The 142,599-nt window shown below is 47.7% G+C and overlaps 2 protein-coding genes and 1 long non-coding RNA gene across 4 annotated transcripts in view; all 3 read left to right on the top strand.

The window, feature by feature from the left end:
• Nucleotides 1-25,876: 25,876 nt before the first annotated feature.
• On the top strand, nt 25,877-65,967 carry TMED10 (transmembrane p24 trafficking protein 10). Its single transcript, XM_029065341.1, has 5 exons — nt 25,877-26,122; nt 41,597-41,708; nt 47,991-48,064; nt 61,395-61,521; nt 63,866-65,967. Exons 1-5 carry the CDS (start codon nt 25,892-25,894, stop codon nt 63,985-63,987), a joined length of 666 nt encoding a protein of 221 aa, XP_028921174.1. The 5' UTR covers nt 25,877-25,891; the 3' UTR covers nt 63,988-65,967.
• A 7,488-nt stretch (nt 65,968-73,455) lies between these two features.
• NEK9 (NIMA related kinase 9) lies at nt 73,456-122,371 on the top strand. Of its 2 annotated transcripts, XM_029058860.2 has the most exons (22): nt 73,457-73,717; nt 80,270-80,447; nt 86,893-86,948; nt 88,896-88,966; nt 91,440-91,545; nt 92,890-93,021; nt 93,981-94,091; nt 95,217-95,281; nt 95,916-95,966; nt 96,981-97,173; nt 98,900-99,044; nt 103,563-103,763; nt 104,184-104,230; nt 107,549-107,704; nt 108,740-108,848; nt 111,349-111,510; nt 113,143-113,313; nt 113,948-114,007; nt 115,940-116,139; nt 116,862-117,026; nt 118,796-119,005; nt 119,866-122,371. In XM_029058860.2, exons 1-22 carry the CDS (start codon nt 73,508-73,510, stop codon nt 119,986-119,988), a joined length of 2,922 nt encoding a protein of 973 aa, XP_028914693.1. In that variant the 5' UTR covers nt 73,457-73,507; the 3' UTR covers nt 119,989-122,371. The 2 variants fall into 2 exon arrangements, with proteins under 2 accessions (XP_028914694.1, XP_028914693.1); XM_029058861.2 differs by lacking the exon at nt 111,349-111,510 and having other exon boundaries at nt 73,456-73,717.
• Nucleotides 122,372-142,486: 20,115 nt separating this feature from the next.
• Nucleotides 142,487-142,599, top strand: part of LOC114814779 — a 5,726-nt gene continuing 5,613 nt past the window's right edge. Inside the window, exon 1 of the long non-coding RNA XR_003762582.2 lies at nt 142,487-142,565. This is a non-coding gene — a long non-coding RNA (uncharacterized LOC114814779). The remainder of the gene's footprint in view (nt 142,566-142,599) is intronic.

Here is a 142,599-nt window from a genome sequence, read left to right as displayed (position 1 = left end):
TAGCCAATCAGAAGGATCTAGAAAGAACAATGGAGTTTGGTTTGGTTTACTGTTAGGGCAGTAACTGTTCACAAATTCCAGGGTGGGGTGTGTTGTTACGGGAAATGCACAGTGTCAAGAGAATGTAAGAATACAGGATTATTCTTGACCCCAAATCTGGAAACTCTAGTTCTTAAGAGTCATTTCCAAGCACCTCAGGCATATAATAACCAGAGCGAGACTCCTATAGTAGCCATGCCATCCCCAAACATTTTCTGTTTCTCATCTTTATTTTCAAGTCCTTAAAATAGAAACTGCAAAGATGAAGTTACAGATATAAATTTTAATGTAATGACTATAAATTGTGAGTACTTAAAAGCCATAACGGATACTGCTGATTTGGAAATATAAGAATGGGAGACGTAAAAGGAGAATTTTTTTTAAAAAAAGTTGTTGAATTTGTGTCTATGGAGTTTTGAAGTGACATTCTGCACGGCCGTTGGAAACAGGTTACCAGAAAATATAATTGCTGAGATAAAGTGTGGGAAGAGTCTGCTTTTTAGCTCCAGGAGGATTCAGAAGCTAAATTTTACGATTCATAATGAACCAGCCCCTTGATCCCGGAGTGGATTTAGAACTGGTTTGTATGTTGAAAAAGTTATCTGATTATGTCATTGGTACATTTGGACCTGGAGGAGGAAATCGTAGAAAGGCAGTTGGGAAATCTGGAAATAAATTTACCAGAAAGGTGAAAGCAAGGCTCAGGGCGAAGAGTAAAGCAAATGAAATTCACTCAGACTAAAACAGAAATTCAGGAAACCACAGACATTTACTAGAGTTCTGGGGAATGGGTCACTTTGTTCTATTTAAGAAACTGCATGCCCTAATCAATCAATCAATCAATCAATCAGTCAATCACTTGTACATATTGAGTGCTTACTATGTGCACAGCACTGTTCTAAGCGTTTGGGAAAGTACAGTTCAAGAGAATTAGCATCACAATCCTTGACCATAATGAGCTTAAAGTCTAGAGCGGGTGACAGACATTGATATGCATAAAAGACACTAATATTAATTCATTCATCCATTCAATAGTATTTATTGAGCACTTACTATGTACAGAGCACTGTACTAAGCGCTTAGAATGTACAATTCGGCAACAGATAAAGACAATCCCTGCCCAATAACGGGCTCATAGTCTAAATGGGGAGATGACTCCCCCGTGTGTTTACCCCAGCGCTTAGAACAGTGCTCTGCACATAGTAAGCGCTTAACAAATACCAACATTATTATTAATAAGAACATTAACGTGAATAAAAGACATCAATAAGAATAAAAGCGTAGATATCACTGTAAAGGCAGGGTGACACTCCCATGTCCCAGAATCACAAGCTTGTCAGGGGATTCCCTAATGGAAAGAGCATGAGCCTGGGAGTTAAAAGCGCTGGCTCTGCCACTTGCCTGCCGTGTGGCCTTGTGCAAGTCACTGAGCATCTCAGTACCTCAGTTTCCTCATCTGCAAAATGAGGAGTAAATACTTGTTCTCCCTTCCCCTTAGGCTGTGAATCTATTATGGGACCGAGACTGTGAACAATCTGATGTGTCCTCCCCAGTACTCAGCAGAGTGCCTGGTACTTATCAAATGCCACTGTAAATTAGGGTTTTCGGTCTCTATCTATTCCTATATAACAGGGGGCATGAGGAGGAGTGCGGAATCTAATAAGAAGAGGGCAGTCTGAACTGCTCTTTTATCATTTATTTAGTCGGTCGATCGATCGTTTCTATTGAGCACTACTCTGTACTAAGCATTTGGGAGAGCACAGAAGAGATAGTCGTAGACATGATCCAAGCTGCACTTTGATTTGTATCCTTTATTCACCCCACCCTTGGCTCCACGGCACTTAGTTGCGCGTATGTAATTTATTTATATTAATTTCTATCTCCCTCTCTAGACAGTAAGCTTCTAGTGGGCAGGGAGTGTGTTGGCCAACTCAGTTATATTGTACTCTCGTACAGTGCTCTGCATTTAGTAAGCACTCAATAAATATGATTGATTGATTGACTGATTGATTGATCCCTGCCTATCCCACACTGTGCTGTTAAATCAGCTGTTCTCATCCTCTCCTGCCTAAAGCCGTTTCAATTTATTCCTTCCTTTTGTCACTTCTTTTTTCTCCTCTCTTCTCTGTCCCTTTATATCATTGTCTCATCTTCTCCCCCTCTTCCTAAACCAGAATCTGAAACAGCCAAAAAAGATTTTTAAAAAGCCAACTGTGTAAAAGAGTGTTTTCTGAAAATCTTACCTGCTCTTTGTCTATGTCTATACATTTAGATTTTGAATGGGCAAGGGGTGTATTTTTTTTTAGTATATCTTTAGGTTCAGGGTTCAGCACAGTGTCCTAAGGCAGGAAAAGACACTCCATAAATATTTGTTGACTGACTCATAGTCTATCTCCCATGGCTATCTGCCACCTTCAAGAGAACTGTGCTTGTTTAATTTGGGAAATGATTTTTTTTTTTCCCCTTTATGGGAGGAATTCATGAACGAACAGCCTAAAACTACCTACTGGAGGTAAGTTAGAGACTAGAGGTAAGTCAGTTAAGACATTTAATGAGAGCAGGCTATAATCTCTCCAGCTTGCTTTGGTACCCGGATTGAATGGGTCTCCCAAAATGACACCTTCCTTGGGGCAGCCTGTTTCAGCCTCCAGCCCGGTATTGCTGACGTAATGGATAGAACATGGGCTTGGGAGTCAGAAGATCATGGGTTCTAATCCCGGCTCTGCCACTTGTCTGCTGTGTGACCTTGGGCAAGTCACTTTACTTCCGTGTGCCTCAGTTACCTCATCTGTAAAATGGGGATTGAGAATGTGAGTCCCACTGGGACAGGGACTGTGTCCAACCCAACTTGCTTGTATCTAGGACACTTAGGACACTTAGGACAGTGCCTGGCACATAGTAAGTGCTTAACAAATACCGTCATCATTATTATTATTATTATTGTGATCAGCAGACCTAGAGAAGCATTGTGGCGTAGTGGAAAGAGCACAGGCTTGGGAGTCAGAGGATGTGGGTTCTGATCCCGGCTCTGCCACTTGTGTGCTGTGTGACCTTGGGCAAGCCACTTAACTTCTCTGTGCCTCAATTACCTCATCTGTAAAATGGGAATTAAGACCATGAGCCCCACGTGGGACAACCTGATTACCTTGAATCTATCCCAGCACTCAGAACAGTGCTTGCCGCACGGTAAATGCTTAAATACCATAGTAATAATGATAATAATGATAACCTGCATTCCCCCCTCCCAACCACTTAGCAAAGCTACCTCTGCCCTTCGGTAAACTCCGATCCCTGATGATTTTACTTCGGAGGTCTTCGTCTCCACTGCCCATCAGTAGGAAGTGGCCTTGACCTCTGGCTCAGAGAATTGGGCGATTCTCTTCCCCAAACTGGGGCAGTGCAGCTCGTCTGTCATAGGAAGCTGCAGTCCAGAATGGAGAAGTTAACCATCTGTAGAGTCGACAGCACTGATTGTGGTCTGTGAGGCACCAAATCCTGGAGAAGTGTCAGTTTAGAAAGATTATTAATACTTCCTATGCCCACGTGCCGTGATGACTTTCAGCGGACAGCGGGGCGTGGGGGACCTCCCCTCATGTGCTTGTGGAGAGAGAGAACTTCCCTCTACTCATCCGTCGCTTCTCATTCCTTCCTCTTTACACGCCGCCATCTGCAGCGACTTGTGTAATGCAGGCAGCAGTCAGTTGAACTGCCTGTGGGATTCAGTTGACTTTCCAACCCTGGCATGATACACCTGCCCTGCCTCTGACCGAGCTGTACATTACCTCCCGTTCAGAGTTCACTCCCTGGAGGGATCCCTTCTGGTATGCTGGAGGAGCCAAGTGGCGGCCAGACAGGGCGGCCAGATGGCTGATAAGGCAGAGACGAGGCCGGGAAGGTGCCTCAGCAAGTCTGGCTGGTGTGGCCTTTGGTAGAGGTCATTCTCCTTCTGTCTGCATGTCAGTAGGCTCGAGGGTTTCTCAGAAGCTTCCTATCTGCTGAGCAAGGGGGGTGGACTAATCAGACACAGTCTGCGGCCTAGGTGGGGCTCACAATCTAAGAGGGAAGGAGAAGGAGGGAAAGCACCTTGCCCACAGGGATGAGTTTTGTCAGTGAGATTGGACCTTAATTAATTAGTTAACTATGTTATTTGTTAAGTGCTTACTATGTGCCAGGCACTGTACTAAGCGCTGGGGTGGATACAAGCAAATCAGGTTGCTGTCCTTCACAGAGCTCACAGTCTTCATCCCCATTTTACAGAGGGGGTAAGTGAAGCCCAGAGATGTGAAGTGGCTCGCCCAAGGCCACACAGCAGACAAGTGGCGGAGCTGGGATTAGAATCCATGATTTTCTAACTCCCAGGCATGGGGTCTATCCACTAGGCCATGCCGCTCCTAGTTTAGCCCCCAATCGACGACTGCGTCTTGCCTCCTTCCCTTTTCCTAAACTCTCCTGAGCAGTCACCCAGGAGGGGAGAAGATGTCCCTCCCTTCCTCTCGCCCTCCGCACCCTCTACTATTTTCTACTGCAGTGTGACTTAGTGGAATGAGCTTGAGCTCGGAAGTCAGAAGACCTGGGTTCTAATCCCAGCCCTGCCAACTTTCCTGTTGTGTGACCTTGGAGTGCTTCACTTATCTGGGCTGCAGTTTCCTCATCTGCTAAATGAGGATTCAGTACCTGTTCTCCCTCCTACTTAGGCTGTGAGCTTCAGGTGGTAAAGGGCCTGTATCTGACCTGATTATCTTGTATCTATCCCACTGCTTCATACAGGGCTTGGCACATACTAAGTGCTTAACAAAGATCACAATTAACATTGTTATTATTATTGCGCTCTCCTAAGTGTTTAGTCGGGTGCACTGCACAACAGTTGACAATAAATGCTCATGATGGGTTTACTGACTTCCTTCCAGGTTTCGTGTGGAGGGCAGGACCCAGCCGATTTATCCCAAGGATGGTGTCTCAGACACCGAGAGAAACCCTGCTTTTTTTTTCTAAGAAAAGGAGTTCGGGAATTTTCATTAAGATAGGTTACACGATGGAGTATCCTCATCGACACCCATGCCCGTCACCCCCGCCAATTGTTCCGGACCTTTAACTCTCTCCTTAGGCCCCCTGTTCCTCCCCCTCCCCCATCTCTCACCCGCAATGATCTGGCCACCTATTTCATCACAAAAATCAACACAATCAGGTCTGAGCTCCCCAAAGTCACCCCTCCGCCTCTCCCCGCCCCCCACCAACCCTCTCCCCTACTTTTCCATCCTTCCCTGCAGTATTCTCAGAGGCGATCTCCTCCCTCCTTGCAACTGCCTCCCCCTCCACCTGCGCCTCGGACCCCATTCCCTCTCACCTTATTAAAACCATCGCCCCTGCCCTCCTCCCTTCCTTGACTTCTATTTTTAACCACTCAATCTCCAATGGCTCCTTCCCCTCTGACTTCAAACATGCCCACGTCTCCCCCATCCTAAAAAAACCCGCTCTCGACCCCACTTCCCCCTCCAGTTATCGCCCTATCTCCCTACTACTCTTCCTTTCCAAAATCCTAGAACGAGTCGTCTACGATCGCTGCTTAGAATTCCTTAACTCCCATTCTCTCCTGGACCCCCTCCAATCTGGCTTCCGTCCCCTCCACTCTACCAAGACTGCTCTCTCTAAGGTCACCCGTGACCTCCTTCTTGCCAAATCCAATGGCTCCTACTCCATTCTGATCCTCCTTGACCTCTCTGCTGCCTTTGACACTGTTGACCATCCCCTCCTCCTCCATACCTTATCTCACCTTGGCTTCACGGACTCTGTCCTCTCCTGGTTCTCCTCTTATCTCTCTGGCCGGTCATTCTCGGTCTCCTTTGCTGGCGCCTCCTCCTCCTCCTATCCTTTAACTGTTGGAGTTCCTCAAGGGTCAGTTCTTGGCCCTCTCCTGTTCTCCATTTACACTCACTCCCTCGGTGAACTCATTCGCTCTCACGGCTTTGACTACCATCTCTACGCAGATGACATGCAGATCTACCTCTCCGCCCCTGTCCTCTCCCCCTCCCTTCAGGCTCGCATCTCCTCCTGCCTCCGGGACGTCTCCACCTGGATGTCGGCCCGCCACCTAAAACTCAACATGAGCAAGACTGAGCTCCTCATCTTCCCTCCCAAACCCGGTCCTCTCCCAGACTTCTCTATCACCGTGGATGGCACGACCATCCTTCCCGTCTCTCGGGCCCGCAATCTCGGTGTCATCCTTGACTCGTCTCTCTCGTTCACCCCACACATCCTATCCGTTACCAAGACCTGCCGGTTTCACCTTTACCATATTGCCAAGATCCGCCCTTTCCTCTCCATCCAAACGGCTACCTTACTATTACGGGCTCTCGTTATATCCCGGCTAGACTACTGTGTCAGCCTTCTCTCTGACCTCCCTTCCTCCTCTCTCACCCTGCTCCAGTCTATTCTTCACTCCGCTGCCCGGCTCATCTTCCTGCAGAAACGATCTGGGCATGTCACTCCCCTTCTTAAACAACTCCAGTGGTTGCCTATCAACCTCCGCTCCAAACAAAAACTCCTCACTCTAGGCTTCAAGGCTCTCCGTCACCTTGCCCCTTCCTACCTCTCCTCCCTTCTCTCTTTCTACCGCCCACCCCGCACGCTCCGCTCCTCTGCTGCCCACCTCCTCACCGTCCCTCAGTCTCGCCTATCCCGCCGTCGGCCCCTGGGCCACGTCCTCCCGCGGTCCTGGAACGCCCTCCCTCCTCACCTCCGCCAAACTGATTCTCTTCCCCTCTTCAAAACCCTACTTAAAACTCATCTCCCCCAAGAGGCCTTCCCAGACTGAGCTCCCCTTCTCCCTCTACTCCCTCTACCACCTCCCTTCACCTCTCCGCAGCTTAACCCTCTTTTCCCCCCATTTCCCTCTGCTCCTCCCCCTCTCCCTTCCCATCCCCTCAGCACTGTACTCGTCTGCTCAACTGTATATATTTTCATTACCCTATTTATTTTGTTAATGAAATGTACATCGCCTTGATTCTATTTAGTTGCCATTGTTTTTACGAGATGTTCTTCCTCTTGACGCTGTTTAGTGCCATTGTTCTCGTCTGTCCGTCTCCCCCGATTAGACTGTAAGCCCGTCAAACGGCAGGGACTGTCTCTATCTGTTGCCGACTTGTTCATTCCAAGCGCTTAGTACAGTGCTCTGCACATAGTAAGCGCTCAATAAATACTATTGAATGAATGAATGATAGTACCTAGATACAAAAATACTGAGGATCAACAAATGTTTTTCAAATTCAGAAAAATCCACCCATCCCTCCTCCCATCCACCATCCCTTGCAGTCTCCCACCAATCACCCTCTTGCTCCCAAGTGGCTATTCACTCACAGTTTTCAACCCATCCTTTTTCTCTTGTTCATTTCTGCACTCTTCCAAATCCAATTTTATACCTTTTTGTTTCTTGCTCCTCTGCTATATCCTCTCCTTTTACTCTCTTTCCTTACATTATTGTATATTAGTATGGTATTTGTCAGACGGTTATTATGTGTCAAGCACTGTTCAAAGCTCTGGGGTAGACATGAGACAATTAGATCAGAGAGTCCCTGTCCCACTTGGAACTCACAATCTAAGTGCCGGAAGAACATGCATTAAATCTGCATTTTACAGATGAGAAAACTGAGGCACAGAGGAGTTAAATGACTTGCCCAAGGTCGCACCAGCAAGCAACTAGCAGAGAGCCAGGATTAGAACCCAGGTCCTCTGACTCTCAGGTCCATGATCATTCCACTAGGCCAAACTGCTCTTCATCTTCGCCTGCCTTTCTCTTTCATAAGAAGGTAAGTAAGCATTCACAGTTGAATGAATGACTGATAAGAAATGCCATTTCTGACATCCATCCGAAGGATTAGGACTGAACCATCTGGTGTCCCCAACTATGCCCCTCCCATTTCTAATTCTCTCTAATAATAATAATAATAATGATAACTGTGGTATTTGTTAATCGCTTACTATGTGTCTGACACTGTACTAAGCACTGGAGTGGATACAAGCAAATTGGGTTGGATACAGTCCCTTTCCACCCTGAGGCTCAGAGACAGACTAGGGAACTGAGACCCAGAGAAGTAAGTCACTTGCCTGAAGTCACACAGCAGACAAGTGATGAAGCTGGGTTTAGAACCCAGGGCCTTCTGACTCCCATTACGCCATGCTTCATTGTGGGCCACTCATTGGTGAATGCCTCCAAACCCCCTCTGAGCCCAATGCTGTCTTGCACAACTTTTGGTGGCAATGAATTCCACATGCTAAAAGCCTGCTGGGTGAAGAAGTATTTCCTTTCACCAAAGTACTTTCAAACTCCAGTGGGTGCAGTGGGATTTGGTGAACAACAATCACCTGTGTGCCCTGTCGCCATCTTTCATCATTTTATAGGTTGCAGTCATCTATCCTCTCTGCCTTTGTCTATCTATCATTCCCCCTCCAGACTGTAAGCTCCTGGTGGGCAAAGGGATGTGTCCACCACATCTGTTACACTGTACTCTCTCTGCACACAGTAAACATTTAATAAATACCATCAGTCGATCGATTTCCAGACTGCACGAACATAGTCTCTTCAGGCTATGTTAATACATTAGCGAGATCCTTCTGATCATCTTGGTTGTCTTTCTCAGAATCATCTCCATGTCAGTGGGACCATCATAGGCTCAGTTAGATCCTATTAATCTTTTCCCGTGTCCTATTCATTCATTCATTCATTCATTCATTCATTCATTCATTCATTCATTCAACCGTATTTACTGACGCTTACTATGTGCAATACAGTGTTCTAAGCATTTGGGAAGTACAGTTCAGCAATAAATAATCCCTGCCCTTACTGGGTTTTCAGTCTAGAAGGGGGGAGACAGGCATCAAAACAAGGAAACAGGCATCAAGATAAATAAATAGAATTATGGATATCTACACATCAAAACAAGTAAACAGGCATCAATATAAATGCATATAATTATAGATATATACATATATACTTAAGTACTGTGGGGCAGGGAAAGAGCAAAGGGCGTGAGTCGAGGTGCTGCGGAAGGGAGGGGGAGCTGAGGAAAAGGGGGACTTAGTTCTGGGAAGGCCTCTTGGAGGAGATGACCCTTTAGTAGGGCTTTGAAGGGGGGAAGAGTGGTCTTACTGTGTATTGTCTAAGTCCTGTATTGTCTTCTTTTTTTCTGTTTTTTCCTCTTAATCCTATTTTATTTGTTGTCGTTCCTTCTTTTGTTTATCTTTCCTCATCTCTTTCATCCTTCATTCTTCTTTCTTTTTACCCACTGAATCCCCCTATGACCAGAAACAGATTGTGGTGTCTGGGAAAAGGAGAAGAGACTCCCACCCATCCCTTGTGCCCTGATTTTGAGTTGGCTCTGAGTAAGGGGTGAAGGGAAGGGGAAAGGGACTGCAAAGCACAGTCTTGGTTCCCAGGCAGCTAGAAGAGGGCCTAGAGAACAGGCCTGGCAGCCAGAAGGACCTGGGTTCTAATCCTAACTCCTCCACTTGTCTGCTGTGTGACCTTGGGCAAGACTCTTAACTTCTCTGGGCCTCAGTTCCCTCATCTGTCAAATGGGGATTAAGACTGTGAGCTCCATGTGGCACAGAAGCTGTATTCAATCTGAGTAGCTTGTATCTACCCCAGTGTTTAGTTCAGTAATAATAGTAATGATGATGATGGTATTTATTAAGTGCTTACTATGTACCAGGCACTGTACTAAGTGCTGGGGTGGATACAGGCAAATCAGGTTGGACACAGTCCCTGTCCCGCATGGGGTTCACAGTCTTCATCCCCATTTTACCGATGATGTAACGGTGGCACAGAAAAGGTAAGTGACTTGCCCAAGGCCACACAAAGCAGACAAGTGGCAGAGCTGGGATTAGAACCCGTGACCTTCTGACTCCCAGGCCCGTGCTCCCTCCACTACACCATGTTGCTTCCCAATACCTGGTATAGTAAGCACTAAACAAATACCGCAGTTATTATTGTTGCTCTAATTATTATTATTATTGAATAATAATTGAATGGGGAGACCCAGGAAATGGCTCCACATCCCCCCATGCCCCTCTTGTTCCCCACTCTCACACCCATAAGCCACAGCAGGATGGGGAGATTTGACTCCCTCTTGGTCTTTATACTAAGGCCTTGCTGAACTCAAAGAGTTCTACACATACTTTCTCTGCCCTCACTAAAGCCAGCGGGGCTTAGTCAGAGTCTGGTTTTGGCCACCAGCTGGAGGTTTCTGCTCTGTGCTTGAATGTGAGGTTTGGAATAAATTGTTCATCTTGTTGGGGGGGCTCAGTGAAGGGTGGGGAGAGGCTGCAAAGTTGGAAAAAGTGGTGGGAATACTGATGGGAACAGAAAAATAGAGGAGAAAAGAGGAAGAGAGGGAGAAGGAGGAAGAGAATGAGAAGGAGGAAGAGAACGAGAAGGAGGAAGAGAGAACGAAAAGGGGGTCTAGATTTTGGGGATGGTCTGAATGCTGAGTTTCCTGCCTGGAGTCTGGAGTCTCTGATTTCTATTCTGAGCTGAGGCTCTGACTCACTGTGAGTCCTCAAGCAAGTAAATTAACTGCCTTGAACCTCAGCTTCCCCATCTGCGAAGTGGGAACGAAACTCTTAACCCACCATTCCCTCGCAGGAAGAATATGAGGATTAATTCGCTAGAAAAAAATAAATAAAATACAGTGGGGACAGAATATCTAATAAATGCACTTAGTGACTCAGCAGGATTTGCTGAACATTGGATACTGAGGGGGAGTTTCGTAAGTAAAGAAACGGTCTGGGCATGTCACTCCCCTCCTCAAAAACCTCCAGTGGTTGCCTATCAATCTTTGCATGAAGCAAAAACTCCTCACACTTGGCTTCAAAGGTCTCCATCACCTTGCCCCCTTCTACCTCACCTCTCTTCTCTCCTTCTACTGTCCACCCCGAACACTCAGCTCCTCTGCCGCTAACCTCCTCATGGTGCCTCCTTCTCGCCCGTCCTGCTGTCGACCCCAGGCCCATGTCCTACCGCTGACCTGGAATGCCCTCCATTCTCATATCTGCCAAACTAACTCTCTTCTCCTCTTCAAAGCCCTACTGAGAGCTCACCTCCTTCAGGAGGCCTTCCCATATTGAGCCCCCCTTTTCCTCTGCTCCTCCTCCCCTCCCCATCACTCCTACTCCCTCCCTCTGCTCTCCTCTCCCCACAGCACTTGTGTATATTTGTATATATTATGTATTACTCTATTTTATTAATGATGTATATATATATATTTATGATTCTATTTATCTATTCTGATGGTATTGATACCTATCTACTTGTTTTGTTTGCCTACTTGTTTTTTTTGTCTACTTCTAACCGCTCTGTCTCCCCCTTTTAGACTGTGAGCCCGTTGTTGGGCAGAGATTGTCTCTATCTGTTGCCGAATTGTACATTCCAAGAGCTTAGTACAGTGCTCTGCACACAGCAAGCGCTCAGTAAATACAACTGAATGAATGAAGATATAGTCTCTAGCCTCAAAGAATTTATAATGACTGTGGCATTTGTTAACTGCCTATTATGAGCTAGACATTCTGCTAGAACAGGAAGATGGAATAAATCTGATCAGACACAGTTCCTGACCCCTTGGGGTTCACAGTCTAAGAAGGAGGGACAACAGATATTTAATCTCCATTTTACACATGAGGAAACTGAGGCACAGAAAAGTTAGAGTTCTTGCTCAAGGTTACACAGAAGGCCAGGCAGAAAACACTGATATGTAACATGGAAAATTGAGGCAGTGGCATATATACATATAGATTTCCCTTGGTAACCAAGATGGGGTAGGTTCCCGAAAAATCCACTGGCTTGGCAAAACCACACCTGGTAAGACGAAAGGCTTGAGAGGGAGTTTCTGGCCTCGGTCACTATGGGTGATGTTTGAGGCGGTCTAAAGTCCAACTAAATATGATAAATAAGAATAACAATGAATAAATGTAAAGTGTGGGAAAATTTGTTTTCTAACCTTTAAAACAGTTAATTTACATGGAATCGTGCAGTTATCAGAAAAGTATGAAAGCACTTCATTGTTATGTTCTAGTAACTGTTTAAAGTTCAATGTTACTATAAATTACAGAAAATGTTTGAAGTTCACAGGGTAATGAGATGTTCCCTAGCCAATGATAACGAATTGCAGATAGAAGAAAATGATGGCAATGATGTCGGGGGGGTGGTTGGGAGGGTGAGAGGGTACCTCCCTCTTCACACTGCGGCTGGTTCAAAAGAACATCCCTGAAGATAATGAGGTTGGGTTGTACGTCAGGAGACCTGAGTTCCGGCTCTGCCACTCGCCTTCTGGGTGACCTCGGGCAAATCACTTAACCTCACTGGGCCTCCGTTTCCTCTTCTGTAAAATGGGGCTTCAGTACCAGCTCTCCCTCCCCGTAGTCTGTGAGGCCCATGTGGGAAATGGACTGTGTCTGATCTGATTGTATTTACTCCAGAGCCTAGCACAGTGCTTGGCACACCGTAATAATAATAATTACGGTGTTTTTTAAGCGCTTACTATGTGCCAACCACTGTACTAAGCTTTGAACAGAAACCATAATCATTATTATTATTAGAAGAAGAATGGGGAACTGGTCTGAATCAGTCAGTCAATCAGGGGTATTTACTGAACTCTTTCTGTGTTTAGAGAACTGTATTTGGGAGGGTATGATACAAGAGAGTAGGTAGACACTATCCCTGTCCCCAAAGAACAATGCTTAGAACAGTGCTCAGCATTTAGAAGAGAGCTTAGGCACATAGTAAGTGCTTAACAAATGCCATCATTATTATTGCTATTATTATTATTAAAGACTAGACTGGGAGACAGACACTAAAACTGTAGCCGATTTGTACATTCCAAGTGCTTAGTACAGTGCTCTGCACATAGTAAGTGCTCAATAAATACTATTGAATGAATGAATGAATGAATGAATGAATGAATGAATAAAATAAAGTACATATGGCTGTGTACAGAAATGCTGGGGGTCAGGTTGAAAAATCAAAGCACTCAAAGGGTTACAATACCGTTGATTGAGATCATGTGCTAGTGTTGAGAGAGGGGATCTTTTAAATCGGCTCATGATATATGGTTGCTTCATTCTCTTTTAAAAATATTTCTGGGCCTCCATGAGTGGTTTTGTGAGTTCTTCCAGCCCTTGACTGAACTTCTAACTGCTTTCTGTGAAGAGGGTTCCCTCGACCACCCAAGCAGAGAGTCCTGGATGCTAGCATGTCAGCTGTGTGACTGTGGGCAAGTCACTTAACTTCTCTGTGCCTCAGTTCCCTCATCTGTAAAATGGGGATTAAGACTGTGAGCCCCACGTGGGACAACCTGATTCCCCTGTGACTACCCCAGCGCTTAGAACAGTGCTCGGCACATAGTAAGCGCTTAACAAATACCAACATTATTATTATTATTCCTAAGCCTGGCAAGATTCAGCTTTAGCTGGGCCACCACCTCTTCTCAGTCCCTAAAGGGGGATTTCACTAACTCACCCTCGTCCTCCTCATTCAAACCCTTTGCCTGGCTCAGGAATGTCCCTCTCTCTCATATTCCTCCTATCCCGTGTTTCATGGCAGCTTTTCGGGACAGGATTTCAGTCTCCACAGTGTCTGTGTGGTCTTTAGAACTGAATGACTCTCTTCTCCTACCTCACTACTCTCCTACTACAACCCAGCCCGCACATTTCGCTCTTCTAATGCCAACCTTCTCACTGTACCTCGATCTCATCTCTCTGCCAACCCTGCACCCAAGTCCTGCCTCTGGCCTGGAACGTCCTCCCTCCTCAAATCCAACAGGCAATTAGTCTTCCTGCCTTCAAAGGCTTATCAAAGGCACATCTCCTCCAAGAGGTCTTTCCTGACTAAACCCTCCTCTCTTCTCCCATTCCCTTCTGCTTCGACCTGATTTGCTCCTTTTATTCATCCCCCTTCCCAGCCCCACAGCACTTATGCACATGTCTGTAATTTATTTATATTAATCTCTCTCTCCTCCTCTAGACTGTAAACTCGGTGTGGGCAGGAAATATGATTGATTTATTGTTATATTGTACTTTACCAAGCACTTAGCAGAGTGTTTTGCATAAGCGCTCAATAAATACGATGGTATGAATAATTTATCTGAATTATCTGAAATTCAGCATTGTTGAATATCAGCAGGACCAAGGACTTTGTTGTATCGCTGTACCTCATGGACAAAATAATAATTGATTAGTTCGTCACGAGAATGGCAGTAACCATATCACATATTTAGATCCCCTAGGGAGAGACAAGTGATTTTTGTTCTTATTCTTGAGAGCATCTGGGGTCTGGGAGCTGTGATGGAACATCATTTGATCAATCAGTCAAATCACTTAATAGTATTAACTGGGAAAGCAGCATGGCCTAGTGGCTAAAAGCACGGGCCTGGGAGTCAGATTACTGTATCAACCTCCTTGCTGACCTCCCTGACTTCTGTCTGTCCCCACCCCGATCCATACTTCACTCTGCTGGATCATTTTTCTTCAAAAATGTCCAGGCCACGTTTTGCTACTCCTCAAAATCCTCCAGCGGTTACCCATCCATCCCGGCATCAAACAGAAACTCCTTGCCATCAGCTTTAAAGCACTCAGTCACCTTGCCCCTTCCTACCTCACCTCTCTACTCTCTTACTACAACCCAGCCCATACACTTTGCTCTTCTAAAGCTAACCTTCGCACTCTACCTTTATCTAGTCTATCTTGTCCCCGAACTATTGCCCACTTCCCGTGTTCCGGCCTGGAACACCCTCCCTCTTCATATCCAACAGACAATTAGAAGGCACATCTCCTTCCAGAGATCTTCCCTGACTAAGCCCTCTTCTCTTCTTCTTCAGCTCCCTTCTGAGTCGCCCTGACTTGCTCCCTTTATTCATTCATTTGTATTTATTGAGCACTTATTGTGTGCAGAGCACTGTACTAAGCACTTGGGAGAGTACAATACAATAATAAACAGAGGCTAGAGCCCTGGAGATAAGACAGACATGGGGGGGGGGAATAACAAAGGGAGCAATTAAGGCAGAAGGGAGTGGGAGAAGAGGAAATGGGGAGGTTTAGGCAGGGAAGGCCTCTTGGAGGAGATGTCCCTTTAATAGGGCTTTGAAGCAGGGAAGAGTAATTGTCGGATTTGAGGAGGGAGAGTGTTCCAAGCCAGAGGCAGGACATGGGTGAGGGGTTGGGAGTGAGATAGGTCAGACCGAGGCACAGTGCTAAGGTTAGCATTAGAGGAGCGAAGTGTGGGTTATAGAAGGAGAGTAGCATGGTAAAGTAGAAGGGGGCAAGGTGACTGAATGCTTTAAAGCTGATAGTGAGGAGTTTTTGTTTGATGTGGAGGTAGATGGGCAACCACTAGAGAACAATGAATAGGCTTAGTGAATAGAGCACAGGCCTGGAAGTGAGAAGGACATGGGTTCTAATCCCTGCTCCACCACTTTTCTGCTGTGTGACCTTGATCAATTCACTTCACTTCTTTGGGCCTCAGTTACCTCATCTGGAAAATGAAGATTGAGGCCGTGTGCCCCGCATGGAACAGGGACCGTGTCCAACCCCATTTGCTTGTATCAACCCCAGAGCTTAGAACAGTGCCTGGCACATAGTAAGAACTTAAATACCATCACCATTATTGTCATTATTATTGTGTCCTGAATGTTTTGGTAGAAAAATGATCTGGGCAGCAGAATGAAATATGGCCTGGAGTGGGGAGAGGCAGGAGGTTGGGAGGTCAGCAAGGAGGCCGATGCAGTAATCCGAGGTAGATAGGATTGTATTAAAGTGGCAGCAGATGGATGGAGAGGAAAGGGGAGATTTTAGCGATGTTGTGAAGGTGGAACAGACAGGATTTAGTGGTGAATTGAATATGTGGGTTAAATAAGAGAGAGGAGTCATTGATAACGCCACGGTTACAGGCTTGTGAGACAGGAAGGATGGCGGTGCCGTGTACAGCGATGGGAAAGTCAGGGGGGAGGACAGGATTTGAGTGGGAAGTTTTCTGTTTTGGACATGTTAAGCTTGAGGTGATGAGAGGACAACCAAATAGAGATGACTTGAAAGACAGAGGAAATGCGAGAGTGCGGAGAGGGAGAGAGATCAGGCTGGAGATATAGATTTGGGTATCATCCTCATAGAGGTGGTAGGTAGTTGAAGTCATGGAACTGAATGAGTTCTCCAAAGGAGCGGGTGCAGATGGAGAATAGAGGGCGACCCAAAACTGAACCTTGAGGAGTAGTGACGGAGTAGGAGACAGAGAAGGAGCCCACAAAGGAGACTGAGAATGAACGGCCAGAGAGATAAGAGGAGAAGCAGGAGAGGACAGAGTCAGCGAAGCCAAGGTTGGATAACGTTTCCAAGGTGGTCCGTTGTGTTGAAGGCAGCTGAGCGGTTGAGGAGGATTAGTTGGAGTAGAGGCTATTGGATTTGGTCAGGAAGAGATCCTACTAAAACCTTGGAGAGGAAGGTTTCTGTGGAGTGAAGGGAACGGAAGCCAGATTGGAGGGGGTCAAGGAGAGAAGTGGAGGAGAGGAACTTGAGACAATGGGTGTAGATATCTCACTCAAGGAGTTTGGAGAGGAATGGTAGGAGGGAGATGGGGCAATAGGTGGAAGGAGCCCCCCTCCCAGCCCCACAGCACTATATACCTATCTGAGATTTCATCATGGATCTGGGAGTCAGAGGCCAAGGGTTCTAATCCCAGCTCTGCCACTTATCTGCTGTGTGACCTTGGGCAAGTCATTTCACTTCTCTGTGCCTCAGCTACTTCATCTGGAAAATGGGGATTGAGACTGTGGGCCCCACGGGAGACAGGGACTGACTGTGTCTAACCCGCTTTGCTTGGATCCACCCCAGCGCTTAGTATAGTGCCTGGCACATAGTAAGTGCTTAACAAATACCGCAATTATTATTATTATTTATATTGATGTCTGTCTCTCCCTCTAGACTGTAAGCTTGTTGAGGGCAGGGAACGTGTCTCTCATACTATTGTATTGTACTCTCCCTAGCATGTATTACAGTGCCCCGCACATGGTAAGCACTCAATAAATATGATTGATGGACTGACTAAAATAAGAAGGGGAAGAAGAGTCAGATGACAGGTACATACAGTCGAAAAAAAACACTACGACAACATAAGGACAAAAATGAAACCTCTGTAGGATATTGTGGCTAGAGGAGGAGAATATCAGACTTCTTGCGATTCAGGGTCCACGGTGGCACCCGCTGCCTCAGTGATTGCTTTGGCGGTGGCCGCCACAGTCTTCCCGAGGTTTTGTGGAGGCCCTGCCAGGCTGTGGCTGCTCTCCTCCATCCTACCGGGGTGGTGTAAGGAGGGGCATTCATTCATTCATTCAATGCTATTTAGTGAGAACTTACTGTGTGTGAAGCACTGTACTACGCACTTGGGAGAGTAGAATATAATAAACGGAACGGACATATTCCCCACCCACATTCCTCGGTTCTGTGGAGAAGAGCCTCAAACAAAAACTCCTCACCACTGGCTTTAAAAAACTTCCCTACCTTTGAAACCCTCCTCAAGTCACATCTCCTCCATGAGACCTTCCTGAGACTAAATCCTTTAATTCACCTATGTGTCTTTCCCTCCGTGTCAACTAATGAGTCGTCCAGTAAGTCAACAGTCGGTCGTATTTACTGAGTACTTACTTTATGAAGAGCACTGTACTAAGTACTTGGGAGAGTTCAATATAATAATAAACAGACACTTTCCCCACACACTTGCCTGTGTACTACTTAAGTACTTTGATACTCATCCCAGCCTCATGTTACTTATGTAAATATTCTTATACTTTATTTCCCCTGTCCGTCATTTATTTTGTCTGCCGCCCTCTGAAGACTCTAAGCTCCTCTTGGGCAGCTCCTTATGTACATATTTGTAATTTATTTATTTATGATAATGTCTGTCTCCCCGTCTAGACTGTAAGCTAGATGTGGGCAGGGAATGTGTCTGTTACATTGTTATAATGTACTTCCCCAAACGCTTAGTATAGTCCTCTGCACATAGTAAGCATTCAATAAATATGAATGACTGAGTGACTGGCAGGGAGCTTGTCTACCAACTCCACTGTATGGTACTTTCCCAGGTGCTTAGTACAGTGTTCTGCACACACCACTGATTGATCGATTAATTGATTGGGAACTGCCATGTGACTAAACACATAGCAATGTGATAGTTTAATACTTTAAAATCCTTCTCATTTGTTGTTCGGCTCCATTCGCCATCCACATATTCCAGAAACATAGAATTACTGAAAATCATTCATAAAATCAGAATAATGGAAGCTTCCAAAGGCCGGATACCATGTTTGTACCAGCAGTGCTTGTACCCGCTCAATACCTGGTATGGACTCAGTGAATATGAACTAAGACAGTAATGATGAGGGGGGCTTAAGAAGTGAACCCATAGTGCTAAACATGGTTATTATTAATAATAATAATACTAATCATGTTATTTGTTAAATGCTCACTATGTGTCAAGCACAGTTCTAAGACTGGGGTAGGAACAAGACTGAACCCCCCTTTTCCCTCTGATCCCCCTCTCCTCCCCCTCAACCCTCTGCTCTTCCCCCTTCTCCTCCCCTCAGCACTGTGCTCATTTGTATATATTCTTTATTACCCTATTAATTTTGTTAATGAGCTGTACATCCCCTTGATTCTATTTATCTTGATAATGTTGTCTTGTTTCTGTTTTGTTCTGTTTTGCTTTGCTGTCTGCCTCCCCCTGTTAGACTGTGAGCCCGACATTGGGCAGGGACGGTCTCTAACTGTTGCCCAATCGTACATTCCAAGCACTTAGTACAGTGCTCTGCACATAGTAAGCGCTCAATAAATACTATTGAATGAATGGATGAACAAGCTAATCAGATTGGACACAGTTCCTGTCCCACGTGGGGCTCACAGCCTCAATCCCCATTTTCCAGATGAGGTAACTGAGGGCCAGAGGAGTTAAGTGACTCACCCAAGATCACACAGCTGACAAGTGGCGGACCTGGCAATTGAATCCATGACCTCTGACTCCCAAGCCTGGGCTCTTTCCACTGAGCCACACTGCAGCATGGCATAGTGGGCAGAGCCTGGACCTGGGAGTCAGAAGGACCTGGGTTCTAATCCCGACTCTGCCACTGGTCTGCTGTGTGATCTTGGGCAAGTCACTCCACTCTTCCGTGGACCTCGGTTACTTTGTCTGTAAAATGGGGATTAAGACTGTGAGCCTCAGGGACTATGTCCAATCTGATTTCATTCATTCATTCATTCAATAGTATTTATTGAGCGCTTACTATGTGCAGAGCACTGTACTAAGCGCTTGGGATGAACAAGTCGGCAACAGATAGAGACAGTCCCTGCCGTTTGACGGGCTTACAGTCTAATCGGGGGAGACGGACAGACAAGAACAATGGCACTAAACAGCGTCAAGGGGAAGAACATCTCGTAAAAACAATGGCAACTAAATAGAATCGAGGCGATGTACAATTCATTAACAAAATAAATAGGGTAACGAAAATATATACAGTTGAGCGGACGAGTACAGTGCTGTGGGGATGGGAAGGGAGAGGTGGAGGAGCAGAGGGAAATGGGGGGAAAAGAGGCTTTAGCTGCGGAGAGGTAAAGGGGGGATGGCAGAGGGAGTAGAGGGGGAAGAGGAGCTCAGTCTGGGAACGCCTCTTGGAGGAGGTGATTTTTAAGTAAGGTTTTGAAGAAGGAAAGAGAATCAGTTTGGCGGAGGTGAGGAGGGAGGGCGTTCCAGGACCGTGGGAGGACGTGACCCAGGGGTCGACGGCGGGATAGGCGAGACCGAGGGACGGTGAGGAGGTGGGCGGCAGAGGAGCGGAGCGTGCGGGGTGGACGGTAGAAAGAGAGAAGGGAGGAGAGGTAGGAAGGGGCAAGGTGATGGAGAGCCTTGAAGCCTAGAGTGAGGAGTTTTTGTTTGGAGCGGAGGTCGATAGGCAACCACTGGAGTTGTTTAAGAAGGGGAGTGACATGCCCAGATCGTTTCTGCAGGAAGATGAGCCGGGCAGCGGAGTGAAGAATAGACTGGAGCAGGGTGAGAGAGGAGGAAGGGAGGTCAGAGAGAAGGCTGACACAGTAGTCTAGCCGGGATATAACGAGAGCCCGTAATAGTAAGGTAGCCGTTTGGGTGGAGAGGAAAGGGCGGATCTTGGCGATATTGTAGAGGTGAAACCGGCAGGTCTTGGTAACGGATAGGATGTGTGGGGTGAACGAGAGGGACGAGTCAAGGATGACACCGAGATTGCGGGCCTGCGGGACGGGAAGGATGGTCGTGCCATCCACGGTGATAGAGAAGTCTGGGAGAGGACCGGGTTTGGGAGGGAAGATGAGGAGCTCAGTCTTGCTCATGTTGAGTTTTAGGTGGCGGGCCGACATCCAGGTGGAGACGTCCCGGAGGCAGGAGGAGATGCGAGCCTGAAGGGAGGGGGAGAGGACAGGGGCGGAGATGTAGATCTGCGTGTCATCTGCGTAGAGATGGTAGTCAAAGCCGTGAGAGCGGATGAGTTCACCGAGGGAGCGAGTGTAAATGGAGAACAGAAGAGGGCCAAGAACTGACCCTTGAGGAACTCCAACAGTTAAAGGATGGGAGGGGGAGGAGGCTCCAGCGTAGGAGACCGAGAATGATCGGCCAGAGAGGTAAGAGGAGAACCAGGAGAGGACAGAGTCTGTGAAGCCAAGGTGAGATAAGGTATGGAGGAGGAGGGGATGGTCGACAGTGTCAAAGGCAGCAGAGAGGTCAAGGAGGATCAGAATGGAGTAGGAGCCATTGGATTTGGCAAGAAGGAGGTCATGGGTGACCTTAGAGAGAGCAGTCTCGGTAGAGTGGAGGGGACGGAAGCCAGATTGGAGGGGGTCTAGGAGAGAATGGGAGTTAAGGAATTCTAGGCATCGATTGTAGACGACTCGTTCTAGGATTTTGGAAAGGAAGGGTAGTAGGGAGATAGGGCGATAACTGGAGGGGGAAGTGGGGTCAAGAGCGGGTTTTTTTAGGATGGGGGAGACGTGGGCATGTTTGAAGGCAGAGGGGAAGGAGCCCTTGGAGATTGAGTGGTTAAAAATAGAAGTTAAGGAAGGGAGGAGGGCAGGGGCGATGGTTTTAAGAAGGTGAGAGGGAATGGGGTCCGAGGCGCAGGTGGAGGGGGTGGCACTTGCGAGGAGGGAGGAGATCTCCTCTGAGGATACTGCAGGGAAGGATGGGAAAGTAGGGGAGGGGGTTGTTGGGGGGAGGGGAGAGGCGGAGGGGTGACTTTGGGGAGCTCAGACCTGATCGTGTTGATTTTCGTGAGGAAATAGGTGGCCAGATCATTAGGGGTGAGAGATGGGGGAGGGGGAGGAACAGGGGGCCTAAGGAGAGAGTTAAAGGTCCGGAACAATCGGCGGGGGTGACGGGCATGGGTGTCGATGAGGGAGGAGAAGAAGCTTTGCCTGGCGGAGGAGAGGGCAGAGTTAAGGCAGGAAAGGATAAATTTGAAGTGTGTGAGGTCGGCTTGGTGCTTGGACTTTCCCCAGCAGCGCTCAGCAGCTCGAGCATAGGAGCGTAGGAGGCGGACGGAGGAGGTGATCCAGGGCTTTGGGTTAGTGGAGCGAGAGCGGCGGAGGGAAAGGGGGGCGAGAGAGTCGAGATGAGTAGAGAGGGTGGAGTTGAGAGCGGAGACCCGCTCGTCGAGAGTGGGAAGAGAGGACAGGGCGGCAAGGTGAGGCGAGATGCTATTGGAAAGACGGATGGGATCGAGAGAGAGGAGGTCCCTGTGGGGCAGTAGCGAAGATTTGCAGGGGGAGGGAGTGTGAGAGATGAGGCAGGTGAGAAGGTTATGGTCAGAGAGAGGGATTTCAGAGTTGGTGAGGGAGATTTGCTTGTATTCACCTCAGCGTTTAGGACACCACCTGGCGCGGAGGATAAGCACTTAACAAATGCTGTTATTATTATTATTACTGGCAGAACACGTGCCTGCTAATTCTGTTGTATCTCTCCCAAGCACTCAGAAGAGTGTTCTGCACTTGGTAAATGCTCAGTAAACACCACTGATTGCCTCACTGATTTAGCAGACCCAGCCCACATTTCTGGGAGTTTATTGTGCCAGACGCCCAGGTGTCCCCCTGCCCGGTCTGTACATCCTCGGGCCCGCTGTCTCTCTCCTTAGTTTAGGCGGGTCTCCCAACAAGGCCTGAGCCCGGGCTTCTGATCCCCACTCCCTGAACCACCTGGGCCTCACGGTCCCAGAAGGCGGGAGAAAAGGTACTGAGTCAGTTCTCTTCCCCCTTTCAAAGCCCTACTGAGAGCTCACCTCCTCCAGGAGGCCTTCTCAGACTGAGCCCCCCCCCTTTTTCTCCGCTCCTCCTCCCCTCCCCATTGCCCCGATTCCCTCCCTCCGCTCAACCCCCGTCCCCGCCCCATGGCACTTGTGTATATTTGTACATATTTATTATTCTATTTATTTTATTACTGATGTGTATATATCTGGCTTAGTGGCAAGAGCCAGAGGTCGTGAGTTCTAAAGCCGGCTCCTCCACTTGTCAGCTGGGTGATGCTGGGCAAGTCTCTTCACTTCTCTGTGCCTCAGTTACCTCATCTGTAAAATGGGGATTAAAGACTGTGAGCCCCATGTGGGACAACCTGATAACTGTGTCTCTACCTCAGCACTTAGAACAGTGCTGGGCCCATAGTAAGCGCTGAACAGATACCATCATCAGCAGAAGCAGCGTGGCTCAGTGGAAAGAGCCCGGACTTGGGAGTCAGAGTCGTGGGTTCTAATTCCGGCTCTGCCACTTATCAGCTGTGTGACTTTGGGCAAGTCACTTCACTTCTCTGGGCCTCATTTCCCTCATCTGTAAAATGGGGTTGAAGACTGTGTGCCCCATGTGGGACAACCTGATGACCTTGTATCTACCCAGTGCTTAGAACAGTGCTTGGCACAGAGTAAGCACTTAAATACCAAAATTATTATTATCATTATCGTCTATAATTATATTTATATATAATTTATTGACCTCTTTTGATGCTCCTGATGCCTGTCTACTTGTTTTGTTTTGTTGTCTCTATCCCCTTCTAGACTGTGAGCCACTGTGGGGTAGGAATTATCTCTATCTGTTGCCGAATTGTAATAATAATAATAACGTTGGTATATGTTAAGTGCTTACTATGTGACAAGCACTATTCTAAGTGCTGGGGTAGATACAGGGTCATCAGGTTGTCCCTCATGAGGCTTACAGTCTTCATCCCCATTTTCTAGATGACGTAACTGAGGCACCGAGAAGTGAAGTAATAATCATAATAATGATGCCATGTGTTAAGTGCTTACTATGTGCCAAGCACTGTTCTAAGCACTGGGGTAGAAACAGGGTGATCAGGTTGTCCCACGTGGGGCGCACAGTCTTCATCCCCATTTGACAGCTGAGGGAACTGAGGCCCTGAGAAGTGAAGTAATAATAATAATGATGGCATTTGTTAAGCGCTTACTATGTGCCAAGCACTGCTAATTCATTCAATAGTATTTATTGAGCGCTCACTATGTGCAGAGCACCATACTAAGCGCTTGGAATGTACAAATCGGTAACAGATAGAGACAGTCCCTTCCTTTTGACGGGCTTACAGTCTAATCGGGGGGAGATGGACAGACAAGAACAGTAGCAATAAATAGAATCAAGAACAATAAATAGTTCTAAGCGCTGGGGTAGAAACAGGGTGATCAGCTTGTCCCACGTGGGGCTTACAGTCTTCATCCCCATTTTAGGCTCACAGTCTTCATCCCCATTTGACAGATGAGGGAACTGAGGCCCCGAGAAGTGAAGTAATAATAATAATGATGGTATGTGTTAAGCGCTTAGTATGTGCCAAGCACTGTTCTAGGCACTGGAGGGGATTCAGGGTGATCAGGTTGTCCCATGTGAGGCTCACAGTCCTCATCCCCATTTGACAGATGAGGGAACTGAGAGTCCGAGAAGTGAAGTAATAATCATAATAACGATGGCATGTGTTAAGTGCTTCCTATGTGCCAAACACTGTTTTAAGCGCTGGGGTAGAAACAGGGTAATCAGGTTGTCCCACGTGGGGCTGACGGTCTCCATCCCCATTTTAGGCTTACAGTCTTCATCCCCTTTTTCCAGATGAGGTAAATGAGACACTGAGAAGTGAAGTAATAATCATAATAATGATGGCATATGTTAAGCGCTTTCTATGTGCCGAGCACTGTTCTAAGCGCTGGGGTAGAAACAGGGTAATCAGGTTGTCCCACGTGGGGCTCACAGTCTTCATCCCCATTTGACAGATGAGGGAACTGAGGCCCTGAGAAGTGAAGTAATAATAATAATGATGGCATTTGTTAGGTGCTTACTATGTGCCGAGCACTGTTCTAGGCGCTGGAGAGGATACAAGGTGATCAGGTGGTCCCACGTGGGGCTCCCGGTCCTCATCCCCATTTGACAGATGAGGTCACTGAGGCCCCGCCAGGTCAAGCGACTTGCCCCAAGTGCCCCAGCTGCCGGGTGTTGGAGGCGGGGCTGAGAACCCAGGCCCCACCCCCCACCCCCCCCCTCGACCGGTGCTCTCTCCACCGAGCCACGCTGCTTCTCTATGGTGGGGGGGACACGGACTTTCCAAGCACTTAGCACAGGGTTGCGCACCCCGGCCAGGCAGACCTCAAGCACCAGGAGGGAAGCAGCGTGGCTCAGTGGAAAGAGCCTGGGCTTGGGAGTCAGGGGTCATGGGTTTGACTCCCGGCTCTGCCACTTGGCAGCTGTGTGACTGTGGGCAAGTCACTTCACTGGGCCTCAGTGACCTCATCTGTAAAATGGGGTTTAACTGTGAGCCTCGCGTGGGACAACCTGATGACCCTGGATCTCCCCCGGCGCTTAGGACAGTGCTCTGCACATAGTAAGTGCTTAACAAAGACCAACATTATTATGATTATTCTCTGGGCCTCAGTTCCCTCCTCTGTAAAATGGGGATTAAGGCGGTGAGCCTCAGGAGGGACCTGATGACCCTGGATCTCCCCCAGCGCTCAGAACAGTGCTCTGCACATAGTAAGCGCTTAACAAAGACCAACATTATTATGATTATTCTCTGGGCCTCAGTTCTCTCCTCTGTAAAATGGGGATTAAGGCGGTGAGCCTCACGAGGGACAACCTGATGACCCCGTATCTCCCCCAGCGCTCAGAACAGTGCTCTGCACATAGTAAGCGCTTAACAAAGACCAACATTATTATGATTAGTTTCTGCGCCTCAGTGACCTCCTCTGTAAAATGGGGATGAAGACTGTGAGCCCCACGGGGGGCAACCTGATGACCCTGGATCTCCCCCAGCGCTTAGAACAGTGGTGGGGGATAATTCCAACATTATGGAATGATACCAACACTCTTATTCTTACTAAGCGCTTCCCAGACACCTCCAATATTAGGAGGGAAGGGGCGGGCCCGACGGAGGGCCCTGTGGCCTTTCCCCATTGGCCCTCGGTCGCCTAGGCGACGGCGCCCCGCCCTCCGCGTCACTTCCGGAAATGGCGGAGGTGAGGCTTCCGGGCGCCGCCGGGCCTCAGCGAGGCCGCCGCCCTCTCCGCGCCGGCCGACGAATCCACCCCCGTGGGGGACGCCCGGCCGGGTGGCGTCCGGGGCGCTTCTCTTGGCGGCGGCGGCGGCGGCGGCGGCCGCCCGCGCCTCCGCCTTCGCTTGGCCGCCGGGCGGCCGCCCGCCGCCCGCTTCCAAGATGGCGCCGGGCGCGCGCGCGGCGGGGTCACGCGGGCGCCGCTTCCGGCGCGGCCGAGGCCTCGCTGGCGAAGAAGGAGGAGGAGTCGGAGGCGGCGGCGGCGGCGGTGGTGGCGCCATGTCCCGGTCGTCCGGCCTTCCCGCCCCCCGAGGCCCCCGCCTGCCGCCGCTGCTGCTGCTGCTGCTGCTTCTCCTGGGCCCCGCCGCCGCCCTCGCCATTTCCTTCCAGCTGCCCGTCAACTCCCGCAAGTGCCTCCGCGAGGAGATCCACAAGGACCTGCTGGTGACGGGCGAGTACGAGATCACCGACACGTCCGGGGGCGCCGGGGGCCTGAGGACCCACCTGAAGGTAATAAGGATGATAAGCTTGGGCTTTGCTAAGCGCTTACTAGGCGCAGGGCGCTGTCCTGAGCGCTGGGGGAGGGATACAGGGTCATCGGGTGGTCCCACGTGAGGCTCCCAGTCTTCATCCCCATTTGACAGATGAGGTCGCTGAGGCCCAGAGACTACTAATAATAATGTCGGTCTTTGATAAGCGCTTACTATGTGCCGAGCACTGCCCTAAGCGCTGGGGGGGGGTACAGGGTAACCAGGTTATCCCACGTGAGGTGCACAGTTCATCCCCATTTTACAGAGGAGGTCACTGAGGCACAGAGAACAATAATAATGTTGGTTTTTGTTAAGCGCTTACTATGTGCCGAGCACTGTCTTAAGCGCTGGGGGAGATCCAGGGTCATCGGGTGGTCCCACGTGAGGCGCGCAGTTCATCCCCATTTTACAGAGGAGGTCACTGAGGCACAGTGAGCTCACCTCCTCCAAGAGGCCTTCCCAGACTGAGCTTCCCCTTTTCCCTCTGCTCCCTCTCTGCTCCCCCTTCCCCCTTCACCTCCCCTCAGCTGAGCCCTCTTTCCCTCTGCTCTTCCTCCTTTCCCCTCAGCACTGTGCTCATTTGTATCTATTATTTATTACCCCATTTATTTTGTTAATGAGCTGTACATCCCCTTGATTCGATTTATCTTGATAATGTTGTCTTGTTTTTGCTTCGTTCTGTTTTGCTCTGCCATCTCTCTCCCCCGATTAGACAGTGAGCCCGTCATTAGGCAGGGATTGTCTCTCTCTGTTGCCCAATTGCCCATTCCAAGCGCTTAGTACTGTGCTCTGCGCATAGTAATTGCTCAATAAATACTATTGAATGAATGAATGAATTAGAACCCACGCCCTCTGACTCCCAAGCCCGGGCTCCTTCCACTGACCCACGCTGCTCCTGATACAAGGTCATCAGGTGGTCCCATGTGGGGCTCACGGTTTTCATCCCCATTTTCCAGATAAGGTTACTGAGGCCCAGAGAAGTGAAGTGACTTGCCCAAGTTCACCCAGCTGACAAGCGGCCAAGCCAGAGTTAGAACCCACGACCTCTGACTCCCAAGCCCGGGCCCTTTCCACTGAGCCACGTTATGTAGACTGGGAGCCCGTTGTTGGGCGGGGATGGTCTCTCCGTGGCCGAGGTGGACGTTCCAAGTGGTTCGTACAGTGCTCTGCACAGAGTAAGCGCTCCATAAGTACGATTGATTGAATGAGTGAATGCCGCACAGGGTCGTGACAGGCCGACACAGGCAGGGCGACGCGAGATCGGCAGGTCGAGGAGGAGGAGGAGCGACCATCCGAGAACAGAGGGGCAAACCAAGAATCTGTCCAGCCCCATCAGCCGGCCCTGATCGGGCCACCAAGGGACGCGCACGACAACAGTAAGGCGGTCACCCTCCTGGACACCCAGCCACATGGAGGAGGACACAGCCTCTCACTCTAACTGGTTTTCGTTCATTCATTCATCCATCCATTCAATGGTATTTATTGAGCGCTTACTGGGTGCAGAGCACCATCCCAAGCGCTCGGAATGTACAATTATTGGGTGGCAGGTAGAGGCAATCCCTGCCCAATCACAGGCTCACAGTCTCCCACCAGTTCATTACGGTCTTCTCGTCCGTAAACCTCGCTCGGAGGTTGTGGGTTTATCTTTACCGCGAACTGGCAATTCTTCTAGTCCACCTGGACGAGGGCCTTTCTGGGTTGCTATTTCAAGGATCACTGAGTACAAGAGCAGCTGAGAAGCAGCATGGCGCAGTGGATAGAGCCCAGGCCCGGGAGTCTAATCTCCGTACCTCAGTTACCTCATCTGTTAAATGGGGATTAAGACCGTGAGCTCCATGTGGGAGAGGGACTGTGTCCAGCCTGATCAACTCTTTATCTGCCACAGTGCGTGGCACATAGTAAGCTCTTAAGTACTGTTTGAAAAACAAAAAATAGGTGGTGGAGCCAGGATCAAACCCAAGTCCTGTGTCACCCAAACTCACACTCTTTCCTGTCTGCTGTGCGACCTTAGGCAAGGCACTTCACTTGTCTGTACCTCAGTTCCCTCATCTGTAAAATAGGGATCGAGACTGTGAGCCTCATGTGGGACAGGGACTGTATCCAACCCATTTTGCTTGTATCCACCCCAGCGCTTAGTACAGTGCCTGGCACAGAGTAAGTGATTAACAAATGCCATAATTACATATCATTAAGAGCATTAAAGGTTTGGGGGCTTGCTCAGAGTTGTTTACTAATTGTGGTTCGGGGTGCTCTGGACGGCCATGAAAATGAGGTTTCTTGGCAGACGTTTGGGGCACAGAGATTTGTCAGAAAAGATTAACCTGAGAAGATTGAATCCATGATGTGAATTGTATGGTTTTTTTAGGGGGATTGACACAGGATTCAGTTGGCGAGTCAGTGCTGATTATTCAACACTCACTTTGGGGGATTACAAAAGAAATGCAGTAAATTCAATCCCTTCCCAGTATTGAATGGATGTCGCAGTCTTAATTGGGGACATGAAATCCTCCAGCTATTGCCACCAAAATAATAAATATTGTCCTTCATTTTCTTTTGCCTGAATGCCTGTAAGTCATATGTCCATTTAAGTTCAAAATAAAACTAATAAAATAATTTCGAAATACCCCAAATCTCTAATCCTTCCACAACCTGTGCTATGTCAGGTTTGGAAGGCCCAGTCTATGTGAATTTCTAGAAACATTTTATGAAGGACTACCTTACCTGTAGTCAGCACTTAGGTGCTTGTCCTTTTGCCCTTCCATTTCCCCTATCTAACTTATTTTAATGTCGGTCTCCTCCTCTAGACTGTAAGCTGCGGGGGGTCAGGAAACGCGTCTACCAGTTTTCTCTCAAGTGTCTAGGAGAGTGCTCGGCACACAATAAGCTCACAAGAAATACCAGTGATTGATTAATTGCTATCCTGATTAGTGATACTGTAACAAGTCATTTTGCTGCCATTTGGATCAGAATGGCCTTGTTATTCTTAGGCAGTATAAATCACGAGAAGCAGCGTGGCCTATTGGAAAGAGCTTGGGCACGGGAGTCCCCAGACTTGGGTTCTAATCCTGGCTCCTCTGCTTGCCTGCTGTGTGACCTTGGGCAAGTTACTTCAATTCTCTGGGCCTCAGTTCCCTCATCTAAAAAATGGGGATTTGGTATCTGCCCTCCCTTTCTTTCAGACTGTGAGCCGAAGATGAGAGTCAAAGACGGTGTCCAACTGGTTATCTTGTAAACTCCAGCCCTTAATGCAGTGCTTGGCATTCAGTGCTTAACAAATGCCCCAATTCTCCTTCATGTCCTCGTCCTCCTTTCCCTCCCTCCCCCCTGCTCCCCATTTTCCCATTACTGGGGTCAGCAGAGAAGGGAGTCAGAAGCCAGCGTACCATCTCTGCCCTTGCCCTTCAGGGAGACCATGGTCGTGTCACTTAACCTTGCTGGACCTCAGTTTCTTCACCTGTAAAATGTCACGTGTGGGATGGGGACTGAGTCTGATAATCATTGTAATATTTGCTAAGAGTTTACTATGTGCCAAATACTGAGGCAGATACTAGGCAAATCAGGTTCCATGTGGGGCGCTCAGTTTAAGTAGGAAGGAGTACAGGTATTTAATCCCCATTTTGCAGATGAAGGAACTGAAGCAGAGAGACGTTAAGTGGCTTGCTCCAGGTCACGAAACAGGTTCCAGGCAGAGCCAGGTTTAAAACCCAGGTCCTTTGACCCCCGACGCATGCTCTTTCCACTAAGCCATGCTGTCTGATCCCATCACCTTGTATCAGTCCCAGCGTTTACCATATAGAAAGAGCTTGATGAGTGTCATAATTAGATATTCTGAGAAGTAACTTTGCGCCAACAAGGTGGGAGTTTTTGCATGGGTTTATCGAGAATTATACACTTGAGCAGATTTTTTTTTTCATTTTACTAATATTTGTTTTATTCACCCATATTAGGTTACTACATTAGGTAAACAATGCCAGTCTAAGGCACTGAGCGGAGTTTGGAAAAACAAGAAGAAAGTGTGGATATCCAAATTAGGTGGGCTTGTACCTGTCTGAAGTGCTCAAACACAATTTTGTTTGGCTTCCCAATTTTTTTAGTTACCTGAACTAACTACGATTCCATATATTTGGACCTCTCAGCTTTGAAGTACATTTCCATTATCTACTTGTTTTTCTTGAGAAGGAGCATGGCTTAGTGGAAAGAGCATGGGCTTGGGAGTCAAAGGTCGTGGGTTTGAATCCCGGCTCCTCCACTTAGCAGCTGTGTGACCCTGGGCAAGACACTTAGCTTCTCTATGACTCAGTTACCTCATCTGTAAAATGGGAATTAAGATTGTGAGCCCCATGTGGGACAACCTGATTACCTTGCATCTACCCCAGTGCTTAAACCAGTGCTTGGCACATAGTAAGCGCTTAACAAATGCCATCATTATCATTATTATAATCATTATAGTATTTATTAAGGACTTACTATGTTTCAAACCGTTCAGTCACATTTAGTGAGCATTTTCTGTATGCAGAGCTCTTTAGTAAGCGCTTAGGAAAGTACAACATGGCAGTTGTGCTAGGCACTGGGGAAGATAGAAGATTAAGCAGATCCCAGTTCATGACCCACTTGACTCCCGATCAAAAATGATGGTATTTTGTCCCCATTTTTTGGATATGGAAACTCGCCCACAGTCTCGTACCTGGCCAGGAATGGAGCAGAGATTAGAACGAGGGTCCCCTGACTCCCAAGTACCAGGCTCTTTCTACTAGGTCACTCGCCTGCTCTGCTATTTACTCTGGTTTTCACAATCCTATGAAGGGTAAAGCAGCAGTCACTACGGATGCCTTCTCTGAAATGTACTAAATACCCTCTACCTTCCCTTGTAATTAAAGATCTTCTACACTAGTTATCAGTTTGCAGGGGGAGGCAATGGATAATTCCAAGGGCCTTGGGATCTTTTGGGAATGAGTGAGAGGAGAGGGAAATTCTTCCAATGTGACTCCAAATCCTGAAATGAGATGGTGAGGAGGTGGCATTTTGTGATTTAATCAGACTCCGTAGTGGGTGGGAGTCCCGGGTCCCTAAGGGGGAGGAAGGAATCGGCCCTATGGAAGTGAAAAGCCCCACTGTGCTACGGACAGGCTGGACAACCATAAATAATCTTTACCCCACCTTTTGGGTTGAGAAATGGAGCCAAGAGAATGGCTCTCCCCCCAAACTGACTGCTGTAATGGTCTTTATTGCCCACCGAGTAACGGTGCAGTACACTGCGCTAAGCATTTGGGAAAGTACAGCAGAAGCACAAGGAGCTTACAGTGTTAACTGGGGAGGCAGGCAGGTCACAGCTTCCTGGCCTGGCCCAGATGCTGACAGATTCCCCTCACCCTACCGTCTCTAGGTGGCCTGGTGGGTGGTCCAGCAGTGAACTGGGGGTTCAGATCAGTCACTCAGTTGTATTTATTGAGTGCTTACTGTGCAGAGCACAGTACTAATCACTTGGGAGAGCACAGTATAACAGACATAGTCCCTGCCCACAATGAGCTCACAGTCTAGAGGAGGAGACAGACATTAATATACATAAATTTCAGATACGTGCATAAGTGCTGTGGTGCTGGGAGGGGGGATGAACACAGGGAGCAAGTCAGGGCGACGCAGAAGGGAGTGGGAGATGAGGAAAGGAGGACTTAATCAGGGAAGGCCTCTTGGAGGGGATGTGCCTTCAATAAGGCTTTGAAGGAGGGGGAGAGTAATTGTTGGCTATGAAGTGGGAAGCGTTCAGGATGTGGGCAAAAGGTTAGCAGCAAGATAGATGAGATTGAGGTATATGAGTGAGTAAGCTGACAGAGGATCGAAGTGTGCGGGCTGGGTAGGAGAGTAACGAGAAGAGGTAAAAGGGGGCAAAGTGATTAAGTGCTTTAAAGCCATGGTGAGGAGTTTCTGTTTAATGCAGAGGTGGATGGGCAACCACTGGAGTTTTCTGAGGAGCACGGTGACATGTCCTGGATGTTTTTGTAGAAAAATGAGCCGGGCAGCAGAGTGGAGAATGGGCTGGAGAGTGGAGAGACAGGAGGCATGGAAGTCAGCAGGAAAGCCGATACAGTAGTCAAGTTGGGTTAGGATAAATGCTTAGGTTAATGAGGTAGCAATTTGGATGGAGAGGAAGGGGGTGGGGCGTTAGCGATGTTGTGAAGGTGGGACCGACGGGATGTAGTGGTGGATTGAGTATGTGGGTTCAGTGAGAGACAGGAGTCAAGGATAATGCCGAGGTTACCAGCCTGTGAGACAGGAAGGATGGTGGTGCCATCTGCAGTGATGGGAAAGTCACAAGGAGGACAGGGTTAGGTGGGAAGATTAGGAGCTCTGTTTTGGACATGGTAGGACGTCCAAGTGGAGATGTCTTGAAGGCAGGAGGACAAGCCAGACTGCAGAGAGGGAGAGAGATTAGGCCTTGAGATGAAGATTTGGGTATCATCTTCATAGAGGTGGTAGTGGAAGCCATAGGAGCAAATGAGTTTTTCAAGGGAGTGGATATAGATGAACCTTGAGGGACACCCACAGTTAGGGGGCGGAAAACAGGAGAAGCCCACGAAAGAGAGTGAAAATAAGTGGTCAGAGAGATAGGAGAGCCTGGAGAAAACAGTGTCAGTGAAGCTGACAGGTGCCTGACTCCACAACAGCTGGCCTGGTGTGGGCTGCAGTAACAGGCAGCAGCAGCAAACTGGCAGCTAGATGAGGGGCTTCTCTACCCCAACCCCCAGATCCTTTGACCCTGTGGGATAGGGACTATGTCTGAGCTCGTAACCTTATATCAACCCCAATGTTTACTACATAGTAAGGGCCTTTTGGGTTGTCAAAACCTGATATCTTAGTTAAGAATTGTCAAAGATGTGTGGAAAACTATTCCAAGACTCAGAGCCACTCTGCTCTGAAGATAGGATGCATGAGAAAAGGAAGGAAAAAGACATTTTTATCTTAGTTATTGATCTTGATCTCTCCCTTAAATTTCCTCAGACTTTTTTTTGAGTTTGGAAAGACCATTAAAAAATAGAATTAGCCCATATGAGGAAATGAAGGGGCAAGAAAAGCTGGCATCTCGATTATTATTATTATTATTATTATCATGGCATTAAGCACTTCCTATGTGCTTAACACTGTTCTGAATGCTGGGGTAGACACAGAATAATCAGGTTGTCCCATATGGGGTTCACAGCCTTAATCCCCATTTTCCAGATGAGGTAACTGAGGCACAGAGAAGTTAAGTGGCTTGCCCAGGGTCACACAACAGACTAGTGGGGGAGCCGGGATTAGAACCCGTGTCCTCCAGCTCCCAAGCCTGGGCCCTTTCCACTGAGCCACTTTGCTTCTCTATTACAGATTACAGAGCTCTAAATCTCTAAATCATGAGTACCTCTTGAAAATGTGAGCATTTCTGGAGTCCCTGAGTTATTTTTCTTTTTTAAAAAAGACTCTTAGGAGCCCAATTTTTAAACTATCCCCCTAAGAATGGTAAATTGTTTATGTTCAACCTATTAACTCTTTGGGGGAATGCTAGAAGGGAAAGGCCTCCTTAGAGTCTGAGTTCATCCCATTCTACCTTTGAGCTTGCTTCTATCAAGTCCAGAAAGGTCGAGAGAGTCTAGAAAGTCCGAGACTCCAGCGTGCGTGCGATCTTTATATTAAGGGCTGACTAAGATTCATCACTGGGATTGGTCCCTATATACAAGAATGGAGAAAGAGGAAAGAGATGCATGCATGGCAGAGCTGAGAGTAGAGCCCTCTGTGAATGTGCCAGCTGGCCCGGAGCCAGAATCTGGGGCTCTTTAACAAGGCTCGGGACTGATGTCATTTGCCTTATCCTGTGCTCCCACCTCATTGTTTAGTATAGCCATGTGGGAAATCAAGGAAATATCTGTTGGGAGAACAAGGCTTTGTTTGTTCCTGAAAGGGTCACATTGAAGGTTTTTACCGAAAATAATGCTGGAGCCACAGGAAAAAAATTTGATCTGTTTCGCCTCCTCAGTTGCGTGGTCTGGGCAGCAACCGGTCTTTGATGCTCACTCCACAATGAGCCGAAGTGACGTGTTGTCTGTCCTTAGGCAGCGTAGCAAATGCTGAGTGAAGGACCGGAGCACCGGCCACCTCTGCCCAGTATCCTGCCATTGCCAGGGAGAAAGGCCATTTCTAGTTTTGGTGCCACCCGGCCTCCTTGATGGGTGATAAATATACGAACTTTGATTGGGCCGTTCTTCTTTGTCCAGCCAGTAAAGCGACTGCGTTTGAATTCTGTTTCAGGTGGAGATGTGGACTGTTCTGGTGGTCCCTCCCCAGTTTGTCTTTCTCTTAACTTCAGTCTCAGTGTGATCTCTTAATTACAGTCAGCTGGTGGCCTCTATGGTCTGGACTTGTCCTTCACATGTGGACTGCTGTAAGGGCAGAATAGAATGGAGGCTGTATGGACAAGGGCAGCCAAGATGAGGGTGACAGTGGAGAATCTTCCTTTAAGGAAAGACTTGAGAGTTGGTACTCTTCACTCTGGAAAGATGCAGGCTTAGAAGGGGCAAGGTTGAACTTTTGATTTTTGTAGAACTTGGAGCATGGAAATTGTTCACCAAATCCCATGATTCTGGGATGAAGGGACAGCCATTGAAGGTGGAAGGTGGCAGGTTTGAAATAAACAAAAGGAAACATAGAAGCAAGAAGCTGTGCAGGGAGAAAATGACAGTTGACATAAGACGGTTTTGGATGAAATCAGGAACAAATGGTCGATATAAGTAAGTAGAGGATCAGTTAAGAATATAGTCGGGGGAAAGAAGGGTTGCAGGGTATCAAGGAGGGAAACTGTCACATGGTTTCTTTTAGTCAATCAGTCATAATCAATAGTATTTATTGGGTGCTTAGTGTGAGCAGAGTGCTGAACTAAGCGCTTGAGAGAGCATAATACAACAGAATTGGTAAAGAACATCCCTGTCCACCAGGACCTAATAGTCTAGGGGGGAGACGGACATTAAAATCAATTACAGATGTGTACATGAATCAATTACAGATGTGTACATGAATGCAGTGGGCCTGAGGGTGGGTGAGTATCAAGTGCTTGAAGGGAACAGATCTATGTGCATGGGCAACACAGAAAGGAGAGAGAAGGCTTAGTTGGGGAAGACCTCTTGGAGGAGATGTGATTTTAATGAAATTTTGAAGGTGGAGACAATGGTGGCCTGTCAGAAATGGAGGGAATTTTTTTCCCCTTTGTTCTTTTCCTTTGTATTATTTTCTCTGGAGTCAAATATTATGATTAAGAAAGAGGTGAGGTCCCACATGAGGTGTGGATGTGAACTGTTCTGCCCTCCTGGCAAAGAGGCAGAATAAAGCTTCGTAGTAGTAATAATTATGACATTTATTAACCAGTGACTATATGTTAAGCATTGGGGTAGATACAAGATTATGAGGTTGGACACAGTTCCTGTCCCAGTTGAGGCTCACAGTCTGTCTTCTCCCCATTTCACATGTGAGGAAACTGAGACCCAAAGAGGTTGTGACTTGGCCAGCATCAGAGTTGGGACTCGAACCCAGGTCTCCTGACTCCCCAGTCCTTTGCTCTTTCCATTAAGCCACACTTCACCTCTCCATAATCAATCAGTTAATGGTATTGAGTGTTTAGTACGTGCAGAGCACTGTACTAAGCACTTGGGAGAGTACAGTACAACCAAATTAGCAGACGTTCCCTACTGATAATGAGCCTAAAGGGGGAGACTGCCATTAATATGAAATTACACCCTCCAAACTCTCCCCTTTTGCTCAAATTCATTTCTGTCAGAAAGAGCCCCATTTTTCCTGTCCAAACTTGAAATTGTGAAGTCATCTTAGATTCCTGCTGTCCTTGTGTCATCTTCAGCATCATTATGAAAACAGCACTGTATGCTGTTTGTAAAGCTACATCCATCAAAATCGCTTTTTTCTTTCTTTTTTTCCATTGTTATTGGTGCTAATTAAGTGCTTACTATGTGCCAGGCCCTGTATTAAGTGCTGGGACAGATCCAGGATATTCAGGTTGGACACAGCTCATGTCCCACATTGAGCTTAGAGTCTAAGTCTAAATAAGGCACAGAGAAGTTAATTGACTTGCCCATAGTTACCCAGCAGATGAGTTGCGGAGCCAGGATACACCCAGGTCCTCTGACTCCCAGGCCAGGGCTCTTTCCTTTAGGTCACACTGCATGTCTGCTGTTTCTTCTTTTAAACATTCCCTATCTGTTCTTTCCTTTGTCCCCAATGTCATGAGGGTTGTCTAGGCCTTGCCAACTCAACTCCAGCCTGCATGTACCACACTCTTTGCTGGCCTATTGACCTTCAGTCTCTTGAGAATCTTGATATTGCTAAATTTTACTTTAAGCCTCTTGTGGATGTCGTGTTGATGGTGCCCTCTCTTACTTTCCCTGTTATCAGTTGAGTGAAACAGGGATGTGTAATAAGACTAATCCATTCCATTTGATTTACGCAGTTGCGTTGAACGCATTGTAGACCTAGAAGCTGCAGTAAAAATGCCTTCGCAGTTGTGTGAGAAATGTTTTCAAAGCAGCAAACTTTGAATGTCTTCCAAAACTCAGAGATGGTCATCGTGGAGCTACTCTCATGCTGTTGAATGTGTTGTTTGGCTTGCCCAAAGTTTGCAGAAGTAGCACCATACGTTGGCCTTGCGGATGATTACCACAGTTCCCTATATTCCGCCTGAAATTTCCTTGACAGTGTTAAGTTGAAAGCTGTCACTGAGTTGGGAGACTGTTGGTTAAAATCCTGGCTCTGTTCCTTCCCTGCTGGGTGACCCTGTTTGGCAAGTCAGTTTCCTCGTGTAAAATGGAGGTGAAATTCCTATTCTCCCTTCCCCTTAGACTGAGCTTCTAGGGGAACCGGAAAAGCGCACAATCTGATTATCCTTTATCTGTCCCAACTCCTACCACTTAGAAGGAGTTAATTATCACAGTTCTTATTATTCTGCTATGAAGGTAAGGCACTGTGAATTTATTAAGAAGTTAAAAACACCATCAAAAAGGCCAGCCTGGGTTTGGGGAGGGTGGCTAATAGTTCAACCTTGTGACCCCAAGTCCTACTCTTAGATGCTTTTGTAGTTTATAACATCCCTTTCCTTCTCTCTCCCAAAGACCACATTCACTAGTTCCTTGTATATCATGGTCAGAAAAGGGAAAGTATAATGCACTCTTGGATATTTTTTGGTGTAGTGGATAGAGCACGGGCCTGTGAGTTAGAAGGTCGTGGGTTCTAATTCTGGCTCTGCCACTCTGCTGTGTGGCCTTGGGCAAGTCACTTCACTTCTCCGTGCCTCAGTTACCTCCTCTGTAAAATGGGGTTTAAGACTGTGAGCCCTATGCGGGACAGGAACTCGTCCAACACGATTTGCTTGTATCCACTGCAGCTCTTAGTACACTTTCTGGCATATAGTACTTAACGAATACCGTAATTATTGTTATTATCATTACTTTCCCCAGCACACCATGTTTCCTGCAGTAATCTAATGCAATCGCTGTCTCGCCTTGCTCATTTTTCAGTTTCATTGTCCTTTATATTCCATATTCCTGGAATCGGTTAATTGTGGGAATGCCTGGATATTTAATTACAGTAACAGATTCCCCTCCTCCCACTCTTTCGAGGTGTTACTCCTTTCCCTTCCGCTTGTTTTCCCCAGGAAGTTAGCGGGAAAGAAGGCTCTGTAACTTTCTTTACCTGGTTATCATTTGGGAAAGGTAACCTAGCCAAGGCAAGTTCTATTGTTCTAAATTAGTTGTAATATAGGGGGAGAGCTGATATATTTCTTACTTGTGATTTAATATCTGCTGAGGGGGAAATGTAAAATAGCCACTTTTGTTGAAGGAAATGGAAAGCTAAGGGGTTCAGAATAATATCAGAATGTTTCCTTCTGGTAGTGTGAAAGAAAGAAAATAGCACATTTCTCAATGGAAGCGCCTGGGAAACCAGATGACCTTCTAAGTTGATGTGTAGTCAGCATTTTAATTAAAGAAAATTAAAAGCAATCATTTTAGCCTGATGTCTTTTGCCAACTCTGGTTAGTCATTTAGCTCGACCCAATTTCCTACTCTTTCTAATTTTAGCTTCCTGCTGGTTTTGTGGAATGGGCCTGCCAGGTGGGAATTTTTTGAAGAGCCATAGTTTAGCTGCTAAACAGCCCCCAAAGGCCATGGGAGAGAGAGAAAGACCTGTTGCCAGAGGTCAAGAGATCTCTGCCGGGGTGTCCTCTGATCAGCCAGTGGAACGCCAGTCGCAGGTTGGAGACGGTGTTTCATTCATTTCTGGCGGCTATAGTGGCAGGTGAAGGAAGTATCCAATTCTCGAAGTGCTCGGGGTTCAAGGTGGAGCTGAGGTGTATTTTTTAAAAACTAGGACTTTGGATGGTTCTTTCCTCTATACACCCTGAAGGCTGGATCCCGGACTCCAGGAGCTGCCTAGCCTGTTTAATCCGTTCCCTCGTTTTCAGCATAGCAGCAGTACTTAGGAAAGGCAAGTGATCATGTCATCGTTGGCCTCAAAAACTATCTGTTTTGCCTGAGACCTCGGTCCAGCAGCAGCACACGTATTGGAAGCAAACAGCGGGTCCAGAGAGAATCTTGTTTCCACATAAGGTGCGATGCCGACAGACGGGAAGTGTATCAGTAGTACCAAATGTATCTAAAATGGGTGGAAGCACCAGAGTGTAGCCCAGATTAGAAATTTTGAATGAGGTTTTTTGGTGGAGCTTTCATGAGGGGGTTGATGTTAGGTATCTCTCCCCACTTGTCTCTCCCCACTCCAATCCATGCTTCACTCTACTGCCAGGATCATTTTTGTACAAAAACGTTCAGGCTGTGTTTTCTCACTCAGGAACTTCCATTGGTTGCCCATCCACCTCCCCGTCAAAAACAAAGTCCTCACCATTGCCTTTAAAGCACTCCATCACCTTGCCCCCTCCTACCTCACCTCACTACTCTCCTAGTACAACTCAGCCCTCACACTTGGCTCCTCTAATGCCGGCCTGCTCACTGTACCTTGATCTCATCCATCTCGCCGCCGACCTCTCGCCCACGTCCTGCTTCTGGCTTGGAACATCCTCCCTTCTCATGTCCAATAGATATTTACCCTTCCCCCCGTCCAAAACCAAGAGGCCTTTCCTAAGTCCTCCTTTCCTCTTCTCCCACTCCCTTGTGCCTTGCCCTGACTTCCTTTATTCATCCCCCCTCAAACCTGACCAGCCCTACAGCACTTGTGTACATATCTGGAATTTATTTATATTATTGTCTGTCTCCTCTAAACTGTTAGCTCGTTGTGGGTAGGGAATGTGTCTGTTATATTGGTATACCATACTCTCCCAAGTGCTTTGTACAGTGTTCTGCACACAGTAAGTGCTCAGTAAATACGATTGACTGACCGAGTCTTAATTTTGAGAGTGGGGAATATGGGGTCTTGTTCCAGAGACAGAAGCCCAGCTTTCCATCCCTTTCTCCCCTTGGCTAGCCCCAGGGTCTGGTGGGAGAGAGAAAAAAGCCCTTATCCCGGCCTAGAGGGTTCCTGCTTATACTCCCCCTTATACCGGAGGAAAAGGGAGCCCCTGACACTCCTGTTTCCCTTTGACACTCGAGCCAGGGAGCCAGGATGGCCCAAGGGGAGTGGGACCTCCCAGCCGGCTTCAGAGGACCCAGGAGTGCGAGCTCTTGGTGAACGAGGGACTTGGGCTTTTCCAAGCGTTTAACAGAGTACATCGCACCCAGGGGGCCCTCGCTCAGTAAATACGCTCACTAGCTGTAGGAGTAATGGTGAGAGGGCCTCCTCCTCTTCCCCAGAGTCTCTGTCAGGCTGCCAGGCTAAACAGGGGATCAGACTAGGATGGGATGGGAGCAGGAGCCTGAAGTGGGAATGGGGAGGAATAGGGGTCCCTGGGGCACCTGACAGGCTGCCTGGCAAAGTGGGTCCCCAGCTCGTTCTCAGAGCCCCGCCTCGGCCAGGGTGAGAGAAGCTGAGGCCTGCCAGCACTGGGGTCTAACTGAGGCTGATGGTTTAGCTCCTCCCTACCAGCCCTCATGTGTCTGAGGAGCAGGGCAGGGCAGGCTAGTCTAGCTTTAGCCCAAGACAAGGCTGAGTTATTGGCACCCCTACCCCCACCACCAATTCTTCTTTCTTTTTCCCTGCTCTTGTCCTCTGCTGTTCTTCTCCGGGTTTCTAGTATCTACTTGTCTTGTGTTTACTTTGTAATCAGATCTCTGCCTTGCCATTCTATCTTTCACGCTGTCAGTAGCCTCGGCAATTCTTTATATTAATGTCTGCCCCACTGGACCGTAAGCTCACTGTGGGCAGGGAATGTTATATTGTTCTCTCCCAAGCGCTTAGTACAGTACTCTGACTATTGTAGGCACTCAATAAATGCCTTTGATTCTTCTTGGTCTCTTGTTTTTTTTTTTTTACATTGTTCTCTTTCTCCCCCTCTCTTCCTCCTCCTTCCCTCCCTACCTACCTCCCTGCCTCTCCCTCTCCTCTGTCATTATGAGCGAGGGAGAGAGCCCAACCATCAAGGGCCCCTCACCCCCCCCCCCCCATAGCAAATCTGTGCATATCTTACATACCCTGTTATGTAAACAGTAACTCATGTAACATGTCCCCTTTCTTTCCTCTTGCATATAATTTTTTTCCAGTGTCTCTCTCCCCCACTAGATTATTCACTCCTTGAGGGCCAGAATCCTGTCTACTAATTGTATTGTATTTCCCAAAAGCTTCATACAGTAAGCGCTCAATAACAGTAATAGTATTAAACCCCTAATATGTACAAAGCATCGTTCTAAACTCTGGGAAAGAATTATACAGATGACACATTGAGCCAATCCCTGGCCCCCAAGGGATTCCCAGGGTAAGAGTAATGGGGAGAAGATGTTGACAGAAATAAGAAAAAATGAAAACGTATGTGAAGACTAAGGTCACGATGAATAGGACGGGAGCAGTAAGTAGTGGGTTGTGGATAGAGGAACAGAGTTTTAGGCTCCTCCCAGCTCAATCCAGCTGTCGTCACTGCCCCACCCGGAGCATTCCCAAATGTCTTAGAAGTTGAGGTGGCCTCACGCAGCTGGTTTGCGAGTCGTTCCCAGGCTGGAGCAGGGGATTATGGGACTTCCAGTGACCTGGGAGTGGGCAGCTGGTTTGCTGTGCGGTATGCCTTGGGGGCCGGGCCAGGGTAAGGGGTTCAGTTGGGGGTTCACTCGGCCTCTGTGGTCGGGCTGTTTGAAGGGAGAAGGAGCACCGTATATTGCTCTCCGAGTCCATTCAGGCCCTTTTCAGGTGGATGGAACAGAGCAAGTTATTCAGATGTGGCAGAAATGGACTCGCTCCCCTGGGCTCGGCTGTCCTTACCCTTCTCTGATGTCTCGATCCTCCCTACCAGGGCTATACCAGCTGAACACACTTACCTGGTTTTCTTTTTCAGATTACAGACTCCGCTGGTCACATCCTGTACTCCAAGGAGGATGCAACCAAGGGGAAATTTGCCTTCACCACCGAGGACTATGACATGTTTGAGGCATGCTTTGAGAGCAAGGGTACGTAGACAGAAGCAATTCTCTTTGAGCTTTTTGTTTCCTTCTTCTTTCTCTCACTGGTTTTCCCAGTGTCGTGGAAGTGGGCCCGGGTCTGCGCGTCCTCTGTCTTGGCGATGGCGGGAAGGAGAAGTGAAAGCTTTACGTCCCCTCCAGCTTCATGCGCATTCAGTGAAAGTTGGCCAATCGGTTAGCTTCCTCCTAGACAGAGGCGAGCATTTCTGGGCCGTCGTGACGCACTTCCACAGGGGTCAAGTTAAGTACGCATGCAACATCAGTATGTAAGCATAATTTTCTTTTATCAGCAGACCTTAGGGAGCAGGCTGTAGGATGCATTTTCCCCTCTGGGTTAGAATTTAGGGTCCTGACCTCTCTCTCAGTTCATGGGCTTCGGGACTTGGCTTCTTCGGTAGTCGAGTATCCCAGGGCCTGTTCTTCAGAGCTGTGGCTTCTCTCTCACCCTCCAGGACTCGGGTGCTCCAGGAAGCCCACCTGGTAGTTGCTGCGAACCCTGTGAAAAAGTGAACTTCAGCAGTTATTTCATATAACTGGAACCTCTTCCCTGAGACTCAATGACCCTTAAGGCTGTAAACCAGATAAGCTATATTGCAACATTTTAGGGCAGGAAGTGAAAAAGCCCTTGCCATTTGACGCTACCGGGTAAATTAGAGCACGCAGAATGCAGAGTATGGAATTTGATCTCGGACACTAAGGTCGCTGCGGTCTGGGAACACCTCTGCCGATTCCATTGCATCGTACTCTCCCAAGCGCTTAGTACTGTCTTCTGCACACAGTAAGTGCTCAGTAAATGCCATTGATGATGATGATGACAATGACTTTAAACTCTGTTCCATGGAGCCTAGGATCCATCAGAATGTCTCCTGGAATTTGACCCAAAATTTCAGAAAAATAAGTTTTCATTCAGTCGTTATTTATTGAGTGCTTACTGTGTGTAGAGCGCTGTACTAAGTGCTTGGAAAGTACAGTTCAGCCTAAAAGAGAGAAAATCCCTGCCCACTACGGGCATGAGTATCTTTCTGAACCACCTTTTTTAAGTATCTTGTGTGGTATTTTCAGCGCTAACCAATAGGCATAGTAGGAATAGTTTTTCAGCACAATTTTATTTTTAGAATCCTATTCTAGGACAGTGGTTTTAGACTGATTTCATGAAATGAGATGAAATTTTGAAAGCATTTTGTGGTTCTTGAAATATTGTAAACCACCCGATTAGATAATGGATTGAATGCCAAAATTGCCCCCAAACCATCATGAGATGTTGAAACAAATAGTCTTTGGTTTTTATGACTGTGTGGTGGAGAGTAAGTAAACCCATTCCCTGCCCTCAAGGCGCTTGCAGTTGAGTGGGGGAGGCAGACATGCATGCAAGTAGAAAGATATGTACATGAGAGCTGTGGGCTGAGTGCCTAAGTTCTTTGGGGGATGCAGAGTTCAATGCGCAGGTGACTGCAGGAGGGAGGGGAGATGAGGCTTTAGTTGGGGAAGGCATCTTGGAGGAGGTGTTTATCCTATGTCAGCGGAGTATTGAATGTTGGTTATTGTCACCAAGTCACCAAGAACCAATTCAGCGGAACATCTACAGTTTAGCTGCAGAGTTGACGGTGTACTGTAAGCTCTCTGTGGGCTGGGACGGTAGCTACCGACTCTCTTATATTACTCAGACCCTGTGTCCCTCCATCTCTCCTCTCTCCATATCTCTTGTCCCTAATGTGACCTGGCCTTATACTTTATTAAGAAACTTGAAACAATCAGGTGTGCTCTTTCTGAAATTTCCCCTGCTCCTCTCCAGTTCCTCCCTCCTGCCCTTTGTCCTACTCCTCTATTTCCTGGGAGTATCTCAAGAGAAGATTTTCCGATCGTATTCTTGCACACCAATTGAAAACACTTGTCCCCAACCTTCTTTTCTGTTGACTGCCATCTTCAGCTGTTCCCTTTCCAGTGGCTTCTTCCCCACCGCTTGCAAGGATGCTCGTGTTTCCTCTATCCTAAAAAAAACCTTCCCTGGACCAAGTGGCGCCCTCCAGTTATCGCCCCATCTCCCTCCTACCATTCCTCTTAAGACTCCTTGAGCGAGTGATCTACCCCCGCTGCCTCCATTTCCTCTCCTCCATTTCTCTCCTTGACCCCCTCCATTCTGGCTTCTGCCCGCTTCACTCCATGGAAATTGCCCTCTCTGAGGTTACCAATGACTTTCTTGCTAAATCCAATGGCCTCTGCTCCATCCTAATCTTCCTCTACTTCTCTGCTGCTTTCAACACTGTCGACCACCCCCTCATCCTGGAAATACTATCCAGCCTTAGGTTCACTGACACCGTCCTCCTGGTTCTCCTTTTGTCTCTCTGGCCACTCACTCTCAGTCTTTGGCAGGCTCCTCTTGTGCCTTCCAACTGTGGGAGTCCCTCGAGGCTCAGTTCTGGGTCCCCTTCTATTCTTCCTCTACACCCACTCCCTTGGAGAATTCATTTGCTCCCATGCCAACTACCACCTCTACACAGATGATTCAGTTAATGAGTCAATCATTGTCTTGTATTGAGCAGAGCATTGTGTGCAAAGCACTGTACTAACCTCTTGGGAGAGTACAGTACAACAGAATTGGTGAACACATTCCCTGCCCATAATGAGCTTACAGTCTAAAGGGGGAGATAGACATTAATGTAAATAAATAATTTTTAATATGTATTTTAAAGATACGTGCATTGATTTCCAAATCTACCTCTCCTGCAGTCTCTTGTCTTCACGACATCTCTCCTTGGATGTTCTGCCGACAACTCACAAGCTTAACGTGTCCCAAACAGAACTCGTCATCTTCCCACCCAAATCCTGTTCTCCCTGTGTCTTTCCCATCATTCTAGACCCCACCATATCTTCCCTTCCTCAAAAGCCCGTAACCTTGGCATTATCCTTGACTCATCGCTCTCATTCAACCCACATATTCAGTCTGTCACCAAATCCTGTCAGTGCAGCCTTTACAACGTCACTAAAATCCACTCTCTCTTCTCCACCCAAACTGCTACTGTGCCGATTCAAGCACCGATCCTGTCTTGCCTTGACTACTGCATCAGCTTCCTCCTCGACCTCCCTGCATTCCTGTCTCACCCCATTACAGTCTTTACTGCACTCTGCTACTCAGAGCATTTTTCTAAAAAAAGTTCAGTTCACATCTCCCTACACCAAGAACCTCCAATGGTTGCCCATCTATGTCCATATCCCACAGGAACTCCTTACCTTTAGCTTCAAGCACTGTCGGCTCACCCCCTCCTATCTTACTTAGCTGATATCCTACTACGACCTCATACTTCATTCCTCCCACACCAACCTAGTTACTGTACCTCAGTCACATCTAACTAGCTGTGTCCTTCCTCTGGCCTGGAACTCCCTCCCGCTCCAAATATGAGCGGGATCACCACTCTCCCTACCTTTAAAGCCTTATTAAAGTCACATCACTTCTTAGAGGCCTTCACCGACTGAGCCCTCATGTCCCCTCTTCCCTCTCCCTCCTCTGTCACCTACACCCTTGGATCTCTACCGTTTAAGCACTTGATACTCACCCACCCTCAGCAGTTTTGAACACAACCGTAAGTTATATTTATGTCTCTCTGCCCCTCTAAAGTGGGAACTCCTTCTGGCCAGGGAATGTTTCTGCCAATTCTGTTTCATTCCACTGTCCCAGATGCTTAGTACAGTGCTCTGCACACAACAAGTGCTCAGTAAATACCATTGATGGATTGGTCGATTAGAATGGGGACTGGGGTGAAGGGAGGAGTAAATTGTATTCTGCCCCATAATGAATGTTCAGCCATCATCATCATCATCGATGGCATTTATTGAGCACTTACTATGTGCAGAGCATGGTACTAAGCACTTGGGACAGAGCTCTACAACAGAGTCGGCAGGCACATTCCCCGGCCAGAAGAGCTTACACTCCAGAGGGGGAGACAGACATTAATATAAATAAATCAATAAAAGTACGTGATTTATAGATATGAACGTAAGTCCTGTGGGGTTGAGCGTGGGGGGAATATCAAGTGTATGTCCCGCATCATAGTTTCTCTCGTAGGATGATCCAACACTGGACCTCTGCTGGCTGGTCCCCATTTCTACCGTACACCACACTGTCACCACTTGGACCCCACCTATTTACCGTGCCTCAAGGAGTCTCTTAAAAGTGAAGGTCTGAGGGCCTGCTGAGGGTTGAGTTGTCTGGAGCCAGACTAGGCCAGGGGGCTGTGGTTTGTGTAATAATGCCGAGCTGTGAGAAAGTGGGAGATCGTGGGAAGAAACTGTTAGGAGAGGATATCCTGAGCAGTTAGACCAGGTGGGTGGGTAAGCAACTGCAATTTCACAATCCCTCGAACCAAGAAGGGGAAAATGAGAAACAGCATTGCATTTCACCTCCTATAGACAGATGTGGTAATAGCATCTTGCTCTTAGCTGGGTGCAAACAGAGTGTCATTTTTCCACTGGGCAGTTCAATACATTCCTAAGGATCTCTTTCCCCCTCAGAGAATATGTCTTTACTAGATACTTACTTTGTTGGAGAGGAATAAAAGTCTTTCATCTTCTTTCTTCCTACCTTCTTCCTCCACCAGTTCTGTTGTACTCTCCCGAGTGTTCTGCACACAGTAAGTGCTCAATAAATACTAGTGATGGATTCCATTAGACTTCAGGCCCCTCAGTCTTCCTCTCACTTTGGGGTTGTTGGGCCTTGAGATTTCTTTTCCATTTTGGGGAAATAACAAGTGCCCCATCTTCCCGTTGGGTGAATAAGGAAGTTGGTGGAGCCAAGCTTTGTGAATTTTTAGGTTTTGAATCTCTCCTTTACTGTATTAATAAAGAGTAGAATTCCATCCCTCCTTTTCGGGTCAGAAGAGGTTGACTTTCTTGTCTGTTGTGCAAAATGCTTTGTGGGCCCCATAGCTGGGAAGATGCCCCCCTCTTCTAGAACTCTGCACAGCCTGCAGATGCGTGTCCTCTCTATTGGGGGCCTGGACCACACCGGGATCTTCTTTAGACCCACCAAGGTGGAAGCAAGCCTATTCCCAATCAGGACTGGGCCAGGACTCTCTTCCAGGGGACAAACTGGGATGAGTGTGAAGTTGCCCCATGGTCTGCTAAGCCAGTTGCCCCGGCCACCCTGGGCTACAGCACCCACCAGGACCACTTCTGGTTTGGCCTGTGCTCGCTCTAGATTTTGCCCACTTTGGCTGTCAGGGACCCCAGGGGCCAAGGGCCATTTGAAGCTGGCCCGAGGCTGGCTGCGGCTCAGGTTCCGAGGCATTTGCCTTCTGGCCGGGTCCGGTGGCAGGCCGTACCCTCTTTGCCAAGGATTCCGTCGCCGGGAGATTTGGTCTAACTTTTGAACTGTCTGGGAGGAGCTCTGTGGCTCTGAGTGTTTGCCTTACAGATTTCAGAATGGGGGGTAGGCCCGAACTACTTCCCTTTGAATCAATCAGTCGGATTTAATGTACGCTTAATGTTCCCTGGCCACGATGAACTCACAGCCATTCTTCTTTGAAGAATGAAGTTTGTTGCCTCGAGATGGCAAGTTGACCAAAGTGCCTGGATTAGGATTGACTGTTGTTGGAGGGTCCTGTTTCCCAAGATCAGATCTGTTGTGCTCTGATGGTTTTGAGCCTGTCGCCTTTAACATCAGTTAAGGGTTACTTTGCTGTGGGAGGCGGCCGGGACAATTCCCTGAGAAGTTTAAAGTGAGTAGTCTTGATCTAGTCCGACCTTTCCACCAGGCTCCTTTTGGGGCACTAGGGAGTCACCCAAGCCTGCCTGTCTGACTGGATTTGGGGTTGTGCCTATTCATTTCTGAAGGCTCGATCCTGAGACTAAACAGAGTTCTGACCTATTGTGAGAGGGGTCTGTCTCCCCCCCAGATCAAGTACTGTAGCTTGGTGATGCCTTGATTTGTTTGATTTCGAAGGCATAGGAGCTTGCACGTGAATATGTGTGTGTGTTGGTTCTCCTCCCCTCCCACCCAGGTCCTCTGCAGCCCCAGCTGCAGTAGCTTGTGTCCTTCGCGCAGGACTGTTTGCCAGCAGCCTGTTCCCATTGCCTTCCGGAGTCCCACACAGATCCAGGTTTTGTCTGGAACGCTTGTGATTTTAGGCCGAGCCAGGAATTATCTGCAGCTGGATAGCGGAGAGGGCTCGTGTCTGTTTCCCCCTATTGAGGGGGTTGGGGTAAAGAGCGGGTGGGTGGGTGATTTCCTGGAATGTTAAATATTCCACACAATGAATCCTTTCATTGCGTTTCCAGGAACAGGGCGGACACCTGACCAGCTCGTGATCCTAGACATGAAGCATGGAGTGGAAGCGAAGAATTACGAGGAGGTACGTCCTGCAGTGACACGGAGGGGAGGCAGCAGCAGCCTGTTATGCTACTGGGGCCTCCTGACCCTGCCAGACTAATAGGCCGGGCTTTGCCCAGAAGGCTGTGCTTTTCTCAGCAGTCATGTGACAGCCAGCTGTTTGTAATTGAGCCTCTTACTAATCTAGAAAGTTAATTTAACAGATTTGAACGACAGCCGGACTGCAGTGTCAGCCAGGGGCCTGAGTTGACAGGCCCTTGGAAACCTTGGTGTGCCAAAGCCTTCAAATGCTCACCGTGAGCTCTCTCAGGGCAGGCATCAGATGTACACGGTTCTAATTTTAAAGGCTGGAACTTGTCTCTCCGAGTTACAGACCAAGGTTGGGAAAAGGAATTTGTTTTGAATTCCTAAGCTTTCTGAATGCTGACGGCTGGTTTGGGGACATGAATTCCGCGGTATTTTGTCTTGAGACCAACGTTGCCTTTGAAAAAAACAAAAGATCAGAAGTGGGAGAGAGTCGAAAAGGAATCCCAGACACACAGATCAACAGTAGAAGGAGAGAACCGAGGAAAGTTGAGAGAGACCTCAGGGTGTCGTTGGACAGAAAAGTAGGTACAGTCTTAGGTTGGAAGGTCGAAGGGAGCCCAGGGCCCGAATTCTCTTTTATCAAAGCCAGTCCTGAGACTTTATGGAAAGCCTGATTTGGGAAACGCAGGAGTGGCAAGAATAACCTAGAAGAGTTGAATTGTTAAGAAAAGACATCCAGGACCACCCCAGGCTAAAGACCCCTAGAAAACATGGCTTGCTAAGCTGACAACCGGAAATGTAAATGACTTTTGAAGCCTATAAGATCTCAGGGACGTCGGGGAGGGGTGTTCAGGACTGAACCAGCTCAGAAAACATTACTGGAAAACCGGTTGGTTGGCCCTGGTTGAAGTTTGAGAGGTGAGGGGGGTTGGGTGGGAGCTGAGGGGGGTTGGGTGGGGGCTGACGGGGGGAGGGAGGGAGCAGGGAGAGGGGATTTGAGCAGCAAGAAAGCTCTACTGACCCCAGCAACCACTCAGTGTTTCCCAAGCAATTCCCTACTTGGTCCGAGGCTCACTTCCTGTTAGCCCCACAATCAGCTCTTCCCTCTTGGCTGTGCTCAGCACAGCTCCACCGGGATTTTCCCAGTAATCTAGCTGCCCAGCCGTGGGGGAGGTCATCTCTCTTCCTAGGAGTGGTGGGATAGAGTAACTGACCGGAAGCCGATGTCGAAAAACCCAGCAAGGCCTTCCGAGGAACATCTCAAGGGAAATAGTGGAAGCCTAAGCACTTGTGAAGTTATCTTTGAATGGAGCAAGACATCGGAAGGGGAGGGAACTGAAATGGGAAAAATTGGAAGGGACTAGATAGTTCGCAGACAAGGGGAAGTGGAGAGTCTGTGTCCCACATGACGCTCACAGTCTAAAGGAGAGGTAATAAGGAGCGCAGTTCCTTGGGATCCTGCACACCAGACCCCAGAGGGTCAATTAGATCAGAGCGAAGAGCAGACAGAGCGAAGCTGCATTTGGTTAACAACGGGCAGCGGCAGATGGGAACAGATGACCAGTCACCAAATGGAAGGTGATGTGTGACTAAATACCCAGTGAGGTGGAGACATCGGCGTATTTGTTCCTGTCTGGAGTCTGGTTAGTAGAGTGGAGTGGGACTGAAGCGTCACTTTATTTGGTGGTAAACCAAAAAGATCCTTTAGCCTGACCCACAGAACTATAGAGAAGGAATACAGTGATGTTTTTTCCAGTTTGTAGTTCCCTGCCCCTGTCCTTCGAAATAAGACCCAAACAGAGCAACAGAATCGGAGCGGGGTGTTTGGCTTGTTAGCTCCCAATCAGATGCCACTTTTCTTCCATTACGGGGGATAACCAGCCTGTATCCCTCATCCAGGAGTAATGAACTGCATATGCCTGCTGCCATGTTGGGTACCCAACCCTACCCTGATTTCGGTACTGGCCCCCAAAGATGTTTTCCTTAAAAAATTGGCAAAATGCAGCAGTGAAGTTGTGGGACGAGGGAAGGAGTCCATGATTTGGGGTGGATATCCCCCCCCCCCATCCCACCAAACCACCCCCTTAAAATTTGAAGATTTCCTCCCATGAAAATGCTCCCCCACCAGCCTTCCCTTCACTCCTACCTCCTACTTCCCATCCCCCCATGTAGAACCGTTTTTGTCCTGTGAAGCCAGGGACCTCAGTAGATAGGAGACTTTTGCCAATCTTAACCAGAGCTTTTTCAGTGTGGCCTTGTGGAAAAAGCATGGATGTAGGAGTCAGAGGACGTGGGATCTAATCCCGACTCCGCCACTTATCTGCTGGTTGACTTTGGGCAAGTCACTTCACTTCTCTGGGCCTCGGTTACCTCATCTGTAAAATGGGGATTAAGACTGTGAGCCCTATGAGGGATATGGACTGTGTCCTACCTGATTATCTTGTAATCTCCCCCAGCGCTTAGTACAGTGCTTAACATACTTTAACCCCCACTCCCCCCCACAAGCCAAAAGCAACCCTGAATCAGGCCCTTTCAATCAATCAATCAATCAATCAATCCAATGGTATTTATGGCCCTCTGGAATGAGACCAGCCTGAAATTGGCTTAGAATTCCCCAAGTGGCCTCAGACTATAGAATCTCCCCTGGGTCTGAGAGTCTTTTGAATTGTCCAGGGCAGTGGGCTTGGGAGCCAGTCAGTGGTTATTGAGCCCTTACTGTATGCAGAGCACTGTCCTAAGCATTTGGGAGAGTACAGTACAATAGAGGTGGTAGGCATCCCTGCCTTCAAGAAACTGTCATCTTGCGTGGAGAGGCAGGCACTAAAATTACAGATGGGGTTGAGGCAGAATATAAGGGCCATGAGGCTTGGGGTGGGATGGAATATCAGTGCTTTAGGGGTAAAGATCGTCATACAAAACCATCCCATGATTTGTGTGTGTGTTGGGTTGGGAGGGGGACATTGCAGCTGTTTACTTCACTTTCTTGGCAGTGCTAAAAAGGATGAGCAAGTTTCTGAACAATTCATATTCTGTCTCCCCCACTCCACATTCAGTGGGTGACAAATGTGGTTTCTGATGGTGTTTGTTTTAGTCCCGGCCTTGGCTCTGTTGCCCTAGGTGGACTTGGTCTGGTACCTCCTGGAAATTCCAGCTGCCTGTATTTCTGGTCCATCGGTCTCAGCGATTTTGGACGAGGGGTCTTTGTCTCCTTTGACCCTCCATTTAACCTGCTGGGGAGTCCCTCACCGAGAGGAAACCACAATGTACAAGCTCTTCCTTTGCCTGCTTCCTGCTTTGGATGTCTGGCACGTCCTCAGCTGGGCTCTGCGCAGACTGTTTCAACACGGCTCTGTGGTTCTGCTTCTCAGCAAAGAAGCCCTCTCCATCCCCCTGCCTCCTCCTTACCTCACACTCAAAGACCATTTACAGTAGACTGTACTGGGACAACCCAGCAGCCTCACAGAAATAGTAGCGGTTAAAAGGGGAATAATTGTGATATGTCCCAGAGATCATGCTTTTACTCTGCTACTTCTGGGAGAAAATTGTCGCATTTCCAGTTACCTGTGGGAGTCTCTGCATTTGAGCGAGTGTTTTATGGGAATATGATGGTCAGGACTTACTCTGGGATGTGAGTGCTTTTCAGAAAGCAGTGTCCACCAGGATTCCTGCAGGTCGGGTTCTCCTTCACCCCCTCTACTAATATTATTTATCCTCTGGAATCATCCTGGTGTGAGGTAACATCCTCTTGATCTGGGACCTGTATCTATCAATCGGTTAAATTTACCGAATGCTTACTGTTTGCAGTACTGAGTGCTTGGGAGAGCACAATATAACCGAGTTGGTAGACACACTCCCTGCCCACGACGAGCTTACGGTTTAGAGGAGATGACAGACAATATAAAATTACGGATATGTACCTAAGTGCTGTGGGGCCGAGGGAGGGGTGAACAAAAGGTCCAAATCCAAGTGCGGAGACAGTGCAGAAGGGAGTGGAACAAGAGGAAATATGGGCTTAGTCGGAGAAGGCCTCTTGGAAGAGATGTGCTTTTAATAAGGCTTGGAAGATGGGGGAGAAGTGATCGCCTTTTGGCTGTGAAAAGGGAGGATGCTCCAGGCTAGAGGAAGGACGTGGGCGAGAGGTTGGCGGCGAGATGGACGAGATCGAAGTACATTGAGTAGGTTGGCATTAGAGGAGCGAAGTGTGCAGGCTGGATTGTAGGAAATCAGGGAGGTAAGGTAGGAGGAGAAACAGTGATTGAGTGCTTTAAAGCCCAAGATAAGGAGTTGGTAAGGAGTTTCCGTTCGATGCAGAGGTCATTGGGCAAGCACGGGGGGGTTCTTGAGGACTGGGGAAACATGGACTGAGTGGTTTTGTAGAAAAGTGATCTGATCAGCAGAGTGAAGTGCGGACTAGAGTGGGGAGAGACAGGAGGCAGGGAGGTCAGCGAGGAGGCTGATGCAGTCATCAGGGTGGGATGGGCTAAATGCTTGGAGTAACATGGTAGCAATTTGGATGGAGAGGAAAGGGCGGATTTTAGTGATGTTGTGAAGGTTGAACCAGTGGAATTTGGTGACAGATTGAAAATGTGGGTAGAATGAGAGAGGTGAGTTGAGGGTAATGCCAAGGTAACAGTTTTGTGAGATGGGGGATGGTGGCCCTATCTTCAGTGATGGGAAAGCCAGCGGGAGGCCAAGTTTGGGTGGAAAGATTAAGGGAGTTTTGTTTTCGAAGTTTGAAGTGTCTGTGTATCCACGTCTGCTCCCTGTGGGGAAATAGCCATGAGCTTCCTGAAAGCTACTTTTTCTGAACATCAGTGAGTCAGAAGAAAAGTGCTAGGGCTAAAACCTCTCACCTTTTAGAACCTCTGAAATTCACATCTCCTCCAAGAGGCCTTCCCCAACCAGTCCCTCATTTCCTCTTCTCCCACACCCTTTTGCGTCACCCTTGCACCGGGATTTGCTCCTTTTATTCATCCCTCCCTCAGCCCCATACTTAGTACAATGCCTGGCAGATAGTAAGTGCTTAACAAATGCCATTTTATCATCATCAATATTATTATTATTATGTACACATCTGTAATCTATATTAATGTCTGTCTTCCCCTCTAGACTGTAAGATCGCTGTGGGTGGGGAATGTCTCTACCAACTCTCAATATTGTGCTCTCCCGAGTGCTTAGTACTGGCCTCTGCACACAGTAAGAGCTCATTAAATCCGATCGATTGTTTATTTGTCAGTTAGCTCTTAGGACAGGGTGGGGTGTGATTTTCACCACAGGTGAAAGTACAAGTGTTTTATCCTGAGAGTTTCTTTAGGTGGTGGGGAGGGCAGATGTGCGTGCATGTGTGTGCTGAGCTAGATCAAGCAGTCAGCAGCTCTCATTGCCATCATCCTGAGTCAATTCTGAGAAAGTATCCTAACCCCTTGGAAAGTAGGTCCAAGGCTGAAGTGATGAAGCCTCCTTTGAGTAGTCCTGGCTTGAGAGTGAGGTCTTTCTCCTGAGGCATGTCCCTTGAGATTGTAGAGCGATTTTGCCAGAATTCCGGGGTGAATTGAAAGCCCTCTCTCTCTGTGCTGCCTCTGCTCACGGGAAGTGGAGTGTTGGGAATAGTGATCAAAGTTATGTTCTCGTCTGCTTCCATCGGTTAGGGTGACAAAGATTAGGCATTATGAACGAGAAATACCCATCCTCATGTCCAGAATTCCCTCCAACCTGCATATCCGGCAGACAGCTGCTCTCCCTGCATTCAGAGTCCTTCTGAGACATCACATCGTCTCCTGGAGACCTTCCTCGATTAATCGCTCAGCTGACCACATTATATCCCCACCCACAATGGCCACCTTACCACTTTCATATCACCTAAGCACTTGGGCGCTCAAGGCCCCCTGGCTGTCATAGCACTTTAATATTTAAAAAGTTTATCCTATACTGCTTCCTCCTACCTGTAGTTGATTTAAGTGACGGTAGTTCCCACTTGATTGTGAGGTCTTTTAAGGGCAAGGATTTTGTGTACTGATTCTATTGTACCTCTCCCAAGTGCTTAGTCCAGTACTCTGCACATAGTGCTCAGTGAGGCCCAATGGTTGATTTTTTTTTCTCCCTCTGCTGAGATTTAGGAGTTTGGTAGATAGTGGGAAGGCCAGGAGCTCCCTCTGGCTGTATAGGGAATGATTATTAATGTGGCTGTGGGACCTCTATTGGGAAAACTCCTTCTTTCTTTGGTTCTTGTGCTGGCTAGGAATTGTAATAATAATAATAATAATGTTGGTATTTATTAAGCACTTACTATGTGCAGAGCACTGTTCTAAGCACTGGGGTAGACACAGGGGAATCAGGTTGTCCCACGTGGGGCTCACAGTCTTAATCCCCATTTTACAGATGAGGGAACTGAGGTACAGAGAAGTTAAGTGACTTGCCCACAGTCACACAGCTGACAAGTAGCAGAGCTGGTCCCGGGTCGAGAAGGGTGTGGAAGAGAGGCATAGTGGGGAAAAGAAATTTGGAAAAATAATTTTTAATGGTATTTGTTAGGCACTTCTTATGTGGCAGGCACTGTACTTAGTTCTGGGATAGATACAACCTGAGCTGATCAGGTTGGACACAGTCCCTGTTCCACATGGATCTCACGTTCTTTATCCACTTTTTACAGATGAGAGAACTGAGGCACAGAGAAGTGAAGTGAGAAGTGGCATGGCCTAGTGGAAGGAGCACAGGCCTGGGAGTCAGAGGAACTTGGATCTAATGCCATCTCTGCCACCTACCTGCTGAGCAACCTTGGGCAAGTCCCTTCACTTGCTCTGCCTCCGTTCTCTTCTCCCTCCTACTTAGACTGTGAGCCCCATGCAGGACAGGGACTGTGTCCAACCTAATTGACTTGTATCTACACCAGTGCCTAGAACAGTGTTTAACTCTTAGTAAGCGCTTAACAAATACCATACACAGTAAAGAATATATACGACTGACTGGCAGAAACAAACTTGCCCGAGGTCACAAAGCAGACGAGTGGCGGAGCTGGGAATAGAACCTAGGTGCTCTGACTCCAAGGCACCAGCTCTTCCCACTAGGCTACGCTGCCTCATTATCATCTGAAAATCTTCTGTCCCTTTCAATAATCCTGGCATGTTCCTTGAAAGCCTGTTTCCTCAGGTCCTCAGGCTGCTTGGAGGCAACTCTACTGTTGTAAATACTAATCAAGCTGGAGTTCACAAGGAGACCCAGGGAAGGGCCCAGTATAAACTTTGAAAGTATGGGAAAGACACAGCAAGCAAGAGTCCTGACATGGCAAGAAGTCACGGGTGATGGGCAAGATATGAAGCTACAGCAGCCTGAGCCAGTGAGCAGGTGTTTCTCTTGTAACTTCCATGAGCACAGATTCGCCAGAGTTCACGCCTCTACCAAGAGGAGCGCATCAAGATGTCGCCTCAAAGCCCAGCTTTTCCAAGTTGGTGGTGATGGGAACAGTAGAGGCAGCTTCTCTTCTCCCCTGCCCTGGTTGCTTCTGCTCTCTGGTTGCCTGTGGGGGCTGGCTAACAGAAGGGATTAGATGCAGAGGAGGGGCCAGGGATTAAGGAAAGGGTGTGCTTTAAATGGGACTTCATGACTAATGTGGTATTTGTTAGGTGCTCACTACGTGCCAAGCACTGTACTAGGTACTGGGGTACTTATGGGATAATCAGGGCCGACAGTCCCTACCTCACTTGGGGCTCCCGGGCTAAGTAGGAGGGAGAACAGGTATTGACTCCCTCCCGCAGTTTACAGCTGAAGAAGTGGAAGTCCAGAGAACGCCTCACCATTGGCTTTAAAGCACTCAATCACCTTTCCCCCTCTTACCTCACCTCACTACTCATCTACTACAGTGTAGCCCACACACTTCACTCCTCTTTTATCAATCTCCTCACTCTAACTTCGTCTGATCTATCTCGCCACCAACTTCGTGTCCTCGTCCTGCCTCTGGCCTGGAACGCCTTCCCCCCTCAAACCCGATAGACAACTATTCTCCCCCCCTTCAAAACCTTATTTAAGGCACATCTCCTCCAAGAGGCCTTTCCCAACTAAGCCCTCCATTCCTCTTTTCCCTCTGCGTCGCCCTGATTTGCTCCCTTCATTCCTTCTCCCTTCCCACCCCATAGCGCTTATGTCCATATTTGTAATTTATAATAATGTCCATCTCCCGCTCTAGACTCGTGGGCAGGGAATGTGTCTTTTATGTTGTTACATTGTACTCTCCCAAGTGCTTAGTAGAGTGCTCTGCGTACAGTAAGCCCACATTAAATACCATTGACTGACTTGCCCAACGTGGCACAGTGGGCAAGTGGCGAAGCCAGGAACTTGAGACTGCTCGGGTAGGATTTCTCAGAAAGGCTGTTCGGGGGAATGAGAGACTAAACATTTAGCCTGCTTTGCTATAGTTCTTAGTATAGTTCCCCCTTAGGTGGGTTATCTACTTGATTTCCCCCATTAGATTACAAACTCCTTGTGGGCGGGATAATGTCCGATCACTCTTAACACACTGCACTCTTCCAAATGCTTCGTTCAGTGTTGTGTACAAAGTAAACACTCAGTAAATTCCATTGATTGATTGCCTGGTAAGTGTTTGGTGCTGGAGTTAGTGATTGAATTATGCATTCAATAGTATTTATTGCGCGCTTACTATGTGCAGAGCACTGTCGTTTCCTGGTAGTGTGGCCCCATCTAGTGGACAGTCCACATAGTTTTTTTTAATGTCTATATCCACGCGGCAGTACATTTGGCTATCAGGGTTTTGAGCGGTAGGGGAGGGACCATTTCTATGTCCTCTGGGTTGTGTGAAGCAAGGCAGTCCCTGTAGATAGCACAGTGATTTTTTTGACCTTTACAACGCTACAATTCAAGTGTATTTGCTGAATCTTCCTTTTAGTCGTGTCTCGACAATAATAACAATAATAATGACGTATTAGGTGCTTACTTTTGTGAAACATTCTTCTAAGTGCTGGGGAGGTTACAAACTAAGCAGACTGGACATAGTCCCTGTCCCACATGGGCCTGACAGTCTAACTAGAAAGGAGAAGAGGTATTTTACCCCCATTCTATAGATGAGGAAACAAAGACACAGGGAGGTTAAGCGACTTGCCCAAGGTCACCCAGCAGGCAGTTGGCAGGGGTGCCAACTTGTCCGCAACATAACCTTGGGTAAGTCACTTAGCTTCTCTGTGCCTCAGTTGCAGCATCTGTAAAATGGAAGTTAAAACTGAGAGCCCCATGTGGGACATAGACTTTGTCCGACCTGACCAGCTTGTATCTACCCCAGCTCTTAGTACAGTGCCTGGCAGCACATAGTAAGCACTTAACAAATGGCATTAAAAAAGCTTGTTGGGGGGAGGGCTGGTGTAGTATCACCTGACTCCCAGGCCCATGCTCTTTCCACTAGACCTCGCTGCTTCTCATGACTGGAAATCAGGGCAGTGTATATTGAGCGTTAAATGTGTATGTTCAGTGTTGAATGTGTATTACTGATCCGGTAAAGGAAAGCTTTTGAATCAGCCCTCCTGACTTCTTCTACCCACACCCATCTCACAGGACCACCCTCTTTTTAAACTTCCAAGGTTTGATCACCCTCTGCTGGTATAATTCACTAAAAGTTAGATGGAAACCTAATATAGGTAATCTTGTTTCTGGAGCCTGGTTCGGTTTGTGTCTAATTTTTACCCTCTTCTGTTCTGCAGCAAAGAAATATCTGTTCTGTGGAAAAGAAATGTGTGGTTCACCTGGCTTTTTAATCAAAAGACAGATTGCAGCTTTACATTGTTTTCATTTGTATCTCTGAAATGCTGAACTTGTTCCCAGTTTAAGTGCCTAGTGGTCATTGCTAATTCCCTGAACACCATAGTCTCAGAATCATCAATTTGCAAAAGAGCCTGGTTCTGTCCTTCCCCTCTCCCCTGCCTTATACCCCAATGCTTATCACTGCAGATTCCGATGATTCAATCGTTTGGACGCAGCACACTGAGAAGTCGCTACTTGCTACCATTTATTTTGTGGTCAGTCATTTTTGAATCATTGTGGATTTCCCCTTCTTCCTGAGATTTCCACCCACGATGGAATAAAATGGACTTTTATGGTTCTTTCAGCACCTTTAACCTCAAGAGAGAAAAATACAAGAGATTATCTCCTTCTATTTTAATTTGTAACTTTTTTCATAGCATATTTATTGATAAGTCTCTCAGGGTAGGTCCTGAACACAGTGTGGCCAGCTACAGCGGAGGAGACATTCCTTTCTCCTCCCCTTGGTGGTGCAGAGGTTTCTAGTGGGGAAAAAGGTCATTGGAAATTGCCCTTCATCCTTGGGGAATGGAATTTTTTAAATGGTATCTGTTAGAACACTTACTATGTTCCAGACACCGTACTAAGTACTGGGATAGGTACCAGCTAATCAGGTTGGACACAATCCATGTTTCATATGGGGCTCACATTTTGCAGATGAGGTAGCAGAGGCACAGAGAGGTTAAATGATTTGCGCAGTGTGGCACTGTGGATAAGTGGCGGAGCCGAAATTAGAACCCGGGTCCTTCAGACTCCCGGACCTGCGCTGTATCCACTAGCCCACGCTAGGTATCCAAGCAGTTTACCCGAAAGTGGCACGCAAACCACTGTTTAACCTGGAGTTTCAGAGCTATTCACCAGCCTGTCGACTTGAATTCTTTTTTAATCCTGGCATAGAATTTTCCATTTTGTGCACTTTTTTTTCCTTCTCAGAGCGCTTAGATGTTTTTTGCCACGATTTACTTTTCTAAAGCCAGATTTGACCTCACACGATTGCGCCTCTGCCACTTTATTGCACTGGGCCTGCAGCCTTCCAACCTATCTCCTCATAAAAAGCACCTTCTGGGCCTTTGTTTCTCCAAGTGGGAGAAAGGGCAGATGGGTAGGTCCTAACCTATCATCTTGCGCGTGGGAGGAAGGGGATGAGATTCGAAGTACTACCAGGTACTAGGTCCAGATGCATCTTTTCAAGCCCCACTTAGAAACTGTGAGGTCTCATCAGACATTGAAATGAGTGGGTCAGCACCGCCCCCCTTGGGGTGGGTACTTAAGAGGCTGAAGGAAGGACCGTATGTATGTGGATGGCCAGCAAGGTAGGCGGTGTTATTTTACTAATATTACAATTCATAATCACAATAATAATAATGGCAGTGTCTTTTAAGGGCTTACTGTGTGTCAGGCACTATATTAAGTGCTGGGGTGGATTCAGGCAAATGGGGTTGGACACTGTCCCTGTCCCACGTGGGTCTCACGGTCTTAACCTTCATTTTACAGATGAGATAATAGACACAGAAAAAGGACATTAAGTGCCTTGCCCAGGGTCACACGGCAGACAGATGGCGGTCAGGATTAGAACCCAGGTCCTTCCGACTCCCAGACCCATGCTCTATCCATCAGGCTTCTCAATCAACCAGTCATATTTACTGAATACTTACTGTGCGTAGAGCACCGTACTGAGTGCTTGGAAGAGTACAGCATAACAATAAAACGGACACATTTAATCGATATTTGAGAGCTTACTCTGAGTAGAGCACTTCACTAAACATTTGGAAGAGTCCAGGAATCAATCAGTCGTTTGTATGGAGTGCTTAGTGTGCAGCGCACTGTACTAAGCCTACATACGTAAGTGCCCTGGGGCTGAGGGAAGGCTGAATAAAAGGTGCAAATCCACTTGCAGAGTCGGTAGAAACAGTCCCTGTCTCCAAGCAGGGGAGCTGGCGGCTAAAATAAGTTACAAATAGGAAAAGCAACAGAATTTGAAGAGAGGTATTTTAAGTGCTTTGAGGTCGAGGACTCGTGAATATATGATGGTTCAGTGGGGGGAAATAGAATGGGTATAGGAGAGATTACTCAGGAGAGGCTTGCTGGAGGAGATGTGAAGCAGTATGGTTTAGTGGATAGAGCACAGGACTGGGAGTCAGAAGGACTCGGGTTCTAATCCCAGCTAGGCCACCTGTCTGCTGAGTGACCTTGGGGCAAGGCGATCACCACATCTGTAAAATGGGGATTAAGATCGTGAACCCTCTGTGGGGCAGGGACTGTGTCCAACCCAAATATCTTCTATCTACACCAGCTCTTAATACAGAGCCTGGCATTTAGTAAGCGTTTAACAAATACCATCGTTATTAGTATTATCTGATTTTGGTGGAGCTTGGAAATGGAGGCAAATAGTGGTCTGTCAGATGTGAAGAGGAAGAACATTCCAGGCAAGAGGGAGGATGTGAACAAGGACTCCCTGCAAGAGAGAGGAGAGAGGCACAGTGAGTAGATTGGCACTAGAGAAGTAAAGTTTGTAGCCTGATCTAAGCATTTATCCTAACCCTCTTAGCTCCGGCATTTGGCTCCTTACTGATTTTCCCCCACCTCTTGTCTCTCCCCACTCCAGTCTCTACATCACTCTGCTGCATGGATCATTTTTCTGAAAAAAAAGTCCAGCCCACGTCTCCCCACTCCTCAAGAACCTCCAGTGGTTGCCCATCCGCTGCACTTGCTCATCAAACAGAAACTCTTTATCCTAGGCTTTAAAGTGCTCAGTCAGCTTTCCCCCTCCCGGTCTCCTGCTACTGCCCAGCCCACGCACTTTGCTCCTCTAGCACCAGCTTGCTTACTGCACCCCGATCTCATCTGTCTCAGCTGCCAACCACTTTAGGATGTTTCCCTCTGGCCTGGGATGCCTTCCCTCTCCACATAAGCCAGACCATCACTTTCCCCACCGAAACACCTTCATGATTTAGCCCTCTTTCCCTGACTCTCTCTCATCATCTGTGCACTTGGATCCCTGGGGCATTTGATATTCACCACCTTCGGCCCCACAGCAGTTGTGTACATATTTATAAATTACCCCCACCCCAAGGCTGTAAGCTTGTTGTGGGCAGGGAACATATCTGCCAGTCCTGTTGTATTGTACTCTCCCAAGAACTTAGTACAGTACTCTGCATACAGTAAGCATTCAGTAAAGCCACTGACTGATTGATTAGGTTGTAGTGGGAGAGGAGCATGGATAAGTAGAGGGGGAGAACTGAATGTGGTTTCCGATACCGGACATCAGGGATCGGAAACTCCTTGAGGGCAGGGATCGTATACGCTGATTCTGTCATTCTCTCCAGAAATGCTTAATACGTTCATAGGTGCTCAGCAGATGCTGTTGATTGATCGATTCTGGGAGAAAGGGCGTGGTGTGTTAATGGAAGAGCATGGTGTAGCTTAAAAAGAGTGTTAGGAAGGTCAAAGTAAGCACTCTGAAGATGGGGTAGATGACTCCAACCTTGATAAAGTGTTATCAATTTCTCCCCCTTCATCTCTTCCAGATTGCTAAAGTGGAGAAGTTGAAACCCCTCGAGGTGGAACTGCGGCGCCTGGAGGACCTCTCAGAGTCTATTGTTAATGATTTTGCCTACATGAAGAAACGGGAGGAAGAGATGAGGGACACCAATGGTAAGTGGAAGCCAGCTTTTTTATTCCTCAACAGGTCTGGGATTCCTAAAGATGGCACTCTGCTTAGCTTAGCCAGGCAATTTCAAGTATTATCTACAATAATCCTCAGAGGCCCTTAAAATTGACAGGGACCCTCTCCGGTGTCCCAGTGCCACCTCCCACTCTTGACTGTGAACTTTTCTGATATCCTCATTGCATCCGGAACCCATCCCAGACACCCAGGTCACCCCAGATCAGAGCGGATTCAGCCAGGATCAGAAAGAGACCTGAGCCGCACATCCAGGAAAGCTGTCGAGTGTTACACATGTGGCAGTGAGGAGATTAGAGGCTCCCCAGATCGAGCCAATGGGAGAAGGTCAGGGAAATGCACTCAGGCCGGGGCTGACCAATGGGAGTCACTGGACTAAGTCCAAGAGGTCATGGGTTCTAATCCCGGCTCCACCGCTTGCCAGCTGTGTGACTTTGGGCAAGTCACTTAACTTCTCTGTGCCTCAGTTACTTCATCTGTAAAATGGGAATTAAAACCGTGAGCCTCACGTGAGACAACCTGATCACCTTGTATGCCCCCAGTGCTTAGAACAGTGCTGTGCACATAGTAAGTGCTTAACAAATACCACCATTATTATTATTATTATTATTATCTGGAGTAGCAGTAATAATGGTACTTCTTAAGCAATTATCGTGCGCTTACTGGGAAAGGATCTGCAGGGAGGAATTACACAGGGACCATATCCCCTGGACGGGGGAACTTGCCTAAGAGTAGTAAGGAGTGGGGCGGATTCTTTACCGTCTGGGTTCCTACAGGGCATTGGCTAGAAAGAAGCCTGGGCTTCAGCTTCCCTCCTCCCCCTTCGTTCGAGTCTTTAGTTGTTCTCCTGAACAACTCTCCAGACCTGGCTGTGGGAGGACACGGGAAAGGAGACATCCCCCCCTTCTCTGCATTTGAGGAGAAGATTTGGACACTCTGAAAAGAACAACAAACTGATCACATCCCTGCGCTTAGTGCCATGATAGTTTGCTCGCTCCTCCCCCAGGATTGGCACTGGTCACAGAGACCGATATGGCAGTGAATTTGGGGCAGGGTCCCTGTGCCAAGAAGATTGCTGGGAGCGGATGAGGCAGCTTTAGGATGGCAATACAGGCGTGGAAAACTGACCCCTTCCTCCCACCCCACCCCACGCCGGGCTGGTTTGAACCCTGGCAGACGAGTACCCCACCTCAACTACTATAGTGTGAATTGAGCCACCACAGTGAGATGCCATTTTGCCCCTCTCTCCGAGGTGTGCCCTCCCGTCAGCAATCCGCGCTCTCTGCTCCCCTTGACCAGGAACATAATGAAGAAATTTCCCCTCCAAAAAACCATGAAAACGCACCAAAACGGGAAACTCAGAATGTGTTTTAAGTGGTGGGCATAGAGCCAGTGCATCTGGTCGACAGTGACCTGGTTTGACCTATGCAGTGACACTTTCGTTGGAGCAAGAAAGAGTAGGTGGCTTCAACTCTAAGCTTGTGCTTGTCCTGGCTTGTCCCAATGCCCTTCTTCTTCCTTGCCCAGCCCCAACAGTAGCAACAGATAAGAGGGAGGTCAGTTACGGCTGATGTCCAAGAGGCAAGGAGACCAATGAGAGTTGTATTTATTGAGAGCTTACTGTGTGCACTTGCTGTACTAAGCCCTAGGGAGAGTACACTATAGCAATAAACAGGCACATTCCCTGCTCATAGTGATCTTACAGTCCAGAGGGGGAGACAGATATCAGTATAAATAAATAAATTACAGGTATTAAATAAATTAGAAACAAGTAGATCTGCAGGACACCAGGGCAAGCCTGGAGGGAAGGCAGGGTACCTTCCAACAGTGCCTGCTTCAGGTGAGCTGACCCGCTGCTTCTCCTAGCCCATGGCAGCTTGAGATTTGCAGTGGTGTAAGAAAAGTCCTACCTCTACCATGTGGGTGTTTTCTCAGTTGACTGATGACTTCCAAAGTAGTATTAGAATGAACATCTATTACGTTTTGTCCCCTTTGCAAAGCCGTTCACAGTCACTGGATGTGCGTCACCTCAGTTGTAGGGAGTGGTGCTAATGTCATCCCCATTGTAAGCTCAACATGGGCTGGGGATGTGTCTGTTTATTGCTGTATTGTACTCTCCCAAGTGATTAGTACAGTGCTTTGCACACAGTAAGGGCTCAGTAAATACGATTGAATGAATGGGGGAACCTGAAGCAGGGCCTTAAGCCAGGAAGGGACTGTCGTTAGAACTCTTCTCCCACCTGTCATGTCTGTAAACCGTGCTCCCCTCAGCCATTCAGCATGCTCTCTGTGCATCTAAGATGGTTTGTGTTTCAGAGTCGACAAACACCCGGGTCTTGTACTTCAGCATCTTCTCCATGTTCTGCCTCATCGGACTGGCCACTTGGCAGGTGTTTTACCTGCGCCGCTTCTTCAAGGCCAAGAAGCTGATCGAGTAACGAGGCAGTTCCCTCCCACCCCCGCCTCTGAGCCAGCAGGACACCGCTGGGACGTACCTAGCCCGAGTCGCCCTCAGATGGCATCATTATAGCAAGCCATTGGCCGACCCCGGAGCTTTCTCGCCAGAACCGGCCTGCGCTGGGGTTGAGCGGTGGGAAGATGGGGATGGGAAGAACCACCTAGACTCCATAGGCCTATCAAGGGGACTCTTTTTAACTTTGTGGGTGGTGGGGGTTGGGATGGTTTTGCAAACTATGGGACTATCATTAGGGTCACCTGCGATAAGAAATAGAGGTTTCTCAGACAATGCCAGAACCAGCGTTTGCACTGGGTTTCCTCAATGATCTGTTTGAATCTTGTGACTTCTCCCCTCCTCCTTCTCCTCTTCTTCCTCCTCCTTCTCTTTATCCCCTCCCCCTTGCCCTCTTTGGCTTCCATCTTGGCCTGTTACCAAGATTTGAACGACCATGTTAAGCTTGCTCCTTTCTAATTATTAATCGATGACACCCCCCCCCCCCCCAGGCTCCCTCACCTCCCCCCACCCCAGTCATTAAGTCTCCCCTCAAGACAAAGGTGGGTGTAGGGAAGCTTCTAGAGGATCATCTTAATAAATCCAGGGCTATTAAAAGAATGGAACGTGCAGCGTCCTGTTAAAGCTCTGATATCTCCTGCGGGAAACTTGCTGATGAAAGAATTAGGGTCTTCGATTCTGGCCTCCCGTAACAAACAGAGCTGACTGTGGTCCTTGGCCTAGAGAAAATTAACCAGTTTTTTTCCCCTACTTCGCTGCTCTGCATCAACGCCCGTTCTCACACATTGGATCCGGAGGTGATGTAGAACCCAAGAGGTTATATGCGGTATTCTCAGAGCTGAGAGGGCTCAGTGTGCAGAGTTCACCACTCCAGGTTGGACAGGAAGCAGCCGGGGGAAGTGTTTTGGCTGCTCCTGGAATCTGTTGTCTGAAGTCGAGTGGCTCCGAATAACTTGTGCAACTTCGTCTCTTGCTGTTAGGATGGATGAGTCCGGTATGGGAGAAATCCCCAGCCATTTATTTCACCAACCCTGCGCTGGGTAGTTTGGTACAAAGGGAGAGCGAGCAGATGAGAGCCCATTAGTGGTATTACACAGAACGGTATGACTTGAGACTGAGTGACTCACTGGCCTCTAGGCAGAAGAAGGAAAACCAAACTGTTCCTTGGGTACATCCCTCATTGGTTTCTGGGAGAACTGACAGCACTTCTTCTGAACCTTGGCCTGGCCTCCCCTCCCGTCTCCTTAACTCTCCCTTGGCTAAGAGGCTTTTTCCAACTGAGTGACCCTCATGGCTAGGTTGGACCTAAATTAGGGTAGCGCTTCCAGTGAGCTAACACATCCGTCTGTGAAGTTGAATCCAAGGCGAAATTCTCCTTCCATTGATCTTATTTCTCATTAAATGAGATTCCCTGGGGAATTTGAATTATGTATTTAGAGTCCAGATATTTATCCCTTCTCCGTCTCGTCCTCCCATTGCCCCCGTCATCCTCACCCACCTCTTTCACGCAAAGCTATACCTAGAATTTTACTCAGAGCCTCCCAGGTTTCCATTTTTAATTTTTAAAGGTAATTAAAAATATGCCTGCATTTTCTTAGGGTGCGTGGTGCTGGGAGGGGGCGGAGGGGAGGGCCGGGACTCACTGTGGCTATAAAAGAAAGTTAATGCTGAAATGAGTCTGCTTAAAGGAGTGTGAATTTCCGAGTTCTACTTTCCCCCCATCCCCTAATGCTTTAGACAAAATGATCTCTCTAACGTGAGTTGATAATGGTTGATGATAGGTTTTGCTGTACTATGGTCATAAATTTGACACTTTTGTCTTGCAGCTGTTTTCATTCCTTAGCTATTGTTTAGGGAAAAGTCATATGGGATTTGTACAGATTACCTGTAAAGTATTGGATTGGGGATTTTTGTGTAAATTTTCTCAAATAAAATTTGGAGGAAACCATTTTAGTTGTCCCTTGACATCATTGCTATGTATTACATTTAAGCGTTTTTTGCAAAGCTCTAGGGAAAGAAACAAGGTCCCTGGCCCCCAGGGGGCTCCCGGACAAAGAGTTGGAGAGCTAGTGATACATGCACATGGAGAGAGTACAAGCTCTCCTAATATCCCGAGTGGATTATTGCGTCACCCTCCTCTCTGATCTCCCGTCCTCCTGTGTCTCGCTGCTCCAGTCTATTCTTCATTCCGCTGTCCGGATCGTCTTTCTACAGAAACGCTTCCGGGCAGGTTACTCCCCTCCTTTTAAAAACCTCCTATCAACCTTCACAGGAAACAAAAACTCCTCATTCGTGGCTTCAGAGCTCTCCATCACCTTGCCCCCTCCTACCTCACCTCCCTTCTCTCCTTCTGCAGCCCACCCCGTACACTCTGCTCCTCTGCCGCTAACCTCCTCCTGGTCCTCCATTCGTGCCTGTCCTGCCGTCGACCCCTGGCCCACGTCCTACTGCTGTCCTGGAATGCTCTACCTTCTCACATCTGCCAAATTAACTCTCTTCCCCTCTTCAAAGCCCTACTGAGAGCTCGCCTCCTCCAGGAGGTCTTCCTAGACTGAGCCCTTCCTTTCCCTCTGCTCCCCCTCCCCATTCCCCCTTCTCCTACCCTCTGTTCTTTCCTTTTCCCCCCCTCCCACAGCACTTGTGCGTATTTATTTTGTTAATGATGTGTATATATCTATGATTCTATTTATCTTGATGGTATTGACGCCAAACTACTTGTTTTGTTGTCTGTCTCCCCCATTTAGACTGCGAGCCCGTTGTTGGGCAGGGATTGTGTCTATCTGTTGCCGAATTGTACATTCCAAGCATTTAGTACAGTGCTCTGCACATAGGTAAGCGCTCAATAAATATGAAAGAATGAATAACAGGATTGGTAGAGCAGAAACCATAATGAAGAATAGTAATAAAAGCTACAAGATGTTACCATTGAAGGAAGTTTCCAGGTTTTTTGGCCACCTTGGGAGGGTCAGGCCTAGTTCAGCTGGCCCAACCTTCTCAACAGATGTGCCCTGTGTCATCTGGCCACATTGATTTTTCAGAGTGGAATCTCACCCCGGTGATGGCAGGTGGGGGCGGTGTGACTCCACTCCAGGAACTGTAGGACTCTGATGGAGGAGGAGGAGCCCCAGAGTAGGCGGCTACAGCCCCAGCCTCAATGGAACTACAGCCTGGCAATGGTGACGTATGAGCTCAGCGGGCCTCTGTCTGGTTTCATTTTCCCTTAAAGAAAAAAAGCCGCCTTTCAGCATACTACCAGATCCACCCCCTCCACGTGAGCCTCCAACTCCTTCCCTGCACAATTTATCAAAGCACTTGTCTCCTCCCTTCATCCCTCCCTGCCATTTTTAACTATTCACCTTCCACTGGCTTATTCCTCACCGCTTTCAAACATGCTGGTATCTCCCGATCCTAAAAAACCCCTCCTGTAATCCCATGGCGCAGTCCAGTTATAGCCCCATCCTTCCATTTTTCTCCAGACTCATTGAGCAAGTACACCTGGTGTCTCCACTTCCTCTCCTCCAGTTCTCCCTTGGATTCCCTCCAATCTGGCTTCCACCCCCTTCACAGAAACTGCCCTCTAGAAGGTCACGAATTATCTTCTTGCCAAATCTAACGACCTCTACTCCTTCCTAACCCTCCTTGACCTCTCAGCTGTCTTTGACACAGTTGACCACACTTCCCGGAAACATTATCCAACCTCAGCTTGAATGACACTGTCCTCTCCTGGTTTTTTTTTTTTTCTAATTTGGCCACTCATTCTCAGTCTCTTATGTATGCAGACACCCCCTCTGTTTCCCATCCCCTAACTGGGAATCCCTCAAGGCTCAGTTCTGGGTCTCCTTCTGCTCTCCATCTACACCCACTCCCTTGGAGAACTCATTTGCTTCCTTGGCTTCAACTACCACTTCTGTGAGGAAGATTTCCAAGTGTACATCTCCAGCCCTGATTTCTCTCCTCTAGTCTCACAATTCCTCATGCTTTCAGGACATCTCTATGTGGATTTCCTGCCATCACCTCAAATGAATCATGTCCAAAACACTCTTTTTCCCACCCAAACCCTGTCGCTTCCCCTGAATTTCCTGTCAATATAGACAGCACCACCATCCTTCCTGTTTCACAAGCCCGTAACCTTGGGATTATCCTCGACTCTCATTCAACCCACAGATTCAATCTGTCACCAGATCCTGTGGGTACAACTTTCCCATTGCTAAAATCTGCCTTTTCCTCTCCATCCAAAGTGCTACCATGTTAATCCAAGCACTTACTCTATCCCACCTTGATTACTGAATCAGCCTCCTCGCTGACCTCCCGGCCTTTTCCCCTTTGATCTCTCTCCCTTCTTCATTCCAAGTTTCCCCACTCCCCAAGGACCTTCAGTAGTTGCCCACCCACCTTCGCATCAAATTCCTTACCCCCTGCTTTAAAGCACTCAATCACCTTGGCCCATCTTACCTTACCTCATTTTCTACTTACCATCCAGCCCACCCACTTGGCTCCTCTAATGCCAACTACTCACTGTAAGTCAATCTCCTCTATCTTACCGACTGCCTCTTGCCCACTTCCTGCCTCTGGGCTGGAACACCCTCCCTCTTCATACCCAACAGACGATCACTCCCTAACTACAAGATGTTATTTAAAGCACATCTCGAGTGGCCTTTCCCAACCAAGCCCTCGTTTCCTCTTAATAATAATTGTGGTATTTGTTAATCGCTGACAGTGTGCCAGGCACTCTGCCAAGCCCTGGGATAGATACAAAATAATCGGGTTGGACGCGATCCCCCTCCCACGGAGGGCTCACAGTCTTGATCCCAGTTTTATTCATTCATTCATTCATTCAATAGTATTTATTGAGCGCTTACTATGTGCAGAGCACTGTACTAAGCGCTTGGAATGAACATTTTACAGATGAGAAAACTGAGGCACAGAGAACTTATGTGAATTGCCCAAGGTCACCCAGCAGACAAGTGGTAGAGCTGGGATTAGTACCCAGGACCTCTGGATTCCCAGACCTGTGCTTTCCACTAGGCCTCTCGCTCCCTTCTGCATCACTCTTGCACTTGGATTTGCACCCTTTATTCACCCCTCCCTCAGATCCATGACACTTATGTATCTATCTGTAATTTATATTAACGTCTGTCTCCCCTTCTGTCATACTTCCCCCCTTCAAAGCCCTACTGAAGGCTCACCTCCTCTAAGAGGCCTTCCCAGACAAAGCCCCTTTTTTCCTCAGCTCCCCCTCCCCGTCGCCCTGACTTGCTCCCTTTGCTCTACGCCCCCTCCCCACCCCACAGCACTTGTCTATATATGTTCATATCTATTATTCTACTTATATTAATGCCTGTTTACTTCTTTTGCTCTGTATGTATCTATAATTCTATTCATATTGATGCTGTTGATGCCTGTTTACTAGTTTTGATGTCTGTCTTCCCCTTTCTGGACTGTAAATCCGTTGTAGGCAGGGATTGTCTGTATTGCTGAATTGTACTTTCTAAGCACTTAGTTCTGCACACAGTAAGCGCTCAACAAATATGATTTAATGATTGTATTATAGGCTCCTCGAGGGCAGGGACCGTGTATGTTTCACACTTCCAATTTCTCAGCACAGTGCTCTGCACACAAAGTACGCAATAAATACGATCGATTGATAGATCATGTCTCCCTACTCTCTTGCATTGTATTCTCCCAAGCATTTAGTACAGTGCTCAGCTCACAGTAAATGCTCCGTAAATATCTGACTAATTGAGACGAGGGCACTTCATAAAGGAAGGTTTGTGTTACACTACTAGTCTCCACAAAGTTGATTTCTAGAAGAGAAATTGCCAAGGAAACAAACTTCCTTTGGTTCACAGCCAAGGAACCCACATTGCAAGTAGCAGCCCTGCCGTTAAGGTCACTGCCCTCTTAGAACACATTGGGTGAGGTAATGTGGCCTAGTGGACAGAGCCCGGGTCTGGGAGTCAGAAGGACCGGGGTTCTAATTCTGGCTCCATGTCGGCTGTGAGACCTTGGGTGAGGTGCTTAAACTTCTTGGTGCCTCAGTTACCCCATCTGTAAAATGGAGAATAAGACTCTGAGCCCCAAAGCATTGGAACATGGACTGTGTCCAATCGGATTACCTTGTATTTACCCCAACACTTAAGTGCCATAAAAGAAAAAAAAATCAAACATGGTTCAAAGAGCCCTCACAGAAACCTACCTATACCGATCTTAGACTCTCTAGACTGTGAGCTTGTTGTGAGCAGGGAATATGTCTGTTTATTGTTGTATTTTCCACTCCCAAGCACTCAGTGCAGTGCTCTGCACACTGTAAGTGCTCAATAAATATGATTGAATTAATGAATCTTAACCATTCATTGACAGGTGAGAGGTTTGCAGTCATATTTCTGCTTGTTTGAATCACTGAAGTTTGGTCAGTTGAAATGTTGTAGATCTGTGGTTTATCCCACAAAATGCATAATTGAGATATAGCATCCCCATTTTATTCCTTGAAGAATGGGGGCTTTGAATATTTCATAATGTCTCGTAAACAAGCTTACATTACTTTCAAATTCACAACCTGAAAAGCCGTGGTTACAAGCTAATTTCTCTTGGGTGAGATATTTAAGAAGAGGGGATTTTTGCATCAGAAGGTGAAGAGCGATCAAACTGGATAAACCCCCAATCACTTAGCAGTACATCTTTTGGCTCCTGGTCTGAATTTCGATAGCCCTTCAACAGTTCCAGGTTAACTGGATTTGTGGACATTGGTGACTGGCTCTTGCCTATGTCACTTGAATTTCTCTGTGCTTCAGTTTCCTCATCTCCGAAATGACTCAATACCTGTTTTCCCTCCCCTCTTGGATTGGGAATCCTCCTATCCACTTCCCACTGTCAAAAACCTCCTGGTTAGAACCCTCCTGGATTCTAATCCCCTCTCCTCCAAGAGTCCTTCCCTGACTAAGGCCGGCTTTCTCCTGTCTGCCCTCCCCTGGGCATTGAGTATGCACTAGGCTATGTACCCCTTAAGACTTTTTTTTTAAAAAAATATTTTTAAATGGTATTTCTTCAGGGTTTACTATGTGTAAAGTGCTGCATTAGATACAAGCTAATCAGGTTGGACACAGTCCAAATCCCACTTGGGGCTCACAGGCTTAATTCCCATTTTTCAGATGAGGTAATGGAGGCACAGTTAAATGACTTGCCCAAGGTCATGCAGCAGACAAGTGGAGGAATTGGGATTAGAACGCAGGTCCTCACTCCCAGGTCCATGCTCTGTCCACTAGACCACATTGCTTCTCTGCTCAAGCCCTTTGACATCCCAGCCCCACAGCATTTATGTACACATCCTTTATGTTCACGTCCCTTACTATTTCCCCCTGCCGGGTAATTGATTTTTATATCTGCTGTCCCCTATCAACTGTAAGCTCTTTGTGGGCAGGGATCACATCTACCAGCTCCATAATCAATCAGGCGTATTTATTGAGCACTTACGGTGTGGCAGAGAACCATACCAAGTGTTGGGGAGAGTCCATTAATACAGAGTTAACAGACGTTCCCTACCCACAGTGAGCTCCCAGTTAAGAGAGCTACATCTTTCAGAGCCAGGTCAGAATCCTGAGAAACTTTCAACTGTTCCCAAGTGCTTAGTACAGTGCTCTGCCCAAAGTATAGGCTCAATAAATCCCACTGATTGATCAAAGTGATTGTGAGCTCATTGTGTCTCCCGACTCTGTCCCATTGCACTCCCCCCAACCTTCTCTGCACACAGTAAGCAGTAAGCATTGATTGATTGGTTGATTTGAGCCCCATGTGGGCCCTGGAAACTTTTCTTCATCTCCCCCTCTTGCTCCCTTTGCTCTCCCCACCTTTCCCCTCTTTGCAGCATTTATGTATATATCTGTAATTTTATTTATATTGATGTCTATTTGTATTGAGGTCTCTCCCCCCATCTCTAGACTGTGAGGTTGTGCTCAGGGATTGTCTCTTTTTATTGCTGTAGTGTAATTTCCCAAGCGCTTAGTACAGTGCTCTGCACATAGTAAGTGCTCAATAAAACAACAAAAAGAATGAAAATGCCAGGGCTGGGAAAAGTGGTTGATCCACGGCCTCTGACCAGGCCCTGGGCAGGACAGGAGGGAGCGATGAAAGGAAGGAGGCAAGGGAGGGGAGGTGGAAAGAGGGAGAGAAGGTCTAAAAGGGAGAGAGGGAGGGTGATGAGGAAAGGAGGAGGGATGGAAAAGGGGGAGGAAGGGAAGGAATGAGGGAGTGGAGGAGGAGGAATGAGAGGTGAGGGAAGGGGAGGAGGGAGGGAGAGGAACAGGAGGGATGAGGGAGGGGAAGAGGGATGAGGGAGGGGAAGAAGGTTGACTATGTGCCAAGCACTGTTCTAAGAGCTGGGGTAGATACAAGGTAATCAGGTTGTCCCACGTGGGGCTTACAGTCTTAATCCCCATTTTACAGATGAGGTAACAGAGGCCCTGAGAAGTGAAGTGACCTGCCCCAAGTCACAGGGCTGACATGTGGCGGAGCCGGGATTAAAACCCACGACCTCTGAGTCCCAAGCCGGGGCTCCTTCCACTGAGCCACGCTGCTTGGAGGGATGAGGGGAGGAGGAGGCATGAGGGAAGGGAGGAGGAGGGATGAGGGAAGGAAGAGGGAAGGTAGGAGGAGGAGGGATGAGAGGAGGAGAAGGGATGAGGGAAGGAAGAGGGAAGGTAGGAGGAGGGATGAGAGGAGGAGAAGGGATGAGGGAAGGAAGAGGGGGGAGAGGAGAAGGGATGAGGGGAGGAGGAGGGATGAGAGGAGAAGAAGGGATGAGGGAAGGAAGAGGGAAGGAAGAGGAAAGGGAGGAGGAGGAGGGATGAGAGGAGGAGAAGGGATGAGAGAGGGGAGGAGGAGTAGGGATGAGGGAGGGAGGGGCGGATGAGGGAAGGAAGAGGGAGGGGAGGAGGGATGAGAGGAGGAGAAGGGATGAGGGAAGGAAGAGGGAGGGATGAGAAGAGAAGGAATGAGGGAAGGAGAGAGGGAGGGAAGGAGGGTGAGAGGAGAAAGAAGGAGGGAGGGGAAGGAGGAGGAGAATGAGGGAAGGAGAGAGGAAGGGGAGAAGGACGGATGAGGAAGAGAGAGGGAGAGAGGAAAGGATAAGAAGGAATGAGGGCGGGCCGATGGCGGGCAAGTGGGCGGGCTCCTGGTTGTGGCGGAAGAAGGCGGCCGCAGTGCTTCCGGGGCTGGCCCAGGCCGCCATGGAGGTTGGACGGGCTGCGGGCCCGCCGGAGGAGCGGGCCCTCTTCTGAGGGCAGTGCCGCCCGGCCCTCCCCTCCCTTCTCCTCCCTTCTCCTCCCGGTCCGGCCCGGCCCGGCCCGGCCCTCGCCTCCCCTCCCCTCCCCTCCCGGCCCATCCCGGCCCATCCCGGCCCGGCCCGTCCGGCCAGTCCTTGCCCGCGGCGCCCCCGCCCGCTCGCCCGCTCGCCCGCCTCCCCGCTTCTTCCTGCCGCCCCGGACCCCGCCGCCATGTCCGTGCTGGGCCAGTACGAGCGACACTGCGACTCCATCAACTCCGACTTCGGGAGCGGGAGCGGCCCCGACCCCGACCCTCATCCCCGCCCCGGCTCCGGCCCCCGCCCCGGGCCCGGCGCCGAGCAGGAGGAGCTGCACTACATCCCCATCCGCGTCCTCGGCCGCGGAGCCTTCGGGGAGGCCACGCTCTACCGCCGCACCGAGGTAATAATAACAATAAGCTGCTGTTTGTTTTGGGCAGAGCACTCTTCTAAGCGCAGGGGGAGATAGATACAGGGTCATCAGGTTGGCCCACCTGAGGCTCACGGTCTTCATCCCCATTTTACAGATGAGGGAACTGAGGCCCAGTGAAGTGACTCACCCACAGTCACACAGCTGACAGGTGGCAGAGCCGGGATTCGAACCCATGACCTCTGACTCCCAAGCCCGGGCTCTTGCCACTGAGCCACGCTGCTTCCCTACCGCCCCCGGGGACCCACTCATCCCTCCCCGCAACGCCCCCCAGAGACCCGCTCGTAATCATAATGTTGGTATTTGTTAAGCGCCGACTGTGTGCAGAGCACTGTTCTAAGCGCTGGGGGAGATAGATACAGGGTCATCAGGCTGTCCCACGTGAGGCTCACGTTTAACCCCCATTTTACAGGTGAGGTCACCGAGGCCCAGAGAAGTGAAGTGGTTTGCCCACAGTCACACGGCTGACAAGTGGCAGAGCCGGGATCGCTCCACCCTGCAACGCCCCCAGACACCCGCTCGTAATCATAATGTTGGTATTTGTTAAGCGCCGACTATGTGCAGAGCACTGTTCGAAGCGCTGGGAGAGATAGAGGGTCAGCAGGCTGTCCCACGTCAGGCTCACAGTTAATCCCCCTTTTACAGGTGAGGTCACCGAGGCCCAGAGAAGTGAAGTGGCTTGCCCACGTTCACACAGCCGGCAAGTGGCAGAGCCGGGCTCGTCCCACCCCACAAGGCTCCGACCCCGCTCCCTGGGGACCCGCTGATAATAATAATGTTGGTATTTGTTAAGCGCTGACTACGTGCAGAGCACTGTTCTAAGCGCCGGGGGAGATACAGGGTCATCAGGTTGTCCCACGTGAGGCTCACAGTCTTCATCCCCATCTTACAGATGAAGTAACTGAGGCCCAGAGAAGTGAAGTGACTTGCCCACAGTCACCTAGCTGACAAGTGGCAGAGCCGGGATTCGGACCCCTGACTTCTGACTCCCAAGTCCAGGCTCCTTCCACTGAGCCACGATCTAACCCCGCAACTCCCCCGACCTTTCAACCCCCCCCGGCCCCGCAACTCCCCCACCCCGCAGCACCCCAACCCCACTCCCGGGGACCAGCCGATCCCGATATTGATCCCGCTCCCGGTGACGCAGAAGGGATGGGGAGGAGAGGAGGGCCTAGTCAGGGAAGGCCTCCTGGAGGAGATGTGCCTTCACTAAGGTCCTGAAGGGGGCAGGGTCATTCATTCAGTTGTATTTATTGAACACTTACTGTGGGCAGAGCGCTATACCAAGGGCTTGGAAAATCAATTCCACAGTAGAGAGAGACAATCCCGGCCCACAACAGCTTACATCAAAGCAAGTAAACAGGCATCAATATAAATAGAATTAGAGATATATGTACATAAGCGGGTTTGCAATCTGTGCTGGGGGAGACAGACATCAAAACAAGTAAACAGGCATCATTATAAAGAAATAGAATTAGAGATATATGTACATAAGTGCTGTGGGGTGGGGATCTGAGGAGGGAGGGCCTTCCAGGCCAGGGGCAGGACGTGGGCCAGCGGTCGGCGGCGAGATGGACGAGATCGGGGTACAGTGTGAGAGGGTTGGCATTAAGAGGAGCCAAGCATGCGGGCTGGGTTGTAGTGGAAGAGGAGCGAGGTGAGGTAGGAGAGGGCAAGAGGATTCAATCAGTCAATCTTTTAATCCACAAAGCCTGCATCTTTTGAGGTTTTCTAAACCTCTTCTGATAATTAGAGGTTTTTTAGTGTTGGCATAGAGTTGTGGAGTCTCGCCCAATATTAGGGAAATAACGTGGCCTAGTAGAAAGAGCGCAGGCCTGGGAGTCAGAGAACCTGGGTTCTAATACACGCTCTGCCACTTGGCTCTGTGATGTTGGGCAAGTCACTTAACTTCTCTGGGTCTCAGTTTCCTCATCTGTGAGCTGTGAGCCCCATGTGGGACGTGGATTGTGCCCGACCTAATTAGCTTGTGTTCATTGAGTCATGCTTACTGAGTGCTTACTGTGTGCAGAAGACTGTTCTAAGTGCTTGGGGGAGTACAATACAACAATAAACAGATACGTTCCCTGCCCACAGTAAGCTTACAGTCTAGAGCCGGGGAGACGGACATCAGTACAAGTAAATAAATTACACATAGGTACATAAATACTGTGGGGGTGGGATGGGGGAAGAGCAAAGGGAGCAAGTCAGGATGACACAGAGTGGAGTGGGAGAAGAGGAAAGGGGGGCTTAGTCTGAGAAGGCCTCTTGGAGGAGATGTCCCCTCACTAGGGCTTTGAAGCAGGGGAGAGTAATTGTCTGTCGACTGTGAGGAGGGAGGGCTTCCAGGCCAGAGGCAGGACACGGGTGAGGGGTCGGCAGTGAGATAGGCGAGATCGGGGCACAGTGAGACGGTTAGCGTTAGAGGAGCGAAGCGGGTAGGCTGAGTTGTAGAAGGACAGTTGCCAGGTGAGGTAGGAAGGAGTGGAGTGATTGAATGCTTTAAAGCCAATGGTGAGGAGTTTGTCTGAGGCGGAGGTGTAGGGAGAACCACTGGAATTTTTTGAGGAGCACGGTGACATGTCCTGAATGATTTTGTAGAAAAACGATCTGGGCAGCAGAGTGAAGTATGGACTGGAGTGGAGGCTGGCAAGTCAGCAAGGAGGCTGATGCAGTAATCCAGGCAGGATAGGAGGAGTGATTGTATTAAAATGGTAGCAGTTTGGCTGGAGAGGAAAGTGGAGATTTTAGCAACGTTGTCAAAGTGGGACCGACAGGATTTAGTAATGGATTGAATGTGTGGGTTCAGTGAGAGAGAGGAGTCAAGGTTAAGGAATTGTGAGACCGGAAGGATGATGGTGCCATGTACAGTGATGGAAGGTCAGGGGGAGGACAGGGTTTGGGTGGGAAGATAAATTCTGTTTCAGACTTGGATGTCCTGCTGTCACCTCAAGCTTACCAAGTAGAGCTGTCTTGAAGGCAAGAGGAAATGTGAGACTGCAGAGAGGGAAAGAGATCATCTACCCCAGTGCTTAGTACAGTGCCCATTACTTTGTAAGCGCTCGGCAAATACCGTAAAAAAATTCATCAGTCTTTAAAAAGAGGAATACTCAGGAGGATGTTTTTTTCTTCAGTAGAATAGCACTAGTAGCAGATGGTAATCCTGAACTTTTGAATTTTTGTAGAACACTAACTTCAAAGAATTTATTATTCTCATCTGTTTTCTCACCGATGTCCCAATCTCCCTGTGATCAGGAAGAAATGGGTGTTATCTCCATTTACAGATAGAGGAATTGATATACAGATTGGTTAAGTGACTTGCTGGGCTCACACAGTAGGTCAGGGACGGAGTGTAGACAGCAGGGCCTGGAATCAAATTCCCAGACTACTGCATCTAGTAGATTATAAAGGTGGGAATGGAATATTATTGTCCCTCAGTGCTTGGTTCTGGGCCCCCTTCTGTTCATCATTTACTCCCACTCCCTTGGGGAGGTCATCCACTCCCCGGGCTTCAATTATCAAAATCAGTCACTCCATCTGTTTTATTTATTGAGCAGTTATTGCATTCAGCACACTGTACCAAGCGCTTGGGAGGGTAGAATATAACAGAGTTGGTAGACAAGTTCCCTATCCACAGCGCCGTGGTTTAGTGGATAGAGCGCAGGCTTGAGAGTCAGAAAGACCTGAGTTCCGATCCTGGCTCTGCCACATGTCTGCTCTGAGACTTGGGTAAGTCACTTCACTGGGCCTCAGTTACCTCATCTATAAAACGGGGACTAGGACAGTGAGCCCATGTGGGACAGGGACTGTGTCCAACCTGATGAACTTGTATCTTTCCCGTAGTTAGAACAGGGCTTGGCACATAGTAAGTGCTAAACAATTCCATAATTATTAAGGGAATGATTCCCAAATCTACCTCTCTAACCCCTACTCTTCTTTGTAGTCTCACATTACCTTCTGCCTTCAGGGCATCTCTATGTGGCTGTCCTGCCATCATCTCAGACTAACATAGCCAGTACTGACCTCCTCATCTTGCCTCCCAAATCCTCCTCTTCTCCTTATTTTCCAGTTACTGATGATAACACCATCATCCTTCCAGTCTCACAAGTGTACACCCTTCGTATTATCCATGACTCACCTCCTTCTTTCAAACCACATATTCAGTTGCCCCAATGTGAGGATTCTATCTGTACATCATCTGCAGAATTCGCTTCCTCCAGACTGGTTCAAGCACTTGTCATAGCCTTCCACGACTACTGCATCGGCCTCCTGAATGACCTCCCTTCCTCCAGTCTCACTCCTCTGCAATCCGTACTTCACTCGGCTGCCTGGATCATTTTTCCGAAAAATCATTCTGCCCAGGTGTCCCCTCTCCTCAAGAACCTCCAACAGTTGCCCATTCATCTTCACACGAAGCAGAAACTCTTCACCATTGGACTCAAGGCACTCAATCAGTTCTCCTCCTTACTTAGACCACAACAACCAAGCCCCCCCACTTTGGTCCCCTAATGCCAGTCATCCCACTGTCCCTCACCGTCGCTTCACCCATTGTCAACCCCTTGCTCACACCCTCCCTCCTGCCTGGAACTCCTTCCCCCTATAAATCCAACATCACCACTCTCCCCTTCTTCTCCCTTTCTTCTGTAAAGCCCTCCTAAAATCATCTCTCCTCCAGGAAGTCTTGCCTGACAGCTCTCATCACCCTTACCCCTTATTCCCTCCCTATTACCTCACCCACGTGGTCAGTCCCAGCCCACTCCAAGCACTTAGACACTCCCACCCTCACATTCCATCTCCACCCCTACAGCATTTGCCTACATTTCTTTGTACTCAGTTGCTTCCCTGTATTTGTTCCTGTAATTAATGTTGATTTCTTAATTAATTAATTAATGTTGGTATTTGTTAAGCACTTACTATGTGCAGAGCACTGTTCTAAGAGCTGGGGTAGGTACAGGGCAATCAGGTTGTCCCACATGAGGCTCACAGTTAATCCCCATTTTACAGATGAGGTAACTGAGGCACAGAGAAGTTAAGTGACTTGCCCACAGTCACACAGCTGACAACTGGCAGAGCTGGGATTCGAACCCATGACCCATGACTCCCAAGCCTGGGCTCTTTCCACTGAGCCATGCTTCTTCTCTTGAGGGCATAGTCTGTTGACTCTGTTGTACTCTCCCACATGCTTAGTACATCACTCCGCACCCAGTAAGCAGATAGTAAATACCACTGATGGTGATGGTCATGTCTCCCAAGAGCCTACTACAGCCCCCTACACAAAGTGCTCAATAAGTACCATCGATTAATTGATTATTAAATATCAATGTATCCCCAAGGCTAATGATGGTGGTATCATCACCAAACATTTGAGTTACGCACAAGGACCTCATGAGGTAAAGCACAATTATGATGTAAATTCAAAGATTAAGTAGAAAAAAAACTTGCGTAGTCTACTCAGAATATATAGCTAGCACCAACAGTGCACAGAAGTGCAGGTAGGTTGGAGCAGTATGTTTGTGTGACACAAATTTTAAATCACTGGCATTTATTGAGCACTTAATGTGCTCAGAACACAGAACGAAGCACAGTAAAGTTAGAAGACCAGGTAAAGTGGTCCTGCGTAACTCAGGGAAGAGACGGATTTTGATTTGAATTCTGATGAACTGAAGAGTTATAGGTCGGCAGTGGGGAAGGACAACTTGGATAAAGGTTAAGAGGCAGGAGAGAGGTCTGTCGATTTGTCCGGCTGAAGGGGAGAAGCGGGGTTGTTGTGGGAGACTAGTGTGGCAGATGACTTGACGGTAAAAAGGAATCTGCATGTGCTCTGAAGGAGAAATTGAAGCCCCTGGTTGCCTTTCATTTTTCTAAAATCAGAACCAAATAAACTCAGTATTCAGTGCTAGAATGACTAGGTGCTCGCCTACCCACTTTTGCCTGTTTCCTCTCCCTCCCCCAGTTCTCCACCTCTCTGACGTGGGCTTCCAGGTCATGATTTTATAGTTGGAGTTGAATTTGTTTTCTGTCAAAATAACAGGGGGAGCAGAGAGTCTCTTGATCTTGTTCAGTGCTCTTCCCACCCTTGGGATCAGTGGTAATGCTCACGAGTGTGCAGAGACTGTGGCTAAAGTTTCTTCGCTTTGATTTTCAAAGCAGCGTCTCCTTATCTGGAAAGTTTTTCTCCCAGGCCTGGGGAGTTGGTGGTGGACTCCTGCCCTGGCAGGCAGGGAGAAAGCAGGCTACCCTCCCGCTCAACTGTATATACTTTCGTTACCCTATTTATTTTGTTAATGAATTGTACATCGCCTTGATTCTATTTAGTTGCCATTGTTTTTACGAGATGTTCTTCCCCTTGACGCTGTTTATTGCCATTGTTCTTGTCTGTCCGTCTCCCCCGATTAGACTGTAAGCCCGTCAAACGGCAGGGACTGTCTCTATCTGTTGCCGACTTGTTCATCCCAAGCGCTTAGTACAGTGCTCTGCACATAGTAAGCGCTCAATAAATACTATTGAATGAATGTCTCTGTGTTCCAGGATGACTCACTGGTGGTATGGAAGGAAGTGGATCTGACCCGATTGTTGGAGAAGGAGCGTCGTGATGCCCTGAACGAGATTGTGATTCTGGCTCTCCTGCAGCATGACAACATTATTGCCTACTACAATCACTTCATGGACAACAGTACCCTGCTCATTGAACTGGAGTACTGCAATGGTGAGGCTTGAGCTGTTGCGGCTTTTGAGATTGGGACCAGCCTGGGCTTTTGAAGATATCTCCAAACCAAAGTGTGTTCTCTCCAAACTAAAATGAACACACCCATAAATGGAGGGGAGGGAAGTTCTTTTGTCTGGAGTTGAAATGCGACTCAAGTTTCAAGGGAAGTAACTCAGTCCTTGCAGCATTCTGAACACATACCAAATGATCAAGAGTAAGGCTATTAGATTTCTAGGACGTTAATTTCTGTCCCATTGACCTAGCTTCATCTCCCCCAAGATGTTTTAGAATTAGAGGTTTTATCCGTTTCTAATCAATCTGATCGTCTTTTGAGTGGATTAGAAATTTCAGGCCATGATGATGCTGATATTCATCAGTGCTTATTACAGTGCCTGGCACATAGTAAACAAATAACATTAATACATAACATTATTTGTCATCATTTTCTTAATAATATGTACTTACTATGTATCAAACACTGTTCTAAACACTGGGTAGATACAGTCTAATCAGGTGGGGCACAGTCCCTGTCCTCCATGGGGCACTCAGTCTTAATCCCCATTTTATAGGTGAGGTAACTGAGGCACAGAGAAGTAAAGTGACTTGCCCAAGGTCACACAGCAGACAAGTGGCAGAGCCAGGATTAGAACCCAGATCCTTCTGCCTCCTAGGCCCGGGCAATCTCCACCAGGCCACGCTGAATAGGGCTGAACTGAATTATTTTGCGGCATCTCAGGGAAAATCACTTAGGATATTTACTCTCATCGGCTCGGGTTATCGGCTGTCACCAGTCAGATCAGAAAGTAGTCAAAGCTCACAGGCCAAGGGGAATATCAGTAGTACTTTCTTGAGTTAATGGAAGGTTCATAAGGTGTTTAACTTTTTCATCTGTGGTTGGGAGAAGTGAGAGGAAATGATAAATTTAATGGAGCATTTGTGTGCTAAACGGCAGGGAAAGAGAGCATTTCAGAGTTAATCAGAGGGCAAAGATCAAGTTAGAAACCCAGGCAGGAAGTAAAAGTATGCAGGGGCAAATGATTTACTATTACTAGCAGGGGACAAAGGATGAATAGTCCAAAACATAACTACCTTTGAGTCTTCCCTGCCTTTGAACCTCCATATTTAGTTGGTTGCCAGATCCTGTCGGTTTTTCCTCCACAGCGATTCCAGCATTTTCTCTCCACCAAGGTGGTCCCAGCCTTAAGCTCTTTGTGGGCAGTGCATGTATCTACCAACACTGTTATATTGTACTCTCCCAAGCACTTAGTACAGCAGTGCTTTGCACACAGTAAGCACTCAATAAATACCACTGACCGATGTCCTCGTGCTACTATGGCATCAGCCTCTTCACTGATCTCCTTGCCTTCATTCTCACCCCTCTCCATTCCATACTTCACTCTGCTTTCTAAAACATTGTCCTGCACACATCTCCCCACTACTTAAGTAGCTCGAATGATTGCCCAACCTCTCCCCGCATCAATTGGAAACTCCTGACCCTCAGCTTTTCGAGGAACTCAGCTCTCCGTTCCCTATGTATCCGCTCTCTTCTCCCACACTTCATTCCTCTTAAGCTACCGTATTCACTTGGCATCGTTTTCATCTCACTGCCCACCGCCGCCCCCCATCCCTGCCAAGAATGCCTTCCCCCTTCAAGTCATCAATCCCCATCTTCAAAGCCCTTCTGAGATCACACCCCCTCTAAGGGCCTCCCAGATTCATTTCCCCTCCCACTTGGGTATGTCCACACCCCCACTGCCACTTCATCACCTCTCTGCCACCTCATCACTTAAGTACTCTCAACTTTCCGTAGCACTTGTCTACCCGACCCTTTACTTTAAATCTAAATCATTTACATATAATAATATTTGTTAAGCTCCTACTATGTGCCAGGCACTGTACTAAGCACTGGGGTGGATACAAGCAAATCGGGTCGGATGCTTCTCGCAATCCTTGTTACAGTGTGTTGTAGTAGCTGCTCGGTAATGCTAATGATGGATGGGTTATGCTTTGGGAAGGAAATAAATACAAACTACTCGTAGTTGAAAAAAAATTTAGGGAATGACTACAGATCACCTGAAATTTGACAGTGTTATCAGTCGGTCAGTCAGTAATGCTTACTGTATGCAGAGTTCTCTCCCAAATGTTTGGGCATGTACAGTAGAGGTAGAAGATACGGTCCCTACCCTCACTCACTGTTGTCCCCTGGCAGAAGACTCCCTCTTTCCTCCTCCCTCTAGCCCCCAATCTGCTAGACCATATCTCTTCCTTTGAGCCTAGTTGTAATAGTATTTATTAAGCACTTACTGTGTGCAGAGCACTGGGTCAGACTGGTCTCTGCCTCTTGAGAAGCTCATAATCTAAAAATAAACCAGAGGGAAGAGGACTGGAGACAGATATACAAGGAAAGATGAAGCAAAACACTAATGCAGCATCCAAAATCTTATCTCCTTCTAGCCATCCCCAGTTGATTCTCAACACCCCAAAATATATCAACACTACATCCTCTTCTAGCACATGCATTGTTTATTTATACCCATCCTTACCATGTGTGTGTGCATGGGCATACACTATTCAAGACAGCCATAAACATATTTACCAACAGGAAGAAGATATGTTTAAGAAAGAATAGCAATAATAATAGTAGTAGTAGTAGTTATAGGATGCATTGAGCACCCCCTGGATGCAAAACACTATACTAAATAATTGGGAAAATACAAAAGAAGCACGGGACATGTCATCTGTAACTCTTTTCAATGTCTGTCTCTGCTAGATTGTAAGCTCCTGGGGGGCAGGAAACGGGTCTACCAATTTCATTGTATTAAACTCCCCAAAGCACTTAGTAGAGTGCTCTGTACACAGTAATCAATTGGTTGTATTAAGCCCTGTACTAAGCGCTTGGGAGAATACAATATAGCAGAGTTTATAGACAGGTTCCCTTCCCGTAGCAAGCTTACATTCAGGAGGGAGTGAAGCACTCAGTAAATATCCTAGATTCCTTGATCACAAGGAGCTTCCCTTCTAATAGGGGAGTCAGACATAAAACTATTAACAAATAGGGAAGTTAGAGAAAATAAACAATGGTTCATATGATTATATGTATATACACAAGTGAGATTTTTAGAAGGTTTTGAAAGTGGGGACTGCTGTGGTGTGTAGGATTAAAGCAAGAGGGAGTTCCAGACCAGCAGAACAATTTAAAAAGCAGACATGTAAATCGTTATATCCTGCCAAAATGTCCCAGGAGGTTGTGAGGGAATAAGTGTGAAGCTGGTGTCAAAAGGCTTAGATGAGGGTTGGGAGGCTGTGACCTGGGGAGAAGAAAATTCAGAGAAAACCTCCTGGAGGAGATTGGCTTTCAGAAGGGCTTTGAAGATGGGGATCAGCTGAGGTCTGGCCAATTTGAAGGGGAAGAAAGTTCGTAACAGGAGGGAAGGCAGGAGCCAGGGATCAGAGGTGGCGGAGTTGTGAGCAAGGCACAGTGACAGTGTGAGCTTGGGAGGAATGGAGAGTGCAGACTGGGGTGGCTGGGTAAGAGGGAAAGAGCAGATGGAGTGCCGAAAAGCCAACCATAAGGAGTTTTTGTTTGATGCAGAGAGCAGTGTATAACCATTGGAGGTCTTTGACGGGTGAGAGACGTGCCTAGAGAAGCAGCATAGCCTAGTGTATAGACCACCGGCTCAGAAGTCAGAGGGACTTGGGCTCTTAAACCCAGCTCTGCCACTTGTCTGCTGTGTGACCTTGGCCAAGTCACTTAACTTCAGATCGACCCCGCCTCTGTTATCTCTAAAATGGGGATTAAGACTATGAGCCCCATGTGAGACATGGACTCATTAGCTTGTAAAAAAATAAATAAATGGTGGTATTTGTTAAGCACTTACTCTGTGCAAAGCACTGTTCTAAGCGCTGGGGATTACAAGGTGATCAGGTTGTCCCATGTGGGGCTCACAGTTTTAATCCTCATTTTACAGTTGAAGTAATTGAGGCACAGAGAAGTTAAGTGACTGGCCCAAAGTCACACAGCTGGCAAGCGGCAGAGAGCTACCCAAACACTTAGTACAGAGTCTGGCACATTTATTATTATTAAATTCTGTGGAGTCATTTCGGATTGATGGCGACTGCATGGATATACTTCCTCCAGAACGTCCTGTCCTCTGCCATAATCCACAGCCTTTCTAATGGTTCTTCTGTTATTGTTGTTATGGTCTCTATCCATCTAGCTGCCGGTCTGCCTCTTCCATGTTTTCCTTGGACTTTTCCTAGCATTAATGTCTTCTCCAGAGAATTACTCCTCCTGATTCAGCGTGGCTCAGAGCACGGGCTTAGGAGTCAGAGTGCATGGGTTCTAATCCCGGCTCTGCCACCATTCAGCTCTGTGACTCTGAGCAAGTCACTTAACTTCTCGGTGCCTCAGTTACCTCATCTGTAAAATGGGGATTAAGACTGTGAGCCTCATGTGGGACAACCTGATTACCCTGAATCTACCGCAGCGCTTAGAACAGTGCTCTGCGCATAGTAAGCGCTTAACAAATACCAACAATATTATTATTATTCAGTGTCCAAAATATGCTAATCTCAGTTGAGTCATTTAGCCTTCCAAAGACCACTTTGATTTAATTTGCCCCAAAATCCATTTGTGTATTTTCAGGCAGTCCATGGTATTTGCAAAAGTCTTCTCCAACACCACATTTCAAAAGAATTGATGTTCTTTCTATACGGTTTTTTCACTGTCCAGCTTTCAGTTTCATACATTGTCACTGAAAATACCAGAGTTGACAGTTTGTATTTTTGTGGCATATAGTAAGCACTTGACAAATACCATTTAAAAAAATGTGCCCAATGGTGTTTTAGGAAGTAGAGTGATTGGAGTAAGGAGAGGTGGGGTGACACGCAAGGAGGCTGAACCAGGAGTCTAGCTGGGATATGATGAGTGGGTGATGGCCATTTGGCTGGGAAGGAAGAGGCAGAAGTTGTGGGGGAAAAAACCAAGATTTTGTGACAGATTGGATGTGAGTTTTGAAGGAACAAGGAGTTGAAGATGCTATCACCTTGGGTTTCAGAAATAGCATGTTTTTGTCAACTGTGGGGAAAATGAGGGGGAGGAAGGAGGAATTCAGGTCAGTTTTTGACATAGATGAGTTTGAGGTATTGGTGGGAAAGAGAATTGTTGGGTTATATGGGACATGGGGATGCTATGGCATCTCATTAAAAAGTAAAGGGAGATGTCATTTATGTAAAAGTAATAGCAGTCAGTCTGTGTTGAGGATTGTAAGAATAATAATGGCATTTGTTAAGCACTTATTATGTGCTGAGCACTGTTCTGAGTGCTGGGGTAGATAACAGGGTAATCAAGTTGTCCCACATGGAGCTCACAGTCTTGATCCCCGTTTTACAGATGAGATAACTGAGGCACAGAGAAGTCAGTGACTTGCCCAAAGTCACACAGCTGATGAGTGATGGAGCCGGGATTAGAACCCATGACCTCTGACTTTCAAGCCCATGCTGTTTCCATTATGCCATGCTGCACTAAGCTGTGGAAAGAAATAACCTTGATACAGAAGAACCCTGGGTCTCAAGGAGCTCCCAGTCTAAGAATGTGAGCAGTGTGGCGAGGGCTGGTGACATCCAAGGAAAATAACAGAAAAAGACACGAATAAATACCTTTGCAGTTACAGTTTCTTGCACCCAAACAGGGTGGTTCAGAGTCCAGCAGTCTTATGAACCACATCCCCAATAACTGTTTCCTCAACTGTAAACTGGGCATTCAATACCTGTTCACTCTCCTACTTAGACTGTAAGCCATGTGTGGGACAGGGACTCTGTCCAACCTGATTAACTTGTATCTACCCCTTCGCTTAGAGCAGTGCTTGTCACCCAGTAAGTGTTTAACAAATACCATAATAATCATCATCATCATAACCCAACATTCCAAAAGTGCAGAAGGTGCCAGGCTGCCTCTTGTCCTCACCCCATGCTGAGGTGAGGAGAGCCGGGTGGGGGCCAAGTTCGAGGGGATAGGCGGCTGCAAGGTGAATATCTCCTAAATGGTGAGATATCAGAGTAATGTACTCAGAGTGAGATGTTTGTTTTTCAATGAAATACAGGTAATTAGAGAAAGGGAACTATGCAAAAGTTTGAGGGGAGCTAAGATAAACTTGCTGCCTAGGTGTTGTTTTGCTTGTTCTGTGATCATTTTTTGTCGGTTGGGCAAAAGGAGGGAGAACCATGAGAACTGTTGAGAACTCTGGAAGTGAAAAGTTGAAGACCTCAGTGGAGAGTCAAGATGGAAGAAAGGGTTTCTTTTTAAGAGAGGACAGGATTTGGAACAGTTTTATTTTCTGATGTGGATTGATAACTTTCTTAGAGCTATTGGCTCTAAGCTTTGATCACTATTAACCAAGCTGCATTTGATTCTAAATTGACTTTTCCCTCTTACCTTTAATTGCAGGAGGAAACCTATATGACAAAATTCTGCGTCAGAAGGACAAGTTGTTTGAAGAAGAGGTAACTCAGACTACAATGGACAGGGCTGAAATTTCCTTCCGCTTAATAGTTCTTTATCTCATCTTAACATAACATATCTCTTATGGAGTGTGATGGCTCTTCCTTTTATTTGTACCCTTTCTTGTCTGTAGTCTAGAGGGAAGTCCTTTTCCCAAAGTTTGGCCATCCTCCTCTCCCCCCGCCCCATCTCCCAAATTCCATTTTTTTGATATTGATGTACCTAATTTTCTTTAGTTCTGTTTTTCCCTGGGCTTCCTTAATACAGAGTCACCAGAGTTTGAACCACTATGGCACACTTAGGATGATGTTTCCCGGTTCTACTTTTTCCTCTCACATTTACAAAGTTCTGCTTCCAGGAAGGTGACCTCCAAGGCAAGGGGAGAATGTTTTCCATGGTCCCTGGCATAAGCTTTATGATCACCTTGCCTCGTCCCAGCCAGCGCTTCGTATTTGCAGAGATTGGCTGACGGCTTGAGGTCCCAGGACTATCAATCAATTTTATTTATTGAGCGCTTACTGTGTGCAGAGAACTCTTCTAAGTGCTTGGGAGCATACAAGACCCCTGCTGAGGCCTCAGACCTAGAGCTATACCATTGAAATTCTTCCATAGTGGAGGTTCCATCCATACTTCTCTAGGAGGTATAACTTCCCTACCTCCTTATCGCCTCAACTGACTCATGGCATTCCTGTCCTTGTTCAAAAAACATTCAATCTGGGGACCCTCAAGGTAAGTGGAAGGTTTCAGCTTTTTTTTTTTTAAAATGGTATTTCTTAAGAGCTTACTGTGAGCCAGTTAGAAATAAATTGCCAAGTTGGACATAGTCCATGTCCCTCTTGGGACTCACAAGTCTTAATTCCCATTTTACAGGTGAGGTAACAGGCATAGATAAGTTGAAAATTGTCCAAGGTCGCACAGAGTAGACAAGTGACAGAGCCAGGATTAGAGTCTAGGTCCTCTGACACCCAGGGTTGGGCTCTTTCCCGGAGATGATGCTGCTGATTTTAAGGAGGAATGTTTTTCCTACTTAGACTGTACGCCCCATGTGGGACCTGATTATCCTGTATCTACCCAAGCGCTTAGTACAGTGCTTGGCATATAGTAAGCACTTAAATGCCACAATTATTATTTGTAATTATTACTGTTATTACTATTACTCCAGTCCCTTCATTTTCAATTTATTGGCAGTAGGCAAATAAGTTGCTATTGAGGCCCTTGAAAGTACTTGTGTGGGGCTGCTGTCTAGAGACTGAGGTAAATTTTGAGAAATGCCCAACTTCTAATACCTAATGATATTAGACCAATTCAAAGTATCGGGTAGTAGAGTAAATTCATAACATTTTCCAATGTTTTGGATTAATATTGGTGTTATTTCTCTAGAATGGACTCAGCTATGGAAGTACTACTGCCTTTTAAGGCCACATCATTTCTCTGCATTTTATGTGGTTTTGAGTTTCAGATGCCTATTGCAGACAAATGATTACAAATCAAAATTGCTGCTGATTTATATCGGTCCTGTGAAGAGTGGGAATTGAAAGTACTGAAGGTTTTTTCTAAAAAATGCCCCATTAAATATATGTATTTACCATCTCCCCATTCTCATCCTGTACCAGAGAGAAGCAGCGTGGCCTAGTGGATAGAGTATGGGCTTGGGAGTAGAAGAATCTGAGTTCTAATCCTGCCTCTGCCATCTATCTGCTCTGTGACCTTGGAAGAGGTCACTTAACTTCTCTGTGCTTGAGTTACCTCATCTGTAAAGTGGCGATTAAGACTGTGAACCCCATGTAGGACATGGACTGTGTCCAGCCTGATTAGTCTTTATCTACTCCAGAGTTTAGTAAGCACTTAAGTACCATAAAAAAAATTTCCTCTTGGCTGCAGGTTAATTGAACTAATGTCTTTAGGTTTAATTTTATTATTTTTATACATTTGGATTTCTCTTCGTGCAGATGGTGCTCTGGTACCTGTTTCAGATTGTATCAGCAGTGAGCTGCATCCACAGAGCTGGGATCCTTCACAGGTAATGGCAGGCATGGAGATGCAGTGAGTTACAGTAAGCAAATAACACACTTTTGAGGTCCTTTGTTTCTACTAACATTTGTGGAGCTCTTACTTAGGGCACAGCTTTGTGCTCTTGGAAGGGTACAGAGACGAGGTAAATCACAGTCTGTCCCTGCCCACAAAGAGATTACAGTCTCGGGAGGAAGGCGGCAGACAGAGAAACAGGTAACAGCATCGGAGCTTACATGTGGTAGCTTTGGTCATTCATTCAGTAGTATTTATTGAGCGCTTACTATGTGCAGACCACTGTACTAAGCGCTTGGCATGTACAATTTGGCAACAGATAGAGACAATCCCTGCCCAGTGATGGGTTCACAGTCTAATTGGGGGAGACAGACAGCAAAGCAAAACAGAACAAAACAAAAACAAGACAACATTATCACGATAAGTAGAATCAAGGGGATGTACATTTCATTAACAGAATAAATAAGGTAATATATACAAATGAGGACAGTGCTGAGGGGGAGGGGGAAGAGCAGGTGATGGGGTGGGGAGGGGAGGGAGAGCAGAGGGGAAGAGGGCTCAGCTGAGGGGAGGGGAAGGGGGAGGAACAGAGGGTGGAGGGGGAGCAGAGGGAGAAGGGGAGCTCATTCTGGGAAGCCTTCTTGGAGGAGGTGAGCCTTTTTCCCCCCTCACTCTCCAACAATAGGACCATCCCCAACATTCTTAATACAAAGGCCTTGGGTCACCAGCCGGTGCCCTTTGTCTCAGTAAAGGGAGTGGGGCTGGAGTGCTGCAAGTAGTAGGGTCTGGCTTCCTGGGAAAATGGGGCTGAGGCCGAGAAGCTCTGCAGTAGAGGGCTTGGGCCACGCTTCCTGCTTCACACCCACCCCCTCTGCTCCTGTCTAGTCCAAGGGGAGTAGAGGATTGAGCCGTTACCCACTGTCAGCTTGTTGTGGGCAGGGAACGTGTCTGCTAAATCTATTGTGTTATACTCTCCCAAGTGCTTAGTACAGTGCTCTGCTACTGGTGCTCAACTACCATTGATCAATTGGCTCAATGTTGTCTCTCAGTTGGGTAATTCAGGGCCCCAAAGTCTTCATTGGCCTCCAATTTTACTAAATAAGGAACCTCTGGTGGTTCAGATTCAACCTGGTAATTGCCCAGTCCTCTGCGTGCCTGTACATACCCTTTTACTTCCTTGGTGGAATGGAAAAGACACTTCTCCAGGAGGAGTCATTTGCATTTAAAAAGATGAGTAATCTATCAGTTGTATTTATTGAGCACTTTACTGTGTGCAGAGCACTAAACTAGGCTCTTGGGGGAGTGCGATATAGCAGAGTTGGATTAATGTCAGGTTTGGCTCTTGGGATTAAACCCTAGCCTAGTTTGTGCATTTTGAATTAGAAATTACATTTGTAATCCAGACACAGCTTCTTCCCAAGAGATTAAATACCCAAGATTACTACTGGAAAACATTGCTTGTATGGTTTTATCAGGTTAGGTGGAGCACTTAATCAACTGTGTTCTGTGAGCTACCAAAAGCCTTACATTCTCCTGATAGCATTTTGAGCTGCCCTTGTTTCTATGTTGATTTGCCATTTACCTACATTTTGGGTTGGCACTGGAAATCCATGTGTAACTGTGCCAGAATCAGAAAGTCCAGCTCTTTGTGTTTTTTAGCAAAGAGAGAGTGCCTTCAATAGACTGTAAACTCCTTGAGGGCAGGGATTATTCTGCTAATTCTTTTGTGCTCTCCCAAGTGCTTAGAACAGTGCTTTGCACAGAGTAGGCACTCAGTATATACAGTGGATTGATTAACCACCCCAAAACCATTTTCAGCCTTCAGACCCTTCTCGGATAAAAGATTGATCCCTGGATTTTCGGATTGGGAGCCCCCTCTCTGGACCAGAGACCACCATCTGAGTGAATATTTTTATACCTTACCCCAGTGCCTAAAGTAAGCACAAGCTTACTTACGACAAAATTATTATTACAGATATTGCCGTGCTCTCTCTCTCTCTCTTCCAGTTTGGTCCAAGCAGCCTAGTCACTTTATGTGCTGGAACATATAGTCTTCCCCTTTTCTGTTCATTTGTTTAAATAATCTGGGGATTAGATATGTTAAAGGAGGCCACTCTGGTGGCTCTCAGTGGATTGTGCTTGGTAGAAGGAGTGTCCCCTCCAGAAGGCACAATTTCTAAGAACTGTGTTTTTATCACCCTCCTTTCTCCAGGGCTCCAGTATGGGAGACATTGCTGCAGTGGGGAGTCCTTTACCATCTGCTGCCTACCCTCCACTTTAGATATGAAAATACATTAGTGATGATTACTCCATTGGTCAGGGTTTGATGAGGCGATCTGAGCAAAAACATCATACTTATTCTAGGATAATGAAGGCCCTGGCACCAAGCCCAGTGAATTTAGGTGACTAGGAAAAGAAATTGGGATGTGTGGGCTTAAGACTGATCTACATCTACCTTTCTTTTTCAGAGACATAAAGACATTAAATATTTTCCTAACCAAAGCAAACCTGATCAAACTAGGAGACTATGGGTTGGCAAAGAAACTTAATTCTGAATACTCCATGGCTGAAACGGTGAGGGTTCCTCCTTCTTGGGTTAAGTGGGTGGATTTTCTCTTTTCTCCTTCCTCTGTGAAGTAACTAAAACTTGTTTCCTCGGGCTCTCCCTTCCACTCTTGTACATTTCTCCCAACCTTCAGGCTGGTTCTCTTGTTAACAATTAATTGAAGGGCCTTTTTGTGGGGCTACAGACAAACTTTTACAGGCCTTGTCAGTCATCCTCCCCTTGCAGTCCTCTCCCCTTTCCACCAGTCTTAGACTTTTCAGAAAACAACCAAATATCCCTCAAACCCCAGTCAGAATATTTGCAAAATATTCCTTGTTTCCCTGTCTTTTGATGTATATGATCAGGACATGTGTTTGATCAAGATGTCTCCAAGTGTCTCTTTCAGAATTCCTAGTTCAAGGAGTCATAAATTTCAAATAGGAATCAATGCCCCAGAACATTTTGTTCTGAATTGTCAGGGGCAGGATGAGCTACAAGACTCCTCTCTTCCCCAATCTCAAGAAACCATCTCTTAAAAATCGACCTAAGACTTCTCTCGGGGATTGCCAGAGAACATTAAGAGGTGAGGGCGGTTCAGGGGGCTTGCAGGCAAGGTCAGCCCCTCGGGCGAGGATGGATTTTTGCGGCTGCCCTTGATTTCCGGGTCAAGAAGAGGCAGCAGCTGGACTGGCCACTCTGGAAAATGCCCCGAACCCTCCTGAGTGGAAGAGGTGGATTTGGGTAGAATTATTTGGCCAGAATCCTGTTGGGCATTCTGAGCCCTTGGGAAGAAGGGCTGAATGATGGGATGGAGACAGTTCTAGAATTGATTGTCCCTTTGTTTAGAAATATTTTCATAATGGGAGTAAAAACCAAGAAAATCCACATCCGCAGAAGTAACTGAAACTGTGGGTTGTTAATCACTTCTGTGATAACAGTCGTGTGCCATTTCACCCACCCAGGCTCCTCAAAACACTGTAGCTTCTTTTCTTAGGGTATGTTTTGGCAATTGAAATGGTTTTGGAAGTTTGAAATGTCCCTGGACTAACTACCCATCCAAGGTTGCTGCAGTCCGAGGTTCAGGCGGTCCCTGGGATTTTCCAAGTAGCCTTGCCACCTTCCCCATTCCAGATATTTCCTGGCAAGCTGGCTCTGATGACTTGAGCCGAAATGGGTTGATGCCGCCCTGGGAAAATGGCACCGCACATTCGGTATCCCAGATTCCATTTCTACAGGCGAGAATTTGGAGAACTTTGAGAGTCAGCTCCCAGTCAATAGGACGGAGCAGCTGAAATGGTGATCCTGCCATCTCAAGAGATCGGACTGGTTAGCGGGTGAATGATTTTGTTTATGTGCTCTCTTGTGGTGGTCAGCTTGTGGGAACCCCATACTACATGTCTCCAGAACTCTGCCAAGGGGTGAAGTACAATTTCAAGTCTGACATCTGGGCAGTGGGCTGTGTTATCTTTGAGCTGCTCACCTTGAAGAGGACTTTTGATGCTACGGTAAGCTGATGCGGACCGAGATGCTCGTTGTTCTCCACATTGTCCACTACGTCGTTGCCATTGGGCTCGTGGGGGTAATTGATTTGCTTTTAACCACAGTTTTCTCATTTTGAGATCATCTTAGTGGCTAGGAAATTGCAGGTTTATTATAGACCCAGCATTCTTCTGTACTACCCTAGAGCTCCAGGCCCCTTGCTTTGGATGCCCTGGACCTCTGAGGGCAGCAGGGTAACCTAGCCCTGGATTTAGAAAATCTGGCTAAGTCCATAGCTGACTGAAACCCCGTGCAAGTTCCTGACCTCCTCTGTGCCCCGTGGCGCTTTTATTCCCCCAACCAGAAGCAGTTCCTCCTGCCAGAGATTCTTATTATTTTGAGGAAGAACTTTACTCTTTTACTAGTTTTCTTGTTATAATTCACAAACCCCTGTCTCACGCTGAGAAGCAGCGTGGCTCAGTGGAAAGAGCACGGGCTTTGGAGTCAGGGCTCATGAGTTCGAATCCCAGCTCTGCCACTTGTCGGCTGTGTGACTGTGGGCAAGTCACTTAACTTCTCTGTGCCTCAGTTCCCTCATCTGTAAAAAAAAATGGGGATTAAGACTGTGAGCCCCACGTGGGACAACCTGATTCCCCTATGTCTACCCCAGCGCTTAGAACAGTGCTCGGCACATAGTAAGCGCTTAACAAATACCAACATTATTATTATTATTATTACTTCTCTTTTCCAGTGGAATGGGAGACTTGTTTTTGTAGTGTACCATCCAGTACACTGAATTCAATTCCTTTGCCCACTGCAGTATGTGGGGCAGCGGTGATGTAAAGGCACAGGGATGTTGGGTTGCCGTCCTTTCCCTTGCCAGAGAGTAATGAAGATTGGGCAGAAACCTCAAGCTAATGTACACTGAATTATTAGCATTCCTTCCATTTGGAAATTTGTCTCTCTCATAACTCTTCTCTTTTAGAACCCCCTGAACTTGTGTGTCAAGATTGTTCAGGGGATCCGGGCCATGGAGGTTGATTCCAGCTTATATTCTCTAGAGCTGATCCAGATGGTCCATACCTGTCTTGATCAGGTGGGTGTGATGCAGTCTTTCTCTTTCATTCTTTATCTTGCTCTCCCTCAACCCTCAAGTTAAAGGAGTTGGGGAGAAAGTCTGATATACTCATACTTGAAAAACACACCTCTTCATCTCTGGTGTGAGGTGTATTCATGATTGTGCACAAAAAGCTTAGATTGGCAGGTTCTTTGTGCCAAATGAAATGCTGGGATGATTTAAGCCGTGCTTTCTGTTGGTATCCTATGGTGTTCTGGACTTATTATTCCTTATTCCATGGTGTGTGTGTATGTGTGTGAGAGAGAGAGAGAGAGAGAGAGATTGCTAAACAAATGGTGTTTGGTTGACACACTAGTTCGGACTGAAGTTTATATAAATTAAACTGAGAGAAAGGGAGAGTTTGCTAAGCAAATGGTGTTTGATAGTCAAACTAGTTATGAATGAAGTTTATGTAAATAAGACAGTATGACACTGAGCCTGAAGTCCTGTCCAGAAAACAGCCTCATCATCCAAATCAACTGCCCTGTGTACCTCTCTGAAGGGAGCAGGAACATATAAAAGGCATTTAAATGCTTTGAACTCCAGATTACATTGTTTACCACCTATTTACATCCCCAAATTCTACCATAGAAATTTCCGAGTCTGTTAATTTTTCTGGAAATGTTGATTGATTGATTAATAATAAAAATACTGGTGAACTAAATTCACAGTTACCCAGGCATGTTACTTTAGAAGCTATCAATTCTTTTTTGCTACTGTTGCCCTTGATTCTCAGAGGGAGAGGGAGAGTGTCAAGGGAACCATGCAAACCATTACTGTTCATGTGCAATCACTTCTAGCCAGTTAGTACTGGAAATAATAAAGCTACTGAGACCACTTTGAAAATAAAGACTGGTAATATGTCAGTAAATGGTGTTTACTGAGCACTTACTTTGTGCAGAGCACTGAATTAAGCACCTGGGAGAATATAGTATAACAAAGTAGAGAGATATACCGTGCCTGCCTCCCAAAGAGTTTACAGTCTACATCCGTATCATCAGGTGACCTTTGACTTGTTGGACTGGGGCTCTTCTGAGGGGTGGGCAGATGTCTGCACTGGAAGCCCCTTGCAACCAGAACTGACCTCCTGATTATCTTTAACAGGACCCTGAGAAAAGGCCCACTGCTGATGAACTTCTCAACCGCCCTCTTCTCAGGAAACACAGGAGGTAAATGCAGCACGTAAATCCACTCTCCTGTCATGGATATAGCAGGGTTGGACTTCAGAGGATCCAGTGCAAAGGCTTAGTGAGGCTAATGTATATCTGCAGTCACAGTGCCTTCTCTGGTTGAAGAAAAGCAGAACCTCCTGTTCTTGATCTCTCTGATATCCTCCCTGGGTGGGGTCGGGGCCAGGATGGTCACTCTCTGCACTTCCCCATATTGAATCAGATGAGCCTGCGGCCTGAGGTTTTTAGTCTGGAGGTGGGAGTTTTAATTGAGCCTCTCTTCCTCCAGATTCTATGTGGAATGTGCAGTTTGCTCACATCTCAGCTTGCCTTTCCACTAGGGCCAGGCAAAATGATTCCCTAGGTTATCCTGCTTCCATTCCCTCCAGTCGTGCGGGTCTGCCTAATGGGGATGAGGAGTAGGTTTCGAAAGGTGAGATCTGTAAAGCGCATCGGGGTAAGACAGAGAAGACCTGTAGTAGCCTCTTACTGTTTCACGTAATATAGTAGTAGATTTATTGACGGTCCACTTGGTGCAGCATACTGAAAATGGGAAGTACAGAATCAAGAAGCGGCACTTCATTTGTCCTCCAGGAACTTATCCTCTCATGTTTCTTTGCCTTTCTCCTTACAGGGAGATGGAAGAAAAAGTCGCACTGCTTAATGGACCAACCAAAAGACCAAGGTAACTTGCCACTATAGAAGGGAGTGTTTGGGAAATCCATCAATCAGTCACTTAATCAGTGATACTTATTTAACACTTACCATGTGCAGAGCAATATACCGAGCACTTGGTGCAGTAGAAAAGATAGACCCAATCCCTGCCGCAAAGAGCTTACAGAAGAGAGGCGCAGGCACACGTTAATGATTTGTTGAAAAATATCAGAGGGCCTGCTCAAGAATCTCTCCTCAGGCTTAATCATTGATTGATTAGGCTGAATAGAGGGCGTGTACTAAATAAGCCCTTGGAAGCGTTCAATAAAAGTGAAGACATTACCCCTGGCCTCCAGGTTACTATCTAAGGGGGGAGAGTCATAAAAGGACAACTGATTTAGCATTAGAAGGAGCAGAGGGCAGAGTAATACTATAATGTTAAACGCAAGACAGTATTCATTCATTCACTCATTCATATTTATTGAGCGCTTACCCTGTGCAGACCAGTGTACTAAACACTTGAGAAAATATAGTTTAATAATAAACAGACACATTCCCTGCCCATAATGAGCTTATAATCTAGAACTAGAACTATACAGCCGGGGAACGCATTATAATATACAGAAGAACCCATCTGTTCTGTCAGCTGACGTGCTCTTTCTGTTTGGATGGAGCCGATGGCCAGAAATCCTAACCTGAGGCATCGTCAGCTAAAACGATTAAGAGACATTTGGGGGCAGGAGGTTTGAAGAAGTTGGAGGAAGCAGGGGTCTTGGCAGAACCCCAAATAGGTTTGAACCCAGAGAGGTTGAAGAAAGACCAGGTGACGCAGGCTGTGAACCAGAGTGGAAGAGCCTTGGCACAGCATAATGGAGACTTCAAGGCTGGAATAACAAAGCAAGCCCACTTGCTTGGCAAAGAAGGATGTTGCTATTTGTTTGCCCGCCTCAAGCCTAAGGATCCTATTCGAAGAAAAAAGCAGAAAGCTCTTTGCTTCGTTTGAGGGCCCGGGCTAAATGTGTCTCCTTTCGTGGTGCTTGTGCAGGTCCAGTACTGCGAATGAAACGCCCATTGCTGTGGTGACCTCTCGCACGAGTGAGGTGTATGTTTGGGGAGGTGGGAAATCCACTCCTCAGAAGCTGGATGTCATCAAGAGTGGCTGCAGCGCCCGGCAAGTGTGTGCAGGCAATACCCACTTTGCCGTAGTTACGGTGGAGAAAGAGCTGTACACCTGGGTGGTAAGTTAAACTTCTTTATCTTCCGGGTTTGACGTGCCAGACCTGGGCCAATTGGGGCCCTGGGGCCAAGCTAGGCGGGAAACGGTCTGCCAGTGGTATTTACTGAGCATTTGCTGTGTTTTGAACGCTTGGGAGAGCACGACAGATTTGGTAGATACAGTCCGTGCCTTCAAGGAGTTTACAATCTAGCATTCTGTCTGTAGGAGTCATGCAGCAGCTTACTAGAATACAGCTGGAAAGCTTCAAAATTTCTGGCTTGCTACAATACCACCAGAAAGCTTCCAGAGTTCTAGCTGCGAGCAAGGAGGGCTGAAGAGGACCACTTAGGGCCTGTGTGTCCTACCAGACTACCAGAATATGAGGAGTCTGGATTTCTGAAGTTCGTAAAACCTTTTAGCACCTCACCACTGAGGTTTTCTTCTTTATTCAACCGTTACCGACCACCCCCGCTGCCTCAGTTTGTTACCTCCAGGCTTGAACTTCTAGTCTTTTATAAAAATCTGAATATGGTGCAGAACACATTGTCACGGGGCAGGGGTGAGTCATTTGGACCAGGTCATCGCTGCCCAAGATAGTTCTGCAAGAACCTGGGGCCGTCCCTGTGCCTAAGCAGGCTGGATGGGCAAGGTGTTCCCAAACCTTAAAACTGATAGCCTCTGGGACTTCAATCCCTAAAGAAAAATGCCAAAAGAACCATAATGAGAGGTAGTTGCTCTGCTCGGTAGAAACCACATCCCAGAGAGTGTTTGAAGGCCAGCAGGGGGAAAGTGGTCATCATTTGGCAGAGGAGAGAATGGGCTAATGCCGAGTAACCTAATCTAAACCAAACTTCAATGCTGCTTTCTCACAGGGCATCATGAGTAGTTTAGGGGAGAGAATAGCTATTTAGCCCCTGACCCATGAAAGCGTTGATAAGATTGGGTTAGGTATTTAGTCGTCATGGTTTTCAAGAAAAGCAGAGTTTCCGCAAAATGATCTGAAGGTTGATTTTTAAAAACAACGTACCTATTTACCCAGATTTGGGTGCTCATTCACAACTACCTTCAGGGGAATGTCAGCTTTTTCACCATTTTAAGATCTCACCTTCTGGAAGATTGTGATAGTTTTTGTTTTTGGTGGGGTTTTTAATGGCATTTGTCAAGTGCTTATTTTGTGCCAGGCACCATACTAGGCTATAAGCTAATTAGAATGTACACACAGGTTTAATCCCCATTTTAAAGATGAGGTAACAGAGGCTCAAAGAAGTGAAGTTCATTCAATAGTATTTATTGAGTGTTTACTATGTGCAGAGCACTGTACTAAGCGCTTGGAATGTACAAATCAGTACCAGATAGAGACAGTCCTGCCCTTTGACGGGCTTACAATCTAATTGAAGTGACTTGCCCGAGGTCCCACGGCAGACGAGTGGCAGTGCCGGGATTAGAACCCACGTCCTTTGACTTCCAGGCCAGGTCTCTATCCACAAGGCCACACTGCTTCCTGACGTTCGGGATTTGCCCTCTTCGGGCAGTTCTGTGGATGCTGGTTTAAGTTCTGTCTATGTCCGTTGCCTGGAAGTTTTACTGACATAAGAGTGCTTAATGTCGCATCTGACAACATTAGTGTTAGGGGTTATTCCTGCCAGCCTTCTATCAAGCTTCAGTCCTTCAGGGTGGCTTTTGCAAGATGATTGGAGTTGAGAGCCGAGATGGTTAAGTAATCCTCACAAGCGTTCCTTGCCTTACAGAATATGCAAGGGGGTACCAAGCTCCACGGGCAGTTGGGCCATGGAGACAGAGCCTCGTATCGGCAGCCAAAGCACGTGGAGAAGTTGCAGGGCAAGGCCATTCATCAGGTGTCCTGTGGAGACGACTTTACAGTCTGCATCACCGGTGAGGCACCCCAGGGTCAGGTGGAGAGGCTGCTTCTGCCCCTGTAGGCCCAGGCCTCCGTTTTTAGGGACCCCTGTGGGCACCGGGTTGACCGTATCGGGCCGAGTGGTTCACAGAAGACTTTACTAACACGGAGCCCTTGGAAACAAGATAGGACAGGGGCAGGACAGAAAAAAAGAAATGTTTGCTCCTCAGACCCCCCTTTCCACAAACCCGTCCCTTGACAGGTCTTTTCAATGTGACCTTGAGGGGATCCCAACCTGGCCCTGCTTCAGCCCCGCACCCTTCATCTAGCATTTTCTTGGGCCCAGGGTAGAGCATGGAAAGGCGCCATGCCTTGTGAATAGGGCACTGGACAGGGCAGCAGGTGAAGTGACTTCTGTTTGACTCTGCCACTGTTTTGTTTTGACCCTCTTTTATACCTTCTGTTGAGTCAATTTCTGCATATATGAAATAGGGATTCTTATACCTGTCCCATTCCTTTTAAGGATATTGTAAAGCTGAATGAGAGAATGGCTGTTTATCACTGTGAGTTCTTGGAGAGAAACTCTAGTTGACTGTAAGGTGGTATTTGTCATTATTGTAGCTACCACCAATCCCAGTTTCTCCGAGGGTGAGAATGGCTGTTTTACATTTGCATGGAAACTCCTCGGGAGCATCAGCCTAATAGATGCCCATGAGCCCGGTTGCAAAACTAGTGCGTGAGGCCCTGGTGAACTAAGAAGCACTGCTACTTCTCTCACTCCCTTCTGCATCATCCTGACTTGCTCCCTTTGTTCATCCCCTCTCCCAGTCCCATAACACTTGTACATATCTGTAGTTTATTGATGTGTATTTGGGTCTGTCTCCCCCTCTAGACTGTAAGTTCACTGTGAGCAAGGAATATGCCTGTTTATTGTTGTACTCTCCCAAGCGCTTAGTACAGCGCTCTGCACACAAAGTAGCGTGGCTCAGTGGAAAGAGCATGGGCTTTGGAGTCAGAGGTCATGGGTTCAAATCCCGGCTCGGCCACTTGTCAGCTGTGTGACTTTGGGCAAGTCACTTAACTTCTCGGTGCCTCAGTTACCTCATCTGTAAAATGGGGATTAAGACTGTGAGCCCCACGTGGGACAGCCTGATTCCCCTGTGTCTACCCCAGCGCTTAGAACAGTGCTCGGCACATAGTAAGCGCTTAACAAATACCAACATTATTAAAAAGTTCTCAACGAATACGATTGAATGAATGAATAATTGAGAAGAACTAAAGATGGACCTCAAGTGGACCTCCAAAAGCTAGGCCAAGATGTAGCCAAACTCCCTGACTGATGTAATTCCATCCATGCTCTGGGGAGGAGTGTGTATCCTCCTGCACGCAGCTCAAGGATATTATTCCCAAGTCCTCACTCAAGGCTCTCAACCAAGGAGGCTTCAGGCTATCGCTGTTTGGAGTTGTCTGGTGGCATTCCGGCTGGTGGATGCGGCCAGAGGTTCTGCCCGTCATGAGGTCCTTGCAAGGGGCTCCCCAGTAATGCCACCTCAGTAACGATGATAATGATACTGATTAAGCCCTTACTAAGTGCCAAGCACTGGGGTAGAGCCAAGATGGTCAGATGGGACACAATCTCTGTCCCACACAGGGCTTGCAGGCTGTCCAGTATGGAAGAAAACAAAGCTGACAGTGAAATTTCTCCCATCCTTGCTTTCAGCAGAAGAAGAGTGAGAGAGGGAGGTTGTTTTCTTTCCATAGCTCACAATTAGTCAATAGTAGTTTGAATGCCTTAAGCTGTTGGGAGAGTGCAGTTAAAGTTGTAGGCACTCTTTCCTTGGAGGAGTTTACAGTTCAGCAAGGGATTTAAGTACCCATGGAACAGCTGAAGTAGCAGTTTTGGGGGTGGTGTTGAAAGATTAATCAGGAAAGCAGATGTGATTTCAGAAGGGCTTTGAAGATGGGGAGAGCAGTGGCCTGCTGGCTGTGGAGGAGGAGGAGGAGGAAGTTCCAGGACAAAGGGAAAGCACGAGCAAGGGAGCGGAGAATGAGGACAAATGAGTTGGTTGATTTTAGAGGAATGAAGCATGTAACTGGGGTGGAGTGGAAGAAGAGCAAGAACAAATAGGGGGAAGAGAGTTGATGGAGTGCCTTAAAGCCACAGTGGTCACCAATGGAGGTTTTTGAGGTCTGGGTAGATGGGCAGAGTGTCGCTTCAGAAAAATTGTCCTGGCAACAGAATCAAGTATGGACTCGAGAGGAGAAAGAGTAGAGGCAGGGGAGTCCATGAGGAACCTGATTCAGTAATCGGGATAGAGTGCAACTCGGAGAAGCAGCGTGGCTTAGTGGAAAGAGCATGGTCTTAGGAGTCTGAGGTTATGGGTTCTAAGCCTGGCTCTGACACTTATCAGCTGTGTGACTTTGAGCAAGTCACTTAACTTCCCTGTGCCCCAGTTACCTGATCTGTAAAATGGGGATTAAGACTGTGAGCCCCACATGGGACAACCTGACTACCTTGTATCTAACCCAGTGCTTAGAACAGTGCTCGGCACATAGTAAGTGCTTAGCAAATACCATAATTATTATTAGTGCTTGGACCAGCAAATTGGCAGTTTGGATGAAGGAAGAGGAGGATTCTGAAGATGTTACTGAGGAAGAACTCAAAGGATTTGGTATTAGATTGAATATTGGTTGGGAGTGAGGGGGAGAGAGAGAGAGAGAAATGTCAGTGTTATTGAGAGAAGTCAAGGATGTGTACCAGCTTGAGAGATGGATGGATGAAAGTGTTGTTGACCATGACAGGAAAGTTTGATGGAGGAGATAATATGGGAGGTAGGATGAAGCGTTCAGTTTTGGACACGTTGTACTTGGTGCCAGCAGAACATCCATGTAGAGCTGTGCACTGTAAGCTCATTGTGGGCAGGGAACGTGTCTACCAACTCTGTTATAGTGCTCTCTTCCAGGTGCTTAGTACAGTGCTCTGCACACATTAAGTGCTCAAAATCTACCTTTGAGATGTCCTGGAGACAGTAGGAAATTCCCCCGTTTAGACTGTGAGCCTGTCATTGGGCAGGGATTGTCTCTATCTGTTGCCAAATTGTACATTCCAAGCGCTTAGTACAGTGTTCTGCACATAGTAAGCGCTCAGTAAATACTATTGAATGAATGAATGTAAGGTTGCAGTGAAGAGAGGTTGGAGCTAGCAAGGTAGACTGGGTAATCTTCTGCATAGAGGTGGTGGTTGAAGCTGTGAGAGCAGACTAGCTCCCCAAGGGAGTGCCTCCCACAGAGGGTGGGAGGCAGAGGAAGAACCAGCAAACGAGACTGAGAAGGGTCAGCCAGAAAGGTCAGGGGAGAACCAGAAGAGAAAGGGACATGAAAACCTGGCTTAGATTGTTTTTCCAGGAGAAGAAAGTGGTCCATCGTGTCAGAGGCAGCTGAGAGGTTGAGATGCATTAAGACAGTGGGGAATCCATGAGGTTTGATCAAAAAGAGGTCACGGGTGACCTTGGAGGGAAGGGTCTCAGTGATGTGAAAAGTAAAAGCCAGATAATGCACTTTTAGGGGCTTCAGTCAGAAAATTTGAGCTTGCTTTTTATAGTTCCCCATGTTAAAGATGGTGTGGGCTTTAGGCTAGATTTTGCAATTTCCACGTGTATCCCCTGGATATATCTAATCTAAGTGTCTGTCTCGATAAATAGTCTAATGACTCCTCTTCCTGGCTTGGTGTGGCCATCTGGGTGGATCTGGGCGTTGCGTTGATCACCAGCAATAACTGAGCACACTCTTTATAAAATTCTGTAAAGCTCTGATTCCTCAGGAGCAAGGGGGGCATTGTGGTCCGCAGGGCAGCTGCAGGAGCCCACCCCACCCCTTGGACCTGGAAAAGGACCAGACGTGGGACCATGATGGCGGCTCCCCGCAGCCAACCTGGGGGATCCACTGGGGAGGGTAGGACTTGGATTTGAGGAGTCTGGCCGGGCGAACAAATCCTGGATTGCTTTCGGGCCATATTCCAACAGCCAAGGCCAGTGTCGTTGGGCAGCCACACCTACCTCCAGCAGATGTTCATCCCCAAGTGACATAGCGGTTGTGCTTTCCCATGAGGCATGCGCTGCCACCGCATTCGCTGGAGTGGAGCAACCCCAGTCTGCTTCCTTCATTCAGTCGTTTTTATTGAGCGCTTACTGTGTGCATAGCACTGTACTAAGTGCTTGGGAGAGTACAATACAACAATAACAGACACATTCCCTGCCCACAGCGAGCTTACAGTCTAGAGGGGGAGGCTGGTGAGAGGAATTTCTCACAGCCAGTCCCCAGGTCTGGCGAGGACTAGAAAGGCAACCAAAGAGGAGCAGCCTGAGTCAGTGTTTTTGGTTTTCTCTTGCTCACCCCCTTTCACTCCCCTCCCCCTTCCTCTTCCCCTTTCTGCTTTCCTCCTCTTCCCATCCTCCCCGTTCCCTTGAACGTGCTCCATGCTCAAAGTGAAAAACTGGCTCCTCTTAGGCTAGCTATTCCGAACACTGATGGATTCATTCTTTTCTTTTGTCCAGATGAGGGCCAGCTGTATGCCTTTGGCTCAGATTACTACGGTTGCATGGGGATGGACAAGGTTGCTGGGTCTGAGGTGCTGGAGCCTATGCAGCTGAATTTCTTCCTTAACAATCCAGTGGAGCAGGTCTCCTGTGGTGATAATCATGTGGTGGTTCTGACCCGAAACAAAGAAGTCTATTCATGGGGTTGTGGGGAATACGGTAGGTGCAGCCTACTCTTTATGTGCACGTGACCTGGCTCGAGCCTGACCTGCATGCTGTTTGAGACTCAATCATACACGTGTTTCCTAATTTAATTGACCGTTTGCTTTAAGAGTCCTGCCTGAGTTCTTGAGGAGAAACAGAAATGCAAAAATTGGGAAAATGAGCCACCTGGGGTCCTATCCCAGTGCAAGGGCAAAGGGGAAAGCAGCTGTATCTAAATTATTCTGAGTCATTGATAATTCAGAAAGGGAGATTTCTTCAGGAAATCGACTTAGGCAAAAGAAGCCTGAGTGGTATCCAATTTATTTCTGTGTGTGTGTCTGTCTGCCTGTCTTTCTTTCTTGCTCTCTCTCTTTCTATTTTTCTTTCTCTCTTTATCTCTCTCTCTGTTTCTCTTTCTCTTTTTACACATTCCAGGACGACTGGGCTTGGATTCAGAAGAGGATTTTTATACTCCACAGAAGGTAAAAATGCATCAACTACTTCTCCCAGGATTTGTCATGGTTATAAAGGCTGCCCAGTGATCAGACCTGTTTTCCCTGACTCCATTTGAAGGGTTTTGATTCCTGAAACTCTCTCCCGGGGAACCCCCTCCTTCAGTTTCACCAGACCACACTCCCTCCCTCCCTCCCTCCTTCCAGTCATCTTCAGTATAGATTGAGTCCATTAGAGAAGCAGCGTAGCTTAATGGACGAGCCCGGGCTTGGGAGTCAAAGGACATGGGTTCTAATTCCGGCTTTGCCACTTGTCTGCTGTGTGACCTTAAGCAAGTCACTTAACTGCTCTGTCCCTCAGTTACCTCATCTGTAAAATGCGGATTAAAGTGTAAGCCCCACAAGGAACATCCTGATTATCTATCTATCTATCCCAGTGCTTAGAACAGTGCTTAGCATGTAGCGCTTAACAAGTACTATAATAATTATTATTATTATTACTGGTAGTAGAAGCTTGGGAGCATGAGCATGCAGTCAAAGTAGGGGACATGGTCCTTGACCTTGAGGGTCTGCAGTTTAGTGGGGGAGAGTTGCAGACAGAGTTAACATGCGTACAAAGGTCAAAAGATAAAAACTGGCAAAAATGGAAGCAGAAAATTTATAGTAAATAAATGCCCAGATCAGTGGAATCAAAAACATGAGTGCTAATGGTGGAGAATGCCTCCAGAAGAGTGGGCATTTGAGGAGATCTCTGAAGGCGGGAGGGATGTGTGTCGTTTGGGGGATTTAAGTCGGGAGGGAGTGCCGTCTAAGGGAAAAGTCGTGCAAAAGGTCAGAATTAGGAGCCATGAGATTGAGGCGTAACATAAAATAAGCTTGGGAGGAGCAAAGAGTATGAGCTGGGGTACTCCAGGAAAAAAGCATGGGAATGTAAGAAGGAGCAGCTGGTGAAGGGCCTTAAAACATTGTTTATGAGTTTGGGTTTGATACAGAGGGAAGTAGGGTAGGGTAGCCACTGCAGGTATTTGATGAGGGGCATGTTTTGTTCTGAATGGGAAAGATGATCTGAACAGCTGAGCTTAGGGGTAGCCTAAAGTGGGGTGCCTGGAGACAGGGAGATCAGCAAGGAAGCTGTTGCGGCAGTCTAGCCAGGAGATGTTGGCTTACACCAGCAGAGTGGCATCCCTAAGGAGGGGTTGAGAAAGATAAATGTCGTAGAAGAAAAACTAGGATAAACTAGAGACAGACTAAATGTGGGAAATGAGAGAGAGAGTAGAATCAGAGATATTGGTTCTCAGGGGAAAGGGAGGAGGAAGAGGAGGAGTCTTAGGAAGGAAGGTGAGTTCAGTGTTTCCATATTAAGTTTACGATGCCAGCGAGTCATCCATGTGGAGATGTCCTGGAGGAAGGAGAAAACACACTTGTATGTCAGATGAGAAGCAGCGTGGCCTAATGGATAAAGCACAGGTCTGGAAGTCAGAAGGACTAGGTTCTAATCCTGGCTCTGCCACTTCTCTGTTGTGTGACCTTGGACAAGTCACTTAACTTCTGTGCCTCAGTTACCTCATCTTTAAAATGGAGATTAAGACTTTGAGCCCTGTGTGGGACAGGGACTGTGTTCAACCTGATCAGCTTGTATCTAATCCAGTGATTAGTACAGTGCCTGGCACATAGTAAGCGCTTAACAAATTCCATTTAAAAATAAAAAAAGGTCAGTTCAGGACTGGTAGATATGGGCATCCTCCCCTTAGTGATAATAGCTGAGAGATCAATGAGTCACTGGTATTTATTAAGTGCTGACTGTATGTAGAACACTGTACTAAATGGTTGGGAGAGTAAGGCAGACATGCTTTGGGGGTCAGGGTAGACATTAAATTATGGATGTGTACATAAGTTCTGTGAGGTTGAGGATGGGATGAATATCAAGGGCTTAAACGGTATGGAGCCAAGTTCATTCAATAGTATTTATTGAGCGCTTACTATGTGCAGAGCACTGTACTAAGCGCTTGGGATGAACGAGTCGGCAACAGATAGAGACAGTCCCTGCCGTTTGACGGGCTTACAGTCTAATCGGGGGAGCCAAGTGCATAGGCAACACAAAAGGGAGAGGAAGTAGGGGAATTGCAGATAAATTGGGGAAGGTTTCTTGGGGGAGATGTGATTTTAATACGGCTTGGAACTAATCATATTTATTAAGCACTAGCTGTGTGCAGGGCACTGTCCTAAGCACTTGGGAGGCACATTCCCTTCCCACATTCCCACAACGAGCTGGTGGAGAGAGTGGTACTCTCATCTATGAAGAAGGAGGGAATTCCAGCTCAGAGGGAGGATGTGGGCAAAGGGTTGATGGTGAGGTAGAAGGGATCAAGGTGTGAATAGGTTGGTGTTGAAGGAACAAAGCATGTCTGCTGGGTTGTAGTAGGAAATCAATGAGGTAAGATAGGAGGTGGTGAACTGACTGAGTGCTTTAAAGCCATAGGTAAGGTGTTTCTGTTTGATGCAGAGGTCGACGGGCTACCATTGGAGGTTTTTGAGGAATGAGAAGATATGAACTGAACTTTTTTAGAAAAACAATCCAGACGGAGAGAGTGAAGTAAGGATTGGAAGGGGAGAGACAGGAGGTGACGAGGTCAGCAAGGAGACTGATACAGTACTCCAGGCAGGACATGATAAGTGCTTGGATCAGCATGGTAACACTTTGGATGAAGAGGAAAGGGCAGATTTTAGCGACGCGTGAAGGTCGAACCAACAGGATTTGATGACTGAATATTTGGGTTGAATGAGAGAAAAGAGTCGAGAATAACACCGAAGCCAAGAGATGAGATCCCCGAGAGAATGAAGATAAATAGAGAGTCGAAGAATTAAAGGGTGAAGAAGGGAGGAGAAGTAATAGTTGTTTAACACTTATCATGGGCTGAGCCCTGTACGAAGTGCTGCGAGAGAATACACAAGTGGGAATTAAGAATGTTCCCTATCCCTTGGGGTTGGGCGGCGGGAAAGGAGACCTCACAACCTAAGAAAAGGAGGAGGAACCAGCAAAGAAGCCATCCCCTCCAGCCACCTCATTATTCAGATTTGCCACCTTTATTTATCAATTTATTTGGTACTTATTTACCTCTGTCTCACTTCATCCCGGCCTCGCAGCTCTGCATGGGGACCCTTGCGCTTTTTCTGGAAAAGCAGCCGTTACTAGATGACATGGTAAAGCGAGAGGAATGGAGCAGCCATTTGATCTTAGTCTTTATACCTGGGGTTCCAGGTCTATTATCCCTGAGTTGGAAATCTGTTCACTAGTTCTCAGAATCAATTTGTGTGCAATTGGAACTCTGTTCTGATTCCTCTCCCTAGGTGGATGTTCCCAAGGCCTTGGTAATTGTCTCCGTTCAGTGCAGTTGTGATGGGTCATTTCTTTTGACTCAGTCTGGCAAAGTGTTAGCCTGCGGACTCAACGAATTCAACAAACTGGGACTGAATCAGTGCATGTCCGGAATCATCAACCATGAAGTGAGTGCTGTGCCTTCTGTCCGGTTAGAATTTCTCTGGGGTCCCATCAGTGTTCCTAAGGGAAAAGATTGTTAACTACAGGACAGCGAAGAAGCCCAGGTGAAGTCCAGCTTGACTCAGCGGAGTGTCACAAACTGGTGGATTATCTAAATAAAGGAACCGGAAGAACTGAGCGTGAACAAGAGAAAGAGGGAGAAAGAGCAGGAGGGAGTCTTAAAGTCCCTAAACTTTTGAAAGAGTTTAAAAATGAGAGAGGAATTGGAAAATTTTCCTGTTTGGGCATCTGAAAAATTTTTCACGTTGGTTACTTTACAGTCATCCCTCAATTACAAGGGATTGGTTAGAGAAAGCCTTTCTAATCAGGTGAAACCTCAGGAACCATCTGTATGTTGGTCCGTTACAATAACCCTCCCACCCCGTCTGCCTACTCCACTGGGCTTCCTAGTTGGGCAGGGCCAGCCGGCTGCCAGAGGGGCAGAGCTGAGGTTTCTGTGAGCAGAGGCAGCAAACACCAAGGGCTGAGCACAGGAACCAGAGACCATCGCCACAGCTAATAGTACGAAAAACACGTGAGTGTCAAGGGACTTTTTATTGCCGAAATGGTTTTTGCCTCCATGTCAGCACGTATTTTGGAGATAGAGAATATAGCAGAAGTTGATGGATTATTTTAGGACTGAGGCTGGATGGCTTCAAAAATTGGAAGGAACCTGAGGATAGTTGACCAAGCTTGGTCATGCTCATGTCCAGTTTTGCTTGAGTATCTGCACTTTCCTCAGTCATCCCAACGAGCTTCGGGTCTGATAGTTGGTCATTTTGATAGCCCTGGTTTGGATAGTTAGCTTTTCACTGTCCCCTTCCAACGGGTTACCTTTATCCTTCCCATCTCGAATACTGTTAAGTCCCGACCCACCCCGCCTTCTCTTTCCTGCTCCAAATGATGTCAGTTGTTTTGACCTTCGTAGATCCATTTTTCCAGCCTCTTTGGACTGTTCCCTCATCCTAGGATCTTTGGTTGTGTTTTATCTTTTCTTCTAGGCTTACCATGAAGTTCCCTACACAACCTCACTAACTCTGGCTAAGCAGTTGTCTTTTTACAAGATCCGTACCATTGCCCCAGGCAAGACTCATACTGCAGCTATTGATGGTGAGATAATCTCCAGATCCCGCACCACAGATCCTAGCCCAGGGCTTCCCACCCTGAGATGCTTCTTGGCGGCAGGGAATGTATTTTCTTAGTCTCCTACGTGTACTATGCACATGTAGGATTTTAATCAATGTTTTCCATGTTGTAGGAAATGCCTTCTCCTGTCACACCATGTATAAAACCCCTAAGGGAAGAATGCTTACCTGCCCTTTCTGGCGATTGACTAAACTATGTCTGTAATTGTTCCGGGCTCTGCTACACTTCCTGGGGGAGGCACAGTTTTGAGCAAGTGGGTTGCCTTCTACACCGTGAGCCCATTGTTGGGTAGGGATTGTCTCTATTTGTTGCCGAATTGTCCAAGTGCTTAGTACACTGCTCTGCACCTAGTAAGTGCTCAATAAATACGATTGAATGAATGAATGAATGATGGCTTAAACCCCCACAGGGATCTCTCCGGTACTCCATTTTTCTCCCCAAGAATGAACTGGGAGAACCGTGGGAAAACCAGTTAAATTTGCACTGGCTTTTTTACTTCTTGCTACTGTCCAGAGATGGCAGTTGGCCAGAAGCGTCTGGAACGCCGTACTGGTAAGACAGTAAGTGCCAGTGCAGTTGCTTCAGTACAAATTAATTATTTTATATGTGTGTTTATGGTAAGCACTTACTACATGCCAGGCACTGTATGGAATGCTGGGGTAGACAGATGATAATCAAGTTGAACACACCTCATGTCCCACAAAGAGCTGTCAGTTTTAATCCCCATTTTCCAGATGAGATAACAGAGATCCAGAGAAGCGAAGGTCCAAGGTCCCACAGCAGACAAGTGATGGAGACAGGATTAAAACCCAAGTCCTCTGGCTCCCAGGCCTATGCTCTCTCCAGTAGGCCCCGCTACTTCTCGGTTCAAAGTGGATGCTTCCCCTTCCCCCCCATCGGTGGCATAGAGCCACAGTTGGCAAGTCTGGATGAGGGAATCCACAGCAGTGTCATGGCTTGGGCCAACCCTCACTGGCTTGGGGCTCTAATAACAATGCATGCACCTCCCCTCACCGGCTTGGGGGCTTTCATAGTAATGTGTGCGAAAGAGCAGACTAGATCCCAATGTGGTGCCACCCAGAAGTTGTGGTATGGGGCCTTACCTGCCTGGATATAGGCAGGCAGTAGGTCACCACCAGCAGCACCACGTGCTCCTCTGGCGGGCGCGGTGGTCACTAGGGCCATCCCAGGGCTGGGCTGGTCGGGCACCCCACCCTCCTGCTCTGGCTTCTTTGAGGTTTGTTTTTTGTTTTTTTTTTAATGGTATTTATTATGCGCTTACTATGTGCGAGGCACAGTTCTAAGACCTGGGGTAGACACAAGCTAATCAGGTTGGACAGAGTCCATGTCTTACATGGGGCTCACAGAGTTTATCCCCATTTTACAGATGAGGTAACTGAGGCACAGAGAAGTGAAGTGACAATGTCCCACAGCAGAGAAGTGGTGGAACTGGGATTAGAACGCTGGTCCTTCTGGCTCCCAGGGCTGGGCTCTATCCACTATGTCATGGTGCTTCTTGGATTGGCCGGACGCAGTCCCTGAGCTGGGACCAATGGGGTTTCCACTGCGCTCAGTGGACTGTGGCGTGAGGCCAGGCAGCGCTCCCACCCCACACAACACCACAACCTCGAGTGATGGCAGTGGCAGTTTGAAGTGCCTCGCCATTCCAGTTACAAAAAAAACTTTTGCTTTCTCCCGTGGTACCATCTGTTTTTTAGTAACATCTAGCTATCTTGTCTGCTTTCTAGATCTCTGTGATCTCTAAGCTCTGGGACCCAGAACGGGATCCTCTAATTTTCCTTCTGGCAAACCGGAAGCTAAACCTTCAAAGCCCTATCAATTATGGGGTGAGTTACAGGGACAGGAAGGTAGCAGGAGGAAGCAGCAACAGCAGGCTCCCAAGGGGGAGGGAAACTTTTGGAGAGGACATTATTTGAATAGCATTTTTCTCCTGCTATCCTTAGGGAACTGACAAAGTCAGGTTAAACCAGGAGAATGAGGCAGCTCAGGCAGACCCCGGTTGTTGGAAGGCTTGGGGCATCAGGAGATGACTTTTTGTCCATGGGCCCTCTGGTGTTGGCATGGCAGGCTGCCAGTTTGCAGTGGCAGAGGGCTTCTGACACCTGCTCGTGGTTGGTCCTCTCCATATCTTTGTATCCTTCTAATCCTGGCCCAGCTGTAACCCCTTTCCAGACAGTATAATCCCTCTAGCTAAGGCCTTGGAACCCACAGTCGAGCAGGGCATTTTGAGAGGGTCCAACACAGAAGATGCATTGGGCCGAGAGAGGATAATGATCAAGGTCAGGATTGGGGAGCAGTTTTTGAGGTTATCTTTTAGGCCTCCCAGCAATTGCCTCAATGTTTTCAGTTTTGCTCCCAGCATTTTTGTTGTCGGCTTCCACAGGACATCCTCAACCTGCCTTTTCCAGGCTCCAGATAACTGCTATCATTTCTTCCCTTTTAGAACGGGGCCGTCTGCTGACCTTTGGTTCCAACAAGTGTGGGCAGCTAGGAGTCGGGGACTATAAGAAGCGCCTGGGAATCAATCTTCTGGGGGGGCCCCTTGGTGGGAAGCAGGTGATCAGGGTTTCGTGTGGTGATGAGTTTACCATAGCTGCTACGGATGGTAAGTCTGAAGGGAGTTGGGTGCCCGTCATTCCGAGAGTCTTCTGGGGCTGGCTATTGGAGAGAGAAGTGGGGGTGGCTATTTGAGGTCACATTTCACATTTATCCTTCCTGCATTTTGAGGCAGTAATCTCCTTGAATAGAAGATTTTGTAACTACTTTCCTTGAGTGAGCAGGTCCCAAGAAGGAAGGGTTTGTTGACTGAGGGACTAAGCGCAGGGGATCATCTGAGAAACTTTTCCGTAATAAGCTCTTGCACTCAGAAGAAGCGTAGAGGGAGTGGTAACATATATCGAGCACCCACTGAGTTTGGTGCGCTGTACTAAGCACTCCAGAAGTTCAAAACAAAAAAATGACACATTCCCCACCCACAGGGAGCTTACACGCGAATGGGCGTGACAGAAGTGAATGTGTTTACAAGCAGCATAATCAACAGGAATAACTGTGAATAGCATATATGCAAAAGTGTTCAGGATGGGAATAAATAAGTACTGGAGATTGCAGCACTTAGGGTGCTGTGAACTAGTCAGGGAAGTTTTGTTTTAGGAGGGTGTTGTAGGGAGTGCTATGATCTGTTGGATTTGCTGAGGGAGGGAATTCCAGGCCAGAGGAATAGCTTAGGTAAAAAGATGAAGGCGAGAGGTTGAGAGGAGCAGAGAGAGCCAGAGGGAGAGTAATGGATAAAGAGCGCAGAAATGTGAGATGGGGCGAGTTGGTCGAGAACTTTGCAGCTGAGTGTGAGGAATTCGGAGGGCCACAGGAAAACAATGGAGAGAGGTGTGCTGAGCAACTCCCCAAGGAGGTGTTCCACACAGCAGCATATAGCAGTCCAAATGGGAGAGGGAAGAGGGAAGAGGCTCGAGGCTCTTGGCAGGGAGACCAGCATGGAGGCTGATGCGAGAGTCTGGCTGCCAGATGACCAGACCTTGGACCGGGTGGTCACTGTTATATTGGAGAGGAAGGGGCATTTCAGGCACTGTGCAAGACAAAATGGGTGAACTTGTAACTAGATTGAACATGAGAATTGAAAGATAGCAGAAAGTCCCAGGTAACACTGAGGTTGTAGGCTTCTGGGATGAGGAAGGTGCTGGTGCAATCAGCGTACATGGGAAAGGGAGGAGGAGGAGGAGTGGGTTTGGCGGCCAGATGAGCAGTTAGATATAGGTATATTGAGTTTGAAGTGTCAGTGGTTGATTCCCCATCTCTCCTTTTCCTCACTCACACTCTTCACAGGGAAGTGACAGCAAAAGTGGGAGGGAAAATTTTGTACAGCTGTTCCAAGAGGGATAAAGTCCAAGAGCAACAGAAACCCCAAAGCGGGCAAAAGCTATTCAGTAATGCTTCCTTGTTCCTGATCTGGTCTTTTTGGATCAGATCGGATCCTTTGGGTTACCGGAGGTCAGTAGGGGAAATGGAAAATCTGGATGCTTCTGTTTGATTGACCTCCTTGGAGATCTCAGGAGTCTTTACTATGTCTCTATTGTGCACATGGCACTATCTGGAAAAGAGACTATCCCATAACTAGCGCAAACCGGGAGACCACAGTTGCTAGTAGAGTGAGGTCCGGGAAGCTTGATTAGAAGGGAGAGGACAGCGAGGTGTTCAACTTTTGGTTCCTCCACTCTTTTCCCAGATAATCACATTTTTGCTTGGGGAAACGGAGGGAACGGCCGCCTTGCAATGACCCCTACGGAGAAACCTCACGGCTCTGATATCTGTACCTCGTGGCCTCGGCCTATTTTTGGATCCCTGCATCATGTCCCGGACCTGTCTTGCCGAGGCTGGCACACCATTCTCATTGTTGGTAAATGGAGCAGGCGCATAACGTCGGTGGTGGTGGTGGGACTGAAATGGAGGTGAAAGTGGGAGAAATCATCCCTCAAGGTGCTAATGCCAAATGTCCCAGTTCAGGGATGTCCCAGGGGAGAGGGAGAATCGTTGGGGCCTACTTAGTTCCATAGTTTTGTTTCTGAGTGGTAATTTTACATTCCAAGGGCTTCTGTTGCTGACAGTCTTGTACAGGAGATAGCCATTTGTGGAATTTAACTCTGTTTTTTCCTGCCTTTCTTATGATCAGTGGAGGTTTTGGTGGTGGTCAGGAGTGTTTCTCCTCTTGTCCTAAGAGAACTAGGTCACCACTAAGTATTCTGCCTGTTTACACATATACCTACTCATTCATTCACTTACTCTCTCTCTCACTCTCTCTCTCTCCCTCTCCCTCCCTTTCAAAAGGATTGTATGGGGAACTCTTTAGACCCACAAGGACTAGTTTGGGCCCACTGGGCCCTTCTAAAGTTAAAGGGGGCCTAGGAACTGGGTTCTTGTACACAACTCCGCATAAAGCATAATGAAGTGTTTCTGGATGAAGGGGACATCTCTCTTTCTTTCCTTCCCTCCTACCCCCACACATCTCTAATACAGAATTGTTCTTTCCTCAGAGAAAGTGTTGAACTCTAAGACTATCCGTTCCAACAGTAGTGGCTTGTCCATTGGAACCGGTGAGTAACCAAATTTTAGGCAGCCAGTGCTTCTCGTGATTATGGGGAGGTGAAATAAGAGGGGCAGACTCAGGAAATACTGAAGGAAAGTGGAAAGTGTCTATCTGTAGGAGAAAGAGTCATAGTTTGTTCGAGTAGTTTTCATAGCCAAGTTAAGAGCCTCCTAGCCATAATCAATCTGTGGTATTTATTGAGCGTTTACTAGGAACAGAGGCTTATACTAAGGGCTTGGAAAAGTACAATTCAATAGAGTTAGTGGACATGGTGCCTGCCCACAAGGAACTTTCAGTCTATAGGGGGAGATAGACATGAAATAAATTACAGATGGGGTGGTGGAAGATCATAAGTGTTGTGAGGTGAATATCAAGTGCTTTAAGGGTACAGAGCCAAGTGTGTGGGTGATGCAGAAGGGATGGCTTAGTTGGGGAAGGTGGCATGGTTGAGAAGTGATTTTAGGAGGGATTTGAAGATGGGGAGAAATGAGAGTCATGATTCAGTCTACTCTCTTATCCCCCAGTGCTGCAGGCTCTCCTGTATCTATCTTCTCCCCCTCCACACTGGCACGTCCTGGAAAGATCATCCTGCAGGGCAGTTCCTTAGGGGAAAAAATCAAAATCTCTAATAAAAAGGCAGCTCGGCATTAAAGGTCCCTGGGAAAATCAGGCCCAAGTCATCCAGTTATCTGCTCTGCTTTATCTTCCAATCTCCACTTCTTAGTATTCAGTGAGGGAAAAGGTTCTAAGTTGGTTCCACCAAGTGAAGCCCCTTAAGATGTGATAACCAGACCTAGCGGTCTCTCAGATCTTAGTGGACAGGACAGACTCGATAGAAATAAAAATTCTGTTTACGGCTCAGGCCTCAAGAAAGGAAGCAGTAGAGATCTTACTTTGGTTTTGTTGGTATTCTTCTGGTTGCTAAAGGCATCTGTGACTCCATGTTAATGGATCCCTCAGGTGTGTCTTTCACTGCTGACCAAATTTCCCTTTCTGCCTAGGTCACTTGCTCTGTCACCAGCTTGTTGTATTATCCTCATATTCAGATAGGAAACTTGGGGATGGAAAAACTGGATCTTGGGGAAGTTATATTAGCTGAAACAGGTTATAGACTTAAGGTGAAAAACAGTGGTCCCTCTCCATGATAGTAATAATAATAATAGTATTTGTTAAGTGCTTACTATGTGCCAAGCACTGTTCTAAGCACTGAGTAGTAACAGGATGCTTACTGGAAAGGAGCGAGAGTTAAATTTCAGAGGGACTTGAAGATCAAAGGATTTATTGAGGTAGGAGAGGTCATTTCTGAATGCTAGGCAAACAGAAGAAGAAGTAGGGAAAGGGTCAGGACTTGGACGAATGTTGGGGAGATGAAGCGGTCATTGGGATTTTAAGCCCCCGAGAGAAATGAAGTGTGATGAAAACTCTGCAACTCAGGAAAGAAGCAGGGCTGCTTTATGGAGCAACGGGAGGACAGTGGAAATCAGTAGGCTGGCTGGCTATGATAGAGTTTGGACTTATTATGGATGCGAGCAGGTTTGGCAAAGGAGAAAAACTTAGCTCATTGGAGCTGTTAAGATGAGTTAGATGAGCAGTCAGATAGGGTTTAGTTAGATGAACTATTGTCAGGGAGCAGGTAGGTTGCCAAAGCCAAGCTTGAATTTTAGCTCAGTAGATTAAGCCAGTGAGGTAGGTTTGAGATTTAAAAGGGTGGAGAATAATAAGCATTATGAAGACCACGAATGAGCTAGAACCTCGTTTAAATGTTAGCACCGGACAAAATGTGTACTCTGCCAATGGTTCGGGCCAGTTTCCTGCCCCTTCCACAGCAGTGTGCCCCAGACATCACACTACTTATTTTGCAGGGGAAAATGTGTCCCTTGGCATGGCAGTTCTTGTGGCCAGTTGAAACTCTGTACTTCTCTTGTCTCTTATGCGTCAGGGGCACAGAGCTCCACTCAAGGTGGCAATGGTAGTGGCGAAGAGGAGGAAACCCAACGGGTGTCCGAGACCCCTGACCCAAGCGGCGGCTTCCGGGGTACCATGGAGGCGGACCGGGGCATTGGGGGTTTGTTGAGCCCCCCCGAGGCCATGGGGGTCAGCAGCGTGGGTAGCAGCTCCTGCCCGGGCTGGCTGCGGAAGGTAATGGCTTTGGGAGAAGAGTGAGCTCCTCAGGGTGAGGTCAGGATCCCCTGCTGCAAAATGAAAGGCAGAAACTTTGGAACATCTTCAGCCAGATGTTCCGAACTTGGGCACTTCCAGTTGAATTTCTGGCCACAACCCCGTTATCTGATTCGATTGCCATCAAAGAGGTTTTTCCCTCCTCCCATTTCCCCCACCGGCCGGTATCTGTACCCACAGTTATCCTGCCCTGAACTTTAATCTTAAGTGCTCTTTGAAGCGAAAGGAGGGAGCAGGAGCTACATACACCTGCTGACTCACCCTGCGTCCTCCATCAGTCATTGGTATCTACTGAGCACCTACTGTATACAGAGCACTATACTAAACACTTGGGAGAGTTGGCAGACACGTTCCATGCCCAGAAGGAGCGAACAGTCTAGAGGACTGTCCTCCAGGCAGCTTGCCTTACTACAGCCATGTGATCAAGTTGTGAGGTTTCACTCGTGCTCAGAGATCCCTTGTAGGAATGAGCAACCCTGGCAACCTTCCTGCAAGAATGCTGTCAGTTACGAACCTATTTTCCACCCACTTGGAGGATAGAAGGCTGGGAGGTAGAAGAAAGCCACTAACCACAGCTACCACTAGAGAGTACTATCATGTTGCCAGTGGGGTTAGCCGTAGTCAGGAAGGGAAGACTTTGTGAAAAGAAGCTGTTACACGCTGATGCTTTTCTTTGTTTCTAGGAGCTAGAAAATGCCGAGTTCATCCCCATGCCTGACAGTCCTTCTCCCCTGAGTGCTGCTTTTTCCGAGCCTGAGAAAGAAACCCTCCCTTACGAGGAGTTGCAAGGCCTCAAAGTAGCCTCAGAAGCTCCTGCAGAATGCAACAAGCCTACCACGGAAGCCTGGGTAACATTTAGGATCTGGGGTTTTAGTCTTTAAGTTCAGCGGCAAGCAACGGCAACATTTCCGCAAATCCCATTGGGTCTGTGACTTCTCTGACGCTTGTACCAATACTGGCTGATTCTATGGAGCCTCTGGTTATTTTTCAGGGCCAGTGTGGAATAGTGTATTTAGACTTGCTTGATGAGCCCAGTGGTGTAGGGACTGATCAGATATGATGATGTGGTGATTAAGGTATTTGTTAAGTGCTTTACTATGTATCAAGCACTATGCTAAGCACTGGGGTAAGTTCATATTTATCAGGTCAAGCTCAGTCTCCCCCACACAGGGATCACAGTCTGAGAAGGAGGGAAAACAGGTATCGAATCCACATTTTTTCAGATGAGGGAACTGAGGCACAGAGAAGTTAAGTGACTTTCCTGCCCAGAGTCGTCCAGCAGGCAAGGCTTGTGCTGTGTCCGCCAGGGCTTGCTACTTCCTTTACTTAATGGTTTCAAAACGAGTCTCTTTGTCATCATCAATTACTAAGTACCTGCCAGGACTTGGACGAATGTTGGGGAGAAGAAGTAGTCATTGGGATTTTAAGCACCCGAGAGAAATGAAGTGTGATGAAAACTCTGCAACTCATGAAAGAAGCAGGGCTGCTTTATGGAGCAACAGGAGGACAGTGGAAATCAGTAGACTGGCTGGCTATGATAGAGTTTGGACTTATTATGGATGCGAGAAGGTTTGGCAAAGCAGAAAAACTTAGCTGGAGTGGAACAAGCAAATCAGGTTGGACATGATCCCTGTCTCCCAAGGGCCTCTCAGTCTTAATCTCCATTCTACAGATGAAGTAACTAAGGCACAGAGAAGTGATATGACTTGTCCAAAGTCACAGAGCAGACAAGTGGTGGAGCCAGGATTAGATCCCATGTCCTTCTGACTCCTAGGCCCATGCTCTATCCACTAGGCTATGAGTGATACTGATAATTGATATAAATATTGATCTTTATCAAGTGACCCCCACCACGTTTCCATTTATAACATTATAAAGGGAGTTACAGTGCCCGAGCGACTTTGCAGCCCTTTAGCTGGACACGTTGGCATGCTGAACTCCGTGACATCCTGTGGACAGTTTGACCTTGCGTGCTTCTTGCACAGCGGCCGTTTGGACTCTGGAATCTGTGCATCAGTGCACGACTGTAAGGGTCTGTCCCAACTTGCTGGATCAAAAGGAGTCTCCACTCCAATTGCTCTCCATGCTGTTTTAAAACCTTAATGAAGCCCCACAAAGCCCCCGAGCGGACAGGGTAATATTCTCAGCTCAGTAGCCCTGCCTTTCCCCTTTGCCATCGAGGACCTGAAGCTCTAGCAATTGGAGGGGGTCTGTGCACAGCCTTTGCCTGGCTGTCTGGTGATTCTTTGGCAGAGTCGGGTTGACCCGCTCCCCGCCCCACTTGCAAGTCATAGTGCCCCATTGCCTGCCTGTTGCTCTTCTTTTGGTGAGAATGGTACGTCTGACAGCCTAGCTGTTACCTAGAACGATTAGGTTCCCTTCATAGCGCTGGGGGGGGGGTGGTAGCTGTCAATCGGTCAGTCAGTGGTATTTATTGAGCACTTATTGTGTGCAGGGCACTGAACTAAGCATTGGGGAGAGTGCAGTTCAACAGAGTTGGGGGACACCTCAAGTGCTCGATAAATACGATTTAATGACTAGATGGGGGCTGTCGCAAGTGGGCGTGATGGGAGCCGCTTCCTTAACAGTTTGGCCTCTGGGTTTCTTGTGTCCGCAGCCCCCCCGGCTGACCCCAGCTCCGGGGTGTGTAGGGAAAGGAGTGCCTCCAGCTGCAGCCTGTGTGTGCAGCTCTCTGCAGGTGGAAGTGGAGCGGCTAAGGGGACTGGTGTTGAAGTGCTTGGCTGAACAGCAGCTGCTGCAAGAGGAGAACCTTCGAATCTGTTCCCAGCTCCAGAGACTTCAAAAGGGAATGGAAGGAACGCAGCAGGTGAAAACCCCCCTTAAGAAACACAACTTTGAAGGGACCTGAGGCACCCTCAGATTGCTCTGTGGGTGGATCGGCGGCTCAGGTTTCATCCTTTCCAGGGTCCTCCCTGCCAGGGTGGTGAGGAAAGGGCCCTGACTGACACGTGCACTGGTCTCTTCGACCGCAGCAGGAGAAATAACAACAACAACAATAATGGTATTCGTTAAGTGTATACTATGGGTCAAGCACTGTTCTAAGCGCTGGGGTAGATACAAGCTAATCAAGTTGGACACAGTCCCTGTCCCATATGGGGCTCAAAGTCTTAATCCTCATTTTACAGATGAGGTAACTTGAGGCCCAGAGAAGTCAAGTGACTTGCCCAACCTCATGCAGCAGACAAATGGCAAAGCCGGGATTACAACCCTAGGTCCTTCTGACTCCCAGGCCCTTGCTCTATCCGCTAGGCTATGTCGTTTCTTAGGGTTCTGGGCCAGCTGTCAGCTCTCTTCATGTGCCCTCTCATTGGCTTATCCAAAAGGCAACCTGACTGGGGCAGTCTCTGCCCTGGCTCCCCCGGAAACTGGGTCCGGGCAGTTGGATCGGGCTGTTGTCTCCATCCTCATTTGGCAGTATTTATGAAGGGTTGTGGTGGAGCCATTGTAAGGGGCAGTGGTAAAACTGAGACAGCAGGGAGGGAGTGTTGGTAGTGCCCAGAGTCTGGATGTCCAGCTCCTGCCTACCCTCTAATGCCTTCCCAGCATGGAAGCAGCAAGTCTTTACTGGGGGGATGAAGTTTTCTAAGCCTCTGAGTCAGGCCCATTATAATCAGGAATGTGCACTGTTGTGTATGAATGCGTGTGAATTCTTTTTTGTTTGGGCAGCTGGAGACTCATTCCAGAAGAACCCAGACGGCAAAGGAAGAGATGGAAACAGATACAAAGCCCGACTTGGATTCAGATTCCTGGTGCCTCCTGGGAACAGACTCCTTGCGATCCGGCCTCTAGTCTCTTGAGCTTGTGCACCTCCAATAACTTGGGATCCATACTACTTCACAGCACGCTAACTGAACGCAGAGAGCGGCTTTGTTGCTTCAGTTCACTGGCAGAAAGGGAGCAAGGCAGGAGGCTCCAAAAGGCCTCCGGGAACGTTTGGAGGGAAACGACTCCTTTCAGAGAAGGATTAGGAGTGGGTATTGGTTTTGGGGGGTTTACTTGTTGCGGGGGGTGGGGAAGGGGCGTCGTTTCTCGTCGTGTTTTTTTTTCTTATGGTCGTTTTGAGAGGGGAACGACTGTGAGGCCCGGGATTTTTCTGCAGCAGCCCCTTCCCCATGGCAGCGGCGGCTCCGCAACTCAACTGTCGATCCCACCGTCAGAGGCAAATGTACCCCGTGGCTTGATTTTGCTACTCCCTGGGAGCTGCCCTTGGGAACTTCACGGCGGTCTCTTCTACCTCTTGGTGTGGGAGGGGAAAGTGGAAAGCCTGAAGTAACTTGTCAGGAACTGGGGGGTGGGGCTGGGGCTGGGCTCCAGGCCTCCCCCAGCCAACCAAACAGCGGGGAAGGATACTCTGCCATCACCAGACATTGTGGCCGTTGACGGGAGCACTGAGACTAGGGAAACGATTCTCGAGAGTCACCCTGGGAGTTACTGTCTGAAGCCCAAAATCCTCAGGGCACCCTGAGTGCTGGACGGGAAGGGGAAGAAAAGGGACTTAGAGTGCTGTTCTTCCGGAATTCAGTTGAGGCTCCTCTGGTGGAGTAGGGGAGGGAGGATGGGATCCTCCTTGATTGGCAGTTGCACCCCTGAGACATTTGGACAAAGATTCAGGCGTTGGTTGGGATGGAAGGGACTTTACAGTATCAGAAGATGGCCGGGCTCTCTGAGGCGATGTCTCCCGTTTCAGGAGCTGAGCCGGGGCGGCTGGGGAGGAAGACCTCAAGACTGAGGCGGTCCCTCTAGCACCTCCAAGCAAAGTTGGCATTTGGGTATGCGGATTCCCCTGGCTGTCCAAGATTGGGTTTTCTTGGAGGATGCCTGGAGCCTCCCCAGACTTCCTCCTAAAGGGAGGCCCTTCCCGGGCTCTGCTACTATGGCTGCTTCTCTTTCAGGCCCGACACCAGCGACACCACCCTCTGCCTCAGTGTGTCTTGTCAGTATTTTATTTTCCTTTGGGGTTTTACAAAGCCAAGTCCTGCCTAGCGAGTCTACAGCTTTTCTTCCCTGGCCATTGCTGAATCTGCCCCTCCCTGAGGCATCGGAAGTGCAGCCTAGGCTGAGTGAAGCTTGCCAAGTGGAGGGAGATGAACCAGCGACAGCCCGGGACCCAGAGAAGCCTTCCCCTATCCTGCTGTTCACCTGGCTTTGGATCCGGACTGCCAGTCCTGACGAGGGCCCACGTAGTCTCAATTTTTGCACCCCGAAACTCAAAGGCAGCCCGAACCTAGAAGCTATATTTAGGAGGCGACCAGTTCTCTTTTAAGAGTTGTAGGTGAGAGGGAGATGCCAAGGGGGCTCTTGCCTCACATCTCAAGTAGCCTGAGGGGTTTGTTTAGAATGAGATGGGTAAGTACGTGGTCTCTGCTCAGAACAGTGCTGGTAATGATGCTGCCCGCCATGGGATTTGGTCAGCTGCGTCAGTGCAGATTTGATTTGGGGGCGGATTTGCCCGCCCCCGTCCCTTTCGCTCTCCTAGGCGCCACGTGGGTGGGCCCAGGAAGTCGGGACCACATAGGAAACCTGAGTATTGCTCCCTCCACGGCGAGGAAGGAATTGGTCACGTTGCTGAGACTGAGAAGTAAGTGAGCGTGGAAGAGTTTAGGAGTCATGCTGGGTCTCGAAATGGTTTTCCCAGCAGCCATCACAATGGTCGTTGTCTTCCAGCAGCCTGTCTGCTGCGGTTGAGAAGCCCGGCCTAGCTCAGGCTTCCTTTGCATCTGGCTGAGAGCTCAAGCCCTTGGATGCAACAGGAAGAGGATGTCTTGTGCTTCCCTCCCTGATGCATGTCTTAAAACAGTTTGCACTTACCCAAAGTGTGCCTGGGAGAAGCTGATGACCTAAGCATCAGCCCGCTATGCAATCAGAAATCTGTTCAAACTTGGCAGCCAAGTGCTGGATGAAGAGGAAAGTGTGAACAGGCATAAGTGCCTTTGGATGGTCTTTTGCAGCCAATCCCATTTTTATTTTGTCCTGCTTTTTATTTCCCCTCCTCTCCTGCCTCCAGTGCTAGTTAGTGTTTTGTAATTTTCCCAGTAGGATTGCTTTGGAATGATAACCCTCTGCTTTGACACTTTTGCCAAAGAATTAGCCATACTTCTTGTTTGTTCGTTTATTTGAAGGGGTCTGGGTGGAGTGGTTTGGCGTTTCTGTTAAATAAACATTTAAACTCCTGGTTGTATTGTTGTTCACTGTGTGAGAGCAGAGATCCTTTCTCCCTCTAAAGTCTGTCTTCCTGCAGCTCCTTATTTTGACACCGTTTTACAGAGAAAAAGATGTTACCTGTATCTACGCTCCTGGTCTTAATAGTGTATCCCAAGTAATAATGCCTTGGATTTATGTAGAGCTTCTTTCTTCCAAAGAGCTCAGGGTCCTCAGGAAAAACAGGGCTGACTGAGGGTTAGCTTTTCTTGACCTAAGGTTTGCACTGTAATCTAGGAAAGCACTCAATCACCTTGCCTCGTCCTACCTCACCTCACTACTCTCCTACTACAACCCAGCCTGCACACTTCACTCCTCTAATGCCAACCTTCTCACGGTATTTCGATCTCCTCTACCTCACTGCCCACCTCTTGCACACCTTGATCATACAAAATACAGTCTTGATCATACTACAGTTAGGTAGAAACCTATCTTCAGTATTGAAATAGGGGATAGTTGTTGAGTGATTTTTTTTTTTCCCACAGGAATCAATCCTGAAACCAAATCTATTCATTGATCTTTATTGTTCACTTTAAGGATTCAATAGAATGCTCATCCAATTTTTAGATGGCACTAAATAGCAGCGTGGCTCAGTGGAAAGAGCCTGGGCTTGGGAGTCAGGGGTCATGGGTTCGAATCCTGGCTCTGCCGCTTAGCTGTGTGACTGTGGGCAAGTCACTTAACTTCTCTGTGCCTCAGTTACCTCATCTGTAAAATGGGGATTAACTGTGAGCCTTATATGGGACAATCTGATTACCCTGTATCTACCCCAGTGCTTAGAACAGTGGTCTGCACATAGTAAGCGCTTAACAAATACCAGCATTATTAAATAGGGTGAAATCACTGATTCTTTGGAAGATGAGTGGAATTCCAAGGGACTGAAACCAATTGGGAAAGTGGTCTTTTTTTTTTTGACGGTGTTCATTAAGTGCACGAAATATGGTAGGCACTTACTAAGTGTTGGGGTAGATACAAGACAATTAGGTTGGACTCAGTCCATGCCCCACAAAGGGGACACAGTCTTCATCCCCATTTTACAGGTGAGGTAACTAACCAAGACAAGAGAATTGCCCAAGGCCATACAGCAGATGAGAGTTTTTTGGTTTTGGTTTTGGGTTTGTTTTTTTAAACAGTATATCTTAAGCACTTACTATGTGCCAGGCACTGTTCTAAGCTCTGGGATATTCTCAAAGTAATCAGGTTGGAGACAGTCTATCAACCGTATTGTAGCCTTTCAAAATCTTAATAATGTGCTTAAAGATTACAAATCCAGTTGCCTAGATGACACAGAAGGAAAAGGAATGGGGGAAAGGAGACCTTAATCCAGAGCAGGAAAAAAGGCCCATTTCATTCATGTTTTTTAAATTTGATCATTGGTTTGATTAAAATATTCATTACAGAAATCTAAAACTGTCTTGGGTGGCATACTGATGAATATGTTTCGGTACCTGCAATATAGTAGCAGTTTTGGGGGGTTATTTTGATATCTAAAGGCAGAATTAATCAGATTTAAAAGAATAGATAGAAAATGTTTCTTTTTTTCCCAGTTGGGGTACTATGTGGGGAAGGGGAATGCACTAGTCAGAGGGACTGCCTTGGCTCCGCCCATTGGGTCACTGAGCCAGTGACCCTATAGGGTCAGTCGGATGCCACCCTGGTCTCTTGGTGACTTATTGGGTCACTCAGGCACCGACCCGACCTCCTGGTGACCTACAGGGTCACTCGGGCCCCGACTTTATCCATTGTTGATGCAGCGGGTCACCGAGTCACTGACTAGCTGGTCGAGAGGTTTCCGTGATGGGTAAGCAGAGGGCACAGGGGAGGAGAAGGGGAAAAGGGGCTTCAGCACTAAAGGGAGTTGGAGGAAAAGAATAAGTCCTAATAATATCGAGACGAAAACATTATTCCGGAGAAACAAAAAAATACTGGCTTGCTCACAATGTCCCTTCTCTTCGGGGAATTCGACGGGATTTGCCTTTCAAAAACGCCAGCTGGATTTGCAACCATTACGTGGCGGCCTTTTGCTCCTAGAAGGCTGAAATGATGACTGAAAAGTGATCAGAAGGGCCGTGCTTTCCCTCACAGTTCAGTCTGCCCGCTCTGGTCCTGGAAGTGTGAGGCGAAAATACATGTAGAGAAAACTGGGACTGCCTGAACAATTTCCCAAAGAAGCATTCTCTAGCCTTTTGCGCTCTTTTTGAAGATGTCTTTTTAAGTGAATCTGGCCTTTGTCATTTTCCCGTTACTTACCAGATGAAAGATGAATCAACTGAGTCGTCATTTTTCTTACAGAACTTTACCGAAACCTAATCACATTTTTTTTTTTTATCCTAAGGAGAATGTTCTCCCCCAAAAGGAAGATCAGTAGAGTTCCCCAACAGGCTCAAAATTAGTTCTATTGCAATAGAAAAATCCACAGTTTCGAAGTCACGGGGGTGGAGACCGTTGGGAAAACCTGAGGAGATTTTTGGGTGGTTTTTTTCTCTTTCCCGTGCTTTAAGAGGATGAAGGAAGCGGGAGAAGCAGATGGCCTCCAAGTGGAGCCAAAGCGAGAGCCATCCTGGGCTCTGCCCCACACGCCCCTCCAGCACCGACTATAAGAGGCCGCGGCCCAGTTTTTCAGTTTGGAGCGGGCAGAGCTGAGAGGGAGGGGCAGCCTCTTGATAAGGATGGAGAGGAGGGCAAAAAGCCGCTGGCTCCCACAAACTCAGTCTGAGGGGGGATGGCAGGTTCAGGAACAAGAGGGAAAAAAAAACCTATTAGCCCACAGGAACTAAAAGATGCCAGCACCCATTCTGGGGCCCCTCCCCTTGGTAAATTGAGAAGCAGTGTGGCTCAGTGGAGAGAGCATGGGCTTGGGAGCCAGAGGTCATGGGTTCGAATCCCGGCTCTGCCGCTTGTCAGCTGTGTGACTGTGGGCAAGTCACTTGACTTCTCTGTGCCTGAGTTGCCTCATCCGTAAAATGGGGATTAACTGTATGCCTCACGTGGGACAACCTGCTTACCCTATATCTTCCCCAGTGCTTAGAACAGTGCTCTGCACATAGTAAGCGCTTAACAAATACCAACATTATTAAATTTCATTTGTTTGGCTTGTCAGAGGTTCGATGTGATTTTAAGAAATGATGTTCATTCATTCAGTCGTATTTCTTGAGCACTTACTATGTGCAGAGCACTGTACTAAGAGCTTGGAATGTACAATTCGGAATGTGGCTCTAAATCGGCATTCTAGATTATTCCCTCTCAGTGCCTTTTGCCCTTTGGCAGGGCTGGGGGGAGGTGCGTCGACATGTGAGAATAAAGTTCTCAGAAAGGACAAAGCAACTCGACTGGCCGATCTGATTTTAGGAGAAAATTGACGTAGGAATGGAAAGGTCTTAGGTAACGAGACTCGTTTTTGTGGGAGGGATGAACCTAAGATATGATCCCGGCTCTGCCACTTGTCAGCTGTGTGACCTTGGGCAAGTCACTTAACTTCTCTGTGCCCCAGTTACCTCATTTATAAAATGGGGATGAAGACTGTGAGCCCCACGTGGGACAATCTGATTACCTTTTATCTACCCCAGTGCTTAGAACAGTGCTTGGCACATAGTAAGCGCTTAACAAATACCAACATTATTATTATTTTTATTATTATGACGGTCTCTGAAATGACGTCCTGTGCAGGGGTGGGCGGCAAGGGGGGAGGTGGTTTCCCCAATCCATGGATTATGAATGTTAATTCCAAATGCTCTTTTGGGTCACTCAGTTCTATCCTGAAGGGATTCATTTCAGAGAGAGCAGGAACAGAAGAGAGGATGAGGCCTCAAGTCAGGCTGTGGACCTCAGGCCTGTTTGAGGAGAGAAAGAGAGGTGACTGTCTCTAAAAGTAAGAAATAATTACCTCAACTCCTGGTCTGTGAGGAAGTTTTAATGAGATACTTGGCAGAGCTTCATTTGAAAAGTGTATTTCTAGCCAATATGAATTTTGCCACACCACAGGAATGGGAAAGTCCAAATGATAAAATGGGCTTTAGTGTAAATTTCCTTACTTCATATCTACTTAGAAAGCAACTGAAATATCTTATTCTGTGGCTCTCCATCTTTTAATGCCTCTCACTCTCTCCTGACTTCCTGCAATGGGATCCTTGTCCCTCTGAGGTTTTGATCAATATGGAGAAAGAGAAAATAAATGACTTAAACATGCCTTGTAGCAGTATGAATTAGAAATGACTTTGGAAAGGAATTCCTACCGTTCTTTAGAAAAACCCCATTGCCCTTTGCATTCAAACCAAGGTTTAGCCTCTCTTGGTAAACTTGAAGTGCCCACTTCACCCAAGGCTCCAGGAGATGAGGAGAAGTCCCAGAGGAGGAAGGAGACTTTAATGCCCCAGCCACCCCTGTGCCAACTAAACCAGAACCAAAACCAAGCCAGCCAGGGAGATCACAGCAGCAGCAATGACAAGCAAAACTGTAGGAGAAAATCTTCATTTTGGAGGGAAATTATTACATGCACTCACTCAGGGAGACAGAAGGCATGTTACGGGTGGGAGGGATTGACTGTTTACTTAGGTATCCAGGAAATGACATGCACTCTTCAAACTTTTGAATTTATTTTTTTTCTGGGAGTAGAAATTAAAGAATTTCAACATCTGTAAGGAATCCAAAACAAAGGTAACAAGCCACTGTCACCTGAGTTGGCTTTTAGAGACCTCCTGGAGGAATGCAGTCGAGAGATCTGCACCAATGAGGAATAGGACAAAGGAGAAGGGATTGGGGAATCAAACCGACCCATGGAGACCAGGACACCCTGAGAGAAGATGGGAGTTGATCTGTCCACCAGAAAAAGATAAGTATCTCAACATAGACTATCCAGAGCAAACTTGGAAACATTTTCTGCTAATATCAAATTATTTGAAATCTGATAAATTTCTCTCACATTTTTATGTTCATGATGAAAATGTATTTGGACTTTTCCTCACAGAATATTTCTCCAATCCCTTTTCAGGAGAAAGAACTCTGGTTAGGATATTGCTTTTACTCCTTAAAATTCAGTCAGGGGAGAGCTAGGAGTTATGGGGAGCCTTAATTAGGAAGATGTAATAAGGAAAATAAGAGTAAATACCTAGTATTGTTAGAAATCTCAAAAGAAGGTAAATAACTGAACCTTACTGTAAATTTCCAAAGGAAATTTACCTCATGTCACCTTAAAAAGAACGAATAAAATATCCCCAGTCAAGGCTCCCTGGTTTAGAACAGTTCAGTCTCCTGACTACTGGAATTGGGTTTATATTCCAAGTGAGTTTATATTAAGCAGAGAGAAAAGCCAGTTCTTGCACATCATCTGACAGATGACTCTGTATGACAATTGGAAAATAATTCCTGCTGAACTGAATAAAACCTATATTGTAGTCTGTGATCAAACCCAGGTTGATATTTTTCAGAGAATTAACCTGTCTACTTCTGGGAGCACCCCATCCAACTAGCATCCACACAGGCAGAGCTGCACTCTCAGACATCGGCAGAAGGCAACCAACAGGAGGCTGAGGCAGACAAAATGAAAAGATGGTGGCAGCAACAAAAAGTATGAAATACGGAGAGAAGGGATTGGGGTGGGAGGAGTGAGATGAGCAATTTCCAGGCCTGCCAAAGGGAAGAGTAACCTTATCAATTGTCCGAAATCAGGGAAAGCCCACCATCACATGCCATAGGTTTGGAATCTTTGCCTATGTAACAGTGTTTAATCTCTGGGCATGATAATCCATAAAAACGAAATGCCAGAAAAGGAGGCAGGCTCCACTTGTTCAGGGCAGTGAGAGACTCACCGAATCATCTTTAGGAATATGTGGCAAAGGATGCCAGGCTAACAGGATCGCTCTTCCTCTGTGGAGAGCTTCTGGTGGGGTGGGGAAAGGGAGAAGTCTAGTGTCAGGAATAGGACAGGGTGGCATTAGTATGTCACTCCTGTTCCTCTGTTACAGAGCAGTGTGAACTTCATTTCTAGAGGAGGAGTGCAGGGACTGAATTCTGTCCAGTCTTTCATTGTTCTGGGCATCCAGTCCCTGGAGAATGACTGACGGACTTGGGAATATGAAGATGGGGTTAGTTAAGGGTTTTGAGCTGCAGGATGTAGTAGTCTGCTTAATAATAATAATAACATTAATTATGGTATTTGTTAAGTGCTTACTATGTGCCAAGCACTGAGATAGATACAAGGTAATCAGGTTGTCCCACATGGGGCTCCCAGTCTTAATCCCCATTTTACAGATGAGGCAACTGAGGCACAGAGAAGTTAAGTGACTTGCCCAAGGTCATACAGCAGAGATGGGATTAGAACCCACATCCTCTGACTCCCAAGCCCATGCTCTTTCCACTAAGCCACACTGCTTGGGAGATAATAGTAATGATGGCATATGTTAAGCACTTACCCTGTGCCAAGAACTGTTCTAAGTTCTGGGATAGATACAAGGTAATCAGGTTGTTCCATGTAGGGTTTACTGTCTTAAACCCCATTTTACAGACGAGGTAACTGAGGCACAGAGAAGTTAAGTGACTTGCCTAGAGTCATACAGCTGATAAGTGGCGGAGCCGGGCTTAGCACCCATGACCTCTGACTCCCAAGCCCGTGCTCTTTCCACTAAGCCACGATGGCATAGCTGCAATTGTCAAACCTCACCTCTCCTGGGCAATCCACATTTCAGGGAGACTCGTGTTTGTAACCTAGATGGTGTTCTCCTCCCATTTCTCCCTTTCTATCAGACAAATGGCTCTCCTGGAGTCTGAAGTGTCCAACAGATGTGATTCTTAGCGGGTGGAGGGCAGGATGGGGAGACTCGGGCCTCCATAGTCACTCACTCAGGCGAGTCTTCCGGGACCAGATCCCATTACACCACACCTCACAACGGCAGACATGATGAAGTGTTTCCTGTGTGCAAAGCACTGCATACAGGGACCTCAGACACCCTCCGGCACTCCAAGAACCCTGGTAATTTAGAACCTCACGGGTCCAGAACCTCGGAGGTCTAGAACCTCGGAGATCCAGAACCTCGGAGGTCTAGAACCTCGGAGATCTAGAACCTCAGCTGTCTAAAGCCTCGTGAGCCTAGAACCCCAGCGATCCAGAACCTCAACAGACTAGAACCTTGGTAACCTAGACCCTAACAAGTCTAGAACCCCAGTGACCTAGACCCTGTGATCTAGAACATCAACAGTCTAGAACCTCGGTGATCTAGAACCGCACGAGTCTAGAACCCTGGTGATCTAGAACCTCAGGAACCTAGAGTCCCCAGGTGCCAGAGTTACCTCGGGAACCTAGAGGCTTGGGGCACCGGAGCCCCAGGATGCCAGGGCCACCTCGGGAACATAGAGCTTTTGGAACTCAGAGCCATCTTGGGAACCTAGAGCCTCAGGGTGCCGTAGCCGTCTCAGGAACCTACAGCCACGGAGAGCCGGAGCCCCAGGATGCCAGAGCTGCCTTGGGAACCTAGAGCCTCCGGGACCTGGAGCGGGGACCTCAGACACCCAGAGCCTCAGTGATGTAGAACCTCACGAGTCTAGAACCTCAGCCATCTAGAACCTCAGGAACCTAGAGCCCTCAGATGACAGAGCCGCCTTGGGAACCTAGAGCCTCCGGGACCCTAGAGCCTCCTGAAGCGGGGATCCCAGACATCGAGAACCAAGTGGTCTAGAACCTCACAAGTCTAGGAACTTGTCGATCTAGAACCTCAGCAATCTAGAACCTCACGAGTCTAGAACCTCAACAGTCTAGAACTTCAGTCTAGAGCCTCGGTGATGTAGAACCCCACGAGTCTAGAACCTCGGTGATCTCAGCAGTCTAGAGCCTCACGAGTCTAGAACCTCACGAGTCTAGAACCTCGGTGATCCAGAGCCTCAGCAGTCTAGAACCTCAGCAATCTAGAACCTCACTGATCTAGAACCTCGTCGATCTAGAACCTCACTAGTCTAGAACCTCGGTGAACTAGAACCTCTGCAGTCTAGAACCTCCCGAGTCTAGAACCTCGGTGATCTAGAGCCTCACGAGTCTAGAACCTCGGAGATCTAGAACCTCAGCAGTCTAGAACCTCACGAGTCTAGAACCTCAGTGATCGAGAACCTCCAGAGTCTAGAACATCAGTGATCTAGAACCTTGGCGACCTAGAACCTCACGAGTCTAGAACCTCACGAGTCTAGAGCCTCAGCAGTCTAGAACCTCACGAGTCTAGAACCTCAGTGGTCCAGAACCCCAGTGATCTAGAACCTCATGAGTCTAGAACCTCGGTGATCTAGCACCTCACGAGTCTAGAACCTCATGAATCTAGAACCTCGGGTATCTAGAACCTGTTGTCTAGCACCTCACGAGTCTAGAACCTCACGAATCTAGAACCTCGGGTATCTAGAACCTCAGCAATCTAGAACCTCGCGAGTCTAGAACCCCGGTGATCCAGAACCTCGGTGATCTAGAACCTCACGAGTCTGGAACATCAGTGATCTAGCACCTCATGACTCTAGACCCCCACAAATCTAGAACCTCGGTGATCTAGAAGCTCAGCAGTCTAGAACCTTGGCAATCTAGAGCCTCAGTGATCTAGAACCTCACAAGTCTCGAACCTCACGAATCTAGAACCCCCACGATCTAGAACCTCAGGAACCTAGAGGCCCCCAGATAAAAGAGCCTCCTCCGGAACCTAGAGCCACGGAATGCCGTAGCCCCAGGATGCCGGACCTGCTTTTGGAACCTAGAGCCTCTGGGACTTGGAGCGGGGACCTCAGGCACCTAGAACCTCGGTGATCAAGAACGTCAGGACCCTAGAGAGGCCAGACGCCGGAGCCGCTTCGGTGACCTAGATTCTCGGGGTGCTGGAGCCCCAGGATGCCAGAGCCACCTTGGGAACCTAGAGCCTCTGGGACCTGGAGTGGGGACATCAGACACCCAGAGCCTCGGTGATGTAGAACCTCACGAGTCTAGAACCTCAGTGATCTAGAACCTCATGAGTCCAGAGCATTGGTGATCAAGAATCCCAGGAACCTAGAACCCCCAGACGCCGGAGCCGCCTCGGGAACCTAGAGTCTCGGGGCACCGGAGGCCTAGGATGCCAGGGCCACTTTGGGAACTTAGAGCTTTTGGGAGTTGGAGCCACCTCGGGAACCTAGAGCCTCGGAGTGCCGGAGTCCCAGGATGCCAGAACTGTCTTGGGAACCTCTGGGAGCGGGGATCTCAGACACCCTCACGGTGATCTAGAACCTTCATGAGTCTAGAACCTTGGTGATCTAGAACCTCACGAGTCTAGATCATCGGTGATCTAGAACCTCAGGAACCTAGAGCCCCCAGATGCCAGAATCTCCTTGGGAACGTAGAGCCTCGGGGCATCTTAGCTCCAGGATGCCAGAGCCGCCTCGGGAACCTAGAGCTTTTGGGAGTCGGAGCTGTCTCAGGAACCTAGACCTTCGGGGAGCCGGAGCCACGTCGGGAACCTAGAGCCGCGAGGTGCCTCACGAGTCTAGAACCTTGATGATCTAGAACCGCAGCAGTCTATGACCGCGGCAGTCTGACCTAGGACCTCAGGAGTCTAGAATCTCGGTGATCTAGAACCTCAGGAACCTAGAGCACCCAGATGATGGAGCCGCCTCGGGAACCTAGAGCCTCCGGGTGCCCGAGCCCCAGGACGCCAGAACTGCCTTGGGAATGTAGAGCCTCCAGAACCTGGAGCAGGGACCTCAGACACCCTTCGACACTCAGAGGAGGCCAGTGACCTAGAACCTTACGAGTCTAGAACTTCTGTGATCCAGAACCTCAGAAACCTAGAACCTACGTGATCTAGAACCTCACGCCTCTAGAACCTCTGTGATCTAGAACCCCAGGAACCTAGAGCGCCCAGAATCTGGAGCTGCCTCGGGAACCTAGAGCCTCGGGTCACCCGAGCCCCAGGATACCAGAGCCGCCTCAGGAACCTAGAGAATTGGAGTGCTGGAGTCCCAGGATGCCAGAACTGCCTTGGGAACCCAAAGCCTCCAGGACATGGAGCGGGGACATCAGACACTCTCCGGCACTCTGAGAACCCCGGTGATCTAGAACCTCACAAGTCTAGCACATCAGCTATCTAGAACCACAGCAGTCTAGAACCTTGGTGACCTAGAACCTCCGGAACCTAGAGCCCACAGATGCCAGAGCCGCCTCAGGAACCTAGAGCTTTGGGGGTCGGAGCCGTCCCATGAACCTAGACCCTCGGGGAGCCGGAACTGCCTCAGGAACCTAGAGCTTCAAGGTGCCGGAGTCCCAGGATGCTAGAACTGCCTTGGGAATCTAGAGCCTCTGGGGTCTGGAGCTGGTACCTCAGACACCTAGAACCTCGGTGATCCAGAACCCCAGGAACCTAGAGCCCCCAGACGCCGGAGCCACCTCGGGAACCTAGATACTCGCGGTGCTGGAGCTGCTTTGCGAACTTAAATTCTCGGGGCACTGGAGCCACATAGGGAACCTAGAGCTCTGGGACCTGGAGCAGGGACCTCAGGCACCCAAAACCTTGGTGGTCTAGAACCCCACGAGTCTAGAACCTCTGTGATCTAGAACCTCAGCAGTTTAGAACCTCGATGATTCTGTCCTGTACTGTCCTAAGTGCTTCAGAAGCAGATAGAGACAATCCCTGCCCAACAAGGGCTCACAATCTAAACCCGGGTTCTATATTTCTCTAAGGTCTTCAAGGCCTCTAAAGAAAGTATTTAAGGCTTAAAAGGAGAAATTTGCATCTTGAAAACAAGCATCTGCTTTCATTTATACACCCAAAGACCTGAAAAGAGAATATTTGAGGCAGAAGAGGAGAAATTTTATTCATGCAATCTCCTACTTTTATTTCTCTACCTAAGGTCTTCAAGACCTAAAAGAAAATATTTAAGGCTTAAAAGGAGAAATTTGTGTCATGAAAACAAGCTCCTGCTTTCCTTTATCTCTCTGAAGACATGAAAAGAGAATATTTGAGGAGGAAGAAGAGAAATTTGCTTCATGCAAACAATCTCCTACTTTTATTTCTCTAACTAAGGTCTTCAAGGCCTCAAAAGAAAATACTTAGGCTGAAAAGGAGAAATTCGCTTCAGGCAAGCCACCTACCACTTTGGTTTCTCTACTGAAGGTCTTCAAGACCCAGAAAGAGAATATCTGTGTCCAAAAAGTACAAGTTTTCTTCGCAAGCCATTTCCCACTTTTACTTCTCTTCCTAAGAGCTGGAAAGACTAATATATAGGATTAAAGAAATAAAAATTTGTCTCCTAGAAAAACTCACCTCATCATTTACCTACCTAAGGTCTTCAAGACCTGAAAAGAAAATATATGAAATGGAAAAGGAGAAGTCTGCTTCATGCAGAAACATCTCCTATGTGTTACTCCACTTAAGGCCTTCAAGGCCTTTTACAAGACAGTTCATTGAGAATGTTGGTGGTGGAAAGGAGAAATTTGCTTCGTGCAAACAAATCCCCTTTTATTTCTCTACCTCAAAGTCTTCAGGGCCTGAAGAAAGAAGATTTGAAGTGAGGAAGGAGAAGTCTGCTTCATGCCGAAATATCGTCTCTGCGTTACTCCACTTGAAGACTTCAAGGCCTGTGAATCTTTCATTCAATAGTATTTATTGAGCACTTACTAAGTGCAGAGCACTGTACTAAGCACTTGGAATGTACAATTCGGCAACAGATAGAGACAATCCCTGCCCAATGGTGGGCTCACAGTCTAAATGGGGGAGACAGACAACAAAGCAAAACAGAACGAAACAAGACAACATCATCAAGATAAATAGAATCAAGGAGATATACACCTCATTAACAAAATAAATAGGGTAATAAATAATACATACCAATGAGCACAGTGCTGAGGGGAGGGGAAGGGGGAAGAGCAGAGGGTGAGAGTGGGGGGAAGGGAGTGAAGGAGGAGCAGAGGAAAAGGGGGAGCTCAGTCTGGGAAGGCCTCCTGGAGGAGGTGAGCTCCCAGTAGGGCTTTGAAGAAGGGAAGAGAGTTAGTTTGGTGGATGTGAGGAGGGAGGGCATTCCAGGACAGCAGTAGGGTGTGGGCCAGGGGTCAACGGTGGGACAGGCGAGAATGGGGGACCGTGAGGAGGTGAGCAGCAGAGGAGCGGAGTGTATAGGGTGGGCAGTAGAGAGAGAGAAGGGAGGTGAGGTAGGAGGGGACCAGGTGATGGAGAGCTTTGAAGCCAGAAGCGAGGAGTTTTTGTTTCATGTGAAGGTTGTTAGGCAACCACTGGACTGTGGAAGGTGGAAGGTGAGTGACATAATAATGTTGGTATTTGTTAAGCGCTTACTATGTGCAGAGCACTGTTCTAAGCGCTGGGGTAAACACAGGGGAATCAGGTTGTCCCACGTGGGGCTCACAGTCTTAATCCCCATTTTACAGATGAGGGAACTGAGGCACAGAGAAGTTAAGTGACTCGCCCACAGTCACACAGCTGACAAGTGGCAGAGCTGGGATTCGAACTCATGAGCCCTGACTCCAAAGCCCGTGCTCTTTCCACTGCGCCACACTACTTCTCTGCTGATTCAGAAATGCCCAGAGCATTTCTGAAGGAAGATGATCCGAGCAGCAGAATGAATAGACTGCAGAGGGGAGAGACAGGAGAAAGGGGGAAGAGAAAGGAGGCTAACACAATAATCCAGTTGGGACATTATGAGATCTTATACCGGCACGATAGCAGTTTGGATGGAGAGGAAAGGATGGATCTTGGCTATATTGTAAAGGTGAGCCTGGCAGGTGTTGGTGATGGATTGGATGCGTGGGGTGAATGAGAGAGCTGAGTCAAGGATGACACCAAGGTTGTGGGCCTATGAGACGGGAAGGATGGTAGTGCCGTCCACAGTGCAAGGGAAGTCGGGGAGAGGATGAGAGTATCTGAAGTGAAAAAAGGAGAAATTTGCTTCATGGAAAAAACCTTCTGCTTTTGTATTTCTTCCTAAGGTCTTCAAGACCTGAAAAGAAAATGTTTGTGATGCAAAAGGAGTTTTCTGGATGCCATCTCCTGCTATTGTTTCTCTCCCTAAGGTCTTCAAGATCTTAAAAGAGACTATTTCCAGTGGTCAAAAGGAGAAATTTGCTTCTCGCAGATACTACTTCCTGTGCATGATTCCACGTCAGGCCTTCAAGGACTTTTAATTGAGAATGAATAGAGAATCTCTGAGGTGCAAGAGGAGGAATTTGCTTCATGCATACCAATTCCAGCTTTTCCTTCTCTGTCTAAGGTCTTCAAGGCCTGGGAAGAGACTATTTGAGGTGAAGGAGAAATTTGCTCCATGCAAACAATCTCCAGCTTTTCCCTCTTTATCTAAGGAGTTCAAAGCCCTAAAAGAGAACATTCACAGTGTAAATGGAGAAATTGGCCTCATCTGGACAACCTCCATCTTTTATTTTTCTGAGGTCTTCAAGGCCTCCCAAGCAAACATTTGCGGCTTCAAAGGAGAAACTGCCTCCATGGCAAACATTTGAGGCTTAAAAGGCGGAATTGGCTTCATGAAAAGCATCTCCTGCTCACATTTGTCCCCCCCTTAAGGTCTCCAAGGTCTGAAAAAAGAATACTTGGGCGAAAAAGAAGAAGCAAATTTACTTCATGCTAATAATCTCCCACTTTTCGTTCTCTACCAAAGGTCTTCTAGGCCTCTAAAGAGAATCTTGGAGATGAAAATCGAGAAATTTGCTTCATGGAAAACCATCTCCTCCTTTCTTGTCCCTCAGGTCTTCAAGACCTGAAAAAAGAGTCTTTGAGGTTTAAGAGAAGAAATTTGCTTCATGCAAACCATGTTCCACTTTCTTTTCTCTACCTGAGGTCTTCACGACCCCAATGGAGAATGTCTGTGGGGAAATAGGACAGGTTTTCTTCATGCAAACAGATTGGCTTCATGCAAATGCTCTCCTAAAGATCTGTCTAAGGTCCTCAAGGCCTGAAGAAAAAATATGTGAACTGGAAAAGGAGACATTGGCTCCATGTAGAAACATCTCCTGTGCATTAGTCCATTTCAGGCCTTCAAGGCCTGTTAGTAAAGAATAAAGAGATAATATTTTATTTGGAAAAGGAGGAATTTGCTCCTAGAGGGAGGTCCGGCCTGGCCAATCCATCTTCATCTTCACAGCCCTCCTCAAATCTGACAATGTCTCTCTCCTACCTCAAAACCTTACTGAAGGCCCATCTCCTCCAAGAGGCTTTGCCTGATTAAGCCCCCCTTTCCTCTTCTCCCACTCCCTTCTGCATCACCCCAATTTGCTCCCTTGATTCATCCCCCCTCCCAACCCCACAGCACTTCTGTCCAGAATCTGCTATTTATTGCTTTCTGCTAATGTCCGTTTTCCCCTCTAGACTGTAAGTTCTTTGTAGGGAGAGAATGTGCCTGCTATATTGTTCTATTGTATTCTCCTCAGTCCTTAGTACAGTGCTCTATACCCAGTAAGCGCTCAATAAATATGATTGAATGAATGAATGAATGAATGAATGAAGGGGCTGCTGCCCCGTAACTATCCCCTGCCAATCCACCTGCCCAGGCCTCATGTGGGGGGCTGGTGCTGGGGTAAAGAAGGGGTGGAAGTGGGGACAAGGGTTGGGGAGGGACAGGGGTGCTCACGTCTCATAGATGTGCCCGTTCTCCACATGCTCCTCCAAGAAGGCCAGGGCTCGGACGTGCATGGGGGAGTGGGGATAGGCAGTATGGATCCAGGGCAGACCAAACTGGGACAGCCTCGTGTTGATCAGAGCCACCAGCAGCAGCTCTCACCTGTGCTTTTCACCAACCTGTGGTATGAACCATAGACATCCAGGGTCAGGCACCCCCAAAACACACACACACAAACATACACACACCCACTCTACAAACCATGCAGGAAGCAGTGGGGCCTAGTGGCAAGAGCCCGGGCCTGGGAATCAGAGGACCTGGGTTCTAATCCCAGCTCTCCGTCTCTGTGTCTGGTGGGTGGTCTTGGGCAAGTCTCTTCACCTCTCTGGGCCTCAGTTACCTCATCTGTAAAATGGGGATTAAATCTTACTCCCCTCTACTTAGACTGTGAGTCCCCTGGGGAGGGGAGGCAGGGGGCTCTGTCCGACCTGATTATCTTCTAAGTGCCTCAGTGCTTGGAACAGTGCTTGGCAGATAGAAACCTATACTTAACACCTTAATACCTATACTAATACTAATATCACCAGTAATCATGATAATACAAGGAGGGACTGAGCTGACCCCCTCTCTCCCTTACTAAACGAGGAGGCACAACAGAAAGGGAGAGTGCTGCCCCAGGGTCCCACAGCCTCTGCCTCTCAGGCTCACTCCCCAACTTATTTTATTTTTTTAATGGTATTTGTTAAGCACTTACTATGTGCCAGACACCATATTAAGTGCTGGAGTACATACAATATTGTCAGGTTGGACAGAGTCCCTATCCCGCGTGGGGCGAACAGTCTTAATCCCCATTTTATAGATGAGGTAACTGAGACCCAAAGAAGTGATGGGACTCACCCAAGGTTACACATCAGACAAGTGGGGGAGGTGGAATTAGAACCCAGGTCCTTTTGACTCCCAGGCCCTCTCCCCTAGGCTGTACTGCTTCTCTAGTCCTGGGGACCCCAGTCCCTGGCACTGCCTCCTCCCACTGGAACTGCCTCTGACTCAATCCAAAAGATGAGGTGGAGGGAAGTCAGGACCGGCCTGGTCGGGGGGGGAAGGGGGAGAGTCTGTACCTGTTCTCGGGGGATTGTCCAGCGACACCACGATGTACTGCTCGATGAAGAAGAGCATGGACAGCAAGAAGCCCAGGCCCATCGCAGTCAGGGCTGCACCGGTGGACTGCAGGTGCATCGGTGCCTGTTCAAACAGGCTCTCTCTGGGGTTGTAGTTGAGCTTGGACACTACCAGGGGATGGAGAGAGGCTGTGAGGAGCCTACCCCCTTCCCATCCTGGTTCTTTCCCCTTCCCCATCCTGGCTCTTGTCTCCCCCACTCCCTTATGCCCGCGGGCCCTCTTGCTCTACTGCCAGGTGAAGAGGCAAGGGCCACAGCCAAGTTGGTGCACTGAGCAGAACGAATGGCACCCTCATCCCCTGGTTGCTGTGTCACCCTCCCCTCTTCCCACCTGGACTGAGCCAGAGGGTCCCCCAACCAACTGCGCTCCCCCCACCAACCGCGCCTGCCCCCACGCTTCCTCCCGAGGCCACTAACGTCAGCCAGCAATGTGGTTCCTGCCCCAATCATCAGGGTGAAGGAAATGGTGATCTGCACAGCCGTGCCCCGTCCAGACACTCCCACTTCTCTCCCCGCAGGCCTTCCACGCCCCTCCCCCCAGGTCTGCTGGACATCTGCAGCATGGCTGGGATGACCTATCCAGCCCAGCTCAGACTCAGGCCAGGGCCCAGAAGATGGGCCCTGAACCCTGGCTGCTGGGGAAGAGGCCCCAGCTTGGCGGAGGTGCCCTTGGCCAGGGCGGGGTGGGTGGGCGTTACCACAGGGCATCCCCAGGGCACACTCACTCTATCTCCTGAAAGAAATAGGAGCCCACAAGGGACTAGGTTCCCCAGGAAGCCAGATGAGAGACTCTGGACCCCCGTATCAGTAATCCACTCATCTCTCAAGATGGGGTTCCACAACTCTAGATGAGGATTAGAGGTAGAATTTTGCCGGGGACACTGGTATCTGTCCGGACAGGCCCAGGCTCGCAGGCCAGTGGCCATCTGGGTCCTAGAGAGGGACAAGGCCGAGAGCATCTCCTCAGGGCACAGGGCCCAGGGGGAGGAATGGGCGGCACACGTCAACCACAACCTCGGAACCAGATCCTCATGTACAAGTCGGGGCATCACTCCCTTCATGGTATCCGGACCACACACTCATCCGTGGTCACACACGTTCACCGGTGAACCATGACTTCTGACTCCCGGAGCGGGACGCTCATGGCATGAGTCACACAGAGTATTGGGATGGCAGGAAAGGTGATGGAGTCGATCAGGGCTGGCTTCCTGGAGGAAATGAGCTTGGAGCTGTGCCATAATAACAATAGCAGCTGTAGTAAAGGTATTACATTCTTACTGTGTGCAGAACACTGTACTAAGCACGGGAAGAGAAGGCACAGGTGGGAATTAGACTTGGAGGCTCACACTCTAAGAGCACAAGTGGGGAGCAAGGGATGCTGAAAGGTGAAGACACAATATCTTCTGAGCTTAAAATCTAGTTGGAGAGATGGACACTACAATACCTCATAAGCAGAGGGAAGAAATGGAGTTTCACGATGAGCTACAGAGAAAGGGGGAGAAGCAGGAGAGGGAGGGTGTGTACGGTTGTGTGTGTGTGTGTGTGTGGGTGTGGGTGTGGGTGTGTATTCCCACTCCCCTCAACTGTCCCATGTGCCTGCAGCAGAAGCAAGGTGTGTATGATAATGATGGTATTTATTAAGCACTTGCTTTGCACCTAAAAACTTGGCCTAGGTTGGACAAGATAGAAGATTTCTTTTTGCTTCCCAGTTGCACTTGGATTTGCACCCTTTATTCACCCCTCCCTCTGTTCCACAGCACTCATGCATATACCTGGAATTTATTGATTTAGATTAATGTCTGTCTCCCACTCTACACCATAAACTCCCTGTGGCCAGGGAACGCGTCTAGCAACTCTATTCTAATGTCCTCTCCCAAGAGTTTAGTACAGTTCTCTCCCCACAGTAAGCACTCGATAAACACTAATAGATCGATTTGAGTGTATCTACCAATTCTGTCCTATAGTTCTCTCCCAAATGCTGAGTACAGTGCTCTGCATATAGTAAGGGCTCAGTAAATGCCATTGACTGATAGAATGATTAGTGACAAGCTAGGCATATACATGGACTTGAGCTGAGACTGACATCCCAGAGGTCAATTATCAGTTTTGCAATTCCTGGATTGGTTTCAGCTTAGGGCCAAGAGCCCTTAGCAATTTTTCAGTTTGACTCATTGACCAAAATCTCCCAGCTGAAAAAAATTACTTTCTGTGGAATTAGTTAAGCCACTTCAAAGAGACTGTCTCTATCTGTTGCCGACTTGTTCATCCCAAGCGCTTAGTACAGTGCTCTGCACATAGTAAGTGCTCAATAAATACTATTGAATGAAAGATAGCAATCTAACCACAGATTGCAAACATTCGTGCACACGATGAGGGGCAAGATAAATGGGGTGGCCTCTAATACAGGAAATTTTTAGATCAGAAGACAATCACCTCAGACAAAGTTTCTGTCCCACTTGGAACCCGGAAACTGTTTCCCACCATTGAGGTGTCTGTTGGCAGCATGAGAAAGCATCAAGGGACATTGTCCAGGCTCCAGGCTTTCAATCTAATCTTTCAATCTAATCCATGAATGGTATTTATTTAGTGCCTACTGTGTGCAGAGTGCTGTACTAACCATTTGGGAGAGTACAGTACAACAGAGAACTGGCTGTCACATTTCCTTCTCAAACAGAGCTTTCAGTCCAGAGGGGGAGACCAACATTAATATAAATAAAGAAATTATGGATATGGCCAAAAGTGCTGTGGGACTGAGGGAGGGAGTGAATAAAGAGAGCAAGTCAGGGCAACCCAGAAGGGAGTGGGAGAAAAGGGAATGAGGACTCAGTCAGGGAAGGCCTTTTGGAGGAGATGTACCTTAAATGAGCCATAAAATTCCCCATTTCCCCAGGTTTGATGACAGTTTAATCGGAGAAGGTCTTTCGGAGGAGGTGTGCCTTTAAAGGAACCATAAAATTCCCCTATTTTCCCTAAATTCCACCTCCCTAAAATGAGGAGCACAGATAAAGGGTAAATTTGAGTAAATAGTGGCAAGCTGAAGAATGAGTGGAAAGGAAAAGATCAATACTGTGAGGTTCAAAAAAGTCAATCATGCAGGGCCCTGGGAGTCAGAAGGTCAAGAATTCTAATCTTGGCTCTGCCGCTTGTCTGCTGTGTGATCTTGGCCAAGTCACTCCCCTTCTCTGGGCCTCGTTTCTCCTGTTCTCCCTGCTTCTTAAACTGTGAGCCCCATAAGAGACAGGGACTGTTTCTGAACTAATTCACTTGTTTCTACCCCAAGATTTAAGACAGTGTTGAACATATAGTAAGCATTTTACAAATAGCATTAAAAAAGTGTTCTGTGAGACACGTGACACCCTGGGCAATAGGGCTTAACACAGTGCTTGCTACAAAGTAAGCTATTAACAGATACCATTATTATTATCTGTTGGTCCAAGATCTGCAAGGGCCATCAGTGGCCACCCAAGTGGCCTGACCTGTCCTTCTTTCCTGTCTTCTTCACCTTCCCTGCCTTTTCCCTCCACTTTCTCCATGTTCTTGGATGAAGAGGCCCCCAAACTTGGCCTCCTCTAATTACTTCTTTTACTAACAGTCTTTCCTCTGAGGCTAAAAGGAAAGGAAAGAAGCCTTCTTTCCTGAGGGAGGAAAGAAGCAGTGTGACCTAGCAGAATGGGCCTGGGCCTGGGAGTCAGAGGACCTGGGTTCCAACCTCTGCTCCACAATCCATCTGCTGTGTGACCCTGGGCAAGTAGCTTCACTTCTCTGGGCCTCAGTCACCTCTTCTGTAAAATGGGGTATCAAGAGGACAAGCCCCACATGGGACAATGATCGTGTCCAACCTCTCTTGTATCCACCGTGGTGCCCAGCACACAGTGCCTGGCACACAGAAAGTGCTTAACAAATACCATTAAAAAGAAAACAAAAAGGAGGTCAAGAGTGGAGGGTACAGTGGGGCCTGGGGACTGTGGAGATCTCAGGGAAGAAATTGAGTTTATTGACTGATTGATTCATTTATTCATTTGCTAATTCATTCCTATTTATTGAATATCCTCCTGGGTGCAAAGCACTGTACTAGGCGCTGGGATAGCCCTGGATGAGAATTAAACCCCATCCTCGAGGAGTATGTGAAGGGGTTGCAGGTGTCTATAATTAGGGATGTTTTTCCAGATCCTTTTAACAATAAGCAGCTGCAAATCCCTTTCTCTTTAATAGCCTTCTGCCTCTTTTTCTTCCCTGCTCCTAGAGGCTGCCCCCCCTCCCCCCTCCCCCCTTCTCCCGGGCAACCCAGTCTCTCCATTAGGTGCCCTACAATAGGGCATGGCACTAGCCCTTTAAAGCCCCAGAGGCAGGTACCTTTTTCTACCTAGTACCTATTGCTGTAGGTTTTGGAGAGAAGACAGAGAGTGTTTTTCTTGGATTTTGGTGAGTGAGGTTTGTGCTGTCTCCTTGGTTAGCC

This window comes from Ornithorhynchus anatinus, chromosome 1 (genome assembly GCF_004115215.2).
Source record: "Ornithorhynchus anatinus isolate Pmale09 chromosome 1, mOrnAna1.pri.v4, whole genome shotgun sequence".
Taxonomy (NCBI): domain Eukaryota; kingdom Metazoa; phylum Chordata; class Mammalia; order Monotremata; family Ornithorhynchidae; genus Ornithorhynchus; species Ornithorhynchus anatinus.
The sequence above is the reverse complement of the archived record's forward strand: the minus strand, read 5'-3'. Positions and strand labels throughout refer to the sequence as shown.

Excerpts from the sequence above, each read along its gene's own strand:
- NEK9 (XM_029058860.2), top strand. The coding sequence starts at position 73,508 with ATGTCCGTGCTGGGCCAGTACGAGCGACACTGCGACTCCATCAACTCC. Across the intron at positions 88,967-91,439 it reads AGAGCTGGGATCCTTCACAG|AGACATAAAGACATTAAATA; the intron begins GTAATGGCAGGC and ends TTTCTTTTTCAG. Across the intron at positions 91,546-92,889 it reads AATACTCCATGGCTGAAACG|CTTGTGGGAACCCCATACTA; the intron begins GTGAGGGTTCCT and ends TGTGGTGGTCAG.
- TMED10 (XM_029065341.1), top strand. The coding sequence starts at position 25,892 with ATGTCCCGGTCGTCCGGCCTTCCCGCCCCCCGAGGCCCCCGCCTGCCG. Across the intron at positions 26,123-41,596 it reads GCCTGAGGACCCACCTGAAG|ATTACAGACTCCGCTGGTCA; the intron begins GTAATAAGGATG and ends TTTCTTTTTCAG. Across the intron at positions 48,065-61,394 it reads AAGCGAAGAATTACGAGGAG|ATTGCTAAAGTGGAGAAGTT; the intron begins GTACGTCCTGCA and ends CATCTCTTCCAG.